We start from the raw sequence: 134,343 nt of genomic DNA, 5'->3' as shown, positions 1-134,343 counted from the left end.
TATATACGTATATAATAACTATAAGCCCCTCCCTCAATCTTATTAAACACCAACTGCTCAAGTTGTCCTCCAGTTTCATGTCATTGTGCTGTGAATGCACAGCGTAACAAGTATCTTATCCTGTTGATATTACAAGTCGTGAGAGATTTTCAACTGCTAAATACTATATAAATATCTCGATAGATGGCGACAACATATGTATCTGCTGTTCTTTGATTAGCAGAAAGCTATGAAAATAGAACCAATAAATTAGAACTTAATTACTTGTTTTTATGTCAGATATTGTGTATTTTTATATCTATCGCTCACCCATTTATCATAAACACAAGTTTGTTCAATAAAAAATTTCAAATACTTTATGATTACGTGCAAAACGAGGGCTATCAGCGCTACGTATCTTTGTACTCAAGCCAACATCCATTAGTTGTGGATACTTGTACGTTGTTCTGTTCTTTCAGCTTACCTCCTCTAGAATCTAAACATCCACCCACGTGTTTGCCTTACGTGGTAACCTGTGAAGGAGAGGATCCTGGTGGTTGAGGGGTCCAACCCTAAGACACCATTTTGGTCTTGAATTCCTATAGACAGGACGTCTTTGGGTGGCCCCCCTAGAGTCAATCGGCTGGTCCACTTGGGCTAGGGTCAACCAAGTACCAGTGTTGGATGTTCTCAACAGGTGTTGTGGACATTGTATCTGATGCTGGTGTTTCGGTATAGTGCTCACGAAACCTTGGCATTGCTGCAGTGTCCATGTTTGGCATTGTAGTGCGTTTCCTCGTAGGACTCCGTGGTGGGTGGAGTCAGTGGGCGCCGAAACATTCTTTTTTTTTTTTTATCATGGATTCTCCAAATAAAAACTTAAATAAAGTGAAAAACAGTCCATAGGTAAACGATCACGTCTTGAAGATTCTGAGCAGCATCTCTTCAACATCTGAAACACGTGTACCTTATTTTCTTATATTACATCCTTTTTCAGACAAACCTTTTGGGCAAATGTCTCCCTTTTAATTCAGAAGGGACTAGAGGGACTTTGTAGCTTTCCAAAGTCAGTCGAAAAGCTTCGCTCTGATGACATATTGGTGAAAACATCGCACTAAATACAGTGAACTCCTCTTGCATTCAAAGGCGTTTGGGGATATACATATTGAGGTTACGCCTCGTGCTACTTTGAATTCGTCACGAGGAGTTATTGTTGAGAGGGATTTGAAAAACATCCCCGACTCAGATTCTAGCATTTCTGTTTCATTCTCCACCTTCTTAACCATCAAAACTCTGGTAAAAGGAACGTTTCTTTCCTTTATGGCTGATTGTCTCTATGATTATAATCGCCTTTTTTACACTGGTGGAAATCAAACTGGCCCTTCATCAGTGTGGCAGTACATCGGTCGGACCTAATGATGTACACTATGAGATGCTGCGCCATCTATCTCCTGCTTCTCTTGCTTTTCTTCTGATTGTTTTTAACCAGATATGGAAGGAAAATGTTTTCCAAATGCCCGGCGCCAGACTATTGTCCTACCTTTCTCTAAGCCTGGGAAGGATCCTAAGATTCCTTCAACCTACCACACAGTTGCTTTGACGAGCTGTCTCTGTAAGACATCAGAGAGGGTGGTTAATTCTCTTCTTGTTTGGTTTCTCGAATCACACAACCTCCTCTCTCCCACCCAGAGTTAGTTCCTATCTTTCACCATATGGGGAGCAAATAAACGTTCTATGCTAAAGAAATATCGTACTCTTATTCGATCAAAACTAGACTATGGGTCACTGATCTATGGCTCTGCCAGGATTTTATCCTTGAAGATGCTAGACCCCATTCATTATCAGGGACTTCAGCTCTGCACCGGAGTTTTCTGCACATCCCCAGTTCAGAGTTTGTACACAGAGTCTCAGGAACCTCCTCTATACCTCCGCCGTTTGCAATTATCTTTACTGTATTCTCCGAAACTTTGATCTTTATCACAGCATCCCACCTGGGGTTGGGTTTTCCTTCTTCGGTGGGCCATACTTTTTTCAGAACAGATGATCTGCCACTGTTCCTTTTGGCCTTCGTATCCAGGCGCAGTTGAATGAATTATGTTTGTCCTTGGATAACATTGCTGTATCCACTGTTCAGCCCATCCCACCATGGCTTATTACAATCCCCAAATGTGACATTTTTTGTCATCTGAAAAAAGCAGACACTCCAGATTGGAAACACTGTCTGTTATTTGCTAAGCATCTTTCTAACCATCCGTATCAATAGGAATGGTGACTCTGTGGTCTCTGCCATGGTTTATTGTGGTTTGGTGGTTGCGCACTGAATCTCCTCTACAGTTTTTTATGTTCACTACCGAATTATACGCCATTTCTCTTGCCCTGGATCACAGAGAAGCTAAGAAGTACTCAAATTGCACTATTTTTACTGAATCGCTTAGTTCTCTACTGGCCCTGGAATCGCTTCACGTTAGTTTTCATCTTGTTCTCGCCTATATTCAAAACCGACTGACTCATTTCTCTTTAACATCTACTTCTATCCAGTTTTTTTCTGGATATGGTCGTGTATTCAAGACTCGGCTCCGTGCCAGTTGGGTGTCAACTTGAAGTGAGCAACGAGAAAACAAGCTTTTCCAAATAAAACCCTCTATTGGTCTTTGGCTGTCTTGCTTCCATAAAGATTGGAAAGTTTGTTTGTTTTTAATTTCGCGCAAAACTACTTGAGGGCTATCTGCCCTAGCCGTCCCTAATTTAGCAGTGTAAGACTAAAGGGGAAGGCAGCTAGTCATCACCACCCACCGCCAACTCTTGGGCTACTCTTATAGCAACGAATAGTGGGATTGACCGTCACGTTATAACGCCCCCATGGCTCGAAGGGCAAGCATGTTTAGTGCGACGGGGAGGATCGAAAAGAGGAAGGTGTCCTAACTATACTACGCATAGGTCACAGTTTTTTAGGCCCGGCATGGCCAAGAGTGTTAAGGCGTGCGACTCGTAATCTGAGGGTCGTGGGTTCGCATCCTCGTAACGCCAAACTTGCTCGCCCTTTCAGCCGTGGGAGCGTTATAATGTGACAGTCAATCCCACTATTCGTTGGTAAAAGAGTAGCCCAAGAGTTGGCGGTGGGTGGTGATGAATAGCTGCCTTCCCTCTAGTCTTACACTGCAAAATTAGGGACGGCTGGCACAGATAGCCCTCGAGTAGCTTTGTGCGAAATTCAAAAACAATCAACCAACCAACAACACAGTTTTTTAACTCACCTTTTTCTTTTATCTGAGACTGATGCACCAATGTCTTGTTTGTGTGACACTCAGGTTACAATAAGTCACATTTTACTGCCTTGCCGTCGTTACGACTCTCAACGACGGCACCATTTTAAACATGTTTTGTACCAAGGTTTATCCGTAACTTTAGATAGTATCATTGGCCATGGTGACACTGTTTACCTTACAAATGTTTTTAGTTTATAAAGACCATTAATCTTTTTAATGCTATTTAAGTTTTTAATTTATAAATTAGACTTTTTTTTTTTAATGTGTTTCCCTTTTAAAAATTAAAGTACAACTAGTTCCATTTGAAATTAGAAAACGGCCATGACGTCAAATAACTCGACACCAGGACTGGGAAGGCCAACATCAGGTGTCCAACGCTGATGTTTGAACTTCACGTTATTTATCCTGGCGAGTTATAATAATTACAATTTTGCTTCAGAAACTCTTTTAAAACTTGTGTTACTTACTTTCTGAAAACGGTCGTGGCGTCAAATAACTCGAAACCAGGACTGGAAAGTCAACTTCAGGTGGTTTGTTTTGAATTTCGGGCAAAGCTACACGAGGGCTATCTGCGCTAGTCGTTCCTAATTTAGCAGTGTAAGACTAGGGAAAGGCAGCTAGTCATCACCCCCACTGCCAACTCTTGGGCTACTCTTTTACCAACGAATAGTGGGATTAACCGCAACATTATAACGCCCCCACGGCTGAAAGGGCGAGCATGTTTGGCACGACCGGGATGCGAACTCGCGACCCTCAGACTACGAGATGCACGCCTTAACACGCTTGGCCACAGAAAGTCTTTTAAAACTTGTATTACTTTACTTTCTGAAAACGGTCGTGGCGTCAAATAACTCGAAACCAGGACTGGAAAAGTCAACTTCAGGTGGTTTGTTTTGAATTTCGGGCAAAACTACACGAGGGCTATCTGCTCTAGTCGTTCCTAATTTAGCAGTGTAAGACGAGGAGGAAGGCAGCTAGTCATCACCCCCACTGCCAACTCTTGGACTACTCTTTTACCAACGAATAGTGGGATTGACTGTCACATTATAACTCATGGCTGAAAGGGCGAGCATGTTTGGTGTGACGGGAATTCGATTCCGCGACTCTTGGATTACGAGTCGGATGCCTTAACCACCTAGACATGCCGGACCTATCTTCAGGTGACTAACGCTGATGTTTGAACTTACCCGTTAATCATCCTAGCAAGTTATGATAATTAAAATTATGCTACAGAAAGTCCTTTACAACTTGTATTACTGTAGTTTTTCTCTTACCTCTTAGACTAGATACAAAAATTGGATTTAACACTATTTTTGTTTTTAATTCAAAATTAAACTGTCTTGTTTTACCTTAATTCCTTTTTACGAAATTTAATAACTTTAATTTTAACTTTTTACCAGATGTTTGGCGCAGATAGCCTACTTGCTCTGCGCCATAAAACGCCAGACCAACCAATCAACCAAGTCAACAGAACCAGTCTTGGTATTTAGAAGTCCATACAGTTTTTTTTAATTCCCTACAATGTTAATTCTCAACTTTTCATCTAGAAATCGTTTCTTTTTCTGAATCTATTTTATCTTTTCGTGTTTTTGAACCTGGCTAACCCTTGACCCAAACTTTAAGGAAGTATATTTAAATATTAGAGACTATCTTGATAAAATCTTAATAAAAGTGTAAAATGACAAAATGATTATTCCAGACTTTTAAAGAAAGGAAATTTACCATACAAAACTATGAAGCTGAAACAATGTAATGATAATGTAATTTAATCAGAAGTGTGTTCATGTATTTCATGATTTCAGTATTATGCAGAATGAGTGCAAACCACATTATTAGAGAATATGTTTCATTTGAATTTTGTGCAAAGCTACACGAGAGTTATCTGTGCTAGTCATCCATTATTTAGCAATGTAAGGTCAAAGGGAAGGCAGCTAGTCATCATCGCCCACCGCCAAATCTTGAGATACCCTTTTACCAACGAATAGTGGGATTAAATAGAAAAAAAGTGTTTTTTGAATGCTATTTTTAATACTGATTCCAGAAATATAAATTAAACTTTGGAGAACTGATATTTAAAGGGGAAATCCATATACTAGAGCTTATACCCTGTAAATTGAAAGTGCTCGAAATATTGTTAAAAGACGTAACAAGCGACATTGTGGAATCAACTATTCGCAGCATAATAAACATTGCGAGTTTGTTTGGCGTCGTACACATGAAATTTGCTATCTCTTCAAGTAAGTGTTTAAATAAATCTATGAATTTTCACATTAAATATGTTACTTTGTCACTAGATATATTTAATGCTAAAAGTACTTCTTTCGTTTTTAGCAAATATATTTAAAATATTGTTTTTTCATTTCTCCAGATTTTAATTTATATTCCTCAAATCAGCATAATAAAGTTCATTCAAAAAAACTTTTTTCCTATTTGAACGCAGAGCATGAAACAGAAAAGATCAGAACATTCTAAAAGTTTGAACTGGTATAAAGTAGTCTAGTCTATTTTAAAACATTGTGGTATATAGCTGTGTAAGACTACGTCAAACGAGAATACAATAACAAAAAAACACCAATGTTTGATTGTAGTGAAAGAGCGAGCTGTGATTTAACGATTTTGACTCAATTAACAAAGATCGCCAGTTAGACAGAAACTAATAATGTCGACATGCGTTTAGTAATCGAAACCAGAGAACAAAGTATTATATGGCAATTTATGACTTAAATTTCGATATATTCATTATATGAAATTGAGAGATACTGAAATACGCCACCCCACACCCAACTTGGACGGAAAACTTTGTTGGCATTGGACATGGTAGATATGAAGTGGTTGGCATACTAAAATACATTTTTCTTTGATTTCTTTCATTAAGTTCTTAAAATTATTAGTGTGATTTACTACCACTGGTCCCCAGCTGGTACAGCGGTAAGTCTATGGATTTACAATGCTAAAATCATGAGTCCGATTCACCTCGATGGACTCAGCAGATAGCCTGCTGTGGCTTTACTATAAACACACATACTCCCACTGACGTTATGGTTACTGTATCCACTCAGAAAGCAAACAAACTAGCTTACTGGTTCGCCAGTTGTTGTGAATGATAGTAAAGTTAATTCAAATAAAGTAATATTAATTTTTAAGATATAAATCTGATCTATAAATGACGGGTAATAGTTACAATTCACTCATTAATTCAGGTTTTCACCGTAACAGCCATTGTTCACGAAAGCTGCAAAGAGCAATAACGCATGGATCGTTATACGTCTGTCGTATTCCAGTGAAATCCTTGTCAGCAGCGGACATGACAAATAAAATACGGTTAAGTCATTCTTCATTTGCTTAGCATCATGTAGTTTGCGTTTATAAAACTAATACAAAATGTGGAAAAGTGTCACTTTGTGACTATTTAATTCACAAGATGTCTTACTAAGTTCTCGCTTACTAAGTTAGTAAAAAATGTGGAATAGCGTGAACAATTCTATACAATTATCACAAGAAGTTAGTTTTATCGCTCTGAAGGCTTCCTGATTACTTAAGCTAGACTGAAAGTTTTAATACATATGAATTTTTTAGACGACTCGAGAAAGCATCTCGTAAAATATTGTGCGATTAAAAATATTTTATATGGGTATAAAAATGTTTCTAGTTCTTATGGTTTCTAAGACAACGCCGAGTTGCACATTCGGAACCTGTAAATACTTGCTGATTCGGTTAAATTTTGCAACAAACCACGTTCCATGACGTGAAAGTACAGACTTTTTGTTTTGAATTTCGCGCAAAGCTACTCGAGGGCTATCTAATTTAGCAGTGTAAGACTAGAGGGAAGGTAGCTTGTCATCACCACCCACCGCCAACTCTTGGGCTACTCTTTTACCAACGAATAGTGGGATTGCCCGTTACATTATAACGCCCCCACGACTGAAAGAGCGAGCATGTTTGGTGCGATGGGGATTCGAATCCGAGACCCTCGGATTACGAGTCCAACGCCTTAACACGCTTGGCCATGCCAGCCCCGAAAGTACAGAATATAAAACTCTAAAACTGTTGTCAGTGGCAGAAACTATTATTACAAAACTAGTATTTCTTGATCCTTGATAAGTGCCGATACAGAGATCAAACGTTGTTATTGTTCGTAATTAAGCACAAAGCTACACAAAAGGTTACCTGTGTTCTACTCACCACGGGTATCAAAACCCGGTTTCTAGCAATATAACTCAGCAGACAAACAGCTGTGCCATTGGAAGTTCACAGGTGATTAAAGTATGTGGAGAGCTCCTTACAGAGCTAGTAGTTGTTTATGTTTATAAAGTAGTAGTCAATGTTGTGGTTTCCATAAACGAAATGTCGCTCAGGTTAAAATAAATTACATCTACAATCTTGTATAAAACTAATAATGTACAATGATAAACAAATAATGGTCGCGATAATCCCAAACTTTATGACCAAAAGTATTTTAGCAAATTTAAATTATACAAAATATAACCTGGTTTTGTTTCAATTAACTTTATAAAAAATATTTATTTTTGTCAAATTTTAGTCTGGTTTGTAGTACTGTTGTTAAATAGTTAAAGAAATTAATAATACCTGAAATACTTTAAAATCCCTTGCAATTTATTCTTGTGAACTTAATACATAGAGAGATATGTGTATTATTCTTCACTGAGTTTTTGCAGGATTCTGCTCTAATTCACTGACTTATATATGCAAAAACGGCTCGTTTGGGTTGAGAAAATATTTTACGTAGAAGAGCGAACAACGTTTCGACCTTCGGTCATCGTTAGGTTCTCGACATCAGTGAATTCACTGACTTGTTGAGTAAGGAATCCTTAATTTTTTTATTGAAATAAAAACATTTGCAATACTTTTGTGTTAGCCGACAAATTCAACACAATTACTGATTTTAATTTTGTATTTAAATATCGGATATTTTTCAAAATTACTGATTTTAATTTTGAAAACAATCCGATATTAAAATGCATGTGACCTGAGTTAACAAAATAAAAACATTACAGGTAAACCTAAAATACTATGCCTATCTCAAGTAACTCAGTGCCCGAAATCGAAGCAACAAACTATTACAAAATTTCAATGTATTATAGTTGAACAAAATATATAAATTTTAATGAACTTAATACTTGTCATATCTGCCTTATTAATACTTAAATACCATGACGTCTGCAGGAAAAGGTATGGAGGTCACAGTCGTAATTGAGCAACGTTTGTCAGAAGCATGCCTGTTCTGATGCCTGTGTTATTGTATAACAAATTTTGTCCGAATTTTCTATTATCTTAATTAGGCTTTGTTTGGCTATGAGTTACAAAACGTTTAGGAATCGACATTACGGTATAACAGTGAAGTCCAACAAAATAACGCTATGACTAACAAGAACATATTTCTGTACAATAGTGTTGTTTGGTATTACTTTAAATTAAACAGCAATGCTTTTTTTCTCCCAGGAATAAAGAAAATGAGGAAAGCAGAATTTTCTGTGAAAACATCTATTTATGTGCTGCCATTAAAAAATTAAACAGGAAATGTAGTTTCCAAGTTTTAATTGTTTATAAAGACGTTCAGCTGTAACAATGAAAAGAAAAATGGAAATCCGTTTTTTATCTCTCTCCATGGAGTACATTTTTCTGTTGTTCGCAACAGAAGAATGGTCACATCTTATGGCGATTACCTGATTATTGGAAGCCTGCCAATCTAAGTCACACTGTGGCGCTGTCATCACAACAGAATACGTCACTCAAACAAAAAGCAATTCCTAATACATTTTGTTTCTTAACTTTCCATGGGAGAAATTACGAGTGTCTTCAATGTCAAATGCTTGGAATTATGGTTCTTATTCATTTATAGTCAAGTGTATAATTTTATTTATCTAGAACACAGTACTTTCAGCGAGTGTACATTCAACATTTGTCTGTAAAGTGGATTGTATAGAATCGACTATCAAGACATGTTGTAGCAACCGAGTGAAGTAGAAGCGACATAGAAACCGAATGAAAAAGAAATTACGCTGTAGTCAAGCGAAACAGAAGCTCTTATACAACAATTATCTTTCATCGAGAAAGATCTGTTGCTAAATCATCAAAAATCGACATTCTGTAGATTCTACCTCAGGAAGGATTTGCTGACGGCTTTGTTAAACATGCAAGAACAGGTACATGCGTACACTTATTTTTATCCAGTAATTAGATTCATAATATATTACTCAAGTTTGAATGGATTAATTAAACTAGTCTTATACTTTCGAAATAAATTTGTTGATAACTACATAACTCTTGAATACAACTGTACTTCTGTGAAAATTAGCACTGCATGTGTATACATAATAATGAACTTTAAAATGGTTGTAAACAGACGTACATGATCGAATAAACTTGTTTTGAATGTTCTTCCGATCAACTTAATGAAGATAATATTAATTTCAATTACCTCCACCTTATAGTTACACCCATCTGTATTACTAGAAAAAAGCTAGACATTAATTCGTGTAATTCATTTATTTGGCATGTGCGCACAGTGGACCTGAAAACTATTAAATTTGTGTAAACTGTGTTTGTGTCACATAAAAGAAACATTTTCTTCTGCGCCAACTCAAAATATTAGTCTGTAATCAACGTACTCTAATTTTAGTTTATCCTTCATAACTGAACCTAATTCATAAAGCTGCATTTATTTTTAACTGCAAAATCTACATTAATAATAGATGAATTGTAAATACCATTTACCTTTGAGAAACACTGGTCAAATGAAAGCTGGGCAATCACAGCAGGGTACTGCTAATTGGCTTCAGGCTTTAAAATTTGTCGTTAGCAAAACATGAAAGGACTCTTCAACCAAGAATACAGCTGTTTAGACACCTGGACAAGCAGCTAGTACCCACAACAACACGAGCAGACTACCGCGTCACATGTTTTAGAAGTATCTTTTCTTCTACTTAATCCGATATTGGCCACAAATGGACACCATGTAAATGTCCAAATGATTTATTTGTTTGGAATTAAGCGTTAAGCTACACAATGTGCCATCTGTGATCTGCTACTTCGGGTATCGAAGCTCGGTTTATAGCACTGTTGGTCAGTGGACATATCACTGTGTCACTGGGGAGAGGGGCAGATGATTGGAGAGAATCTCTATAAAGTCGACCAGTGTGCCAGACATTCATTGGATGTGTTTTACTCATAACATAACACAAAACACCTCGTTTACAATTGCATACTAACTAAAATGTATGAAACTCGATTTGATCTTGGCAAACAAGTATTTTATAATTCACACATATTTTAGTTTATGTTATTCCAAGTTATGAACGTTAGAATGTGACGATCAATCCCACTATTCGTTGGTAAAAGAGTAGCCCAAGAGTTGGCGGTAGGTTGTGATGACTAGCTGTCTTCCCTCTAGTCTTACACTGCTAAAGTAGGAACTGCTAGCACAGATCGTATTCGTGTAGCTTTGCGAGAGATTCAGAACAAACCATTGTAATAAACACACCCTCAATTATATTTACGAAATTCTGCTGGTAATAACTTCTTCTGCTTGTTATATTTTTTGAAAACTTCTTTCGACTTTGGAGATCAAATTTGTAGTTGTGTTCATTCAATGCTTGTGGTAAACTACAAACAGCTTAATGGTTCTCACACACTCACATCTTCCAATCCCATTACAGTGACTTTTATTCTTTCTCCAGGGGCTTAAAAAAAAGACTTTTCAGCAAAAGGTTTAACAAAGACTCCTTGATAAGACTATCTAACAGTTCTATTTCCAGTATATTAAATGATAATAAAATGATAAACTCTTCTTACTATCTTATCCACCTGTTCGTTCAGCTATGAATACGAGTGAAGGTGGTGTAACGAGCCTGAAGAGAATTTGAGAAGAACACAATTGGTAGTAATTTTTAATTTGTTTTATTTAAGAAAAACAGTTCTTTACCAGAAAGGGGGGACATTAAACTGTAGTCAATTAAACTGGGAACAATTCAGAGCTGAGTGACTTATCTGTGAAATGTCATTTACCTTACATGTCATCAAGGAGCAAGAGTTTTCTTAAGCTATTTAGTGGTATTTTTAAGCTAAGCAACTCAAATGTGTTTGGCAGATGCCGAGCTTTAAGATCTGTACTCTTCCCTCCCCCGATATTTATAGTAATGTTTGTTTGCTTTTTGAATTTCGCGCAAAGCTACATGAGGACTATCTTCGCTAGCTATCACTAATTTAGCAATGTAAAACTAGAGGAAAGACAGCTAGTCATCACCACCCACCGCCAACTATTGGACTACTCTTTTACCAACGAATAGTGGGATTGACCGACACATTATAACACCCCAACGGCTGAGAGGGCGAGCATGTTTGGTGTGACGGGGATTCGAACCCGCGACCCTCAGATTACGAGTCGAGTGCCTTAACCACCTGGCCATGCTGGGCCTTTTTAGTAACAGTGACGTGCGAGATAGCATTTTGTGTTTCTGTATTTGTGTTTTCTTACTACAAAGCCACATCGGACTATCTGCTGAATTTACCGATTGGAATCGAACCCCTGATTTTAGCTTTATAAATCCGTAGACTCACCGTTGGGCCAGCGGGGGAACTTGCGTTTCTTTATCAGTTGATCAAATGATATAGAAAACTTTCTGTATGTGGTATTTTGGAGTTCTTGTATTGTTGGTTACAGTTCAATACGTCTTTGTGAAACCTGGATGTAGGAATCGAAGTGAATCTCGACTTCCAGTACTGGAAGGATCATATGGTTAAGAAAACATTGTACATTTCTTTACAAATTTCTAAAATGATTTTAATAGATGAGAAACGTTCTATATTTATTTTTAAACAAGATAATAGTTGTTTTACTTTTCTTTCCTACTCTCGAAAGTTTGTAGAGGCATGCACAACCTTTACTAGTGTCAAGAAACTGGGGATTTCGATAGACAGTTGTTGTTTTTTAATTTTTGCTCTGGAAAACTTTGAAAGTTAGGAAGTAAGACACAATTCTTTAATAATTTCAAATTATTGTTAGAGGCTATAGGAACGTTACGGATAAAATCACAAAAGAAAGTTTCCATTAACGCCAAGACCATCAGAAACTATCAGTCTGGTTTGGTTTGTTTTAAAATATGCGCAAAGCTACACGAGGGCTATCTGAGCTAGCCATCCATAATTTAACAGTGTAAGACTAGAAGACCCACCGCCAACTTTTGAGGTACTCTTTTACCAACGAATAGTAGGATTGACCGTAACTTTATAACGCCCCCACGACTGAAAGGGCGGGCATGTTTGGCGTGACGAGGATTCGAACTTGCGACCTTCGGATTACGAGATAAGTGCCTTAACCACCTGGCCGTGCTGGGCCAAGTATTAATGTGAAACACAGAGGAAGTTATTTTAATAAATGTAAAGAGAAAAGTTGGAGACTGGTGACCAGGAGTATTTTTGCCTATATTCCATTAGTCTCTGCGTATTCCTCAGTGAGGAAACTTAGAACAACAAAATCTGGGATTCGCTTTTCTGTATACTAGTATATGGAACAAAGATGGCTTATTTTCTAGCATTGCGCTAAAACAAATAAAGAAATAAACCATTGCATGTTAACAAATATAATTTCAAAGTAATCTTCACCCATGATCAAGGGGGTGAGTAAAATAATACTATCTTAGAACGAACGAATGATTGATTGATTGGAATAAACACATAGCTACACAATGGACTTTCTGTGCTAGCGGTTTCTAGCGGTGTGAATCTGCGAACATACCGCTGTGCCACTGAGGTGAAACCGAAAAATCCCAATGTTCCTATCCTAATCTTGCCTAAAATATCTTGATCCTCCAAATGCCAACTATAGCAACGTTTAAATATAGCAACGTTTAAATATCTTGATCCTCCAAATGCCAACTATAGCAACGTTTCTTTCTGTTGATATTTCATTGTACAATTTTACATTTCATGTTGTGTTAAAAGTAACTGTGTTATTTTGGTTTTGACTAAATCCTGCAATATAACTCTTACGGAAACAAGATTCCCACCGACATATTAAGAAAGTGTGGTATATCAGTGACCGTGAAATATATGGCTTTTAAATAAGAATAAGATATTATACGACATCATGTGACTTTCGTGGCTGTTCTGTCTTTAATATGTTCCCCGCTAGTACAGCGGTCAGTCTACGGAGTTACAACGCTAAAATGAGGGGTTCGATTCCTCTCGGTGAGCACAGCAAGTAGCCCGATGTGGCTTTGCTATAAGAAAAACACACACACTATCTTTAATAAAACTATACTTATTTTTGCTTTAGAACTACTGTGCGAAACTCCACTAAAAATGATATATAAGGGGTATGTAACACATATATGTCTCTAATTTTAAACTCCTAGCTTAGATGGAAGGTAGATAGTCAGCAGCACTCACACCCAGCGTCTGACAGAATAGTTGGTCGTTGCTCTTATAACACACCACAGTTCCAAAATACGAAGCGCGTTTCTGCAACGAGTCACAAACCATGAATCCTTGGTTTTACAGTTTGGTCATGTCAACTACTAAGACAACAATATTTGATAAGTAACACTTTTTAAAATGTTGGCTCTATAGACATTCCCGTCATTTATGTTGGGAGCATTAATGATTTTTGAAACTAAGTTACGCCCCAATAATAACACAATCAACCACATTACGCGTTTATGTCTGTCGAGGATCTAAATATTACACCCACGAAAAGGAACGAGAGAAATAATAGAAACTGTGACATTGTCCATTAAGCATGCTTTGCAAAGGAGCTTCATGAATGGGAAAACACATCCACAATACATGGGTAGGTTCGTAGTGTCGATATGTTTGCAGTATTTGAATACGGCGAGGAACTTTGTGATATGAAAGTATGATTGATTATGGTTAGAAATATGGATAATACGCTTATGATTTGTTTGTTTTCTTATAGCAAAAGCCATATTGAGCTATCTACTGAGCCCACCGAGCGGAATCGAACCCCTGATTTTAGCGTTGTAAATCCGTAGACTTACCGCTGTACTAGCGGGAGCATACCCTTATGAAACCATGGTTGATCAAATGTGATTAGCTGAGATCATTCAATAGTATAGCCAAAACTATAAATAACTTTCAGTTTGTTTAAATTTGTTTTGTTTTTTCAAGTGAAATAAACGTTTACCTGTTAAAGCTGTAAAAATGACGAAAGTAATTTAGCAATATATTCACAGAGGCTTAACTTCATTGAATGTTATCATATGTAAATGAGCAGTGTCTATGACGTCTGTACATGTCAAGATTTGGGACCAATCACCACATGGCATATTATAAAAGAAGACTTACCTAAGATATGACTTAGTAAATATATTTTCATAACATTGTTTCATGAAATGTTTGATACCAGAAGAATATTAAGTTCTTGCCCAACTGTGATAACTAAATAAGTGTCTTAAGATTAGGAATAAATATAGGTTCACCTAAAATTACATAAAATAGTTATTTTACTTTTTACACAAATTACTTCATTGTATTAAAACTGCTTTTTTGGAAGAATTTTTTTTTGAAATAAAAAGAAACACATAAGAAAAAAATGACTTCTGTTAAACAAGACTAAAGAAACTCGAGGCTTGATAAAGTATTCTATAACGTACAGTATATTTAATTAATTTCCTGTTTTTAATTAATTGAAATAAGTTTTGTCAAAATAAGTATAAAAATTATACGTCACATCTGAGAAAACTACAAAAGTGTGATTTAAAACATTATTTTTTGTTTGTTTAAAGTACGAAACTACACAATGACCTGTCTGTGCGCTATTCATCATGGGGGTGGACACTCCCTTTCTAGCGTTGCAATTCAGCGAACATATCATTGTGCTACTGGGGAGCTAAACATTATGTTTTTTGTACAAATTCTATTTAACGCAACTCATTTATTTCAAAATATCCTCCTATTTTGGATACTTCGGGCTCTTAAGATACTTTTCATGTCGTTTTTAGTCAAGATATTCCTAAAGCAGCTTTTTACAACAGCTTTGGAAATGTCTTACAAAATTATTAATTCTTATTTTAATTTTTAACTTATTTCGAACTTAGTGAACTAATTAAGACAAGTCTTAACGGGTTTTTGTCAAACTAGACCCTAGAATACATAAATGATACATTACCTTCAAGAATGATCTTCAACTTGATATAAAGACTGTTTGCACTGAAGCCTGAAATAGAAAGCTCCATCTATTTTTAATAAATTTTTCTGTTTGCTATACATGATTGCAGATAGTACGTTTCTCATTGAGTAAATTAAAGCTATTATGTTTTTAAAATATATTTTAGTACTCTTTACAAATATTATTACGTTTTTAGAACTTAAACGTTTTCTGTTTTGACAAGTTTTGCTGATTAGGTGAATGTTCAAGCTTTTGGATTAATTTATTAATTAATTTCATGATATATAAATTAGAGATTCATTTCTGTCGTGGAATAGATATCGGAAATAAACTTTTGAGAAATGCAAAGATGCTATTCATCTTTATATTTTTTCCCGTTTTTCATTTTAATAAATGCCTATATAAGTGCAATCTAAAATTAAATCCTAGATTAATTTAACCACTAATACACACAAAAGTATAGTTACTTAACTTTTCATCTCTTATACTTTATGAAATTTACCACAACAATAAAGTCCCACATAAAAAAGCACCAGTGTATGAAAACAGAGTAAATACATTATTTTTCCGATCTAAAATACACCGTTGTTGGTTTATTTTTTATTAATCTTAATTAACTACTCATTAGTACTTGCTAATATGATATGTAGACCTTCCATGCGTTTTCTTCCTTCTTATTTGTAGCAGTTTTCACTTATTCTGAATTGATGTAGCTTTTCCATAACACTTTTCAGAATATTGCTAATTTGATTTCGCTTTAGTTACCTTTGTTCTGTTATTGGTTTCTAAAGATAATATTAAGTTGTGCAAATAATATTAATGTTTTTAGCTGGAAGGGGAAATGATACTTACAAGTTACAGGCTCACCTACACGTGTCTCCTAGTGTGTGGTTAACGTAAGTCGTTATTGACAAGCGCAGCGTTTGTCTTTAAGTAATAAGCATTATATTTAAAAACTACAGGACTTTAAGTCAGTTAGAAGAAGGGAGAGAGCGCATTGATCGATTTAAGAGTCCAGAAGAAGATTAATATCGGTGTCCATAAAGCAAATACGTACAACGTGTTTGTCCATTAGTTTAAATAAAACTTGTTGTTATTTTGTATAACCACATACATTATGTTCAGTCTGTTGATTATTTTGGTTAAACTCAGAAAGTTATTATTCAGTATCACTTTATAATTTATCCTGCTGATTCTCCTGTTACCAACGAACCTATCTAGTGCACTTGGCGGAAAGCAGCTTATCCTAACAATACCACATGCACTACCACATTTAAAACATGACTTTTACATACATACAGATTGTAGTAGATTTACTGTTGTACATTTATTGTAGCGCCTACACGTATTTCTGTATAGTTTTCTTTTTTGCACGTGATGAAAATTCTTGGCTGTGTATTGCGCAAGTCCCGCCTATTCTCGAAATTTTAGAAGATTCTTGAGCGTAAGAATCAAACATGTATTACGTGTGTATATAATACTTATGATGGACAGTATTGTTGCTAAGTGAACTTTGGTGAATGTTCTAGAGTCTCGCGTGATTCATATAAAAAGCAGCTAGCAAGAGACAGAAGAATGTTATTGGTCAGCTATAGGAAGCTATAGCTGTGATTGATGCCTATTAATCGGAAAAGTACAGAATTTGACCAGGAACGTTTATAAGTTCGAAACCGTTCAACTTCAGTGAATTACTTCGGACTTTAGAATTTCTACAAGAACATTAAATATCATCATCGGTAAAATTTACCGGTGTGAGTCCAATTAAGCTAGCTAGCTTCAGGAAGGTGTGACAGCATCAACTTAGAATTAACTTGTTCATCGTGGACCTGGATCGTCGATAAAATATTCAGTTCTAGACCGGATATAACATTCAGTGTTGTCTGCAAGTTAGTAAAAATGTTATATATAAATCACTATTTATAATAAGTATTAGTAATAACAGTTATTATAAACTGTATTATTTTTTGTATATCAAAATATATTTGTGTTTAAAAAATTGTGTGCATCAGTCTTGTTAGTAAATATCATAAATGTGATACATATTAACAATTAATTAAATTTAAATTTTTGATTTTTTTAAAATAGTAATACGTAACGTACACAACATGATAAATTGGAGACTCGTCCGAATTAAATTATATCACGTAACAATATGTTGCACGTGTGTTTGTTTCAGCGCCAGGCCACACCGCTGTCCACCGCGTGTAATCGATGCCAGTATTTTAGAGTAAACTTACTGACGACTCAATCAGGTATGCGTCATATGTTAGTAAAGTCTATTTACATGCTCCATTAAAACAACTAAACAAGTTTATTAGCCATTCTCGCTCCTCTTCTATTTATATATATACATCAATCATTCATAGCTCGTGGAATAGATTATTAATTAATAAAATATACTAACCAATTTACTTTCCTCAAAACGCCAGGTTTATTGTTTTGAATATTTTACTTATGGACATCGAAAAAACAAAGCTTTTTGCGTCGTAATTCTCCTGTAAATAGTCTTCCTTGCATGTAATAAATAATGCAGAGAAACCAACATGTTTTTCACTTACATATTTTTATTTCTGTTGATTTCTTGTGCAGAACAATCCTCTTGACGAGGCAAAAATATTAGTTATTTTATTATGATGAAGACTGGTAAAGAAGTGTTATTTATGACAAATGTATTTTTTTGCAGAAAACCAACCCTAAAATCAAACTGTCTTCTTTTAGTTTTGTTTCGCTTTCCAAACAATTCTCCAAATATCCTCCTGTATGATATCCATTTTAGTAGACATATTTATGTCAAATTATTACATTTTTTATTCAACATATTACTTGAATTTTTCAACTCAGTATAAGTTTCAGAAGTCACGAGCTCTGTTGTCATAGAAACGATTATATTAACTTGTCGTCAAACTTCTATATTCAAACGTCAAATGTTCTCTCTTTGCTCGTACATTCTCAATAGCTCAACCTACGCACCACGTGAACTGTACTAAACGTAAGTAGACGGAACGTGCTTTACTACATTTCACCAACCTCTGTGCTTTTTTCTCTCCATTCTTAAAAATAGACTCGACCATAAATTAATCAATATATTCTGGTGTAAAAACAAACGATGCCCATATCTTAGAATAATCTCGACTGAAACTACTTTACTCTGCGCCTGCGTGTGAGCGTTCGTTTAGCTCCCTCGAGTTTCCCCAGCGAAAGACCGGCTTTCTACATGTGTACAAAGCCAAAAAAAGAGTGTGTCGAGTTAAGTTGGCCCGTGGGGTTCCTGTTTATCAACAAGAAAAATATATGTCAGGCTGATGTAAGGAAGATTACTCGAAAAACCAGAGAGACAGATGGTGTCGGACTGAATTAGCCTGAAGACTAAAATATGTGAGTACTTGGTGCTATTAGATAGTGTCACAAAACTTTATTTAAGAATGTATCACAAAATGTTATTTTAAGAGCGCATCACGAATGTTTCTGGTCTGAATCCCCCCCCAAAAAAAAACAGTCATTTGAAAAAGCTGTATTAAGAAATTGACTTTACAAATAATTCGCTTTGTTCTCTTTTTTCCAAGTAAGAAACTAAACATATTCCAGAACATAAGAGACAGTCGTGTGCGTTTTGTCACAGAAATAATGAACATCATCATAACAATGGTTTCCGTTGATTTTAAGGTAAGAAGATACATCTCAGCGTGTGTTTAAGAATGACAGTCATGCCACAAACTTATGCTACAATAATGTTGCATTAACATGGATTTGATTGGCAGGTTAAAATTAAAACAAACGAATATCTTACCTTCATCCCTGGGACTGTAACGCAAAGATAGTGATTTGGTCTCTTAAATGTATGTAGTGCAAGTAGTCCCGTTTATAACTACGCTTTACAGCACACAAATAACATTTCTAAATGAATTATACATTTTTATTAGTTTGTATTTAGAAAGTCAGTAAGGAACAGCTAACAAATAAATTTGTTTCCAAACGTCATTTTACACGTAATTTTATAACCACAAAGAATTAGGGAACACACACAGGTAGATATGAATGCATTGGTATAGAAATCGTTTTGTCCAAGTACAGTACATAATCTCATTCCACGTAGTAAACAGTTTCTTTCAGCACGTCATGAGACAGATGAAATACGATTTGCTGGAATACTAATAATAATTTAATAAAAACAATATTCATATTATTTTATTAATAATTTACAAACACATATAAACAGTCTTCCCGTATATTTGTGCATATTGTTGTACACTAAATTTTGCTAAGAAGAACATATTAAACGTTGCTAAGAGACTGTTATTGACCGTTGCTAAGCGTCATGTACTGAATTCTGCTAAGACAACAGTACTGACCCTCGGTGGGATGAATGAAATAAACGTAACTACATTCCACAAACTCCCAGTTTGATTGACAATGTTTAGCCAGTCCAAGATGAGTCATCACCCTAATCTATTCTTCGTCACCCCAACACAGATGTTCGTTCACTATTACGTTATTAGACTGGTCCCACCAGAAAGCCCATCTGTCCTCTACACCGTATAATTTGTCAGTAGAACTCGCCGCCTATTTACGTGAAAAGGTGATTCATGGTATTGTAACACTGAGACAGAGAAAAACGATCTTTGCAATAACATAGACCAGTCGATACTAGTCAAGTCTCTGCTTAAGCGAACAACGCCAAGTGAAAATGACTTTTCTATTCTGTAATACGTATGTTAAATTCTGAGACCAACAGTTTCTAAAAAAAGCTCGGTGCGTGTCTAATGACGTACGAGGCGTGGTGGCACGAGCATATTGAGGTCCAATTCAAGAATTACATTACTTATAGGACATTATCTGTTTAGTGTATTTCTAATTATCTTGAACTTTAATTACATTTTTTCCTTGAAGGCACAAGAGACGACGTTACGCTCTCAAGTTTGAGTTTAAATACATACATGGTGATCCTAATGTTAATTGCTACGGACCAGTACACTGATTTTGTTTATCATCCGTTCGAGATCGTATATGTATTCATATACGAACATCGCATAAACATTTCGAGCAGTATGACAACGAACCAAGGAGTTTTGATGCTTTAAATCAAATTATGTTCACGCAAAATGAATTTATGGGCTAATCATTTAACTGTTAAATTTCCCTGTAGCTACATTAACATACCACAATATATATTGTCATATCGTACTCAACCAAATACGAATGAAATAAGCAAAGAACGCGTAGGTACAAACAAGTTCTAATGTCCAAAAGTATGAAAAATGCCATCCCATTCGCATTACTAAGCACTATATCACACAACATAAAAACGTTCTTCTACCTGAAAGACTGCAATTGGCAATATTAATTTGTATTCTCGTCTATTATTTTTTTAACTTTTCCTGGATTACAGAAAGATTTTGACTCAGTACTTACGAAGTTCTTCTCAGATATGTTGCAAACCACGAAATGTTTACATACATATCAGCATAACTATGAGCATCGTTTGTTATATCTTAATAACCAACTATGTTGAAATATCATTCATATTAATAATTTATTCAAATTATGAGGAAAAGTAAATAATCATCAACCTTTGAGAGGTGTGATCTTTTTTAAACGGTAAGATTTTCAATTCAATATATCTACCAGGTAGTTAAGGCACTCGACTCGTAATCCGAGGGTCTCTGGTTCGAATCCCCGTCACACCAAACATGCTCGCCCTTTCAGCCGTCGGGACGTATAATGCGATGGTCAATCCCACTCTTTGTTGGTAAAAGAGTAGCCCAAGAGTACACTGCTAAATTAGGGATGACTAGCGCAGATAGCCGTCGTGCAGCTTTGTGCGAAAACCAAATCAATATATTTTATTGAGAAATTTATTAAAGAATGTAAAGAAAGTAACGGGTCTCGCGACTTTTTCAAGAGTTAAATTATAAGTCGTTCGTGACTGTTATAAAGAGAAATATGTTAAGGTTCTGAATGTGGATATACATATACACAGGTTCATGAATTTCGCGAATAGTTCGTACTTTATTCATAGAAACCACTAAATGCGTGTGTGCGTCAAAAAGTTTTATTTTGGAATTTGAGAAACAAAAAAACTAAATATAGCTGAAACGATTGGAGTTTATATGGTCAGATGTTTATTAGATCACCTTTTCGTTTGTTTCAGTCAAAATTTTGTTTTGTCATAATTGTTCTAAGAGAGAGCTGAGGACGAGAAACTAAAAAGAAGGTACCTATTCAACATCACCTACTGCTAGTTCTTTGGATGCAAATGTCTTACCGAATACTGGCACTCGATCGCTATTTTTATGCGGCACTCCTGACCTCAAAATGTCTTTTTGCTGAAACTGGTCCCAAACCAAGATCCCCCGAATTCACAGTCCATCATTATTTCATTCCCCCTTGTTGCTAGAAGGCGCTGTAACTCAGTTACAGCAGCTGTTTCGGGTTCGTGGTTATCAGTTTTCTGACTTACTTCTGCCAAACAGTTCTCAACAGAATTACAGCCTGGCACTTCGCTGTCCATAGCAATCTAGTAACGTCCTCCTGGTCGAGGTAATCCTATATAATACACGCACTGTAGGCATTATCATTGTCATTCTGGAACACATATCACCTCCGTGTGATGCCTGTAGGAGGCACCAATTAGTGTTTACCTAGAGAATATGATGAGCAGATTTTCCACCATGATGAATAACTGCCCAAACATGTAATGCGCCACCTCCTGTGTGTTCCCCTATGGAAAAGATAGACTTCCTTGGTACAACTTTCCTGTAGTGTGATGACGTTTCACTGGGGATACCTCACTAATCTGGTAATGTCCATTTGATTCAGACGTTTTAGGACAGTCAAACAATTGGGTGGCCTACAAATTCTAGTATGTGACGAGGCATGGCTCTGCACCAAGTACAGAGAAATTGTCTGAACAAAGTATTGATCTGTTTCGATAAAGATTATACCAAAAACACGTCCTTTTATACAAAATAGGTATCTATGTTTCTTTTGACGAACAAATTATCAAAACAATTATACAGACCAGAATAACAACTCATGCTTATCTAGACATACGCTACTTTCTTTGTTATTACTCGGGCATTTTACTCAATAACTACTCCATGTATGTAAACAATAAAATCAGTATACAACAGTATACAAACATTTTGGTCAAGACTGTAATGCGTAAGTAGCATTAATCTTATTTTGATTTTTATGCTTTATGAAAATGTTTTAACATTCGCAAAACGTATATAGAAAAAGCTCAACAGAAGTATTTTATTAAGTGTATATTGACGACACACAGACAGAACTTGAATTAATATATATTCTGTAGATACTTTTACTGTGCTGTAATCGCCCTCGTTTATGGCTCGGCATGGCCATGTGGGTTAAGGCGTTCGACTCGTAATCTGAGGGTCGTGGGTTCGAATCCCCGTCGCACCAAACATGCTCACCCTTTCAGCCGTGAGGGTGTATAATGTGACGGTGAATCCCACTATTCGTTAGTAAAAGAGTAGTCCAAGAGTTGGCGGTGGGAGTTGATGACTAGCTGCCTTCTCTCTAGTCTAAATTAGTGATGGCTAGTGCAGATAGCCCTCGAGTAGCTTTGTGCGAAATTCCAAAAAACAAACAAACAAGGCTTCCCGAACTTTTTATGACATAATATGGATTATTCCAGATTTGAATAACGGATAATCAAGCTGTTAGGTTTGAAAACTTTAATTTACTGCAGCTATCTGTTGAAAGAAAAGAAAACAACGTTTGGTATTAGACCAATTTGTATCTTTGCGTGAAATTCAAAACAAGCAAACAAACTGTTTTGTTCTAGTTGTCTTTTTTCTATGTACTGTATAGCAGATAGAACCTAGTTTGCAGGGGATTATGACATAACTTCACCGTCTGTGCAGAATAATTCAATGACATCAACATATTTCACTGTCCGAATGGACTGTAGTTTACAGCCTTTGAATGTTGTGAGAAAACTACTAGTCACGTGGTGACGATCATCATACTTGAACAGAACCGGGGTTTAATGTTTCTAGTTATAGTGTCTTATTTAAAGTAATTTCTGCTTGGTTTTCAAGGTGGATGGTTCTTCAAGGAATCATCTCGAGAGAAGAAAACTACAGTTTCACTAATCCAATATTAAGCAATTGTCAAATTGTCAAAGCAATTATCACATTTTTTTGTTTTCAATTGAATATTTACAACATTCCATTCTATAACTCATATAAATTAAAATTCAATCGTTCGTCCAATATGGACCTCCTGGTAAGGAGATGTACCTTCTAACATATCATTGTTAGAAGCACATATAATTTTATCTTCTCTACAGTCTTTCTGGTATGACGCTACATATTTAAGAGGAGAAAAGTGCCCCAATGTCGAAAACACTTAAAACACATATTTAACGTTTTATTACCAAAATTTGTTGAGCATTTCCATTGATGAAATACATGAAACTTTAGCGTTCAGTACGAAGAGACAGACTTATCACTTAAAATGACATACTATATGTTGATTCCTACAAAAAAAGAACAACTTGTAAAGTAGGATTTAATACTGTGTTATTATTTTAAACCTAAAATGTTATAGTGCACATACAATTGAAGAAAGATAAATATAACTTGTCTGTCCAATAAGGTTATTCGTCTGTCATTGTAAATCAATAAATACTTATAAAGACGCCGAAGAAGATTGCTAGTTTGTTTTTAATTAAGTTAACTACACAATGAGCTATGTGTGTCCTGCTCACCACTAGTATTGAAACCCGAAATCTGGCACTGTAAGTCCGCAGACATGCCGCTATGTCACTGGGAAGTAGCTATGAAGAATGAACTATCAACAGTTTACATGTATCACACAGGAATGTGAAAGAGAGAAAAAACAAATTGTTGGGAATTTATTACTAACTTTTAAACATTCCAAAAAACAAGGCCAGATTTTTGAAATAAAACGTTTTCAAGATCAAATTCTTATAAAATCTCATTGAATGATAATTGATATTCTAAGTGTTCTTGTAACAAAATTTTCGACACTTTCTGGAAATTCAATCTTGGATGTAAAATGTGGTAAACCCTATGGGACGAACCTGAGACATGAACAACATGGCAGAATTTAATTTACTTTAAATTAAAACACACACACACACAAACAGCAGACGCAACAGTTAATGCACCTGTAGTAACAGCCAGAGAGTATTTCGCATGTTGGAATACGCTACTGCTCAGTCATTTTTGTAAATAAAGTATATTGTTGAAAAGGTTCAAATGTCTACAGGAAAATCTTAGCTAGACTCTGAAATTCGACTATTAAATAAATTCATTTGACGTATGCGTTAGTTTCAATAATTCAAAACTTGACAGACAGTAACTGCATAATTCCAATTTATATCTCAATTTCATTAAAGCAAAACCCACTACAACGTGAAAAGTTCATTGTGGAGCAGTGATTGGTTCGTCCACAGATCTGTCATCAGTTAGACTGTTGGACGCTTCTTCCGTCTGACACGAAATTCCAGTAATGGATAATTATTTGGCAAGTTCTTTAGCAGATGTCATGGCACCTTCTAATCTATTTTTCTATATATAAGAAAGGTTTGCCATATATCATTAACTAAATTTCATGCAATATCAGTTCATCAGCGAACTTGATTTTTGGTATCCAAACACCGCACAGAACCGTGAGTGTTTATTTAAAATACATAAACCATTAACGTGGCCTTTTTTCTTCTCGTTAGGGTAAAAAAAAAAGTGTCTGTGCTTGTTTGTACAGGTCCATGTTTTATTAATGTAACTTTTGTTAGATTGTCCTTATTTTTAGTCATGAAACACTCTTTTGAAATCTCCAGTTCCGATATTTGGTTATTACCTTCGTTTGTTTTTTGTTTGTTTTTTTCAAAATGCTCTTCTGTTAATTCGATAGTCTCTTGTTTGTTTGTTCGTTTTGAATTTCGCGCAAAGCTACTCGAGGGCTATCTGTGCTAGCCGTCCCTAATTTAGTAGTGTAAGACCAGAGGGAAGGCAGCTAGTCATCACCACCCACCGCCAACTCTTGGACTACTCTTTTACTAACGAATAGTGGGACTGACCGTCACATAATAACGCCCCCACGGCTTAAAGGGCGAGCATGTTTGGTGTCGATATTCTGTACTCTGTACTGTTTGTTACTTTCTTTCAGTTAATTGACAACTGTTAATTCTACTGACGTGCTTCTCAAGTGCCTTTCAAGCTGTTTTAGAAATTCCTCTTATTACCTTCTCTCTCTCTTTTCTTTTCTTACAACGCTAAAATCAGGGATTTGATTCCCCTCGGTGGACTCAGCAGATAGCCCAATGTGGCTTTGCTATAAGAAAACACACACACTCTACTTTTCATCACCCCAGACATACCTTTTCTTAGCCCTTCAAACATTTGTAGGGGGGTATTAAACATTTATAATGGATACTTTAATATTTAATTGTATTCTTTCTCGCTACCTTATTTCTCTTTTATAGCTCTTACCTTGTTCAATTCTCTCTTTCTCTCTATCTTTTTTTTTTTAACAATTTCTCTTTATCGCTTTCCTATTTACTGAGATGCTGTTCCACTTAACATATGCCAACTGTTAATTAGGTCTGATTTCTGGAGACCCGTTCACCACAGGGGTCCCTTGGGCCGCAGTTATTCAGAAGCATTTTCGACAACCCTGGTCAAGGTTACAAAACTGATCAACGAATTCAATTCTAAAGGTGAAGAAAAGAACACTCCATCTTTAGAATGTTATAAATAGGTCAGTACTATAGAAAGGGTTGGCCACTAAGTTTACTTAATGGTAGTGCTGATACTTTCTAAATAGAACCAACAAATAAGTAGTCAAGGATTCAGATTTTGAATATAACGATAGTACAACGACAAGGGCAGATTAAAGTACCGAGAAAGTTCCTGTGGACTTATGAGTATATATAAAAAAGTCGTGAATTCTTTTAACGCTGTTTCAATCAGGGTTAATCGGGTGTCCAACTTTACGGCTTCTACTTGTTCAATTTGAATTTCGCGCAAATGCATATATTAAACTCAATATAAAGTTTTTTGGGTGAGCAACGTTTTTACATTATTTTATTACGAGTTGTCCTTCACGAAACCAAGGATCCCATGGGAACTAATAATAATAAAGAGTGTTTTTGTTTTTCTAGTTAAGTAAATACATTGTTTGTATAACATGAAATAACAACAGTATATTAAATATTAACGTTAAATGAGAAGTTATAGTGACTGAAAAACAGGTTCAAATATAGAACTTTGAGATTATTCAATAGGTCGCTGTTGGTGGAATTTACACATTTCATAAAGTCTACTTAAAAAAAAAAAGGAGTGGTTATTATTTTGCTGTAGCCATGACATTTTTGTTTATTATTTAACAGTTAAACGTTGTTAACAGTTTAAATGAATGTTTAGAAAACTACTCTAAACATCTCTGTGGACCCAAACAATATTTTTAATATCTTGTTGTTTGTAGTTCCCACATGTTTTACACATTGTGCTTTCTCCAGTTTCTTTGTTACGTAATTATGATTGTATGAAATGGAGACATTTGTGCTAAGTGCAAAACTATATCAAAGAGTTATCCGTGTTCAGCACAATGTGGGTACCGAAACTCAAATGTTGGCGCTACAAATCCTCAATCTTACCATCTTATTAACAGAACTCCGTTTAAAAACAGGGCACTTTTTCACCGGATCTCTACAGTATACCTGAACAGAACTCCATTTAAAGACAGTGCACTTTTTCACTGGATCTCTACAATACACCTGAACAGAACTCATTTAACGACAGTGTACTTTTTACACCGAATCTCTACAATACACCTGAACAGAACTCCATTTGACCTGAACAGAACTCCAGTGTACTTTCTACAATACACCTGAATCTCCATTTACACAGTGTGAATCACAGTGCACCTGAACAGAACTCCATTTGAAGACAGTGTACTTTGTACACCGAATCTCTACAGTGCACCTGAACAGGACTCCATTTAAAGACAGTGCACTTTTTACACCGGCTCTCTACAGTACACCTGAACAGAACTCCATTTAAAGACAATGTACTTTTTACACCTGCTATAATGTTACTGCTGCTTACGTCATCCAAGAACAGTTATGTTTTATTGCTTCCATGGGCGATTCTAGGATCTCATTGCATGTTGACCTTCAGTTAGACCTTGGACTTACCTGAACTTCGTTACTTCATCAGAAGCACTGAGGAAAATACGAGTACATATAGAATATTAAATACTGAACAGGTTTTTACTTACTTGTTAAAACAGTTGTACAAAAAAATTATTCTTAGGTGGAAATTTACCAAGTAACTAACTAAATGTTTGATAAAAATAATTTATTGTTCCTTTTATACTCTTACATTTTGTTACAGTTTGATTCTTTGTTTGTAGTTAAGAGCATCTCTACACAAGGAGCTATCTGCGCTCTGCCCTCATGGGTATCGAAAGCCTGTTTCTAGCGTTGTGAGTCCTTTGCCACTGGTGGTGGTGGGGGGCTTTCTTTTTTCTTTTTTTTTTTACAGAATGCAACAATAAAATAAATTTTAGGAGAACTAAGTCGTGGTTGTAAGAATTTTTGAGTAATTTATTGAAATGTCCACTTGCGGTCTTAGCTACCTGGTGTATGACCAATTAAAACATTTTTGTTACAAGTGATTGCATTACTTTTCCTGCCGTGGAATATAGATGAATATGATTCTACTCATCATTGAAATCCTGAGTTTTTGATACCTTAGAATTAAACTGTAGTAAGAAAATGTTTGATATTAAGAATGCCATAGTAGTAAAAATGATATACGAACAGCACACTGCTGCATCATTTTAGGATGTTCAGTGATTAAACTTGGATCGCGAAAGTGAAGGAACTTTCTTTTGTGTTCCATTGTAAGATCAGAATGGTCCAGTCAAAAGACGCTAATGTCTTGGAACCTTAAAAGGCGAAACGCCTTTCCAGATCTATCCGCTCCACTTAACACATTAGGATATCACCTCGCTCACCGAAACTGGTTATTTCACGTTAAAAGAGTTTTGTCAACGTCTGTTATCCTAGTTACTAAGATGAGGAATAATTGCAATGATGGTTTGCGTATGATAAAATATAGAATAGTAAAATACAATTATTTAAGAAACGCATGGGTTAAAATTATTCAAAGTACTTTAAAATGTTAATTAAAATCAACAATTTCCAGTAGAGAAATATTAACCTTTAAAGTTGAAGAGTAATAAAAGTAAAAAATACATCAAAATGAGGAAACAAATAAAATAAACCTTTGACCATTGTGTATACAGTATTTACGCTATAATCAGTAAGTTCACAATGGTTGATAGTAACACGGCTTCAATGTTGTGAAAAATATCCTATTACTTAAGTATTTAAGTCAATGGTTAAACCTTTTATTTTTTTATATTCTTCTTGTGACATGGCCCGGTATAGCGAGGGTCGCGGTTTCGAAGCCCCGTTGCATCAAACGTGTTCGTCCCTTCAGCCGTGGAGGCGTTACAACGTGACGGTCAATTCCACTATTCATTGGTAAAAGAGTAGCCCAAGATTTGGCGGTGGGTGGTGATGACTGATTGCCTTCCCTCTAGCCTTCCGACTAGCGCAAATAGCCCTCGTGTAGCTTGGCCAGAAATTCAAAAACAAACAATTATTATTAAACGAGGTGACGGCTCCCTAAACCTCTGACTACTGGCGTTTTCAAATTCATATTTCCAGTCTAGTTCCTTTAGATCAGTGTGTTCATGGTTTTTAAACAAATCATATTATTTTATTTATTAAGTTGTTTTTATTTTGTTCGTTATGAAATTATAGTTCTTCATATTTCCTTAAGAATGTGAAATTTCTTAATATACGGATATTGGAGTACGGTTGTTTTTTTAATAGTATTGTTTCTTGTATGTTTTGTTTTGAATTTTTCGCAAACCTACACGAGGGTTATCTGCGTTAGTCGTCCCTAACTTAGCGGTGTAAGACTAGAGGGAAGGCAGCTAGTCTTCACCACCCACCGCCAACTCTTGGGCTACTCATTTACCAACGAATAGTGGGATTGACTATCACATTATAACGCTCCCACAGCTAAAAGGGCGAGCATGTTTAGTGCGACGGGGATTTGAACCCACGACCCTCAGATTACGAGTTGAGTGCCTTAACCACCTGGCCATGCCGGGCCATTTTTTATTAGAAATATATTATTCATTTTTAATTACAGTTCTGTATTTTAAGGATAACCCCTACCATAAAGGATACTTTTTTTACAGCTTAGAAACTATAGTATTTTAAAATATTGTGAATTAAACATATTTTAAATAAATATTTGAGATTAGAAATTCACCCTTTTAATTATTTCAGTTTTTACAGTACAACTTCATTTGAAGATGGAGCCACCGTTTTTATAAATGTTGTATACTGTAAAAATAAGTAATATAGTGGGCGACACTGCCTACTTATATTCTTTATGCATTATATGTTATATCCTATAAAATGTTTATGTGAGAAAAATGACGTCCAATTTACAATTTTCAATGGCACCGCGTGTAGTCACGTGCCCTTTTCTCGTTATGCCAATCCCGCTGAAGCTATGGAAAACACTATTGAAAGACACTAAATATTGTGTAACCAGCTAATTTATTGGCTGTCGACATCGATACCTCGGGCATTTATTTAAATTATGAAATCAAAATATTTCCCTTCCGGAAATATCGAATTTCGGTAAAAACCCCAATTTGTCTACTGGCAATGAAAAGTAATAGAATAAAATAAGTACAAAGTAAATAGTTTGGTTTTGTTATGTAGGAGGAGAATTATAAGTAAACCATACGTCTTTTATTTTAACTAATTAGCCAACTTTTGTTATCAATGACTTAAAACTAACTTTGAAAAATGAATACAAAACAGGAAAACAAAAAAAGGCGTTATTTCTATGAAAATAACTTATGAATAGCTGCTTTTAACATACTCATTTATTAATTATTAGTCACACACTGCTACGAGTGCATAAACTTGGTCGCGGGTTCGAATCCCCGTCACACTAAACATGCTCACCCTTTCAGCCGTGGGGGCATTATAATGTTACGGTCAATCCCACTATTCGTTGATAAAAGAGTAGCCCAGGATTTGGCGGTGGGTGGTGATGACTAGCTGCCTTCCCTCTAGCCTTACACTGCTAAATTAGGGACGGCTAGCGCAGATAGCCCTCGTGTAGCTTTGCGCGAAATAAAAAAAAACAACAAAACAAACCAAGCATAAACATATTATTTAATAATTGACGAAATAGTGACTTTCAGGTTCACCGCTAACCTGAAAAAGTATAAAGAAAATATGATAAAAAACATGTTCCTAAGCCGATCTAGTCTGTGTAGGGCTTGTTATATATAGTGCCATTTATATTTGTTTTGTCAAATAATTCTAGAAATCTCAATGTTCGATTCAACCTCTTCATAGATCAGCCATTAACAAAATTCTTGTAAAGCTAATACTTATTTTAAGCTTCACATCTCGTTTATCTATGTGCCATTTTGTTTCTGAATGCTCAACAATGTTGCGAGCATGCGTTGTAGCGTAACCCTAAAAAAGAAACTCACGAACTATTATCTTTCACATTTTAACAGCCAAGATCTATGAGTAAACGTTTTCATTCAGTGTCAGTTTTACTTAATATCCGACATTATATATACGAATTACATGTTCATAATTTTCATATATAATTATCTACTGTATTTTACTCGAACACTTTGGCTAAAAGCATTGTTATAGTATTTATAAACCATCGAATGTATAAAAGTTATTCTGTAATAATATTTCTGTTAACGAAATTTCCATTTTTAACACAGGTTTACTTAACAATACATTCACTGTGCTGTGCTGGAAATAACGAAATATTCGCTGCAAGTATTAAAACTATCACCTGCGAAATTGCGTGGGTAAAGTTTCCTGGAGAAAGATCGCGTTCAAAAGGTGTGTGGGCTGTCACGAACGAGGCCTACATACCAGGAAGTTATGTCGCAAGTCCAATTAAGGTTAGGTGTGGAGACAAATTTAGAGAAATGTAAAAACCACAGCCAATAAGATTTTATTGAGCAACTTAACATGGGTTCTATCCGCATTTAAAATAATGATGTATAATTGAATCTAATACGTTTATCTGTTTCTTTGTTTTCAAGGGTGTGTTCGATTATACACAAGGTTCGCAGATTATTGTTGTTTTTTTTATCATTAGTTTAATGAGTGGACATAACTTGATAAATTAATCATATCAAGAGGGTTTAATATACATTCCATCGGAGCTACGCAAGTCAGCGCCGCTCTACGACACGAATGGCGTAAGCAGTAGTAGAGAGTGTATTTAACACGTGCTCAAGTTGCAAGCACGTGATTTATGCTTGACACGTTGGATGGGCTCTAAGGCAAACATTGGTTGTTCCTACTTTTAGGAAGTTTCACTGTTAACTCCGTTGCTTTGCCTTGGGCTTTTCTAAGACTAATTGTCTTGATGTTGAAATAAAACTGAGATTCTGAAGACAAAACTACGCACTGGGGCAATTAAAACTATTTGAGACGAAAAAATCGTAACAATAAAGTAGGAACGTGAGGGGCGGTGTCCCTGTTCCAGTAGTTTCTGGTGAGAACGCTACCAACCTGTAGCATGTATGAATTCAGTAGAGAGAATTGTCCCGTGATGTGTACTGTATAACATCAAACTGAAGAAGAAAATCTCGTGTCATGTTAGTTTAGTGATTCTGCACATAACTTAACCGACTGTTTTAAAAATCATTAACCGCAGTGAGTAAAGCAACCGCGCTTAAAGATTCGCTCTGGTTCGTTCGTTTCTTTTCAGATGAGTCTATTAAGGTGTGTTTACCGACCAACCTTGACGTGACTGGTGTTACGTCTACAGTTCTTTTCCATGGTTTAAATATTAGGGTTATTGCGAAACAATTAATAGGTATGATATGCTTATCCGGTGGAAGTAAGTGTTACCCATCGCATAAACTAGCGGCCAACCAACTTGAAGTTTCCTACTGAATCCCTTCATGTAGTTTCGAGACACTCTAAATTTTCCTAGACGAATGGTATGACTTTGTCTTGCCTTTTGACGCGATTTATTTTTCTTACGAAAATGCCTCAACATTTTCGGTTTGCGAGTGTTTTAGTCTCATTTGTGGATCGTTTATAAGTAAGAATCAACAAAATAAATACACATTTTATTGCACCACCTCCAAAAATAGGTAAGTGAAGGTAAGTACATTTCACTTGTATTTCAAAATATTAGAAAAAGAAAGTTTCAAATTTACTAATAACATTGCAATTCAACATGGGTCAGATTCATCATTTCAAATTAAATGTAAGTCCTAAAATCTCCAGAATATTTATAACTATGTTTTTATTTGTTATTGTATTTGTTTGCTAGCCACATAGGCTTAGTGTTTATTATGCCACGCGTTTTGTTCAACCACAACTGTGTGTTCTTCAATGGAAATGTTTTCTAAATGAACTGTAATATTTTTACAAATACAACTACGTTTTTCCCACAGTGTATACTGAATTCATCGGGTTAAGGGCTGTACATCTATATTTTATCGTTGTAAATAATAACTGAAATCTTCAAACAAGATGTTTCCGTTAAGCTCACATCATAAATGTTGCCTAACTACTTGGAGAAAACCTCGTAAGCCTCTGATACATAAGGAACTTCTGACCCGAAATATTAATAGTGATATTAACACGTGTATTAACTGTAAATTATCTCCAACAGAATAATTTAATTTTATATAAGTACGAACTGTATATTCGACTGCTCTATATTATCTATAAGAAATAACAGAAACGCTTGAATTATATAGCGGAAAAAAAATAATTCTGTGTTATTATGTGTTTACAGTTGTTATATCTTCGTAGCCCGAAACCAAAAGATGTTGTATTGTTAGTGGAGGTTGGTTTGTGAGCTATACAAACATTTTAAATCGTATAATCATACAAGCTGAATTTTGTTATCGGTTTTGACAATACACAAAAGGCCATAATATACGGACAAATATAGTTGTTTACACTCAGAATGACTTAAATCCCAGAACTATTACGTCATTTATAAACTTATTCGGCAACTTTATACGTTGCGAGAATAATTTATTTATTCTTGTAAATTAACTACAGAAATACTGAAAAGCGAATGACTTCTATACATTCACTTGGTGATTCTGTGTAAGTGTAAGATGGCCTAAATTTAGTTAAACATTATTTTGTACTTGGACTTTGTTACCAACATTTATTTGTATGTGTTTATCTAAGGTGGCTTACTTTTACTTTAGTCAATTTATACATGCTGTTACTGAAGTTAATGTGTCTTAGAATCTAGATATTTTTATTAGTTAAACGACAAGATACTGGTTTTTACAAAATCCAGTGAATGGATAACTGATCTTAAAATAAATCGTAGTAATATTTAACATGGAAGTTGTTACAACCGCCTGTGGGTGTAGAGTGGCCTTCGTGGACAAATGTAACGTCAAACTTACCGTCAGCTAATTTAAAGCGAAATGTTTCCGTTTCTAGAGCCGATGTAACCTATTAAAATTTTGCAAAAATCTGAGTTTCTGACAAACATGGTGTTGCTAGGTGGTTAGAAGATCCCCAACTTTGGTCCATAGGCGCGGGAATTTTCAGTGTTTCTCTATATTATCGACCATTGTTTTCTATTCTGAAATTTGAAGACGATAACTGGGAATTTGGGGCACTGTCAAATAGAATTTGAGTACTAGCCCGTGTGTCAGTCTCCGCTGAGTAGTTCATATTTATTGTAATTATTGTATCACAAACACATTATATGCTGCCTTTTAATATTGATTAAAGTTAAAGCTTCAATGTCTACGATACATAACCAGATATCTAGCTTTCTCCACATCACAAGCAACTTTATATATGGATTGTTTTTCTTGTAAGATACGTTAAACTTTCTTGTCAAACAACCTACAAAAAAAAAAAAATATATAACATTGCGAATTGTTATAATGGATTTAATTATACGAAGAACTTGTTCTCTAAAGATTGTTGGGCGTAAAAATAGCGCCTTTCAACTTCTACAAGTCCATGTTTAAGAAATTATTTCTGTTCAGTTGTTATTTTAGCGGTAACCCAGATGATGAGATTTTGTATCTTGTTATTATCTTTATTAATTCATTGACTTGTTCTGGTCGTCACATTTCACAGCCAGCTGTTGGTGCTGTCGTTGAGGGGATTCCTCTTATTCCCCCCTCGTTTTCTTTTTTTTTTTTTACTGTAGAGTATTGTATTTAATTAGCCAGCTATGTGAATAAGTCTTAATTTAAATAATCATTGTCTAATATAATTATTTTTCACCTTGCGAGGTTCTTTGCATAAGTAATTCCTTGTTGGGTTACTTACATTTATCACTTTGCGAATCACTTGACAGCTTTTTTACAATAGTTTTTTCCCATCATGAAAAGCTCGTACGCTTTGTTTGGAGATGGCTCTCGAACGTGCAACCATTCGCACGATGTGTGACGTAATTGGCTTTCACCGGCAATAACATGACTTGCAACAACAGTTCAGGTTTGAAAGAAACATAGTATTATTCCATACCTTGTTTAAATGTTTTTCGATGCAGATTAAAATTAAGTTAATTACCTTTTGTCTACTCGGTTAATGAAACAAGTTAAAAATAATCTTGGTAGAAATATTTTATATTAAATATACCGTAAGGCTTAAGTGAAATCGTAATGTCCCGGTGGCTTGGAGAACCCTGTTGCCGCAGGTTTACATAAGCACTGACGTCGACCTTGGCTCTCAGTGGCTGTGGAATTAACCAACACCTGCAACTATCTTCTATGTGATTATTTTCCGACCTCAAAAAAAGACTACCGAAGTTTTTACGAAAATTAAAATGTGTTGTTTTAAGCAGAACATATTAAGCCTGAAAGACACTCTCATTGTTTAGCTCTTTCACTTGAGTCCATAATTATTTATTTTGTTACAGATCTATAATTTGTTTAAAGCGCATTCTTTCGAAATCTACATAGAAGTAATTTATGTAAAATCTTCAGATTTTGAGTAGAATTTAGTGTTCATATTATAACTTAATTTCTCCTTCCAAAGAAAGGAGAATAAAACTTCGTTAAAAATTCTCCTTAAAAAGCAAAAAAAAACCTACAAAACGGAAAACTTCTATTACTCATGTGGTCGTTATGATTTAATACACATTTGTTTAAGTTGTTCTGGATGCTGTCTACGGAATTATTAGTTTTATGTCGACTAGGTTTTTGAGAAAATATCTTTCCTTGCTTATCTTTTATATATTTGTACATTATAAGGCTATCCCATTTACCTGTTTGCATGTTTGTTTATAAGGCTCAAAACTTTTTATCCTGTATGCTAGTATTGCCATATTTTTTTAAAGGGTCTGGGGATGTTTTTTCTTCTCTCCTCTTCCGAAAAAAATTGTAAAATTAAATGCTAATATAAGGAATCTTAATCAAGTATGCATTGATTTTACGTTATTATTTGACAAAGATAGAGGATTTGAGTAAGATTTTAGAGCCTCATTATGTCGCTACAAACCATGTCGCCCCGTCAGGCTATGTTCTGCCTGGCGGTCGTGCATCTTGACAATAACCCTACTGTATTATTTCCATTGCAAAAATCTTCGTCGTAAAACTGTCATGTCGAAAGATCGCCACTCTTTCCTTAATGTTTTCCATAAACCATCTAGTTGCGAAGACGACGGGTCCCCAGCACCAGTTTCAAAAGTCTGATCACAAAGAAATTTTCTTCCCTTTAGACTATCAGCTCAAAATCAAAGACAACCATGGGCAGATAGGTCTTTATATGATCTGGTATATAAACATTCTGAAACACAAACTTGCTAACTTGAGCTTGAAGTTTAATATTTTAAGTACTTATAATGAAGCTGTTTGGATTCTTGGTTGTTGCCAAAATATGTCGAACAACAGTTCCATTTACAAGTAGCAAAAGGTATACACATATTACATATATACGTACATATATTAATAGTTAGGAGTAGCTCTTCAGATGCAGAAGTTACCTGCCGCCAGAAGATGCGTGTGTCGACCTCTGGAGAAGGGAGGGACGAAAGGTTTGAGAATTGTATTATCAGTGACGATGACGTCATAATATCACTAAGTAGAACCAGAGACCACGTTGCTAGGGGCATGTTGCTAACCCTTCGAGACAGATGGCCATAACACCAGAGACAGGGACATCCACGAAGGTATTGTCACTGTAGTGATATTTTTGTCGGTGAAAATAAAATCTTTGACGGGTCTCGAACCCTCATGCCAAATAACAATTGCAGACAAATACCGAGCTAATAAGAGTTACCCTTCGTACAGACCTATTAAAAAAACAACAACAACAACAAAACGTATGTACAGTCTATTCTAACACATAAAACTGTCTCTCATGGAGGGCGTGATTTATCGTTAAGTAAGTGCCTGAGTTCGTAGTGTCGGCTGGAACTGCACAAAGTATAGGTCAAAACTCTGTATCAGTTATTAGCGTTACGTTATTTATTAATGTGTTTAACTTTAAATACGATATTTCCAGTATATTAAAACAGCTTGTCTGCTGAATAATTCAGAATAATAGCGTATAAGCAACAATGCTACATATTCTTCAAATCCAATAATACAGGTTCACGTGGTGAGAACAAGATAGTACAATAATATAAATTCCACCAATATGTAATCAAACAGTTTCATCTTCTAGCTCCAACGAAGCCACAAAGGTGAAACTTTAAATAAAAGTTCTCGTAGAATTCTCTGGAGTGTAAAAATCGTTCATTTTTTCTTTTTCTAGCTTTATTATCAAAATGTGTAAATCTCCACAGCATGCACTACAAAGTCTGAAAGTTTACAAAAAGTGTTATAAACGATTCAGATGCCTAAATTTGACAGTTTCAATATTGTTTTTTTAAGCTTCTTCAATAATTATTTTGTAAAGAGGTCGATTGAATATGATAATTGTATTTATATTGTAGTGCTGTTAACATGATAAACTGTTAAGAATATCAAAAATATTTTGAAAAAATATATCCATGTAATTGTGTTAAACTTCTCGTTAATGGTTAATTATTCACCCCCTCCAAAAACGTTCTATATTTTAAAATTTTCTTTACAACAGTGGAGAAATATTTCGGACACGCAAAACTCAACTATTACTGTAATTAAGATGACGAATATATTAGTCGTTTGAAACCGTAACTGTAATCATTTTATATTTTTCAATAAGAAAGAAACTAAATGCTGCTGATAACCTGTTTTATGTTGGTTTTGTTGTGTTTTACCTTTTAACAGTACGTCTACCGTGAAAATATTACCTTAAGAACGGCTTCTGTTTACCTTAACGTAAACTTACTTGACCAAGGCAACACCAAGTATTGCAAAATGTTCTTAAAACGATGGTGACAAAGAAATAATTGAAAGAAACTAGTTTATTGGCACAGTTTCATATTTCATTTTTGAACAATATTTATTGTTATCATTGTTGATCGTGTACATGTAACAACAATTTGTACAAGATTAAACATTTTATAGATGGGAAATCACCAGATTTTGCTGGAATGTGGATGTTGTATTGGGTGTTTTGAGCGCATAATAAAGGTCTTTGTTGAAATGAAAACAGTTTACTGACCATAGAACGTTTCAAGGTTTTCTTGGTGTTGTCACTATTACAGCAAGTTATAAAACTGTTCACGCCTTCGTTGGAAAGTGAACATTGTAAAATATATTAAAACAATGGTTATATTTTATAGTGAGTGTTCAGAATGGTCACGGATATTATTTCTCTTTAGAATGTACGTGTTTCAGAACGTGCTTCTACCTTGACCCTCATGTGACTCTTGCTATAACAAAGAGGAAGCAGTATGTAGAGTATTTGTAAGGTTTCTCACCTGAGTAACATAGGATCTTGTAAGGTTTCATGTCCTGTGAAAGTGTAATAAAAGGCCTTCTTGTACGGGAAGAACGTGTTATACGAATTTATTTCGACAACGCTGTTGGAAGACTAATATTCCTACAGTTCAGCTAAAGGATGCCAGGTTGTAGTCCTTCAGCTACTATTACAGCATCACAGATGAACCTATTCAACATTCTATAAGGAACCATAAATGCTCTGGTTTGTTTTTTTTAATTTTGCGTGTAAACCTTGTCTCTGTTACTTTGATATGGATGTGGTTTTGAAGAACCTGTTGGCTAGCTATACTTGATTAAACATTTTAATCTAGAAAGTTCTCGTGGCATGTATGATGTAATAGAACCTGTTAGCCGATGTAGTTTTAGTTAACACACCTTCATTTTGGCGGTAAATGTAACAACATAGTCTTTTCGATAATCTACTTTTAGTTAATCAATTTATTTACACACTTAAAACCACAATCTAAGCCTGTTACTCGAGTAGGTTATGAGTATATAATTTGTTGGCTAACATATTTTCATCTGTAGACTTTTGTTCTTCTCAAACTCACAATTTATAACAATTCATTGCCCTCTTGTTTGTCGTGCTAACTATATTAAGTGTAGTTATTAAATGAAATATATTTTCTTCAGACAGTTTTCGTTATAGGAAAGAAGTATATAATTTTCTACAATGTGTAATGAACGTGTAACATCGGTATGTTGTGTTTTTTCAATCACATCTACCAGTTGTATTTTCATTATGCGTTTTGAATTTTAAGAAAGACCATAATAATGACAGTGTCATCTCTGTGACACTCGGTGTTATTTAAATACTAGTCATTTATAAAACACGTGACTTGAGCACTTAGTAACGAATGGACACTTACAAAAATTCATAGCACATTAATCTCAGTTTCTAAGTGGCGGTTTTGGCCTTTAAAACATATCGCTTTCTCCAGTGTTTGGCATTAGATACGCGTCGTGTTTTCATATGTAATTAACTTGTCATTGTTTTTCAAAGCAGTTTTAAACACTGTTATTGTTGGTTTCCTGTTGTATATTCATAATTTTCTTTTTAACTTTTAATCTAGTAGTTATAATGTTACATTTATAGCTAACGCCATTCTTAATTAATTGTTATCTATCTTCAGAACTATGAAGTCTATCTAGTGTATGAGAACACTAGAACAAAATAGTTGTTGGAATCTCAATTCCACTTGTATGTTTTGGCTTAGATACTTTCAAACTGACAATAAATAGCTCAACTAAGCTCCCCCAAATTATAAACTAGTTCACCTTCCTAGTTTTAAATACGTTCCACCTTGGTCTCTTTTTCATGTAGCCGTAGTTTTCTGAATGAATAAATTGTAAAATATGATTTCGGTAACACTATTCATTTATTCAATTTTATAACGCACACACCTCAAAAGTTTTAGTTAGCCGTCCATGTTTCTCAGTATTAAACAAGACATTGAATTAACAAACAAAATGTTTGAAAAACTACACAACAAAACTATTCGAAACTCAAATAAAAACGTGTTCAAACATGCTGATTACACCTTCGCTTTCTGTAAAATATAACGTTTTTTTTTTATTAGCATGAAACAAATAATACTCTTAAACTTAATTTCTAATAACTTTGATAGACAATCATTATATGAAAATTATAATTTAAGAATTTGCAGCAGTAAAAAGGTTTTGTTCAATTTGAACAACGCATGTACACAGAAATTAACAACATGCATTCATAAGAGTCGCTCGTATAACCAACTCTAAAATCAGGGGTTCGATTTTCCTCTCTGGGCTCAGCAGATAGCCCGATGTGGCTTTGCTATAAGAAAAGCACACAAACAAACGATCTTATAAGAATTATATGTATAGGTATAACATTTGAAAAACATCTGTTTTCCAACTTAAACATTGTTAGAATAATTTGTCAAAATTCGATGAAAGAGAACTGTGGTGTTTAAAGCCGCAATCTAAAACTGAGGGTTATCGAATTCGTATTGGAAAGTCGTTTGCAGATGAATTTGTTTGATACAAGTCGTACACTTTAAACAAGCAATAGTTATGGAGAAAATTTAAATGTTAAGTGTAGAGTTATTTTAGCAAACGGCTTTCTGTGTCTAATACTTTATAACAAAACTGAACAAAAAATTCTTGATGACAAGAAACCCACTTGAGGTAAAAATGTATCTCAAGACTGCTGGTATGGGTATTAAAACTTTTATTAAAATAAAGTTTGCGAGACTTTGTTAACCTGAAGACGATCCAAGAAGGTCGAAACGTTGTTCTCTACTTTATTTTAACAAAAGTTTTAATACCTATACCAACTGTCTTGAGGTATATTTGGAAAAATACTATTTGTATACCTTATGTAAATACTTCTAACAAAGCAAGTACCTAACTCTAGAATCTATAGATACATAAGATATCAGTTTTACTATTGTACAATGATGCTAACCATTATTTAAAAACAAAAACTACTTCGTTAGCCAAAATCGGAGATCTAATTCCACGACAGTTTTGAACAATCTTGACAAACAGTTTCGTTTTCAGAGTTCTCTAACTGAAGAGCTCAGTGGAACAGATATTGAGGTCTGATTAACAGCGTAGACGTCAAATTTTAAACATCAAGAAAATTGACTGTTTTATGGAGCAACACAAACATCTAAAAATATTAACTTTAGGGGTCTTCTGTGTATTTGCTGCTGCTTAGTTTTCATGCCACAAATCGGCACATAACAGAGGTATAGCCCGATTTTTAAATGGGAAAAACACGATATTTTAACTTCAAGTACTAAAAAAAAAAAAAAGTGTGTGTGATGGAGGAATAGGTTCATGGGGCACTATCCTCTGGAATCAGGTAACACCTAGTTATAAATCTGGGCCTTAAAAACAATATTTACTTTATCCCTAATGTAGGAACTCATGCCGGTTATTGTCGAAGATCAGTCGCTCACGTAAAGTCGTTTTCTTTCAGTGTAAAAAAATGTATATTATACATGGTGTTGTTACAGTTGTGTTAGAATTAAAGATTATCGTACGTCGTGTATTCATTTTTCGTAAACAACTAAATTCAGCCAGCTACACACAAGTATGTTCTCACTGTCATCTTTCTACTCCATTGTGACTATTAGTGGTATCCGTATTTCAATAGTACGTGTAGCCGGAGAGAAACATTTTATTATTGGCAACAGTGCTATGATTGGCACTAATTTCACAAGGTTGAAGAGTTGTAATCGGTATTATCGACCATAATACCCTGAGGGGTGTGTGTGAATGGATACAGTATGTAGGTCAGGGGGACACCAGTGAAGGTTATTGTTGGAAGTTACTAATGGAGGATGAATCATGGTCACTGTTTTTCATTTTCTTACCATCACCGCAGGTTCTGATTATTGAACTGGAAAATGTTAGGACAGTTCCAGTCTTTATTATGTCAAAGCTAATTTGTGTGTATTCCGTAATTTTGTCATATCAATAACTGTTATTAAAACTAACGTAGTTCGTTATTCAATTAATGTTTTCGTTTGTTGTCTGTTGACATACGTACATTTCACGATCCGTTGAACGTTGTCATGTGGTAAGTAATAGAATAAGTAATTATATTTATTCTTTCAGAAGAATACACAGTCCGCTTCACTTATTTAAACAAAAGCGTTTTATCTGTTCAAGTTCTACACATGCCATAGTTTTATAAGGTAAATACAACAATATAGTACTTACTTTGAGTTTTAAGTAAGATTATATGTGGGTGAATTGTGTGTGTGCTGCCTTCTTTATCGTGACCATAAAATAATAATTATCATTGTTTTATTGGTCGTTGTGAACTGTCACATTTTGTTGTTGCTGCGCTAACAAAAATGGGTTGTAAAAGATGTTAATTTTATTGAAGGTTTGTCATGATTTACAGTGCGATACAAAAATACGTAACCTGTTGTTCGTAGTGAATTGTTTCCTTCCTTCTCGTGATTCTGAAAGTAAAAGTTAATAAAATGATTGTTATATGACGTAAAGCTGCAACTCACTTTTATCTAATAAATGTACATATTTTCTAGTTGCAACTCAAGTTATTTAACGACCTCGAGAAACGAAACTCAAGTTTTTATCAACAACTTCACTTAATTTTTAGTTGCCATATTTACTATACGGTATGATTAATATAAATTTTAATTACTTTAAATTAGTAACCCTAAATCTCGCGAATATAATTTAAGATTGTAAGTAATAGTAAAGATGGACTGTCGGTGACATCTTTTTAAAGCATCTTTAATATCTCAACAAATTCTAGATATTTAGTGGTTTTATAAAATATTCTCTTGCAAAAATAAACACTTAGAAACTCTAACACTTATATTTACATTTACTGACATGTCATAACGGGTCCGGCATGGCCAGATGGTTAAGGCACTTGACTCGTAATCCGAGGGTCGCGGGTTTGAATCCCCCGCCACATCAAAATGCTCGCCCTTTCAGCCGTGGGGGCGTTATAATGTGACTGTTTAATTCCACTATTCATTGGTAAAAAAGTATCCCAAACGTTGGCGGTGGGTGGTGTTGACTATCTGCCTTCCTTCTAGTCTTGCACTGCTAAATTAGGGACGGCTAGCGCAAATAATTCTCGTGTAGCTTTGCGCGAAATTCAAAACAAAACAAACATGTCATAACATTAGCAGTGCTACCGAACCAGTAATAAGTGCATTTTGTTTGTTTATTTGCAGTGCTGTGGTTGAAAAAGTAAATTAAAAACTAAAGTGTGTTATTTGTGTATTCTTGTACAATAAGTATCTTGGTTTGACTATTTTCTTCATCTTTGTTAAGTACTCACCTCTACGACACTATCGTTCATCTGTTTGGTTTAGTAACTGCCGTAGATCTACTTGTTGAATAAATCATCCAATTTCATTGAGTCCGAAGTTACACTTGGTTGATTAAAACCATCTACCAGACAGACACCTGTGAGGACTAAAGTTATTGTGCTTGACGAAGTAATCTCTCACAATTTATATTGATTGACGTGCCATATAACCTATGAGCAATGAACTTGTTCTTTAAATTATAGGGTGGCCCGTAAGTCCCTACCCATCCATATATCTTATGTATCCAGTGTATCTGTGTGCTGTCCCTCATTCTCGCTGCATAATATTATGCGACGCCATGTTATGTGAGACATTTTCCTCAACATAGCAGGGGTTATTGTTCCAAATGCCGCGGTAACAGCTGCCTTCAACTCTTCATTAGAATTATAACGTTGTTTAGACACAATGCCCTTTATGTATCCCCAAAGAGAGTTATCACATCTTGCCAATTCCGGACTTCTTGAGGGCCATTTCATGGGTGCCGGGGATGTTACAGAACCACGACCTATCCATTTGTCTGGATACAAATTTATAATACATGCGTAATTGAATATAACATAATAGCATATGGATGGGTAGGGACTTACGGGCCACCCTGTACATTAGATAACTTGCAGAGAGCAAGCTGGCAATCTTTTTTAGATTCTGTTGTTATTTGCTACGGCGGAGTGGTAGATAATTTAGACTAAATCAGTTTAACTTATGGTTCGGGAGAATCCCATGGTTTTTACTAAAATGTCAGACTCTGAAAGCTAGCTAGCTACTCCCAGAAACGCAAATTTTCACTTTTAACATGGTTATTGGCGGAAAATGTTGTGATAGTTAAAAGTGTAACATCACACAAGGATAGAAATCGTAATTCACAACCATGTCGAGCACACAGACTGTGGTGAGAAGTTTTCATCTTGCACATCTTTGAGATTTTTATTGACTCTCAGATTAAGAAAAACAAGCATGAAAGGGCAGACAATGCCTGCATGTGGAGGTTCAACAACACTTTTTACCATCTTTTAAACACATACAACAAATTAACAAAAGAGTTATCTTCATAAATTCCCTAAGAAAATCAAGTTTTAATGTTTGTGTACAGTTTTATTGGAATAAAGTATACTTGAAGAAGGGCTCTATATAGACGCCCCACTCTAGAAAACAGGCAGAGGCAGTTCATTAAAGCTAAAACTCCAATGTAAAACAATTCCTTTCCGATACCGTTCTATTACTGGAAGAGCTTGGTTAGTGTTATATATACTGTTATCAGGTATTGCTGTGGAAGTGGTTAGTGATCGTCTATAAATTTCACAAACATACGCCCAAAGTGGGAATCGGAAATTTTTAAAACCCAAGTAAACTTTTCCTATCCTGTCATTCACGTTGTCGTTATGATGAAACTCTGATTAACCTAAAACTTGTCACAAACTGCCGTTTTTTATTCTAAAAGAAAAAGAATGATGCTGGCAGTAAACTGGAATGTTTTATTAGTTATTTACTGTGTTTAATATGATAAACAAAAACTTTCAAATGTTATAAGATGATTTCTAACTTGAAATATGAAGTTTTTATTATACGATTAAGTATAACATATAGCAATGGTTCTTGCACAAGATTTACACTACTGTAAGCTAATATACATAACCGCCAACCTCTGACACCACTTTGTTACATTAGTGCCCTCCTTTTAACTTTATTGAGGTTTTTATTTCTTCAGGAATAGATTTGTACTAATATACATAGCAAATTACTGTTTATTATTATAAGCAATAACGCAACGATATACAACTACGTTTCCTTTCGTAGACGTATAATTTCTATTTTTCTTCACCCTTTCTTACTCTCTCGGTCTCTCTCACATCACTCAGTCTTTGTTTTTCTTCTGTTAAACATCTGTCTTTTATATCTTTTCCTCATAAATTGTCAAAATCATGACAGCCGTTATAATTTGAGATCTTCCGGAGCGCTCAGTAACGACTGTTCCTCTTCGCCCAGCTTGTGATGTGTGTAAAGGGGTTTTGAACAGAAAATCGTGAGTTGTTTTTTTTTACTATTATGTGGGGAACCTTATCTTCCTTAATTTCTAACCAACGACTACTATCGGACTTGTGGTCCTTCAGGGTAGGTAGTGATCCATAAATCAAATGCCTGTGTTGTGGCGGTAGGGGACATTGGAGTACTTACTTTTTAATGATCAGGCGCCTAACACTTTACCTGATCAGTGCCACGCTAGTATTGAGGCAGAATTATGGAGAAAGGATTGATACTTTATTTCTCATAAAAAACCCACACCAACAAGTTATTTTATCTTGGGGCCTTACATCTGTTTTTCATAATCGAATGAGAACGTATCATGGTTATATAATAGTTCTGTAATCATACAGTGGTTAAATAAGAGAGGTGGCTATTCCTTCGAATTATTTTCTAACGACGAGTGTTGCAATCCCTTAATCCCTTGCAGACTGACCAAAAGTTGGCCACTGTTTCACCTCTCTCAACCTTAAAAGGTGTTCTTTACACCTAACTTCGTGTCCTGGTTGAATTACACATTTTTAATATTTAATGACGGCAGCTTTTTTTTTTTAATTTGTGTATACGTATGAATGAGGGACATCAAGTATCACAGTTACAAATAATGGTGGTGCTCTTTAAAATGTTTGACAATCTCTGAGAAATAGCACGAATTATGTAACAATATACATACATGTTTGACATGTATTTTCAAAATACAATGTAGTTCATTGTACCAATTGTATATCTGTTTGTTTAGGATAATCGCGCAAAATTTCTCAAGAGTTAATCTTAGCCATCCTTAACTTTAAAACGATAAACTAGCATAAGAACAGCTAGACAACGGCACACACTACCTACCACCTTTTGGTAGATTTTGTCTGTCATCCTTTTAACATACCCACGGCTCCAAAGTAAGGAAGGCAATGTTTCGATAAGATACACAAATTACTGACCCTCGGAATCACAATTTGGCATGCCTAGCCATCAGACCATGCCACCCACTATTAACTATAAAAGTTATAAACATACTATAACCTAGCTGTATAAGTAAATGTTGGTTTTTAACTCCTGTTATCAAAGTTTATTGTGTTTGTTCGATTTCCTTTGAAACATCCGGCTTGTATTGAATTGGGAAAGTTTGAGCTTGGTAGAATAAAAATTGTAATAATTCTTTGGATTTGTTTTGAATTAAGCACAAAGCTACACAATGGGTTATCTGTGCTCTGCCCACCACGGGTATCGAAACCCGGTTTTTAGCGTTGTAAGTCCGCAGACATACCGCTGAGTCAGTGGGGGGGGCATTCTTTATTGATCGATATGAGAACGCCAAAATTTAGGGTTCTTTCAATGCGAGGGGTACAGCGCAGATACCCATTATTTAGTTTTGCGATAAAACGCATGCGGTATAAAAAAAATACTTTTTTTTTTAAATCAAGTTTGTATCACGTCATATCATTTCGTGTTTGTATAATTTCCAAAATTCATTCTTTAACTTTAAGTGGAACCGAATATTTTATTATTGCTATAAAAAGAAATTGAAAGTGTTGTACCCACTTTCTCTTGTTCTTGAGATGTGTCACTTTCTTTTCTACAGCATCTTGTCCTTACAGCCCCAACTAACTTGACCAGCATGCCTGTAAAGAAAAAAAATGAAGGCTTGTGCAACTGTTTCGGCACCAAAGAACCACCCGAAATCACCTATTACGTGGTGGAAAATGGTGGGGTGGTAAACCTCCAGCCACACTTACTCGGGCCTACACAACCAGTCCCAGGGGAAGAAGAACTGAATGTGAAGTTTGCGGAGTTGGTTGTAAGTAAATTGTAAATCTTATTTGTTCGAGACGTTTGGTTTATATGGTCACAACAAAAGAGCAAAATATCAGTTTGTTTTTTCGTCTTTTAAGTTTCATAATACGAATAAAACTGTCATATGGTCATGTCTTTACATAGCAATATTTTAGAAAAAGAAAAATTTACAAGAAATGATCTTTGCATATCAACTGTTTTATCCTATCTTTTGTTGTAAAATATGGAAGCCAGTCAAAGTGAAAAAATTAAAAACATTTACGGTTATATTTTGAACGTGATAAAGGATAAGTGCTTAACATATGAAATTTGAACACTGTAGTATGAAAAGTTACCTTTTGTTAAAGAAAAAATAGTAATAGTTTTTTAGTTTACTTAAAGTTTATTTTATTACATTTTACAGATTTTGCAGTAAGTAAGACTAGTTTTCAGAACAGCTACGACGTTGCATTGTTTTTTGTTTAACCATACATAAATAATCTGTAAAATTCGTGCGGATTGATATTTTATATGAATAAATAACTACAATCAATTCCATAATTTAAGTACATTGTTGAACTTGGAATGTTGATTTAAATATTAAACGTTATACCTGCTCTAAGCTAACTTTACTGTTTTAAAGCTTTCAAATATACTGGCATACACAGGTTCTATGTGTATGAAATTTAATTGGTTACACACAACGATTTTTTTTTTAATATTCGAATACCGTTTTTAAGTTAGATATAAATAAGAATAAAAACCATACATTTTCCAAATATACAAACAGATAATGTACTCCGTGTATACATTTTTAATTACATAAAAAAAATGTTCATAATTAAATGAAATTAGTCAAAATGTATTCAATACATACTTTAATTTTTACATTAAAATTTTATTTTAATCATATTTTCTTATTGTTACAGAAATGTAGTTTATTTATGCCATAATTTCATACCTTTTTATTTACTTTATCTTTTCTATTAAGTTTTAGTAATAGTTTTCACAGTTTCGCAATTCCTACTGACTTTGCACAGTTAGTTAGTTCTGTCCCCTTACTGCTATCTTCTTAAAGTGACGCTCAAAGCAGGATATCTTAGAGAAATTAAGTAGAACTTTTGATAAATATTAAACAAACATTGAAGGTTTTATTGGAAGGAAATAAGGTTAAAACAGTAAAAGAGAATTTAAAGATATTTTGTGTAATTTGAACAGTACTATAAGATATTTTTGGAAAGAAGTAATTTGTATTTTGGAGAAGCTTCGAAGCACAAAATTAAGTAAACTATGAAAATTTAGTTTGAGTGGCTTTCCCATTAATATTTCTCAAGTTTCGTGGAAAGTTTAAAGAAGTGAAATTAAGAAAAGCAACTGAGAAAATGATTGAAAATGGAAAAGTTTGAGGATAAAACTTGAAGCTCTAGAAGTTAGATTGGAAAATCAAAGGATAAAATTTACGGAAATGGATTCGAAAATTTGTAACTTATTTAATGGAAGGATAGAGAATAAAAATATTTTTGAATCACTGATAGAGAATTTGGATAACTTGTGTATAATGGAATAGAAAAAGTTGTCAAATTTGGAAACAAAACGAAACGTGTTTTTTATGACAAAGAAATGTAAAGGAAAACCAGACGCAGGAAGGAAAGATGAAAGTAGTGGTAGTATTCTAAATAGAAGTAAAGATTCTTAAGATACTGGTAATGAAAAACTAATTTTAAAAATTCTTACTACATTACATAAAAGTATGATTTAAGAAATATTTGTTTATAGCTAAGCAAAACTATACCAAAGCCTATCTATGCTCTGCCCACCACGGGTATTGAAACTTGATTTTTGGCGTTGTAAGTCCAAATACGTCACTGTACTAATGGAGGAGGGGTAATAAGATCAACATTAACAACACTAGGTGGAATCCCAGGTGTGCTACTATAGGAAATGAATATGTTCGAAGTCAACAGAAAATACACACAAATTTCAGTAAAATGGAAGAAGAGAAAGATTATATGAAAGACCGACATGTATAACTTTAAAACGAAGTGATAATTCTGTTAAACATTTAGATAAACAAGATCATCATTTGGTTTTGTTAATTTAATAAAAATAATTTGCAAGAAAATTAAATACGATTATTGTCAAAATGTTTAATATTTACTCTGCAAATAAACCTAATAAAATGCAACTGGCAGAAGACATACGCTGCTGGCTAAAAAATCATGGTAATGTGTTTTGATTTATGGCTTGAATATTTTATGGTTATAATATACAACGCTGGCCAAAATCTTAAGGCCAATGAACGTAAAGAAAAAATATGCATTTTGCGTTTTAGACTCAACTACTTATTTGAGTAGAGCTTCGAAAGATGAAAATAAGAAAAGGGAAAAAAAAATTTTTAGCATTTAATAGGGAAAATGTGACCACTATGAAATTTGCCTGAATACTAGCTGGTCAAAAATTTAAGATCATACCAAAAAGAAGTCTTAAACAGGGTAGGAAATGCCCAACAAGAGGTCTCAGTAGTGAGTTGCACGGCCGTCATTGCGAATAACTTCAAACATTCGCTTTGGCATGATCGATATAAGCGTTTGCAGAAGGCTGGCTGGAATGTTATTCCAAGTGGTAAAGATAGCTTCACGAAGATCATGCACTGCTTGGAATTGACTTCCATATCTATAGACTTCCCTTGCCATCCACCCCCAAACATTTTTCATGGGGTTCAGTTCGGGCGAACACGCTGGATGGTCCAAAAGAATCACATTATTCGCCATAAAAACGTTCTTTGTTCTGCGTGTATTGTGGATTGCAACATTGTCCCACTGAAAGATCACAAGCGAGGGCCTTCAGCCAATAAGGATGCTCTCTCCAACATGCCAATGTATACCCAGCTGCTGTTTGATGCCCCTGTATAACCTGAAGCTCCATTGTTCCATGGAAGGAGAAAGCACCCCTAGATCATGATGGAACCTACTCCACTGTGTCGTGGAGAAAATGTATCCGGTGGGATATCCTTATCGTGCCGGTAATGTTGGAAGCCATCTGGACCATCCAGATTAATTTCTTTCTCATCAGAGAACAAAACCTTCTTTCCACTTTTCTACATCCCATGTTTGATGCTTCTCAGCAAAGTTTTTAACCGAGCTGTTTCTGGAGGCGTGGCCTTTGAAAATGTTTACGGTTTTTATAGCCTTTCTCTCGTAGATGCTATCTTCTTGTTCTTGAGCTGCATTCTGCGTCCATAAGGGCCTTATTCTGATTCGACGATCGGCTGGTGTTTTGTCAGACAACCCGTCGAATCCTCCTTCTCAACACCGGCGAAATGTTCTTGGGCCAACCACTTGAAATTCTCGTTCCATATCCCTCAGGGTCTTTTAAGAAATTTACAACAGCAGTTTTACTATGCCCAATCTCACCAGCGATGGCAAGCTGAAAGAGACCTTGCTTTTGCAGCTTAACAATTCTGCTACATTCAAACTCTGTGAACTTTCTAGCCTTTGCCATGTTTTTACCCAGTGTAACAGAGGAGATTTCAGTGGGAGATGTTGACCATGCTAATGCTTGAACACAAATGACTAAATTTCATAATGTGTTTACCGATTAACGCTTCGTTTCAGTATGGTCTTAAACTTTTGACCAGCTAGTATTTAGGCTAATTTCAGAGTGTTCACATTTTCCCTATTAAATGCTAAAAAAGGTTTGTTTTTTTCCCCCTTTTCTTATTGTCATCTTTTGAAGCTCTACTCAAATAAGTGGTTGAGTCTAACAACGCAAAATGCATATTTTTTCTTTATGTTCATCGGCCTTAAGATTTTAGCCAACAGTGTATATGAATTTAATATAAAGTTTAAGAATTAAAATTATTCTTATGACAGTTTAAATAAAAGTAAGTTTTTAGCAAACGGCGAATCAATTTTTTGACCCTGTTCAAGGAACAATTCCGAAGGTACCGTTAATTTGTGAAAACATTATTTAGTTACTAAGAATGCGAAGAGTAACTTCAATGGAACGGAAATCGCATAGGAAAATAAAATAAAAAAAATTATATTTCAAGAAGCTGATAAAGGTATCGATAATTGACCAAAGAAATTTGTAATAGTATAGTTTATGAACATCTAAATTATACAAAACTTTGCCAAAAAATTGGAGCTCGAAGAAATTGAGGTGCGTTAATTCCACAAAATAGAAAATTAAGGACTTCTGCTGGTGACTTAAAGTTTCTATTAACAAACAAGAAAAATGTCTCTAATTTCTGAATTATTTGAAATTTTTATGCACTTCCTAAGATCCCTAAATCAAAAGAGATTATTGAATTCTTGTTAAAAAGTAATGAATATATTCATGCTGGAAAACCTCCCTATACATAAGACATTGTAGGAGACAATAAAAAAAAAATACTCAAAATTTAAGTGATTTTTTGACATATTTTTAAAACCATTTTATCCCATACTTCAAGCCTTATTAGGAATGATTTTGAATTTGTTGAAAAATTGCCAAAAATCGGAAGTCAGTTTTATTTCTTCAGACTTGATATATATGATCTTAAAACTGGAATATTTTTAAGATAAGTGCTAAGAATTAATTCATCTCAGGTTTAATAAAGGTTTTATCTTAAAATATTTAGATATATTCTTTAAAATGTGTTTTTATTTATAAGAAACAAATCTTTCATCATATTTTTGGCACAACAATGGGCACAAAGTTGTTCTACGAATGCTAATATTACCATGGGATCTTTCAAACTAGAATTATTGAATGGACTATATATATTATGTTACGTATTATATTTTATCTGGAACAACTCTCTAATTTATTATTGTTACGAATTAAATTTTCAAATGGCAGGAAATTTTAATTTAGAAGTTTAATTGAATGTTAATATATATCAAATTTACGATATTTGCCAATAGATGGTTACACAATTTTCTTTCTTTCTACCAATACATTTTAATATACAAAAAAAAATCAATACAATTTATAATAATGGTTTATATACAATACTGAGTCTTCTATCTGGTTTGGAACTGAATATTGTAACGACGATCCGGATCCACGATGAGTAAATTAATTCTGAGTTGATATTGTTACACTTCTCTTGACAGAAAAGCTACCTAGCTCTGTTGTTGATTGGCCTCGCGCAGTTTATAAGCTCACTTTTTACTGAGGAAGATATCTAATGCCCTCTTAAATACTAACGTCCGAAGTTAATTCTCTGAAGTTGAACAGTTTATAATGTTCGAAATCTGTAGACGTTCCTGGTCAAATTTTGTAGTTTTTCTATTACTAAGCGTTAATTACAATTGTAGTTTCTGACACTTATAGTACACTGACTATAGATACCAAACAAAAATCTTCTACTGTCTCTTGGCGTCTTGTGATGACTTGCTTTTGTATAGTCTTTAGCCGAGATTATCTAAAATTCAATAGTGTTTGAAAATGTGCTAGTATTTTAATGAAATGTATATTGTTGATTCATGCTCTCGAGAATCTTTTACAAATCTGAGAACAAGCTGGACTTGCGCAAAACATATCCAGCAATATACGTCACATGCATCAAACCGAAACAAACGCAGATATTAAAATAAATGTACAATATTAAATCCATTACAACTACCGAATTAGTTTGGATAGAATTTTGGAATTTACGTAAAAATGTTTTTGAAAAGTTTTTTGATATTTTTTTGTAATATGGAGAATTACTAAAGATATTAGTCTAGAAGATTTTTAATTGAATAAACAATGAAATCATCCTACATTTTGAACAAATAATAGACTTGATCTTTTTTAAGGCATTTGTATGGGTTTCAAGAGAAAATGAAATTCTAACTGACGCATCTACAAACTTGCACCAGTATGTAATTTTTCATTTTAGTATATGACACCAAACATTTTAATGAATGTATTTTGGAAAAGTTAAAATTCTAAAACAAACATTTTCATGTTCTACCTTTTGGGGAATGTAATGTAAAATACAAAAGATTATTTTTCGAAAAATATTTTATAAAGTTCTTGACCCCACCTTAAATAGATTGACGCGAGAGGGTGGAAGTAACTGGAACTGGTTTTGTAAAGGCATTAGGAATTATGAAACCTTTTATCTGCTAGTAAGACTTGCAGAAAAGACAAAGTAAGAAGCATGAAATTATAAAATAAATAAACTTCATTTCTGTAATAATAATAATAAGAGAAAGTATAATTAAAATAAGACTTTAACTTAAAAAGTAAAGTATATTTAATTAGCTTGGACTAATTTCATTCATTTTTCAGCACTTTTAATACACTCACTTAATTTATACATGGAGTATGTGTTTTTACATTTAGAAAATGTGCGTTTGATTTAAATTATTTATGTTTAGTTGGAAAAGGTATTTGAATGCTTTTTCTTGCAAATTCTCAGTAACATTAAGTCCTGAAGACTGACCTTCGAAATCATTATACCTGTTGAAGAAATTAATAAAGGAGGGATAAAAACAGCAGAGATAAATGTTCGTAATGTCTCTTTTTATAGGTTTACTACATCCTTAGCTTATGAAATTATGTAATAGTGAAGGTCTTACTACAGCACTTCAACATTGTATCACTCGTCGAGATCTTAATCGTAACAAAAAGTATTTTTATTTCGTTATGATATCGAAGGCATAACCTATTTTATGTAAATTGCTCATATTGAATTATTGTTTTGAAGCAGTTATAAATTAAACAGGTATAGATTACCTCAAAATAGGTATTTAATATAAACAATGTATGTTAATTTTTTTTACCCCGAGAGCGCTCCTGAGATTTGCTTTTTTTTTTTACACACACAGTTTTAAATTTGTTCTTTTAACTCGTCAGTTGGTACACTAGAGTATAATAATAAGAAATATATTTTATCTGGTTGTTCAAATCCTTGTATTTTTGTAGCTTCTTCATCTTGTTATAACAAATTCGATAACCTAAGTTTCATTAAAATTCATTGACACGAAGAAAATTGCTGCTCCATTTAAACATCGTGTTGAGCTTCAGAAGGTAATTTGTTTCCGTAGGTTTTCTGATCTACTAATAGATATGATGACGTAGTAGAGAAAAATATTATCGAGTATATTAATTACTAGTTTGTGACGTATATATAACTTGTAAACAACTACACTGTATAAATGCACAAATCTCATATTTCAAGTTCAGCGTCTTACTATATCACTAGATGGGTGAAGAGAAGCTATTAGCTTTTGAGCAGGCCCGGCATGGTCAGGTGGGTTAAGGCATACGACTCGTAACCTGAGGGTCGCGGGTTCCAATCCCTGTCGCACCAAACATGCTCGCCTTTTCAGCCGTGGGGGGGCGTTATAATGTGTCGGTCAATCCCACTATTCGTTGGTAAAAGAGTAGCCCAAGAGTTGGCGGTGGGTGGTGATGACTAGCTGCCTTCCCTCTAGTCTTACACTGCTAAATTATGGACATCTAGTGCAGATAGCCCTCGTGTAGCTTTGCGCGACGTTCAAAAACAAATGCAGTTTTTTGAGCATCTCTGATCGTATCGTATACCGAAACAACCATCACGAATCAACGACACAATACATTAGCCAGACAGTCAGTCTGAGATGTCTGTGGGATCTTATTATAATTTACATTTGTAGTTTGCCTTGTTTGTAATATCAATGAAATTAACTGAATCTAAGAGTTTGACAATGAGTGAGTGAGTTATTATGTCCATACGAAGATTAGGCTGAAGAACTATTTCAAACATTCTGGAAGCAGCGCCATCTTTTGGTTACTGTTAAAGAATCCAAGGTTTGCAAAACCGGTTAGCAGCAAGCACCATTGAACAAATATGGAATTGCATATTTGTGTATTTCTTGTCGTTGCTGGGTTGAAATTGTGCCAACACTTCTATTATAAGCAGAACATGTAGCTTCAAGAAGGTGTAAATTTATAAAAATATTTAAGATGAAACGTTTCTATGAAGCAAACTTAGAGGTTAATGTAGCGTAGTTCTTACATCAGTATCGTATAAAACTCTGTAATTACTATTCATCACAAAATGTTTATTTCTCTTCTGTACTCTAGATTGAAATTGAGCCTGTGGTTTTCATGTACCTACGACAGCAAAATAGTAATTTAAATTATTTATTAATAGATAATAAAATGGTTAAGTAAAACACTATTCCTGTTGGGTTTTTATAATATTTTTTATTTTGGTAAACATAAATGTGTATAAATACTCAGAAAAATTTATCTGTTGCTGGAAGAGATCTTATGTACATGTTATCCTACTCGTTTTTATTCCATGTTTCCAGGAAGAGTTAGATCTGACAGCAGCTAAGAAAGAAATCATGTTCAGTCTACCACCGGAAAAGAAATTGCAACTTTACTTAAGCAAGAAATCGGTGAGAGTGATTACATTATTAATTACGGCTTTTTAAGTGCAGTCTCAAATGTATTCTAGTTTCAATAATTACAATTAAACTATCTATTAATTTCCAACTTAACATCAATGTGATTTCGAATTGAAAAAAATCAACTCTTGTCCGTAGAAACGTTTCTTGTTGTACATCTAACAAAAAAAATCATTATTATACTTTTAATTCATTCTCACACAGGCGCGTGAGCGCGCGAATTTTTTAGTCTTAACCTAGTGCATGGTTAGTAACCTACAATATCATGATTTTGTTTTATTGTAGTGAATCATTCTGGCTATTGTTGTTTTATTCACAACAACTGAAAAAGCATTCATGAAATATTTTGGTTAATCGGCCTACCAACTGTGTATATAGAAGAATTCTGATTATATTTATCAAGAAAGTTGAAATTTAGAATTGGCTTGGAACAAAACTTCCAAGTTATTATAGTTTTAATTATAGGAGGTCAGTTCTCAATACAAATATCCTTATTTCCAATTTTAGGAACAACAGCAGACATCATCGGCTCACTTTTCTGATTATTATGTAGAAAGAGTGAATTCTATGTCAATGGTGAGTTTTATTCATACATATAATAATTAAAATTTCAGTCTGTTATTCGACGACAAAAAATAATAATTCTTAGCATTATAGACCCACTTCTCGTTTCTCGATTCGTTAAATGAGTTTTCAACAAGATAATTAGTACATTAACTAAGACATTTCGTTTTCTGTGTATTCTGGAATTTGGTGAAATGCTATAATCATGTCAGAAACATCATTCAAAGTTAAATACATTCATTATTTAAAAAAACTGCTTTTATGAAATGAATTTATTAACCAAACATTTCCTGAAAGTTTAAAAACTGTTTATTTTACTTAAGTTTTTTTTTCTTTTATCGTCAGCATCTCAAGTTACTGGAATTGTATTTTAAAGTAACGAAATCGGTTACAAATGTGCATGGTACTATATAGGGTGCTTTGTTAAGCTCAATATAAATAGAACAAAAATATCATTTTAAACCTAATTCAGTTTCTCTTTTGTTGTTGGATACCGTTGAGAACAGATGTGAATCGACGCATTTTTCATCTGTCTTATAGCAGGTCTGAGTGACTTATCACGTGTCGAACTTTTCGGATTATTGTAGTATTTGAAAGTGTTAACTATTAACTAAACATTTGTTTTCCAAATAGTTTAAAACAATAACTCACTGGAGCATACGATTAAATAGTGTCTAACAATTTTTTTTCAACGTTTTGTAAAAACTAACGTGCATTGCCAAATGTTCATAACCATTAACTATCTCTTCTCTATATTGAATGGCAAAACATATTTATTGGTATATACAAAAAGTCAAACTCTTGACTGCGTATCGTCCAAAACCTGTAGCATTAAAACTTTGTCAAGTTTATCCCACGTTTACTAAATATATTTTATAACGTACTCTGGCTGCAATTTGCTAAGTACAGTCATTGTTTTGTTTCCTAAGCCTCTCATGCGATGACTAAAGTATCTACATTACCTTGCGGGTCATGTTTAATATGCTGAACGCAGTGTTATAATAAATTGGATAATAACTTTATTAAGTTTTTTTTTTTGTTGGTGTGGACTTCAAATGAAACAAAAAAAAATAGAAAACTGGGATTTATTAAACTGGGGTTTAATAAAGTCAAAAATAAAGTTTTCTCAAATAGTTTAGAAGTTACATTCGTGTTTATATATATATATATATTCAAAACATTTTACACAAAATTTTAAAATAATAGACGCACATTATTTGATTCCTTATGCATGCCAACTCGTGCCTCCACCCCTACCCCCCAAAATACTCAATTTCAAATTTTAACATTTATAATAAAAAAAAACATCCTTTTTATTACTAGAAAACCTACGTATATTTTTTCCAAAGATCGTGGAACTAATGAATATGAAGTAATAGGAAGTGTAATTATGTGAAGTCTGAAGGGAAAACAATGTTTGTAGGCCTTCTAACTTTCTTTTTTCTCCTGCACGTGAAATGTTTTATGCAGATTAGTATACTAAAACTAAAAGCTAACTATAACTTCAAAATATCTAATATTTTTTTCAGCTTCTATTTCCCAGAGACCAGGATGAAATTGCACTTAGAATTCAGCTCCTGGATAACCTGAAAACAGCATTACGTACACAACCAAACAGGTATTATTAATATACAGTCGTGATAGCTGTATTTTTAGTATTGACAGAAATATTACAAACAAGCCTGTATCTTCAAGTAAATACTCGGGGATGCATTAAGATTTGGATTTCAAATAAACTTAAAAATAGTCGTAAAACCTGATCACTGTCATAAGTATTAATGGCTGGGGACACAATGTACAGTTGTTAAATATTTGAAGGCGACAAATGATCTGTTACTCCAAATCGCCAGTCAGTAATTGCTTTATTCTACCCCCTCCTTTTTAAAACAGTTTTACTAAAATCTGATATTGAATAACGCTGTTCTATAGTGTATTTAGCCTGTTAATAAGTAAATCTTAAAGTTTAACATTTCGATCCTAGTGTAAGAATCAATAAGATTTGGAAATTGTTTACTTTGCAAAATATAGCAACCCATCATCGTGTGATCACGTTAGTTGTTATAGTATACAATACGCTCGTGTGATCACGTCAGTTGTTATAGTATACAATACGCTCCCGTATAACTTCAGCACAAAATTTGTTTAGATGGTGAAGAGCTTTCCGAAATCGTTTGTATATTAGACCCAAAATAATCGGTGTGTTTTCACTGTCTTTTCAAATTTCTGTTATCTAAACAACACTGCAATCCCTCATCTGTGAGTAATTAATATCTTACAACATGAAATATGTCTAATTTAACTTCACATATTTGAGCAAATTCTTTGTAATTGGACATAAAATAATGAGCACGTTTTCACCATGCTACAAACAGTTGTCTGCTATGATGAATGTATACATGACGACGGCCTTGACAAGTGGGCAGCATTAACGCCATTTGTTATCCTACTTTCAGTGAAACATAGGAAAATGCCAGCCACGGTAAATAATTTATGCTAAGAGATAAAATAATGTTTATTGCATCTTAAAGGCAAGCTATAATTTTTCCAGTGACAAACATATCATCTTGTAACTGCCATTGTTAATTGACTCCTGTGACAAAGGTGCTTTTGAAATAAATGTTTCTTTAAGACAATTTTGCTAAACGAGTGCTCACTACCAAATCCCTTTCAAATTAAGATATATTTTTGCGCATACCTTTTTATGTGTGTGGATTAACCATGATCTGTCTATATGAATGAATTTATATGGCTAGTATTCAACAACTTTTTAAGTTTTGATATATACGCACATAGCCAGCTTCTAAATCGGAACTCAATATGAATTATCAATATGTTTGCCATCTATAAATGAAAGAACTGCTTCACATCATATTTTATAAGCACTTTGAAGGGGCGCGTGCTTTTCTCCCCCCCCCATAAATAAATCTATGTACACACATCAGAAAGAGAATAGTGTGAATTTTACACAACATATCCAAACCTCAGATGGTACATAATTAAATTTAATTTTATGGAAGGAGGAAAAAACTGCAACCACAGAACAAACATCCAACAAAAATCACAAGGTGGGAGATTATGTAATGACTTTTTTGTGAGGTACTGGCGAAAGTATGGGCCATATTGCATTGGGAATACATCGTATATCCAGTTCAACTTCATCGAATTCGCATCTTTACCACTTTTCAGTGCATCTCAAGGCGACTGTTATGGTTCTCTACTTTTATTAAAATAAAGTCTTAATACCTATACCGGCCGTCTTGAAATACATTGTTACTTCAAGCGAGTTTCTCGTCATTACGAATTTACCACTTTTCACTGTCTACAACCAGATGTGGAAAGGTGATTGCTTACAATAAATAAATAAATAAAATAAAAACAATAAATATAATACAAAACGACAATAGTGAAGACAGTAAAACTGTCCTTGAAGTCAGCATTCCAGCCCTCAATATTATGTTTCGATCAATACCAAGATATTAAGGTATTGCGTAACCCCCGGGTACCCCGGCCACTGTACTAAGCCTAGTTACATTAAACGTATAGCTTCCATTCTTCACCCTTCCATGCTGTTATCGGGATCTTCAGTTGTTATAAAGAGATCTACACAGTAGCAGATCTGGTATGGAAAAGATTATACAACTACATTAATCCGCTTACATGAGATACCAAGTGAGGCACCTGTCATTTGTTCAGTTTATGAACAAAACAAATGTGGAAGTTGATACTATGATAAATAGCACAAAGATCCTAACTTTGATATTATTTATTTTTAACATATTACAGTATCCATTATTACTTCAATAAAAGTTTTGTATAAGCTTTAAGTGCTCGGTATGTATGGACGCAGAAGTGTCTTACAGGACGAAGTTGAACGGTCACAGGTAAAAATAGGAAGTGAGTGTAACTTAAGAAACGGATTTTCATATCGGCGTTATAATAGTTGTTGAAGTATTTAATATAATAATGTGGATTAAACATCGAAATAAGTAGTTCAAATTATTTCTCCTACGATAAATTTGTAAATTATTTTAATGTGTAATTATAATTTTTGTTTAAGTCGCTATTTTCAGATTTGTTTAAATTTTTTTGTTTGTTATAAAATATGTTAAAATATTCAATTAAAGTTTTTTCATCAATTCCATTAAAATCGGTACATATTGAAATATTAATAATAGATATTAAGAAGTGTATTTTGCTAGAAATTTTACAATACCTAAAACGCCATAAATGTATAATGTTCTGTATGACATTTGTTGGTACATTACTGTTTGGAAATTGAGGTCGAATAATTTGAATTATGTCTTTTATGATGAACATAAGTATCACTAAAATTATTAACATACTTCATTATGGAAATGTTCTTGATCTGTAGAGCTGGGGGATAGATGCTACCAATAAATGTGCTTATCAAATATAACTGGTTATATAAGCAAAAATTGAATATGTTCGTGATATTATAAGCAGTAAAAACTACTTTATGGGTAGATCTGTTGTATATCAATACCAAATCATTAACACTCCTACGAAAAGACGTTTCTAAGTCCTGATTTCTCCAAGCCCGTTCCCCTGGCTGTGGTTTCGCTAGATAGTAGACAGGGACAGTGGGAATCTCGTTAATCCATTCATTAATGGATTTAAATGGCAATTTCATTTAAATACAAAATTATTAGCCTAATATTAATAACCTTTCAAGTTGATCTGGGGCCTATTAGGCCCCACTTTTCGTAGGAGTGTTAATTAGTATATTTGTAAATAATGTAGTGAAATCGTATGTTTGTATTGTACTTGCTAACTGTGTTTTATTTACATTTTCTAGAGTTTTTAGAGAGGTTCATTATTTTTAGTTATCTGGAAATCATATTTACTATTTGTATTTTGTTGTAATTTAATAAATATATGATTCATTAATATATACCCCTCGGTGTGGATTCCTGTACATGGTGAGGGGATCTCTCAGGGAAGGTTCTGTTCTTTCAGTTTACCTCCTCTGGGATCTAAACATCCACCTGCATGTTCGCATTGCATGGCAACCCTTGATGGGAGGAGAGAATCCTGGTGGTTGAGGGGTTCAACCCTAACACACCACTTTGGCCTTGAATTCCTTGGGTTAGTCGGCTTGGATGTTCTCAACAGGTGTTGTGGATATTGTATCTGATGCTTGTGTTTGGGTATAACGCTCACGAAACTCTGGCGTTGCTGTAGAGTCCTTGTTTGGCATTGTTGTGCATCCCCCTCGTAGGGCTCCATGATGGGTGGGTTCAGTAGGCACTGAAATATTCTTTTTTTATTATGGATCCTCCAAATAAAAACTTAAGTAATGAAAACACAGTCCATAGGTAAACGACCACGTCTTGAAGATTCTGAACAGCAGTCTTCAACATCTGTAACACATGTACCTTATTTTCTTATATTTCATTCTCTTTCAGACAAACCTTTAGGGCAAATGTCTCCCTTTTTATTCAGAAGGGACTAGATGGACTTGCTAGCTCTCCAAAGTCAGTCTAAATCTTTGCTCTGGATGACATATTGGTGTAAACATCCACATTTAAACACAATGAACTCCTCTTGCATTCAAAGGCGATTGGGAATACACCCGTTGAAGTTACGCCTCATGGTACTTTCAATTCGTCACGAGGAGTTATTATTGAGAGGGATTTGAAGAACATCCCCGAGTCAGAGATCTTGATAGTTTCTCAACCCAAGGAGTTTCTACAGTGAAGCGTATCACCAGTCGCAAAGATGAAATTATTGATGCCGACCAATATCCTCATTTTAACAATTACATCACAGCATCTACCTGCTACCATCAAGGCAGGGTATCTTAATAGCAAGGCATGGTTATACATTCCAAGCCCTCTCAGATGTTTCCATTATCAGCGGTTTAGTCACTCGAAGACATCATGTCGTGGTTTCTTGACGTGTGCTCGTTGCGGTGGTGAGGACAACGATACTTGAGTATTAAACGGTCCCTCATTGCGTCAATTGCGATGGCTCTCGCTCATCCTATTTTCATTTTGCCTTAAGTGATCGGAAGAAAGAGAGTTGCAACGTTTGAAGACAGTTCAAAACATTACTTACCCTGAGGCTCGAAAGTTTCGGTCCACCACTTCATCTCGGATAGATGCTGTTGCACTTCGTTCCATTACTGCAGTGGAAATGAAGGCGGATCTCTCTCTGCCTCCAAAAGAATTGTTCTCAAACCATATGAAAAGTCTTGACCTCCATGGTTAAAAAATTTGATGGGTGTTGTTATTGATTCATCTCTGTCTGTAACATTCATTCCAGCAAACCCCAAGATCCACTTCCTTTGGTTCTGGGTACAGGCATTTCTTTGGGTACATCTTCTACCGCCCCAAAATGCAAAACGATCATTCATATACGTTCTCAGTCGCTAGAATCCTCTTCCAGCGAAAGATATCTGCCCAATCGATCCAGGGCAGACTTCATGGAGGTTGACACACCTCCCTCGAATAAAAAAAAATGTGGTCAAAACAGAAGGGCTCTCCATCTAATTTGTCATATATAAAAACGACCATTTTGCTACAATGGAACTGTCGAGGTTTACGTTCTAATCCGGATAGCATCAAAGTACTGATTGTTTCTTACCATCCTGTATGTCTTTACTTACAAGAAACATTTCTGAAACCTGCCGATACAGTCACCTTTCGGCAGTTTTCTTTGTGTAGAAATGGCAGCCTGTGTGATAGACGAGTGCATGGAGGGATGGCGCTGTTGGTTGATCAGCATGTCTTCACCCCTGTCTTTGCCACTCGACACACCCTTGGAGGCTATAGCCATCCATGTTTCTTTGGTTGTACCATCATTACTGTTTGTTCTCTCTTCCTGTCTCCTGAAGATACCTGTGATCAATCAGACCTTGATGCTCTCCGTTTTTAATCCTGGAAGACTTTAATGGGCATCATCCCCTATGGAGAGGATGGTATTGATAGAAGGGATCGTTCCATAGAGCATATGATCTCGGATCGCAACCTTTCTCTTTTTAATACTGACTCATACTTTTCATGCATCAAGTCAGTCCTTTACTGCTATTGAAAACAGCATTGAGTCAAATGTACAAGAGCACTGAACAACCTCTGTGTCTTCTCTTCCACCACTTGGGGGACTGGATCAATGTTCTATGGTAAAGATATATTGTGCTCTTATTCGATCAAAACTAGACTATGGATCACTGCTCTATGACTCTGCCAAGACCTCGACTTTGAATATGCTGAACTCCATTGATCATCTGGGATTTCGTCTCTGCAGTGGGATTTTCTGCATTTTCTCAGTCCAGAGCTTACACACAGTCTCAAACCTCCTCTACACCTCCCGACGTTTCCCACTGTCTTTACTGTATGTTTCAAAACTTCGTTCCTTACCAAAGCATTCTACCTGTGGTTATGTTTTCCTTACTCAGTGGGCCATGCTTTTTCAGAACAGACGATCTGCCATTGTTCCTTTTGACTTTCGTATGTAGGCGCAGTTGAATGAATTGAGTCTGTCATTGGATAACATTTCTGTATCCACTGGTCAGCTCATCTCACCATGGCTTATTACAATTAAACTATTCTTCCATTCCTTTTGTGTCTAATTTATTGCTTAATAAATTTATTATTATTATTATTATTATTATATTCCTGTTTGTACGGATGGTTCGAAATCAGATGACTCTGTGGGCTCTACCATGGTTTGTTGTGGTTCGATGGTTGTGCATTGAATCTCCTCTACAGTTTTTGTGTTCACTGCCGAAGTATACGCCATTTCTCTTGCCCTAGATCACATAGAAGCTAAGCAGTACTCAAATAGCACTATTTATACTGACTCGCTTAGTTCTGTTCTGGCCCTGGAATCGCTTCACGTTAGTTCTCATCCTATTCTCACCGATATTTAAAACCGACTGGCCCATTTCTCTTTAACACCTACTTCTACCCAGTTTTTCTGGATACCAGGCCACGTTGATATTCGCGGGAACAGGCTAGCCGACACCGTAACTAAATCGGTCTGCTCTGGCACTATTACTGCAGTGCCTCTTCTATACTTGGTCTATGGTCCTGTATTCAAGGCTCGTCTCTGTACCAGTTGACAGTTGACTTGGAGTGAGCAACGTAAAAGCAAGCTTTTCCAAATAAAATCCTCTATTAGGCCTTTGGTCGTCTTGCTTCCGTAAGGATCGCAAAGAGGAAGTTATATTAACTAGACTACGCAATGGTCACAGTTTTTAACTCATCATTTTCTTTTGTCTGGGACTGATGCACCGATGCGTTGACTGTGTGACACTCGGGTCACAATAAACCTCATTTTACTGTCTTGCTGTTGGTACGACTCTCAACGACGGCAACGATGGCGATACTTGATATATCAAGACGAATGACACTGTCCACTTTGCAAATGTTTTTAGTTTTTTAAAAGCCATTAATATTTTTAATGCTATTTAAGTTTTTAATTAATAAATTAGACCTTTTTTAATATGTTTCCCTTTAAAGAATTAAAGTACAACTAGTTCGATTTGAAATTAGAAAACGGCCGTGACGTCAAATAACTCGACACCAGGACTGGGAAGGCCAACATCAGGTGCCAACGCTGATGTTTGAACTTACCTGTTAGTCATCCTGGCGAGTTATGATAGTTAAAATTATGTTACAGAAAGTCCTTTACAACTTGTATTACTGTAGTTTCTCCCTTACTGCTGTAAGATATAAAAAATGGATTTAACTCTATTTATGTTTTTAATTCAAAATTAAACTGTCTTGTTTAATTTTAATTCCGTTTTACGAATTTTAATAATTTTACTTCAATTTTAACTTTTTACCGGATGTTTGGCGCAGATAGCCTAGTTGCTTTGTGCCATAAAACGCCAAACCAACCAATCAACCATTAATTTATTTAATAAAACTGCAGGTTGTTTCAGCATAGTATTTACTGAACTATGGGGAAAAAAACAAAATTTAATGGTGTTTCTAAATATGGGTTTATTCTAACATCAAATGTTGTATAGCTTTCAACAAAATTTTAAATATATATTCTTTAGACATGTTTTATAATTTAAAAGTATGTGTAATATTTGTCTTATTAATTAAAATCTGAACACAAAAACCTTTACAGATAAAGCCAAAATTACACTTGGATTTTTCGATTTGTACAATAACGTATTTGTCCTATATTTTACGGATTCTAGATTTAAATTGAAAAAAATTAAATCTATTGGATATTTAAAGAAATTAATAAAATATATTTTATCTTTAATTCTTTTAGTAATATGTCACTATTCTAAAAATGCATTGTATTCTGAAGTAATAGAATATGATCATCTATGTGTTTCTTTATAAACGTTAAAATGTTTGTTTTTTTTACTTTTTTGTAGTTATTCTTTTTCAATGATTTTCCGTAGAGATTTATCTTTTATTATATCCAAATTTCCAGTAATAATGTTTTATATAAAAACAAAAATTAGGTTACACTCACATGGCAAATTATACAAATTATTAATATCTAGAATATCTTTATACGCAAGAGCTCAGTTTGAAATTTCTTATTTAAAACTGATTATCATGTAGAGTTTTTAAAAACTGCAAATCATTTAAGAATTTTATATTTAAAATTACTTGTATGATGATTTCCTTATTGGTTATTGAAGTATACTTTCTGAAACTTTATTCAAAGCCTAAATTTTATTATCTAGGAAATTAAATGTCATTACAGTTTCTGCTAATAATTTTAACTTTGAAATTGTTAATTTATACGTACTGTTATTGAAAACCAACAACGAATGTTAGCAAGTATTTAAAACGTAGTAAATAAATCCGATGAAAAATCGGAAAAATTAACCCATTTTATTCTAATATATTTTAGTTTAGTTTTCTCTTTGTACGTTTTTTGTTAATAATATCTAGACAATAAAAACTGCCAATACAATTATTACTTATGTATAGCCACACTACCATTATAAGCTTAATTGAAACCATAAGGATGTAAAGTTTTATATCTAAGAATATAAAAGTTTTCTATTTAAAATCTGTTTAGTTCTAAAACCGTAATCGCTACATAAACAAAGGGGTGAATTCTTAAATGTTCTAATTCAATCGAATACCACATTATTTTTACTTTGAGATGTATGCAGATTCATACGAATTTTGTAGAAAAGTGGAAGTTTGCCCTTCATATTGCATATTACATATATTACATGTTAATATATGAATTAATAAATTACACTTATTACTTTGCAAAAGGAGTAGTTTAAAATAAACAGACGAAAAGAACTAAGAGAAGGATACGTGAGGCGTTGCTTACTATCAAATTTATATAATATTTGTAAGCAGAAGGAAAAACCAACTACAACTAATAAACAGCTAGTTAAGCTGAATATAGTTGACACATGAAGGATGGTTAGTGTCCATAAATTAAAATAAACAGTAAAATATGTTGGACATGTGCGTAAATCTATAAAGCAACACGTTGATTACAAAAAAAATATATTAGTATTAAGCAACCATTTTTCCCACATCTAGCTGCAGACAGCAAAAGATGTTGGATGTTATAGGCTAGAGCATCCACATCTGCTCTTTTCTAAGCCTGCAAGGCTAGCAAAGTTGAGGCTAAGCTGGATACAAGAATAATCTCAAAATCTATGGCATATTATATAATAATCCACCTTATGATTTGTACCCCGCTGTTGGATGTTTGTTTTGAGGCTGCGTTTTGGTTTTTTTCCCTCTCTCAATGAAATTTCATACGTGTGTGTTAAAGGAAAGTTGACACAAAATAACGGAAAATTCGTTAACATTGTTCATATACATTTGACTCATTCATATAATTCCCGAATAATGCATGATTCTACTTTAAACGTCCCCTTTGTGTGTAGTGCATGTGCGCCTTATGCAAATGTACATTATTTTATCATGAAGTCTAGTAGATATTTAAGTGCATTTGTTTAGCGCTGTACAAATATGCTTTTGATGATTTATCGTGATACAGATGTATACATTTCATTTGATGTTAAGTTCGATAAAAATTTGCATTTTTTTTAATTGTTCAACACAATACAAGTGGATCATAGGGAAATCTAGATGGGGCACGTGACCCCTTGGGAAACATTTAAAACTCAAAACGTGAGAAATTCTTGAAGTGTTGATTTTGTTTTGAACAGTTCACCATATTCATATTATGTATACGCGGGTTATATATTTATAATTAATAGCAAAATAAAAATATTCATTTTAAAGTAGTATGAACGCCACCAGAGAAATAAGATTAGTTTTACGAATTATTTTAATTCATTGTGAATTTAATTAATTAGAGGTCAGACATGCTTGTAATGCCTTTGATGAAGGCAATTCAAAATAAAATCGATGAGATGCAATATTTTAATAAATACACTAATATTCGTTATTCATTAGTCAATATTTTAGTTGGTTTATTGAGAAGAAAGTAAGGGTAACAACGCCACATAGCGACAAAAACATTTTCTAGAACCCTATTTTGACCAATTCTGGAATTCATGTGTATGCGTTTCTTTTTTATGCACCGTAGTACTTGTGTATCATTCCTTGTATTAGAGTTGAATATATTTTCTATCGTAGACATAACTTCAACTGTATGCCAGTTTAGAGGTTATTTATAAGCAGGTTTCTTACAGTAGATGTCTATCAATGGTTTGTTTTAACTGTTAGTATTGCGATACAATTGTGTAAGTGCTGCCTCCAAGTTGTTAGGTTTATTCACTTGTTTGTTTTAGTGCAAGGCCAACGCAATAAGCATTCTGTTCACCAAGGAAAATCGTACCATGTATTTTACACTACTATCATAGTCACCTCCCCTTGTAAAAAATAATTTCAGTTATAAGTCCGTTCACTTTAAGTACATAAGTACGATATATAGATGGGACCAATAATAAAAATAGTGTACATTTTATATGGTATAAAAATTCGCAGCATAATATATTTGAAAATTCGCTACTTGTTAGTATTTGTAGGAAGTGTTTTTTTTCCTAGCTACAAGTTAGTTTAAAGTCTATTTTATCTACAGTTCATAGCAATAAAATAAGTTAATTTTTATTGTTACATTAATAACAGAATATTTACTGTAACTGCGGTTCATTTGTTGTTTTGGCTTCGAACAATTTAGTGTTCCCAAATTAAAACGCTGATTTAATTTCGACTTATTTGAAGACTAGGAGAGCCTCAAGGTTTATTGTAGTAAGAACACTTTGCGTCGTCCGGAGAACAATTATTTTTTTGTAATGGGTGTAGCTAATTTTCTGGTGTGCAACCAACTCGTGGAGTTACCATACGCCCCTAACCAACACAGTATAGTTTTATGTTTATTTGATTCTTTAGCATGTATAAGGTGTATCTGTCTTCAACTGTTTAGTATAATACAAGTATGTACGTTTCTTTGTTTAGCGTTTACATGTCTACATGTTTTTATTGTATATTAGTACAGACAGACATTTATTTGATTGAATAACGTAGTACAGGTATAACGTGTTTGATTGTATATTTGTTAAAAGTATAAATGTTTATTGCTAGCTTTGTGATGCGTTTTTTGGAGCAAGATGGGCTAGTATGCTTGTTGAATTTTCTCAAGAACATGGAATACGACACATCGGAGAGTGCCATCCACACATCTGTGATTGGTTGTGTAAAGGCGTTGATGAACAATTCTGTAAGTTTATTTACTAAATGGAAGTAATGCTAACGTGTTTTGGTCTTGCTCCAATCGTTGGAATTTTGGTTGCAACACATTTTTAAATTTTAGCGTTGCGTTGTATTGTTACATATTGTTACTGTATAGTTAGTGTATATCAACAATTCTGTTGCATTGTTTAAAACAATTATTTTCATAGTTCTATTTGTTATAAACATGATGACCAGATCTGATGTTCTATTATCAATGTTATTATTATTCAAAAGAAATTTTAGCACCGTTACTATTACACTGTTACTTGGCAAATCTCGGATAAATTTTTGTTTGTGTAGAGAAAAAAACTGATAAGACTTTCAACTATTAATATATCATTAATTAGTTTCACATCTCTCTAGAGAACATTCACTTAAAATAAATAAGAGGATCAAATGTTTTTTTATTTTTTCTATCTTCAGGCATCAACTGACAATAGATCAACATTTCGACTGATTTTGTTACCTATACATTAACTCACGGCAGAGTGATTACAGAACAGTTTCTGAACCCGTTTTTGTTGTTGTTTTTTTACATAACAGCTCACAGGTGTCTCAAACCATCTTATTCGTTAACTAACCCAGATCTGGAATTGGACAATTTTTGAACTCCTTCCTTTACTATACCTCCCAGCAAAATAGAAACTAAACAAATACCTCAACTTTTTATTTGTTCTTAACACACAAACTCACGACATAGTAAGAAGTGGACAAATGCATCAACTTATTCTTTGTTCAGATATCAGTTCGCAAAAGTTTATAAGGATAAATATCTCAATTCTTTACTTCTCAGAGTGGAAGATCCCACGTTCTAGCTCATCATGAAGCAATCAACACCATATCTCAGAGTCTTGCAACAGATAACATCAAGGCTAAAACTGCTGTGTTGGAAATTCTGGGGGCTGTTTGTTTGGTTCCCGGTGGTCATCACAAAGTTTTAGAAGCAATGTTGTATTTTCAGAGGTTTGCATACGAAAGAACGAGATTTCAGGTACGAATTGAAGTATATTTTGACATATGTGACAAATTATAAACTTGTTTTAATTCACTTTATTGTTATTATTACATTTAATTTGGTAGGTTAAAAAAAAGTTACTCAAAACCTATTTTCAGTTTATGTTCGGAAATCTTGCTTTTGTTCTTTTTTTCAAAATCGTCTTGTGAATATTTTATTCAGTTTTGCAAATCAACTTCTGTTTTAATTGTACAAAATCAGACTTTTCTTTTGACAAAAATAAATAATTAGTATTCACACTATTAATATTTCCAGTCAGCCTTTATGTTTAACTTTCTTGTTTAGACCTACGTTCAGTAAAATGCCATTTCTAACCACAAGATGTCCCACTAGATATATTGGGACAAAGTTATTCACGCTAATATTTGTAACTTTTAATACACTTCAAAACCCAAACTACAAGTTTTATTTTACGAAACGGTACAAAAATTTTACTATCATACTCACAAGTTATGTTTTTAATATTAATAGTTTTCAAACCATACAAGTTATTCAGCAAATATTTATTACATATGCAATTAACAAGGTTTTACTTGATGTTTATTACATTCCCAATTGTATATCATAAATTATTTTACTTACCTAACTGTATGTACAGTGTATCAAAAATGAATATACCAAAATTAAAGTTGAATAACTTTATTGTTGCGTGAAATAATGAAATTTGAATATAAACACAAGTAGTAGGTTTGTAAGTTTTGTTGTGTTAATTATTGTTTCTTTGACGAATTAATTGTTACTGGAAAATTGTATCTACACGTGTGACAAGAGTTATGTATTCCACAATTCCCATAATGTTTTCGTTATACGCTCCCAGGTCACAAAAGCAAAGTTTAGAGAGAAAAATAGGTCTTTTTCCATTTACTTCAGGCATAAGCAATTGAGGAAATAACGCTTTCTTCCCAGGAACAAGAAAAAGTAAAAATTTTGTTGCATAGTGTAATAATTTGACTTTTTTTTTTAATACCACAGCAATTTCATTTAAGTTGCACATTACTTAAAAGGAGACTCAAACATGTACGTTTTGCCGTTTTTGGAGTCTACGGATTTACAACTCTTTTTACACAGAACTATTTTCTAACAGGATATAGCACCACCCCACTTTGCTCGAATTGTTAGTATTTCTAAACTTAACTTTTCCAGAGCGTTGGATTGGTAAGAGAAGACCTATCAACAAATGACCCACTCGATTTTTCCGAATTAACCTCTTTAGATTTTCATATTGTTTTTGTTTTTTTTAAGACAAAATCTACCAAAATATCTTGAAACACTGAAACATCGGATTCGTGATGCTATCTTATTCGTCCTTACTGCTGCGTTGGAAAATGTTTTCTCAAAATTTGAACAGAAAATTAGATTATTCATAGCGAATGATGGAGGACATATAAAGTTTGTTAATTAATAAAAATAAAACTTACAAGCGTCCTACTTCTCGTTATATTCAATTTTTACTTTTATCTCAAATAACAATAAAGTTATTCAAGCTTATATTTGTTATATTCATTTTCAGACACCCTGTATTTGAATTAACCATGATTTTTGGTAGTACTGGTAATGTCATAAGAAAATATCATCTGGCGGAATACATGTTTGGTGATGATCACCCTTTAATATAAAGTTTAAACTTAAGTGGATATTTAAATTAAGTAACCAACATGTGTATAATACACACATAGTGTTTAAAGGTTTATTATATTTTCTTTGTAAATGTTTTAAAACGAATATATGTTGTTGACGTTCTTAGTGTGTGTGTGTGTTTTCTTATAGCAAAACCGCAACGAGCTATCTGCTGAGTCCAACAAGAGGAATCAAACCCCTGATTTTAGCCTTATAAATCCGTAGACTTCCAAAACGACAAAACCTATATATTTGAGTCTTCTTTTAAGTAGTGTGCAACTTCAATGAAATTACTGTAGTATTAAAAAAAAGTCAAATTATTACACTATGTAACAAAATTTTTACTTTTTCTTGTTCCTGGGCAGAAAGTGTTATTTCCCAATTGCTTAAAGTAAATGGAAAAGACCTATTTTTCTTTTCAAACTTTGCTTTTGTGACCTGGGAGCGTATAATGAAAACATGATGGGAAACTTTATTTGGGAGTGATACTCGAAAGTGATTTACAGTCGCAAATCTCGAAAAACTACTCACTTCTAAACATTTTTGTATAACTTTAGTATAAATACACGTAAATCTTGATTCATATGTTCTTTTATTCAGACCTTATATAAATGCAAATTTGCGTGTTTTTGCATAGAAAATAGGTTAATCACTAAATTTTAATTGTCCAGGTCACAAAAGCAAAGTTTGAAGGGAATAATGGCTATTTTCTGTACTTTTGCAACATAAGCAATTAAGAAATAACACATACTATCCAGGAACAAAATTTGTGTTACATAGTGTTATTATTATATAGGCAACTATTATTTGCAAGACTGTTGTTCGTTTATTCATAACTTGTAAATATAAATATCATACAGAAAATCTGTTTCTAAACTTTTGTTACCGTTGCTTTCACTGTCGTTGCTGCCATATTTATTATAAGGCTTGCTGTTATATTGAATGTTCTTTAACCTTAAAATCTAAACTTAGGCCTAAATTGCTCAATTACTTCTATTGCATGATAGACTATAGTGAATGATTTGGATCGGAGTACTGGACTTTACAAGGAAGAAGTGGGACTAAATACAGCTATCATGTCTTTCATCAATGCCATTATCAACTATGGACCCGGACAAAATCACCTGGAGTTTCGTCTTCACTTGCGATACGAGTTTTTGATGTTAGGAATTCAGCCTATCATTGATAAGCTGCGTACTTATGAGAATGGAACTCTTGATAGGTCAGTTTTTTTTCTATACGACTGATATTTGAAACCTTCGGTACTTAGTGAATCTCAATAATTACAGAAATGAAGAAAACTACACAACTGTAGCTTTTACAAACACATCATTTATTCAAAGCCATGGTCTCGCCAGTAAAGGCATCATATGAAAAACTAGAAATAGCCGTAAACTCGATGTAACCGCCCTCATAATAATATCGCAAAATTTTGCAATATTTTAAAGCAATAATAGTATTGTTAATATTTATTTTAATTGTTGAAACCCATGTTTTTTCGTTAGACGAACATGGGCCAGAATGTTTGACTGTAGATTCAAGATTCACACCCCATTACTATAAAAACAGAAAATTACACTTCGAGGCTGTGGGTACGTTATAAGGGTGACTGTCAAATCCCACCGTTTGATTGGTCTATTGGTTATATTAGGGACAACTAGTGTAGATAATCCATGTGGAACTTTGCTCGAAATCCAATAAACAGCAAGAACAATCGCCAAAAACATGTCTTATGCCATTGCTAATTCTTGATGTGAGCCAAAGACCGTAATTTCACATTAGAGAAATATATGGAAAGAGTAAAATATTCTACTTAAACGTCGTTGCATCTAACATAAAAAAGTTCCTATTAAAGGCTCTCTTTATTTATAATAAATGTTTCAAAGTAATTTATCTAAAGTCTCCACAATCAAGAATACAATAATTGTGCTTCTATCAACATTTTCTTTTAAAATTGTTTCAGAAAAAAAAAGAAATTCACTTGAATATTCTACCACTGACTAGTATTTAAGTTTTATATTTTCGAAAATGGGTATTTTACGCAAGAAAAAATACTACAATACAAATACATTTTTCAACAATTGACTGTTTTATTGCTAACAATGTTGGATCAGTTCCCACTGTAATGACAAAGATATTCATACCACCTTGTGACTATTCATGTTAACATTTTATTAACTAGTATTTTTCATTTTTCAAACACCTTTTAACACGACTGCTATTGTAATATGAAGGATAAATGTACAATGAATCGAAAATATAGTATTACCGTGATAACTTTCCTTATTAGCTATGTATTTGCGTATTTATTTAAATTTTTTGTGTTCGTCATGTTGTGTTTCACGTTGTGTGTATCGTGAATGTTATAATATATGATTGTGCATTAGTTCAATGAATTTGTTCTCCTGTTTTAACAAATCAAGAAAAGTTTACTGACTTAAAATGTTATTACGTGAAAGTGAAAAATGTTCAGGAAACTACATAGGAAAGAAAGTTGAGCTAGTTATTTTTTCTAAGAAAAGGCCATGGGTAAAAGAAAATCATGTAGTTAGCTAATGTTTTATACTCTTAAGACGGTAACAATATTAATAAATTTATTTAGGTTATAAATACAACGATTTATAAATTTAGTTCCTTTGTTTACACTGAGGTCAAGATGAGTCATTCGCACTGCAAGAAAACGTGCTATCAAATAAACAAGAGTTTGGGATAACTCGCCCTAGGGAAAAGGTTACGCTCAATTATAAGTGATTTATATAAATAAATTATATTATATACAGAAACAGTACAACTAAACGTAACCTTTAGTTCTTTATACCCTTTCTCTATAATCGTTTTACTGTTTTTTAAAACTTTTCACATATATTTGTTAGAATTCAACAGTTACCTTGAAATTTAAGAAAAAATTAGTTAACCTTTCACTTGAAAGATTAACTTTAATGCATTTATTATTATACTTCAAATTCATTTTCCAGTCTTATAACTTCAGTTTTTATTGTTTATCAGTTTAATTGTCCATCATTCCGTTTTATTTCATTTATCTGTTTTAAACTCAAAACACCACAACAGGTAGATTTCACCATGTTAACAAATAGGATCGAACCTCGAGTTTTAGTGCTATAAGCCTTCAGACATGCCACTGAACCATAGGACTTTCATTTAGCTTCATAAATACCAGTAGATTTGTTTATCTGTAGGTTTTGATGGCGTAAATATGTGATTGTGTGTGTGTTTTTAATACATACTACAGATAACATAGTGAAATAATTGGTTTCACAAATACATTTTGATGAATATTTTGTTTAATATTTTCGATAGGCATTTGGATATATTTGAACTGGTCCGAAACGACGATGAAAAAGAACTTGCTCGTAGATTTGATGCGGTAGGTGTATTGTTAACTGTTGGCAGTTCATCTATATTCTGTTTGCACGTTTTTGTTATATAGTGATCAATGTTAAACAGATAATTAAAGTTGAATTATAATAACATTAGTTTTTCATTTAAAACAAGCTGTGTATGTGTGTGTATATGGCAAATAGGCAAAGAACACAGATATTCAAATATCCGTTCTTAAGTTCTTACTTTCAAAAATAATAGTACATTATTTTATCTGTTAGGTACTGTTTAATCATTTCAGAGCTAATGGAAATTACTATACAATGTCATTTAATTTTAAGCCTGAAACTGCTCGTTTTACATTACTTGTTTGTAAATCAACGTACAACGACAACTGAAAATATATTTTTCGTTTCGAAAATTATGCATAACATCTTAGTAGATGTGTGTGTGTGTCTACATCCGCGTGTTTTCTCGAGCATAACGTTTCTAGTCTAATTCTTTGAATCTAAAGATAAGTCAACTATTGATGTTGTTAATATCTTTGAATATTTTATAATATTTATCCACAGCGCTCGAATTATATAAAAAGTAACCATAAAAAAAAAATAAAAAAAATAAACAACGTCAGAGCTGCAAAGTTAGGCTTACACTGAAGCTCTATTAGCCCAAATTATATTGAACTGTAAATCTAATGTTATAGAATTATGAATTACAAAACCTTTTTCTTTCTCATTATTAGACTCATGTGGACACGAAGAGTGCGACAGCAGTATTTGAAGTATTAAAACAAAAACTTGCTCTCACCGCCGCCTATCCACATTTCCTGTCTTTACTGACACATTGCCTTTTACTTCCAGGTAAACATAGTAATTGTTGTCAGTATAAGTTATAAATGACCAATATTCTACGTAATCTGCGACCTGGCAAGTTTAAATCGTCGTAATATTTAGTCCTCATGAAGTACGCAGAGCTGAGTGTGTTATATTATAATGTTTTTCGAGCTTCACCACGTCGTTGCAGTCCGTGTCATTACGTCCAATTATGCTCAGTCTGACAGCTGTACATCTTAACAATAGCCATGCTGTGTTATTTCTATTGGAAGAGGCTCATTGTTGTCGTGGCTGTGATTGTCACTTGGCTTTCTCATGTGCATAATCCAAATCGTTTCAACGTAACATACCCAACCCTAAAAACTAAACTGAAACATACTTTGAGTCATTTTCAGTCGGAATTCGTGATAGTCTAATGTCTAAGGAGTTTTTAATTTCATTCATATAGTGCATTAAAATGTTTAATTACTTTTACTGGGTGATACAAAGAGAAAGGTATTCTTATTAGACTTACATGGTGTCTAATAAGTTATTTAAACTTGTATTTTACGTCAAGCATGACACGATACCTTTATGCATAATTTAGTTTTGGGTGGTGTGATGTCAGTAAGGTTACTGACCATTCGGAAGTGTTCAGTTAGTATAAAGAAAACTAAAGTCTTAACACTGTCTTGAAACCCATAAGTAGCAAACCGTACGTTCACATCATGATGTTAGTAAAAACATGCCACTGTTTGTCTGTATTTTAATAAAACTATAAGGACAATAACTCTGGAATTCATGCAGCTTGTGCATTTATTTATTATTTATCCATGTGTGTAAATAAAAGAATATATTTTGAGATATCTGTTTGATCGCTACTGCATGAAAAAGGGAAACATCTGTATTACAGACAGTTAAAAAACTTGTTTTTTTACACAGCTACTAACTAAATATCGTAGCTACACTAACTATAGTGCTAGCGGATGTACAAGCTCAGCAATATAACAGTGTTGCTGTTATTGTATTATGTCTTTCAGCGATTGCGTAAGAAAGAGAGACTTGACATATGTACAAGACCCTTATGGGAGAGTTGATTCTATGCATAAAACATTTATAGTTGGTTGAAATATATTCATAAACTAATAACTTGTTATTGATGATTTTTTTAATCTGTTTTCTAAAAACCAGCTTTATTTTTGTGTATGCTGAAAATTTTCAAAGGAAATGCTTAGTTTAATAGAAAAACAATTAACACACATGATGACGAAAATTATGGTTAGTGTTAGGCCTAAGTAACTTTTTTCTGTGTGTTCCTCATAGTGTGTTATGGTGCTTGCCCTGAGCATTGGTTGCTGTGTGACCGTATTGTACAGCAGGTAGTTCTACAGGGTAATGATGGAATGGATCCAGATGTGTCTCACGTAGAAATCAACGTAAAAGAAGTAGTTAAACTGTAAGTTTTATTAAACTCACTAGTTTCAAATTAAGAGAATCGTATCCAAAGCACGAAGTGCAACCGTTTGGTTAAGTGTTAATTTCTGTAACCGTTTCATTTCATTTTCTAAACTTGTGGCAATGTATTTTTGGAGTTTTGTACTTAATATATTGTATTTGTGTATGTGTACACATACACGCACTGAATCCTCGTGCACCCTGTCAACTTTGAGATTTTTCTGTCTTATATGCTGGATAAATAGCTGTCGTTTTAACTAATGCACACTACGTACTCTTACCTATTGTGAACGTCATTTAGACACAGCCAAAAGTACCACAACTGTGTACTTTTAACAACTTTTTACAAAATAACCCTTTGTTGAACATGTGATAAACTTTATGGAGTTCACGATTATACTAATAAATAAGGTCTTATGTTGCTTTTCAAAAAACGTTAACTTGTAGTTGTTTCAGACAAAAAAAATTGATTGTGAACATTAAAGCTCTTATAATACAAACTGTTATTTATCATAATCTGTTCTTATGTATTGTACCAATTTGTTGTGGTAGTAAGTGTTGTTTTCGGCCCTCACTGAGTTTTTTATTTTTTTGAAATAATGACAGTTTGGCTACAGAAGAAGAAGTCAGTTCAGCAAAAGAGAGAGCTGAAGTTTTAGAAAAAGAGAATTGTGAGTTAATCCTAAAATGTTCGAAAAAGGAACAAGAAATTGAGCAACACCTGCAAGAAAAGGTAATTTTCGTTTTTAAAGAAATGTTCTGTCGCTATTTTAGCCAATAGAATAAGGCTCGGCATGGCCAGGTGGTTAAGGTACTCGACTCGTAATCCAAGGGTTGCGGATTCGAATCCCCGTCACACCAAACATGCTCGCCCTTTCAGCCGTAAAGACTTCATAATGTGGAGGTCCGTCCCACTATTCGTTGGTAAAAAGAGTAGCTCAAGAGTTGGCGGTGGGTGGGATGACTGCCTTCCCTCTAGTCTTATATTGCTAAATTAGGGACGACTATCGCATATAGCTCTCGTGTAGCTTTGCGCGAAATTTAAAACAAACAAACCCAGTAGAATATTCAGATTTAGTTTGGAAATAGATAATGTTATTAGGATATTTGAAATTGAGTTTCTAATTTGTGAGATCAAAAGCCAGTATAAATTGTTTAAAGCAGGCCATTTCTACTGGGTGTGGAAGCATGCCATCTTCAGAATTTTATTAAAAAAAAGTGCTATGAGGTTGAATCTTGAAGCAATTTTGTATGAAATTTAGCTTAAACGAGTTTATGGTTAAAACGAATTCCTTTACATACGTACGTAATTATTTATATTTTATTAAATTTATTTACTCAGCACAGTGTTCTATTAAAGAGACCATTAAGGTCTCGTAAGGTATTTTCCTTACGTGTTTACCGATTAGCGCTTCGTTTTAGTATGGTCTTAAACTACCAGCTAGTATTTAGGCTAATTTCATTGTGTTCACATTTTCCCAATTAAATGCTAAAAATATTTTAATTTTATTTTCCCTCTTTCTTTATTGTCATCTTTCGAAGCTCTATTCAAATAAGTGGTTGAGTCTAACAACGCAAAATGCATATTTTTTCTTTATGTTCATTGGCCTTAAGATTTTGGCCAGCGTTGTATATTATAACCATAAAATATTCAAGCCATAAATCAAAACACATTACCATGATTTTTTAGACTTACGCTGCACATTTTTTAAAGAGATCCTAGGGTACAATGTGGGTTTATAAAATATATCCTAAGTTTTGGAGGTGAATATAAAGTAGAACCCACATTGTGGTGGGGATACATCGTCTATCAGTCTTAATCTCCAATTCGCTTGTCTCACGTGTGTGTGTGTGTATTTCTCTCTTTTGACGTCATAGCTTTTATTTTCTAGGTTTGTTAAACAATTATCTATAAAAAATGTTGTCTCTTAAATAGATAACGGGCATCATTCTTTGTACGAAACGAGCTATTAAAATTTAAATGTCTGTTAATTTCTCAGAGAATTGTGAGCAAGATTTAAAGTCTATTTACAATTTTTCTTACACCTTACTTCGGAAATAATTCGTGTTAATAGTACTGCATCGTGTGTTGAATAAATTAAGTTGGTCCACTTGTTGAAATACTGTAGGTGATGACAAGTCGATTTATCTTATAATATACTATGGCAATTCAACTTGCAAATATCTGCTCACATAGTTTAAGACCTGAACATCATCCGAAAGAATTTCACCTTATTCTTGAGGATATGCAACTTATGCTACATTTCTATAATATTGTTCGCTTCATATATAATATTTGGAATTTGCTAATAATTTTGTTGTATTAGAGTTTTTACTGTGTTTAAATTCTTTTACACTTAGACCTTTTTGTAGTTTCATATGTAAAACACTGATTTTGACTTAATGTTATTTTACATTTCTTCACGATTCATTTTATTGTTGTTTCATAGGAAGATCTCCAGGCCTTAGTAAAGAAGATGAAAGTCAAACTAGAAAGAGAAACCGTTGGTCATATCCAGGCCTGTCAGAAAATAGAAGAACTAGAGTACAGATTAGAACATATATCTCAAGCGGTAAATGTAAATATTAATCTATATTTAACAAAGATCTTTATTAGATCTTGAATGTTTTTTTGTTTTTTTACACAAACCCAACCGTTCTCGGTATAGGTATTTTGTTAAAGAAACTGAAACAAGCGTAAAGTTTAATAGCGTTATTTTGAGTAAACATAATAGTATATCAAAATAATAATAATACAGTGTTAACTAAATACTTTAATCGATTTCGCGTATTTTCTAATTTTAATTTCATTCACAAGTTACAGTAGAATGAATTGTTTTTATAATTTCATAAGATGATTTGCGTTTGAGATGTGAACATCGCTGAATGTCGTAGTTCTACTATTTTTAAGTCAACTAGCTTACTGTTTTGATGATTGCGAGTCTTTGGCAGCACTAACTATCGAATATAAACGAACACTGTTAGGAAAAATAAACATTTCTTCTCTTCAGATCTTCAGAAATATAAGGTTATTTATCTTGCATTTTTATAGTTCGAATCGGAGCAAAAACAGCAGCACACCCAAGTGTCAAACTTGATTCAAAACGGAAGTCTATCTGATGATACGAAGGTAGAGATTAGTGCTTCAAAATCTGCAGCTCCACCTCCACCTCCGCCTCCTCCAATTGCATCTCCCGGTTTAGGTGAGTCTAATAATCAAGCCTTTTTACAATATTTTTAACATCGCAAAATTAATTGTACTTGCGCATCATATGAGTTATAACCGACAACGTGACCTTTAGTAAAATTACAGTAAGTAAGTGATTAAAATATGAACCTTCACTGTGTAATAATTAACACCACAGCACAACAAATTTAAATATATTAGTACTTTGGATATTATTAAATAGACAAACAATGAGTTAGAATGGTTATATTATGGATGTTGTTATTATTTTTATTTTATCGGCGAAACTTTCCAGAAAACAAAAATTTAAAATGCGTGTAATAAAACCTAACAAAACTAATTTTAGATTATCAAAAAAAATTCACAAACGCATCCTTGCAAGTAACACCTAAGACGTCAACAATACCAACACACTTTGATGCGTTCTGATCCATGACAGCTCACTACAGAATCAAGTAAAACAGTTAATCTGATTGGGTTGTTTTATCCTTAATTTCCTCTTTTTATTTTTGCTCTGGTGACTGGAGCTTATAGCATTGTTCTTAAACAGTTTATACTTAACTGGATTACTAGGAACTGTTGTTAAGGGCAACAGAAAGAAGTAAATCAAAACACTTAAAGTCAAAGAGCTTTTTTTTTCAGAAATGAATATATTTTCGCAATATTAATCATTCTACCTTCAAATTGAAATTATTTTTTGTCAGGACTGGAGTAAAATAATGTTAGACATTAGGCGTGGTCAAATACATCAATCGAAAGGGTTTGACCTCCTAAATCCAAAACTGCGATTAGATCTCAAATCGATTAAGAGGTGATAGATCTATGAGCTGAAGATTTGTACTTGAAAAACTTGTAGCCATTCTATGAGCCGTTATGTGGCGGCTGTAAAAAAAAGATACCATAGCAATGGCCTTGTCTGTGACCGCTTCATTCGCTGTATATATAATGTAGCATAGCGATTAAGGTGTGGATTCGTACAGAGTACAAGTGGTCATTATTAGAGTTCTCGACTTATTTTTTTGTATATTTTGTTGATCTGCTTGTTTGTAGCAGATTTTGAGCTTAATCACACTTGGAAGACTGCTTATCAGTTGGAATCGAATTGTTTTCATTTCCTTGCTTGACTGAGAAAAAATAAATCATTCAGATATGGTGGTATCATGGTAATTGTGCTTAATTTACGTACTCCATCTCCCCCCCCCCGAAATTTGTCTTATTCGTTTATTCTTAATGCTATAACCCGTAGAAGTCCTCCAAATAAAATTCTGACACTTTATCAAATGAGACGTTACTCAAGCAGTAAAACAAGTCTTGTTTAAGATATGTAACAAAAGTAATCATGTTGATATTAATAGACATCACTGCCTTAGAAAAGGAATGTATATTGCTTTATTACTATTTATTAGAGCTTTAAAAGTAGGTATACCTGCGGGAAATCAAAACGGAAAAATCCGTGTCTTGGTTACAGGTAAAGAGCACTGGAACGTCAAATAGTAACAAAAACCAGGATTTCGCAGATATGCTTTTCCCACTGCTTCTCAGCTGTGCTTATATACACATACACAAACGTAGAAGCAACATAAATTATGTAATTTTCGAGGAGTTCCACTGCTCGCGAATTTTTGCTGCTTCTCCTTATGAACTTGTCCTTGTAAACAACCACAAACACCTGCTAAATACGAGGCCGAGATTAAGTGTATGGTTGTATTAATGTAAAGGTGATAAACTTCTAAGTCCTCAAACCCTCATCAAAATCCCAAGAAGAATCCACAAAGATGGAAACCGCAAAGAAATTGCCACGCGAAGACACTTCTTTTCAATGAAAATAGTGTAATGTGTGAGAAACATTTCGCTAAACACTAACAAGTAATAAATTAAAGGCGGTTCTTTACAACAAAATTTCTACTGTGGTGTTACTTTCAAAATCGTATTTTTATTATTATTTTTTTTTTTAATGGGTGACTACCATGTTAGCATCTGGCTGCATAAGTAAATGGCAGTAGATGTTCGGACCTTCCATCTATCAAACATAATAAATAAATAAATAAATAAATAAATAAATAAAAATTAATGAGGTTACTGCCTCGAAAGAATAATTAGAAGTTATCTCGTTATTTTTTTTTTATGTTCGATAGATGGAAGGTCCCCCAACATTTCAGGTAATAACTACAGTGATTTTTCCTTTAAAAATTAAGCCTTTTGTACTTTGTTGACAAATGGTATAATTAAAAATTAATTATGAAATTTATAACGTTTAAATTTGCGATGAGTATTGGTGTATTGTGTATCGTAATATTAATTTTGTGTGATTTATATGTAGTACTGATTTGCCAATGTACATTTGATAGTCGACATCCATGTCTGTGTACTTCATCACATTCATTAACCATGACCCATTATTATCCTGATGAAAAATAGTGAATTATTTGAAAGCGCTACAGTTTTGGGTTTCTCTTAAAACCCATTACTACTAATAGAATTTGACTCTATTTACTTGTATAATAAGCATTATAAATATACTGTACGTTACAAAAATACCAAACGTTTTTCTCTCTGAGCCTTACAACTATATAATTCACTTAATGCTGTACATAAATTGTCATGCTAACCCTCAAAAACTTTAAATAAAATTGTATTTATCTTTCCAGCTGGACCCCCTCCTCCTCCTCCTCCACTTCTTTCTAAAAGAATTAGCTGTGTTAAACCTTATACACCAGTTAAAAAGAATATTCCTCAATCATCAAATCCTCTGAAGTCCTTCAATTGGTCCAAACTTCATGAGGTAAGTATAACTAGGCCTGATCTTTGTTACATTATGCTAGATTGCTTACAATAAGCATTTATTGTTTGATTTATATGTTCATACTATAAGACTTCATTTTTATGTGAAATAGTTTAGGTTATTCAAAATCCTTATCTCAAAACTTTTTAAATGTTAAACTGTATTCAACAAACTAAAAGTCGTGTGTCCGGTATTTTCCATTCAAGTGGTTTATATATCTTTTTTTATACTTGGAAAAGAACGAAAGTATGTTTGTTTGCATTTCAGTTAGAAAATTTTTAATAACTAACAAATATATTGGTCTTGTAAGAAAATTAGTTATCTAAGATACAGAATTGTAATCAGTTGTATGGAATGCAACGATATTTTTATATTATTTGAAAATAAACGTAGTCATTAAATAATTTTGTTGTAGTGTGAATATTGCAAGGCTACCGATAGGTGGCTACAGGTTCGTCATACCTGTTTTTTGTTTTACTTAAATACTCAATAAAATGCGTCAGATTATAGTTTTTATCGTTTTTGTACTATTATTTAACCATTAATTAATATAACTTGTTTTAATGTTATATAAATTAATTTCAATCATGTAGTGGTACAAAGTTAGTATTCTAAATGTCATGGCAGTTTTATCACTTACGACCACCGCAGCAGTATGTGTGCGAAATTACAACGCTAGAAACTGGTTTCGATACTCGTGATTGGAAGAGCATTGTGTAGCTTTATGCTTAATTCCAAACAGACTTTTACGAAAACTTTTGCTGTTTCGTACACTATAGAAAGAAATGTTTTAAGACGCAAACTAACCAAAACATAATTTATACTACGAAAAATATTTTATACTACACCAGCACTTACGATATATAAACCACTCGAATGGAAGGTATCGGACAAACAACTTTTAGTTTGTTGAATGAAGTTAAACATTTAAACAAGTTTTGAGATAAATATCTTGTTTGCGTTTTTTCTCTCATATTATTCTTTTTTTCTCCATTTGTGGATTCAAAATGAAAAGCGTATAAAAAAATAACGTTTGAAAACTACTTGTATATTTTAAAACATATGCAGTTAACGTAATTTTTATCACAACTTTTAGCCTAATGGTTTCTAATTCCTCTTCAACTTTAAATTGTAGCATTTATTCTTCACATTTATTTATAGCGTTTAGATTACTTTACTTTCTTCAGTGGCCACGAGATCATCACGTGATGTTTCTGTTATTGACACCTTTTTTAAAATTATACTTTTATATATAAACTTCAGGCACTAAAAGAGAGATTTGTGCAAAAACGTTTATAGTATAAGTCGCATAATGAAAGCAGTATACAGTTCAGACTTCTGATTAAAGTGAGATAGGATGTTCATTACAATTTAAAAGGAACCTGTTGATATTACTGTGTTTTATTTGTAACGAAAAATAGGAAAGCTAGTAACGTTTATTAAATCATTTAACATGAAATACATGTGGTTAACTACAATTTTAAAAAAAATTGAACGGGTGTATTGTTTGTTTTTTCTTCGACAGAATAAACTAGAAGGAACGGTATGGATGGAATTGGATGATACAAAACTCTACAAAGATATTGATTTGAATGAAATTGATAAAATGTTTTCTGCTTACCAAAAACAACAGGTAAGATTACTGCTCGCAATTTTATTTATAACAACTAAGGATCAATAAGAGAAGAGGGATGTTTGGCCCAGACCTCCAGCTCGGGGCGCCTCAAATTTAAACGGGTGTCAAGTTGTTTTTATGTGCCTTCTAATCAAACCAAAATGTGGCATGCACACTCTCAAATTAGAACTGCAAATTAAATACTCAAATTACTTTTTACTTTTATTTTGGGCTAATGTTGTCTTATTTTGTTTTTCCGTGTCATCCTATTTTATTATTATAACCAGGGGCTCTGTGAACCTCTGAAAGAGCCTGACGATATCATACACAAGTCAGGCCTTGTCCCCTGTATTATGAGATGATGACTGTACAACTACAGTGTTTTGGTTCTAAATATAGCTTCAGTACAACTTTAAACGCATTAATTAAGTTGTTAGTCTTTAGATTAAATGATTGATTCACAGTATTTCCTGTTTTCGTAGTGTAATGATAGTGTCGAAGACCTAATTGCAGTGACATCACGAACCACACCTCGATCGAGGGAATTCTCTGTGATCGATGGCCGGAGAGCCCAAAATTGTACGATACTCCTGTCTAAGTTAAGACTCTCCAATGAAGATATCTGTAAAATGATTTTAGATATGGACCACGAAGACCAATTACCTAAAGATATGTTAGAACAGGTAAAACTCGCAGATGTACTGTATTACTATTTATTTAAATGTAGTATGGTCTCTGCTACATACTTGTTCAATCTTTTTAACTGTATGTAGAATGAAAACCGCGTAATTAGTATAAATATAATGCATATCTTATGAAACCATTTTATAATTTTGTTATAAAATGTGCTTACCGAGTTTATGATGGAAATAATGAGGTACTGCTTCAATTGTCAGACTGCAATAGTTAAAAGTTTTGTATAAGGATTATAATTTCTTCTAAAAATTAATGGGTGTCTCTTAAAATTTGAAAAGAATTTTTTGATAGATACGCTGTAGCTTAAAAAAATAAAGTAAGGTCTTTAAATAGGTATCTATTAATAAAAACCAGTGTTTGGGATAAATGGTAATAGTATAAATGAATATTTCTGATGATAATCAAAAACAGTCTGCAGTTGAGTTTATATATTTAAAACAAGTTATGAGAAATTAATATATCATGAACAATCTGTCAGTTATTCTTGATTCATTGCAGCTCCTCAAGTTCACACCTAATCCAGAAGAAAAAGCTTTATTAGAAGAACACAGATCAGAAATAGAAAGCATGGCTAGGGCAGATCGATTTTTATATGAAATAAGTAGGTAAGTATTATTTATAGATATACATTTTTACTATTTCATGGCAGGCAAGAGTTTGAGGTTATTTTACTTTGCACTGGAATTTCTCAGTTGTGTTTTTACAGGTTTAATTTTGGAGGTTGGGTTTGAAATTTTAAATACGTTTGTTGACGTTGGATAACAAAGCCCCCTGATAGGTCAATTGAATATTGCGCTCTCAACAAGTTTCTAAACAATAAAATTATCATTCACAAAATACAATGTTAACAGAGGATAACTGAATTACTTCCTTCTGTGTAATAAGACTTTGAAAATATGTAATTTTATCTTACAATAGTGATTTTTTTTTTTTTAGTTGGAGAACATTTTACCCATTAAAAAGGTAAACTGCACTCGACCAAAATACCAAATGGAATTTTAAACTTGATTAATTTGAGTAACGTTTTGACAACACAAGTAAAGACCGAAAACGAAGGTGACTACAAACTCCCAACACCCATTGAAAAATAAGTATAACATAGATGCTTATGTTACGTCTTCAGATTTAGATAATAATAATAATATTTGTGGATATACAAGTTAAGAGGAGATAGCAACCTGACTGTATTATGTGATTGTCATTTCTGAATGTCATGCTAAAATAGATACAATGTACATAATTTACGTAATTTGAATTATTAAACTTAAAAAGCACCTATATGCGTAAATGGGCAATAAATAGAAAGCGCCCCACTGTCAAAAGTTTTTTTTTCCTCCTTTACTCTAATAGCTATTATAACAATCATTTCTGTAATGTATACGTAGACAAAAATGTGTAGCTTGTTCAGTGATCTCGCGACTTGAACCTTGGACATTACAATCCATAGCCAAACACGCTAATTACTAGACTGTGAGCCTGTTTAAAGTACGTACATAATTGCAAGTTTTTATTGACGATTTTAAATCGTAAGATACATTGAAAGCTACTTAAATTTATTTATTTTATGGGGATAAAAAAATTAGTTTTATAACTTAATAGTGTATTTTCACATAGAAAACTGTAAATATTTATAGTTACTCAGTCTATTTTTAAGCTTCGGGTATGAGAAAGTCATGCAGTCTTGGCCTGTTGCATTTAAAAATATTAGCACAAAAATTACGAACATTTCGCAAATCCAAACATTTCTATTTCAAAGGTCTTTTCTCATGAAACACTAGAGATTCGAGTTCATTTATTTCCAGCCGTAAAACATTAAATTGACTCCTCATTGGCTAAAATAGATAGTTAAATTATTTGATTACACTAACAGATAAATAAACACGTAATATTACATCACTATCTTTATGCATGTGCTACCTGAGAATACGGCAGCATGAAATATACATTTGCACGGAAAAACCGTGATTTTATGTGTGGTCTATCCATCCTTGGTAAATAACGTATTTAAATAACTGTCTTTACAAACTATATACAGTCGCATATAGGGCTTTTTATCATAAAGTATGGAGGAAATTTTGTCTTCCCCACCTACTCAAAATTTGCTTTTCATAATCCTGAAATTTTAAATATAACAGCCATGGCCTTCTGAACAAGTGGTAGAACGTGTTGCTCATAAACTGTATCGACTTTTTTCATCTTCTTTTAAAACTTTCCTATAGAAGGCCCTGTTTTACATAATGGAGGTCGAGTGTGATGGAATTTTTACTCGATAAACATTACTTCTCCTGATGTAAACATTTTAAAACGTAATTGTGTATCATCACAACAAAAATAGACTGATAAAGATTACGCAAGTCTTTGATTTTGTTATAACTTTGTTGTTGTACCGTCTGTCAAGAATAAATTGTCTGTATTAAAATATTATATTGTTAATAGAAAAAATTATCCCAAAATATTTTTCTGTTTTAAATTGATAAGTATGCCTGTATTAAGTAGAACGAACATTTGAAATATCCTGAATGTTTATCATGTTACTTGTCTGTTACGGTAACATCTTCACAGGAAGGTTTTTCACAGGAAGGTTTTGTACTCAGATGTAATCCTTGTGTTACACAAACCTATACATTCATTTGTATTTGTTTTTCCTTAGAGTCGTTCATTACGAACAACGAGTCAAAACTTTGCTTTACAAGAAAAAATTTCAAGAAAGAATAAGTGACTGCAAATCAAAAATAGAAGGTACGCCCTCAGTTTACCCTTGTTGCGTTAGTAATGTTGCTTAAAATTAGGTGTTACTTAAAAATCGTGCAAGATAGCTAAACCTATTAGAAGCAAAATGTGACGAATAAACAACATTCCGGTAAGTTTTCATCATTTTATGTTATTGGTAAACTGATTCTATTGGTTTTATCCTATATTATTTATTAATTTCATTTTTTTCATGTTATACCGTTGTTAGTAATTATTTCCATAAGGTGCGTTATACTTTGAGATAATACTTGATTTCATTCGTTTTTTCTGTCATTTTCAGTTAATTATGTTTTTATGTTGTATTATAAGTATATTAATGTTTTATCTCATGACTGGCTCATAAACGTTATAATTAACTTCATTACTTTGTTTTGTGTTATGTGATTGGTTAGAACTTCTGTATTTCCATTTGTTCTTGTTTCATTACGTCATCACTCAGCAGACTTTTCAGTGCATTTTAAGTAGGCGCTAAACGAATCTGTTGTGAAATGGAAGTGGCCAGTGGGATAGAATAATGAAATAAGCTCTAAATAAACCTGTCTTGTGATAAAATGTTTGTTCGTTTTGAATTAAGCACAAAGCTACAGAATGGGCTATCTGAGATCTGCCTATTTGGTATCGAAACCCGGTATCTAGCGGTGTGATTCTTCAGGCTTACTGCTGTGCCACTGGTGGGCGTGCTAAGATGAAATCTCAATGAAGTTTCGCTTGCTGTTAACTATATATTTTTCTTCTTAGGCGAGAACCTCATTTAGGGTTAGAGTAAAATCACTCGCAATCGGCTAATCTTGATTATCCTTTACTTGCGAGTTGCTGGAGATCATGGATAGGATTAAACCAAATAAAGCAAATCATAATTAGCTGATACATTAATTTATTTTGTATTTCCTAATCACTAAACGATTCTTGTGGAAGTTCCTTTCACTTATAAGAATAAATTATCGCTGATTAAAATTCCCTTTATGCAACAGTTAAATGCTCAATAAAAAGGTTACTACTGGACTGTTTCCATAGATTAAACGAACCCCAAATACGACCTATAAACAAGCAGTTGAATTTTTAGTGTCTTTTAACTTGATTGTTTGTTGAAATCTTACTTGGAGGGATCTTGGAGATTTAAAAAAAAAAAAAGGAAGCGAAACGATAACTTTCCTCACAACAGGCAGTGTCCTTGTTTAGTTTTCTGTTTGCTAATTTCGAGAGAGTTGTTATTCGTCCAGTGACAACCCCATCATATACAGGATTAAATTAAACTTAAATAAAACGCCACTGAAGTCTTGGCAAACACTGGACAATTTCAGTCACATAGATGTGGAAACATGCACGAATAATTCATTTGGTATTTCGAATTGGAATGTTTTCTCATTCCTTACAGTTTTAGTTTCACGTCACTATTTATATTACTTCATTTAAAATGAAGCCTCAGTATTGTCCGCCTTTATAGCTGTCTCGGAAGGTTCCAGAGAGGTACAGCGTAGCAAGAGGTTAAAGAAGCTCCTTGAGGTTATCCTAGCATTCGGTAACTACATGAACAAGGGACAGAGAGGAAACGCCATGGGTTTCCGTCTGGTTAGTCTTAACAAGATAGGCGATACAAAATCGGGTATTAACCGTAATATCACACTCCTACACTTCCTTATTGAAACTTTAGAGAAAAAGGTAAGTGTCAAATAATATTTCAAAAGCTGTTCTAGCTTGTGGTGTTAATAAGTTATACAATATAATTATATTATACCTTAACGATAGAAACATAAATACGTCCACAACACCCAATATTTTATACCCGTGTAGATGTCGCTGTATAGTTCTAAATGTTAGGTTATAAAAATATCTCGTGACCTAACTAAAAGCAGAAAATATTAAAAAGAAAAAAAGTGAGACAACTGTATGATAAAATATTTGCCATTACATTAATTGACTCGCAGAAGTGAATAGTAATACATCATTATGTTTTATTTCTATATATTTTAATATGATATTGGTTGGGAAACGGCAAAATTACCTATAACTTTATTTTAAATATCGATTATAGAAAAACACTTAGCATATTTTAAGCATAAGAGTTTTAATGTTGCAGAATGGCTAGCTTTTTCAAACATCTCTGATTTCTATTCGTTTTTTCTAGCATTTCTAAATGCCCTACTATAATAAACTCTGAATAATTTGTCAAATAGAACTGGTGCCTTCGTCTTGTAATTTTTTAAGATTTTATGAACCTTCTTGAAGAGAAACTTTATAAAGGAAATAATTGAAAACTATTAAAAGTGATTGTCATGTAAACTGTCTCAGTAGACTTGTTCAATAATCAAATATACATTGATCTTTAAGTATAAGTATTTCCAAGTTACACAGTTATCATTGGATGTCGCATCTTTTCACAGTTTAAAGATATTTTGAAACTGGAGGAAGACATCCCCCACGTTCGCCAAGCAGCAAAAGTGAAGTAAGTGCTTTTTACTGGATATTCATATGTATTATACTGTATGCGATTTGTCAGATTTCTAATTGTGTGGATAAATTACCCAAATAAATATGTTAATAAATTACTTGTATACCAAATCGACCACTAAAGAAAATACGTATTTGTAAAACATCCACTTTGTTTTATGCGGAATGAAAAGCCGCCTACAAAACCTATTTACACAAGACAGCAACTAAATGCAACTTCAAGAGCACTCATGGCCAGTATTGACTCCGTTACGCGGAATCGATGTCGAGAACTTGTACAACAATAAAAGAACCTATATATATATATATATATTTACGGGTATTGTTAATTTTTATAAGGGCAGATTCATTCTTCCTCTGGAAGAATAACTGAAAGTGCAGAGCCAGGAAAACCTCACCCCGTCCAATAGTGCCTAGATTGTACGATACATCAACGCTTCATCTCTCTTAAGATAAGGTCACAAAAAGTTACTTTGGAAATAACTGGCCACATGAGAAAGGATATCTCTACGACTGATGTTTTGTAGCCTTTGTTCACAAATGAAATGTTTTGTTTATTAGTATTAAATATATGCCTATAAGTGTAAACGTTTTACATCATAAAATAAAGTATTCTTGTCCTCTCTTGGTGGAAACGTATTTACTCGATTAGAAATCAAGTGCTTGAAGTAATTTACATAATCTAATATTAATGTCTCTTAACATTTGCTACCATAAAGGATTAATATCTTAAATGCTTATGATATTTTGTAAATTTCACCTTTCCTAATATCACTGTTCTTTAATTATGATTCTGTTGCTAGATATTTAGTTTTGGTTTCTTTTTTAAAAGTGCAACACATAAGACAAAAGACACGTTACTGGAATATGAGTAATTGTGTAATTATTCTCTATTAAAAACAGCATGACTGAACTATCCAAAGAAATACAAGCTTTGAAGATGGGCCTTCAAGAAATCCAGAAGGTAAAATGTCATAATCAACTAATATATCTGTCTCCAAGTAATTAAGTTACCACACCATAGAACTACTGTCACTTATACATGAGTATATTTATGATTTACAAATAACTTGAGTGATTTCTGTGAAGGTTCTTTGAGTAATCAAAGAATTAATAATTTGGCAACAGTGAAAATTAGTGATTTTCAAAATGCATGTTTATGAAGATTGTAATAAGGCTATTAAATCTATAATTGAAATTTAAGAATGAACCTTTTTTTACGTATACAAAAGCGGTTTCACAGTCTCGTATGTCGACTTGTTGTTTTATTCTACAATGTAAAAGAAAATCACCGTGATTTTACGGGTAAAATTCCACGAGCTGGGATGCAGAACACTTTTTAGTAAAAAAAAATATAACTGTAATTTCACTATAAATTTTATGTTCCATTTGTAAAGATAAATATCATTTCCATTAAAATTATCAGAACAAATTACAAAATCATTGTTATTTAACAAAGCGGTGTTTTGTAACTATCATCTTATACTTAATAACTTGTGTATTAAACATTTTTTACTCTTAAAAAAATTTCAAAATGTACAAAACCCATCGTTGTTCATGTTCAATAAAACTTGACAATTAGAGCAATCTGGGTATTTTTGCATTCATATCTGTTAATGCATAGTAATGAATAAATTATATAGTTTGCAAGTTGTCATTTAGTTTGGGTTGAGAAAATATTTTACATAGAAGAGCCGTTTTTGCATATATATTTTTCTACAAGTGGGTTTTCTCGACATCACTGATTGTCATTTAGTGTTTAATGAACGGTTTCAAAAACTACTACACGTTCATTATTATTTTACCCAGTCATGTTCATCTAAATAATCAATGTTCTAACACATTTGTTCTGTATATTGACATTAATTTAAAATTTTTTTTACTAAAATAACTAATAACAATTTTTGAATACATATGGAATGTTTCAAAAGAATACTGACATTAAAATTACTGTCACATAATTGACAGGAAATGCATTTTCATTAGATTATTTTAGCAAAATTTAAAATTTTAGAAACTCAGATTCTTGGTTCCTTCTCTAAATAATGCTGTTGATAAAATAATACGCACTTAGCTCTATGTAACAGTGACACCCTCACGTAAGCCGGTTCTCGTTTAGAAGTTAGTTAACGATTTGTCATAAACGCTGAGCTGGCAGTGGGCCTAATCACGATTATGTTTTCTCCTATGTTTGAATACGATAATATCTTATGTAAAACTAATAAGTGCCTAATAGCTTCAACTTTTATATAACTTAAATTATCGCACCCAAGATGAATATGGTAGAAACTGTATTACCAAATAAAATGATCTTACCTAATAGGATACCCTATTACCGTCAGTTTAAACAAGTGAAACTTTTAAATAACGCGTACACATACGGTGTTGGTTAAAATAGTTAATAAATCTATTTTTATTTTCATTATTTATAATTTAATTTTATGCTTATTATTTTATTTTAATGATTAGTTTGCGTTATTAGACTAGTATCTGCATTTAGGATTAGCTTGTGCCTTTTTAGCTACCCAACTTCATAAATTGTTATTGGATTTATAGCCGAAAATTACCTTTAACAGTGAATTCTTAAGTAAAACAATGCATTCTAGTCATTATAAGTAATATTAGGTTCTCCAGAAATAAATGTTTTTGAACTGCGAAGTCTAGAAAAGTATAAACCATCTAAAAATTTATTTTAGGTGTTACTTGTTTATCACAGTGAATTTAAATCCGAATACTTCTTCCTGTATTGAAAATTCACTCTTCTCGTTGTTTTGAGTGTATGTAAAAATGTTTAATCATTCGCAAAAATTGCGGTTAATTGACAGTTGATTTACTTCAACGAGTCTTCAACACTGGACTAACGAAACACAGAAGGAATATTTTCATTTTGCATTAAAGTGTTTAATAACTAAATGTTGTTTTGTAGGAAATGGAGTTTTATCGAATGCAACAAGAGCAGCAACCTGGGGACAAATTTGTCCCCATTATGAGAGAATTTATCACCAGTGCTACATATCAGTTTTCAGAACTTGAGGATAGCTATCAGGATATGAAACAACTGGTAAGTTATGCAAATGCATTTTAATTAAAGAAACATGTCATATTCTTTGTTCAGTTTTACTAAATTACACTTTTAAGAATAACTTTGATCACCACTATCTACTTCCTTGATATTATTCTTTGTCTTTAATAAATTCTTAGAATCATAACTATAGTTTTCTGCAGTTCATGGTGTGCAAATAAGAAAACTAGCTTTCTAGTACACCAGGTCTTCTGCATTATGATAGTTTTATTTAAAGGGAAAAATAATAATAATAATAAATGCTTATTGTTAATATTAAAATAATTATATTGTTGCTAATTTCTAAACGTAATTCGATTTATAAGCCCCTCGTACTGGTTTCCTGTACGTGCTGAGGGAACTTTCCAGAGAGGGTTCTGAACCTTCTGTTTACCTCCTCTGGGATCTGAACTTTCAACTACGTGTTTGCTGTGCATGGCGACTCGTGAAGGAGAGGATAGGATTCTGGTTATTGAGGAATTCAACCCTAACTCACCACTTTGGCCTTAAATGCATGTAGACTGGAGGCCTTGAGGTGCCTCCCCAGGGTCAATCGGCTGGTCCATTTGGGCTAGGGTCAACTTGAGTACCAGTGTTGGACGTTCTTAATGGGTGTTGTGAACCTTGTGTCTGATGCTGGTGTTTGGGTATAGCGCTCATAAAACCTTTGCGTTGGTGCAATGTCATTGTTTGGCATTGCAGTGCGTCCTCTTGTAAGAGCAGGCTCCATGGTGAGTAGAAGCAGTGAGTACTGAAATGCATTCTGTTTATTATGGATACCCTGATCCAAGAAAAAATAAATAAAACTTAAAAAAATTATTGGAAAACGACCACGTATGGATGACTTTGGTCAACAGTCACCTTCATAGTCTGACTCAACACCTTGATTTCTCATTCTGCATTTATTGTCTGAGAAATTCTTAGAGCAAATGTCTCCCTTTCTCTTTCAAAACTGATTAAGAGGAGCTTGCTGGCTTCCCCAAGTCGGTGAAGAAACTGCATTATGGAGACATTTTGGTGGAAACATCTTCACTGCAACACACCAAACTCCTCTTAAAATCGAAGGCCATGAGGGATATGCTCATTGATATTACCACTGATGCTACTCTGAATTCTTCAAGAGAAGCTACCATTGAGAGGTATTTGAAGAACATTCCCGATTTGGAGATTCTTGTTAGTTTCTGCGATGCTCAGTATCTCCACTCAGAAGGACGAAATAATGTTACCTACAAATGTACTTATTTTGATGTTTACATCGCCACGTCCACATGCCATTGTCAAAATAGAATACTTAAATTGTAAGGTACGGCCTTAAATTCCCAACCCTCTCCGATGTTTCCAGTGCTAGCAGTTCGGGCATTTAAAGACTCCCTGTCATGGATATTTAACGTGTTCGTTGTTGTGGCAAAGACCACGACGCATATGATCGCGAATTGAAACCACACTGTGTTAACTGTAATGGTTAACACCCCTCATACTTTCATTCTTGCCCTACGTGGGTGGAAGACAAGAGGTGCAAAGTTTAAAAATTGTAAACAGTATTTCGTATCCCTAAGGTCGGAAGTTACTGTCCCTCACTCCATCTCGGACATATGCCATTGCATTTTGTTCCACTGCTACAGTGGGAGTGCAGACAGATCTTTCCATGCCTTCAACAGAGTCATTCTCCAACCATGTGAAGAGTCGTTTGCCCTCCATCGTTAAAAGAGTAGACAAGTCAACGTCTATTCCAATCTCTGATCCCACCAATCCTTCCAGTGACTACTCAAGTCCACTTCCTTTAGTTCCAGCTTCTGACGTATTCTCGGGCCCAAATTCCTCGGCTTCGAGGTATTGAACGATTATTCATTCTCGACCTCAGTTGCTGGACTCTACTTTTACTGACATTGACCTTTCAACTCGATCCAGGACAGAATCCATGGAGGTCAAAAGGCCTTTTAATGATGAAAAATTATGTGGTTGCTCTCCGAAAGGCTCTCCACACTGATACAGTGGAACTGTCATGATTTCCATTCGAATATAGATGACATTAAGAATTTCATTGATTCTTATAACTCTGTGTGTGTCTCCTTACAGGAAACGTTTCTTAAACCTGCCGATGCAATCACCTTTCTGCAGTTTCTTTGTACAGAAATGAAAGGTTGCGTGATGGACGAGTTCATAGAGGGGTGGCACTGCTGGTTGATCAACATGTGCTTCCCCTGTCTTTGGCACTTGTTACACCCTCGGAGGCTATTAGCTTTCCGTGTTTCCTTGGGTTGTACCATCACTGTATTTTATCTACCTGTCTTCTGGAAAGACATATGATCAATCAGACCTTGATGCTCTTATTAAATAGTTGCTGTCTTGGGTTTGAATTCTGGACGATTTTAATGGATATAATCCCCTATCGAGTGGTGGCAATATTGATGGATGGGATCGTTCTGTAAAGCATATACTCTCGGATCACAACCTTTCCCTCTTCAATATTGGTTCTTTTACTTATTTTCATGCATCAAGTCAGCTTTTTACTGCTGTTGATCTCTCAATCTGCTCCCCATCACATTTTGCTTGGGGAGGGTTGACAATGACCCAAAGTGATAATTTCCCTGTCATTTTTACGAATACTGGTCGATGCCACCCTAACTGCTTGTCTCTGTGGAAATTGGGTCAGGTTAACTGGTCCTCATTTACTGCTTTCTCGGAACTAGATCCTGCCGTTGTCTATAAGCCATCGATAGACGATTGCGTGGTGGCAGTGACTGACTCTATTGTCCAGGCAATTGTTCAATGTTTTCCTAAAACCTCGACACTTTTTCCGCTGTATCCTAGCTCGTCCATGGTAGAATCCTGTCTACCATACTGCATGAAAGGCTTAGAAACAGGCCCGGGATACATTTTGAAGGTATCCCACACTTTCAAACTGCATCGCTTTTCAACGGGCCCGTGCACTTCCTCGACAGGTAAGACGTCACAGCGAGAAAAAATTTTGGATTAAGTTCACAACCAACATCTCTTCTCACATCAGTTTCAAAGTCGTGTGGGACAAGATTTGAAAGATCAGTGGGCAGTATACTTCTCTCACCCTTTCAGTCTTGGTCTCCAATAGCAAGGAAGTTGCTGATGCCCAGAGCATCGCCAGTACTCTCGGCGAAAGCTTTCGCTGGGCATTTAGTACTTTTGTTTCATCTCCCACCTTCTTGGTCATCAAAACTCTGGAAGATCGAACGCCTCTTTCCTTTCTGGCTGATTTTCTCTATGAGTATAATTGCCCCTTTCCACTGTTGAAACCCAAGCTTGCTTTTCATTTGTCTGGCAGTACATCAGTTGGGTCTGATGATATTCACTACGAGATGCTGTGCCATCTACCTCCTGCCTCTTTTGCTATTATTCTTATTGTTTTTAACCTGATTTGGCAGGAGAATGCTTTTCCTGATGCTTTGCATCAGGCTATTGTCCTCTCTTTTTCTAAGCCAGGGAAGGATCCCTAGATTTCTTCAAACCACCGTCTAATTGTTTTGAGCTATCTCTGTATGATCTTAGAAAGGTTGGTGTTTGCCTTGTTTGGTTCCTCGAATTATATACCTCCTCTCGCCTACCAAGTATGGGTTCTAATGACAGCACTCCACCATGGACCACCTAATTTGACTTGAATATCAATCAGGGAAGCTATTCTGAAGCGATAACATCTTTCTGTATTTTTTACCTTGAAAAGGTTTATGATATTAAGTGGAAGTATGACACTTTGCAAGACCTTCACTGTTATGGGTTGCATGGCCATTCAGTCATTTTTATCAAACATTTTAATGGACCATCAATTTCAAGTTTGTGTGAGTTTGACACTTTTCCATTCTTTCCCACAGAAACTTGGAGTCACTCAGGACTGTGTTTTGAGTCTTTTCAGTATGAAAAATTAATACCATTACTGGAAAACTCCCTCCTACAGTTACAAACGGTCTTTATGTCGACGACATCCACAACTCGTATCAGTCGTCGAGCATGAGATTTATTCAGTGGCAGCTACAGACTGCCCTCAATCGTTTACGTTTACTGAAGTGAACCACAGTAAAGGGTTTTACATATACTTTCTCTAAAACCATTTGCATGCACTTTGGCCACCAATGGGGTATTCACCCCAATTCCAAGCTCTGTATCTGGGAAATTTTGTTTCCTGTGGTCCCTGAGGCAAAGTTCTTGGGGTTTGTATTTGACCATAAGCTGACTTCATTACACACATCAAGCAGCTATGTATCAAGTGTACAAGGGCAGTTAACATCCTCCATATCCTCTTCCACTTCTTGGGGAATGGATCATTGTTCTATGCTAAAGATCTATTGTGCTTTCATTCGATCCAAACTGCACCATGAGTCTATGGTCTATAGTTCTGCCAGGACCTCAGCCTTGAAGATGTTGCACTCTGTTGACCACCTGGGGCTCTAGTTCTGCATGAGGGCTTTCTACACTTGCACAGTCCAGAGATTGTACACTGAGTCTCATTAAACGTCCTCTACGCCTTTCCTGTTTGCAACTATCTTTACCGTAACTTCAAAATTTCAGTATTTACCATGGCATTCCACTTAGGGATGTGTCTTTTCTTCCTTTGTTGGTCATGCTTTGTTTCTTTTGGTCTTTGTATCAAGGTGCAGCTGACTGAATTGGGTCTGTCCTTGAATGATGTTGCTGCCTCCACTGCTCCACCCATCCCTCCTTGACTTATTACCTCCCCCCCCTGTGATCTTTTTTTTTGAGTAATCTGAAGAAGGCAGATACTCTCGATTGGAAGTACCGTCTTTCATTTGCCGAACATCCTTTGAACCATCCTTCAATTCCCATTTATACCAATGGTTTGAAATCAGGTGACACTGTAGTCTGTCATCGTATTTCGTGGTTCACTGATTATACACAGAATCCCTTCTACAGTTTTCCTGTTCACTGCCGAATTGTACGCAATTTCTCTTATCCTGGATCATGTAGAAGCTATGCAGGACACCAGTTGTATCATTTTTACCGACTCACTTAGCTCTCTGCTGGCTCTGGAATTGTTTCATATTATCTTTCACTCTGTTCTTGTTGACATTCAAAACCGACTGATCCATTTCTCTTTATCATCCATTTCTATTAATTTCTTCAAGATACTGAGCCACGTCAGTGTTCGCGGGAACGACCTCACTGACACCGCAGCTAAGTCAGTCTGCTCTGGTGCTATCACGGCCATGTCTGTTCCATACATGGACTACGATCCTGTATTTAAGGCTCGGATCCGCGCTAGTTGCCAGTCGACTTGGAGTAAGCAATGTGATAATATTTTCCAGATCAAACCTTCTGTTGGTCTCTCGTATTGGTCAGTCTTTTTAACTCATCACTTTCTTTTATCTTGGATTGATGCACCAATGTGTGGTCTGTGACACTCAAGTCACAATAGTCCATATTTTACTGTCGTGCTGTCGCTACGAACGTGAGTGACGGCACCATTTTAGACGTTTTTACTACGTGTTCATCCTGACGTTAGACAATATCATTGGCGATGGTAACACTATCCACCTCCGTTGTATTTTAAAATTTTCAAGGGCCATTGGCTTCTTTTTAATTTTAAGTTTTTAATTCGAAAATTTATCTTTGTTTTAATGATTCATTTTTACATATTTTAATAATTTTACTTTAATTTGTTATCAGTTGTTTGGCACAGATAACCCGATTGCTTTGCGCCAATAAACACCAAACTACCAACAAACCGATTTCTAAATGACTTGCATAAAAATTGACTATCACACAAGTGAAGTAACACTTCACTTGCTTAATCTAAGTTCTCACCACTATTGTTTTGTTCATGCAACTGATTACAGTAAGAACGTTGACCACTACTATGTTGTCGTAGTTAACTTAGTCTGATGATCCATGGTGTTGGAGGAAATGGATACGACAGATATAATATGGTTAACATGCCTTTCCTTCTTTCAACTCATGAGCTCATAAAATTACGTCAAGAAAATTTCGTGGTTTATATCTAGAAAATCGTAGGTTTCGTGGTGTTACTGCCAAAGCTATCAACGTCTAACTTCTGATTGTTTTTCTCAGTATGAAGAGGCAGTTCGTTTGTACGGTGAAGATCCAACACAGATACAGCCGGATGAGTTTTTTGCTATATTTGACTCGTTCTTAACTTCTTATAACGAAGCCCGGCAAGAATGTGATAACATGAAAAAGAAAAAAGAATTTGAAGAGAAGAGAGCTCACCAGGAACTGGAGGTATACTGTTATATTTTACTTTCAACTAACAAGCGTAAATATTAGAGGCAACCTGATATGGCCCATACTGTGTAGTGACTGTAGTCGTATATTGTTGTAGCGTCGTCATCATGTACATAACCACGGCAAAAAAAAGTTAAAACACAGTGAAAAGGGAAATTACGTTGCTTCTTACAAATTTAGAGCTTAACAGTTTTTATATCCTCTTGCATTATTTCAAGTAAACTGTTTGTAAAGTGTTTAACCCGGAAATATTTCATTTGAAAAATGGACTCAAAGCTCGTTGTAACTTTTTCAAACAAGTAGCTATATTTGATGCGTTTCTCATTTCAGTTCAAGAGAGACAAATCTGGGAAAGATTTCTTCAACAAGTCTGGAAATGACTTCAAGAATGGTAGCATCAGTGAACTTCGTACGCATCACGAAAGTTCAGATAAAGGAGAATTTGATGACTTGATATCTGCTCTTCGAACGGGTGACGTGTTTGGAGACGACTTAGCCAAATTTCGCCGCAACAAGAGACGTGGAATTGTTCAACAGTCGTCAACTCTTGGAAGTGACGTTATGCGGAACTCGAGGAGAGAAAGAATATCTTCATCAATGCGTACAAAGAATGCTTAGTTCCGAGCTGGGATGCTGTATTTGTGTTTTGTCAAAAACAATTCGAGTGATTTCTGCGAACAAAAAGCGCACAAACTAACCCATACCTCACCATGAAATATTCTCTCCTGTTGTCAAATCTTATTGACGCTGGGCTTTTACAGAAAATGAATGAAAAGACGTGCCGATTGTTGGTAACTACTAGACCAAAATGTGCTCTTTAAAATGTGATGTAGGATGTGTGTACAAACATCGATTTAAATCGGGTAATATACCTAGCCAACATAGTACATCTCGCTAATCACGTGCCAGTACATTCACAGCTATCAGATTCCCTATTTGTTAATGTAACATGTACAGCTGTAGTATAACGTGTTTTCTACCATGTTTCGTTTACGTATACACACTTATCTTGATTTTGTTTGTTGTTTAAGTTTGTCATAAACACGTTTTAATGCCGTGAATCATAGATACCAAAGGTTTTAGCGTAATAAAAATGCCAATGAGTGCAGATAGTTAAATCTTTTAAGTATCTGGACATTTTAAAGTTATTTTTAACAGTAACCTAGGACACATAGGAATAGTGGTTAAAAAAATGTGATACAGGTGAATTTTATTTCAACATTTATTTAAAAAAACTAGTTATCGAATATTGATATTTCGTCGAATTTTGTTTTCGCATTTAAACGTTTATTAATTTATTTTCAAGTTACAAACTACGAAAGCTATAATGTTTTGAAGAAATATATGAACGAATCTCGGCATTAATAGTAGTTTTATGGTATTGTATAATGACATTTAAAGTATAACAGTACTGGGATAAACAAATCAGTTTGTTACTTTCAACATACCAGACTCTGAAATCGTAGTGATTGTGACAAAAAGTTAGCTAACGCTGGCTTCATGTTCAGAACTTTAAAAATAACCTGGAAATCTCGGAAGTTAATACTGTTTACTTCTGGAAATTAGAAATTGCTCCCCTACCCATCTTTATATCGTCATACCCAGTGTTAAGTGAACATTATCACAAAACAGGAGTAACACAGTTTACGTGTGAGTGATCAAGTGGCGTTTTATAACATTTATCTCGGACTTAAAGATATCTTCACCGTTTTGCATGAATATTCGGTAAAACTCCTGTCGTGTTTTCTCTCTACTCAGATACAATGGTACTGTTTCATCGTTTAGACTAGTTTGTGAAGTGCATCCAACTGTACCTGTTGTTTCATAGATCTGTTAAAATTAAATTACCATACCGTTTCATGAGGGTTAAGAATTGCGAAATGACTTGTACATACCATTTTTTAGTTTATTCTCACATATTCCTTGAAACAGTTGTGACGTGTAAGTCAAAGCATTTGGTGATTTATAAGGTCGTCTACTTCATACATTTATGAGAAAGTTATGTATTATTTGCTGTCAGTAAAATGTCTATATTGATGGAACAAGGTTTTACATTAAATTATTGAGACCTCTTCTCAGAAATACTAATTTGTTCTTCAGCACTCAAATAAAATAAAGCACAGTTGATTGAGGAAATTTTCAGGAACCTGTCTTAAAATACTGGCCGAATGAGATCTATAGAAACTACATTTATGTATTGCTCTGCATTTATCCAACAAAATTTACTGGTATTCCAAATAACGCTTGGTAGGTTTAATATACTCTAAAGAAGGAATAATAATTTCAATAACTAATAAAACAAGAAACATTTAGATGCCATTTAACAAATTAAGAGATGGCGCTTGCATCATAAAACAATAGCTTCTATAGATCTTTTGCAAATATAAGTAGTTTCTCCATGTGTCATAAAAACTATATCCATAAAATGAAATATGTTTCTCAACTAATAATTGTTCTTCTTTTTTCCAAAATTGTAAACGTTGTTATGCATGTGCCTTCAATCGATAATAATTTTTACTCGTGAAACCCTGAGAAGTCATGAATAATATCAATTTAAAATTGCAATCTTTCAATTGGGCACAGCGTTAGTTTATAAATTATAGGGTACTTGCACATTGCCATGCCGCTAGATGGCGATACTATTTTGGTTTGTTTGTTTGGATGTTTGTTTTAAATATTGAAATATTATTTACAAAAATTTATCCTACCGAAAAACGTCTAAATATAGTATATTCTGTTTCTCGTGTACCTAAAGTTTATTTAGTCACTCATTGCTTTACCATAAACGTTCTTGTAATAAACTAAATTTTATATAAAAAAAAGATAATTCAGTTAACTATTTTATATTGTATAATCACAGGAGTCGTGGGAATAGTGATTATCATATGTAATAACATGCGCTCTTTTCATTTCAAAACACTTTCAAAACATGTGCAAAATATGATGGTTTGATACTAAAGTTAACCAGGAAAAGATGTTTACAAAAGTTTTAGAATTATTTTTACCGGCTATACTTACTACGCCCTAAAAATTCGCAGATCTGCTTTTTACCTGTTTTACCATTATTAAATGAGTAAAAATTAGTTTGAAGTGGGTCGAGTCAAGGCCAAAATTTCGTACTTACCACTGATCTAATATCAGTAAGATTACGGGAAGTATCTGACACTAACTGAAATTCCTAATCAATCTTCCTTTGAAATATTTATGAAAACTGAAAGACCACTCTATTCAGTTATATTGACGATTGACGAATAGCAGAAAAAATATTTTCAGGCTTTTTGTTTTCAAAGATAACTACTATAAAAATAGTTGAATGTGCTCAAATTAATTACATTTCTTACAGTTCCAACTACTATTTTCTGTCTTTAGAGTAACTTTGGAAGGCTGGTGTAAATAAAGATACTCGGAAATTCATCATCATTCCATATATTTCTTGAAAAGCACGACCAAGACGGAATACATATTATTTATAATAATAAATATTCGTTTCAAATGGTGACGGTATTTAAGTCTAATGAATATGCTGTAGTTTATAAGACCAAGTATGATATCGTGAAAAATAGTTAGTTATAAAATACTTTTTCGAAACTATCCTCCCCCAACTTGTTTGTGAGTGAGGATATGCGTTAGGTCAGACAGATATAAAGTGTGGTTCAGCCATTTACTACAATAAGCAGTAGTTAGGATTAAGTAAAATATCTTTGCAAATCAATTTTTATCTTTACGATTTTGAATGGAATATTGACAGTCAATAAATCACATTATTTAAAGAACAAAGTACAGTTTAAATTCGGTCACAGCTGTGACTGAACCCAGTTTGCAACCTAAATAAGATAAGCTACATCACTTTCAGCAATAAGAAAAGGGAAAAATAAGTGGTTGCACAAACTTCCACTTTGTAGAATATTTCTTTTGATAATTATGATCAGTGTTAGTGCTGTGTAAAAGTTTTGCTATTTATGTTAAAAGTTGTATTTTCCATGTCTTCAAATGTGCTAAAACATTATCAAATTAGCATGTTACCTAGTCACAAAATTGTAATGTGTTTAATATTTCACACCAGATTTTCTGTATCTTTTTTTTTAATTATTATTTTGTGTTTGTATTTTGGGTAAAGCTACTTGTGCTTTCTGCTGCGGTTCTTCATTTTGAACTAGTGGTCATAATTGAGGCAGTCGGTCAGTTGCATCCTACAACCCACATGAAAAGATTGACTTCAACTCTGATAACGTTACTCACAGCCGAAAATATATTGTAATATAACTATAGTTTTAAAATGCTGATAATATGTTAATATAACAATATTTGAACTCAACTCTCTAGTTCCGAAATGTAATAAGACTTCTACCATATAGCCAACCCGCCACTTTGGTTACCATATGAGAATGTTTTGTTTTTTTAAATTAACTATTACTAAGTTCTCTGAATACTGTGTATTTCTAATTATATTTTATTTTAACATAAACATTATATAAAGAATTGTTTTTCACCGAAACAGACTGTATATGTGTGAAAATACGAAATACTATGTATATTCCTTTTATTTTCAAAAGAACTTTGCGTACAATAAAGTTATTCGTGTTAGAATATATATACGTTCAACTTTTCATATGGTGTTTTAAGTCACTCTCGACCATCTCAAACAGTAGGAACAAACAAGTTATTTAAAAAAAAACGCAGAACTTTTAGGATTAAACAAAGGGTTAGTTTGTTAAACAAAAGTAACCTGTTATGCAAAACTTAACCTTTTCATTCTCGGATATTCAAGAGTATTATCAAAAATACATTGTTTCAACCTGATGAAAATTTCAAAAACTTAACACATCAACACAACTGTTAAAAAATTACTAAAGTGCACCAAATTTGTGCTTCTGTAGTTTGGGAGTCTGTACATCTCGCCTAATTTCGATTAAATGCCGCATTTTAAATATTACTTTATCGAATGGTATAAAATATAAAAGCGTTAAACATATCAATTATGTATGTGGTAATTTTAAAATAATTAATTCTTATATTACTTACTACTCGGGTTAATATTTGTTACCCCTTCTATACTTGACTAGTAACTGAATCCTGAAGCATTGGTTTAACATATTACGAAAGCGGTGCCAGTAACAAGGAATCCTGAAGCATTGGTTTAACATATTACGAAAGCGGTGCCAGTAACAAGCAGTCTTTCTAAATTATAACCTGAGTGTTAAACAGTTCAGTGCCCTGACTGTAATATTGTGGAATTCCTATACAACATTCCCAGTACCTTAGAACTTAGCCTAACAAGTATTCGTGTACCAAGTAGTACTTTTTAAGGATTCAAACTACCATATTCTTCACTTCTCATAAACAAACCCGTTTCGGGGCTTTATCTCAGGTCGTGACACCACTTTATGGGCGCCAGTTTTTCTGTGGTAGTCCTTTTTTTATTTTTATTTTTTTTATCAATTCCAAAATCTCTCGCGTCAAACACGAATGCTGTATGAACTAAGTTAAAGGGTTAGCCTGCTGGTAGTTGCTAGCGTGTGTGTGTGTGTGTGTGTGTGTGTGTTTTTTGTTTTTTTTTCTTATAGCAAAGAGACATTGGGCTATCTGCTGAGTCCACCAAGTTGCTAGCAATGCATTTTTTTTAACAACTCAAACTATCGCATTCTCCTCTCAAATAAGACCTAACCTTCGATCTTATCTTAGAGTAGTTTTAATTAGACGTTTATCCTGAAGTACACCACAGGAAAAGCAGTATTTGATGATTGTTGAATTCGTCATATAATTAAATAAAATCTTCCCCAGAAATGAGAAAATTTCTAGTTTGGCGCCAATGAAATAAACCTGTTTGAAAAATGTGTGTAGTAAAATGGAAATGACAGCAAACAAAAAAACATCCAGAAAATGAAAAATACTTGTGTAACACTATTTAATGCCATTTCAAATGTATTTATTAAAGTACTGTAATATTTAACTTAACATCAGACTTACCGGTAATTTCAAAATATTTTAATTTGGTGGGTTGTAATACTCATTCAATGTATGTTACTTTCTACTTGACGGTTTTATCGATCTTACAACCAGAATGTTTTCCAGTTCTATATTCTAGGTCTGTAAATTTACAAACCACATACTTAGCATTACACCTAGGACACTTCTATTGATAATGCGCCAAAATTCCAAAATTATTCATCATTGAAAATAAAAGAAGATTTTAGTTCTATGTATAGATTTGAGAATAGATATTAAGAGAATTTGTGGATAAGCTATTCTAAATATTTTGTGAAGTATTTAATTTCAAGGGATTGCACTTTTAAATAAAGTAAAAAAAACATTGTTTGTTTTTTTAATTTCGCGCAAAGCTACACGAGGGCTATGTGCGTTAGCCGTCCCGAATTTAGCAGTGTAAGACTGGAGGGAAAGCAACTAGTCATCACCACCCACCGCCAACTCTTGGGCTACTCTTTTACTAACGAATAGTGGGATTGACTGTTCCATTATAACGCCCCCACGGCTGAAAGGACGAGCATGTTTGGTGCGACGGAGATTCGAACCCGCGACGCTGGGATTACGGGACGAGTGCCTTAACTACCAGGCCATGCAGGGCCTAGGTATTTGTAAGGAAAGAAATCACAGAATGAGAATTATTTTCTTATTTTCAGCAATAAAAATTTATATTTCATTAATTGTTACTTGCTTGATAGTCTGTTAATACCGTCTTTCTCATCAAATCTCTTAATTAAATTTGTATTTTAATTTAATTATGAACTGTTCTATCTCCAATTTCTTTAAAACTGTAGCACTTTCAGTGCACTTTAAAATGGTTACCAGGGTAATATAGTTGGCTGATAACGATGTTGCTCGCCGTTTTGATCGTGGTTTGTTTGCTATTCACACTTTCATGCGCTGAAATTACCAAATGCTTCCAGTTTCTTATTCAGTTATTTTGGGTAATGTGTAGTGTGCAGGATCTCTGTAATATTCGAATCTACTGTCATAAGTTGTTTTATTATATAAGTTTATAAATGTATTTGCACAAAGTCCACATATTTATTGATAACCATTTATATAAGTAATCAATTGTAAATAAACGTGTATGTCTGTATGATAGCTGAAGTTATACGAAATTGAAATATATTTTGTGAAAGCGTTAAAGTTGACTGTAGAATCCATTCTCAATGGTCTTGCCAGATGCAAATCCCTGAAAATGTGTTAAATAACGTGACATAAAGTAACTGTAAACTTCACCAATGCTAACAAGTATTCAAAAGTTATTAATTTAATAAATAGACGGAGGATTGTATATACCAGTAAAAATAACGTAATACATAAAAGGTAATGCATCTTATCATTCACTCTGATCTAAGATTACAAAATGAATTCAGTGAGTAAAGCTCAAATGTGACGTAGTTGATGTGCAGTGGTATCGTCTGCTCTGATGTTGGAGAAGGGCATAGGCTAAGGCTAGGTATATTATTAGTATTAGTGATTATTCGTGCATTGCGAAGCAAGTTATACATGATTACGTCACTGTCATAAAAAAAAAAACAACCCTATCCCTGACTTTGAAACTTGAGTCTACACATCGAAATTCGGTACTAGGAGTAATAGTAGGAGAGTTTTGAAAGAAATGAGAAGTGTTTTTTAGCGCATATTGTTTATTATGTTTGAAATTCTAAAGATGATTAGACGTGACTAAGCCTAACGTCTTTATCAGTGTCAATCAGTCTGACTTTTAAGTTCTACTATTACTAAATTTAAAAAGTTCAGAATTAGCTCTATCACTTCCAAAGTTTCTACAAAATATTGTTGGAACCAACCAGGCTATCGATAGGAATTCCTTATTTAGGTATTATCATGACTTGTATTATAAATTGTTTAAATGTCGATTTTTGTATTGTTATAATTTATATGGTTATTAAAATTCGTAAAAAATTTACTATAACTAAAGTATAACTTATAGATTAATATATAACTTAACATTCTTCTGAGACTGGAATTGTTTTGCAGTTTTACTAATATTTGTTAATATGTTGTAACACGCATTTACCCGAACATTGTGCTTGATTTATTGATGCTTTGAGGAGACATTTTATACTTTGGTAGTTTGAAGAAATGGACTTGGTGGACAATATCTTATGAACTACTGTTGTTTACTTTGCTCGTTGGTATGTTCATTAATATCTTTCACTTAAATTTGTATAAAACTTGGAAATTATATAGTGCTTGACAGTTCTACCACCAAGTATAATAAATTTGTATTTCATTTTATATTACAGCTTACAAGCCTGCTATCTTAAACTATTCTCTTTTAGTCAGAAACTCTTCTTGTAAATTATGAAAAATTGTATGAGATGACAGATAAAGATCTTTATGAGGATTTTTTTTTATGTTTAGAAGTCACTAAATGAGCCTATAGACTCAGTTTAAGAGTTAATGGTCCAGGACTTTTTTAAATGAAGGTTTAACATTTTGATCTCTTGATTGGAAAGAAATATTTGCATTAGGGAATCAAACTTTTTTAGCACAAGTGTAGACAAGACTATAAAATATTTTGTTGATTCTGTGTCATTATCTCATCAATTTGAGAAAAGCCTGTATATAAATAATCTAACCTTACGAGAATGCAACAAAAGAAAGCATATAAAAAATTACCTGACAGGCATTAACTTAAAGTAGTGGGATGTTTTATTATATGTTTGATTTACAACTTATTCATACAAAATTCTTTTCCTTTTGAAGTACTGTTTTCAATTTTTTATTTCTACTGTAGAAAAAATAGTGACCCTGGAAAAAATGTATGGAAGGATTGCTGTATTCATGTGTGTTACATTATAGCACGAAATAAAACAATCAAAAATGGATTTACTTTAGTTTTTATCTCAGTTGAAATTCATCAGAGTTGATGTGATCACAATGTTGAATATTATTAAAAGGGACTGTGCAAACTTATTATATAAACAAGTTTGATTTATTGAGTGTTATGAGTATCAGAAGAAACACAAATATACTGTGTATTTTGTTATATTGCATGTTTTTTAGTTTTAAGCTAGTTGCAGAAAATGAATGACATTAAATTGTTCGTTAAACTTTTATATTTTTTGCCTAATTGTTAATATACATATATTTGAGAAACATTGCCAACTTATCACCTAAGGTTTGCTGTATGTAATAATATTGCTTCAATTTTCAAGGACATAGTTGCATATATCATACATATTTTAAGGTATAATATTATTAGGAATAATACTGATAAGCACACCTGCTATGAAGTCAAAATAATAGACAAGGTAAAGAATCAAAATGATAAACCTTTAACCCAAGTGCTTTATAAAAGTGGACCTTCTGTCTTTAGGGGCAAACTGGAAAAGTTTCCCCATAAAAAAGAAAGATTCGCCTTTTGACAGTGTTTGGGTTATATGGTTTTTATCATTTTGTATCAAGACTTCATAAACCTACACCTTTTTCTGATGTCATCAAGGTTAAAGAATGAGTTAAATCAGGCTTACATACCAAAAACTGAATGAAGAATACTAGTGAAGCAAAGTCAGTGGCTGTTTAGATTATGGCTTTGACCCATAATGCATATTGTGTTGTATGGTTATATCTGTAATTTTTTAGGCTCACTATTTTTATTTTTTGCACTGTTTTATTCACTGATAGTGGCTTGAAGAATGGTGCCTTTTTTCTTTTAATGCATGTTTTTTTTAGCTTTTTTTGTAACTTGCAAACCTAAATAGTTGTTTAGTTTGATAGTAATTTAACACTGACTAGCTCTGCAGTGTAACTTAGCAGCATGCTATTATTTATTTATAGATTATATTGGGGTTTGACAACTTTTTGGTATCGTAATGAGTTTTAGTTTAAATAGGATCAAGCCATGTGATAATAGCATCATAGATCAGTTACCACCCTTAACAGACACCAAAATAGCTTCACCAGTTAAAAGTTAAATAAAATTGTTTTTCTTCAAGTAAATGTATAATAGCAAATTCTGGAGAAAAAAAAACTCTATACAGTATATAAACAGTATATGTAGGTTTTACATGATTAGTAAATTATTCACTGTTTACTGTGAATAACATTTCTCACTTTATGTAATAATTAACAATTAAACTGTGATGCATATCAACTGAACTTTTAAACAAATTGGTCTATACATTTGTGCAACCAAAATATACCTACACCATATAATGTGATCTAGAAAACAATATAGTTAGATTTTGCTTAACATATACATATCAAGGGACCATTTGGCCCTTTACAACTTTTCTGTGCTTCCACTCTTGAGAAAAATTGAAATATTAATCCCACCTTTTATTATTGCAGGTAATTATTGATTCACATTTTAAACTGTTTTCAGCTACTATCGTATATTGCTGTTGACACCAACTCATCACATAAGCCAGTCACCCTGTTAGATAAGTATACTGTCTTAACTAGAATCTAGCCTGGATTTTTCAATCATAAGTTTCTGTTCTCTTGCCCTCTAGTCTAATCTAACATATAGGCCTGCTGATCCTCCAAGTAATCTTCTAAACTTTAATAGTATCCTCTCTTGCTCTTCTTTTTCAAGAAAAAATAAATTGAGATCTTAACCTATCCCTTGAAAAATAACCCTTCCATCTCCAGATTCATCCTAACAGCCCTTAAGGCTCTGAACCAATCCTTTCCATTAAGTCACTATCCTTTCTTAGGTAGGTAAGATCAAAACAGTACATAGCATTCCATATGAGGTCTAATTAGAACTTTGTAAAAAAAGATAATTACATTTGTCTGGTTTCTAACCAATATCTATAAACATGTCTTAAAATTTCAGTATTTTGTTATCAGCAACATGGTACTGCCTTCATGGCTGTAGTGACTTATCCAAAACTTACCAAATCTTTTTCCTTAGTTACACTATTGAATGGATTTCCTCTTATATTAAGTTTGTGATCCAGATTATCATAAGGATAATGCTTTATTTTGCACTTTTATAAGTTTTGGCAACTAATTATCCAAAAAACCAATTCATCCAAATCATTCTGTAGCATCTCAACATTGTTAGTACAGCTAAAATTACTCAAATGTTTAATCTTATCTACATATTTTACTTACTATACCCATATCAACATCATTGATGCAAATAATGCACTGGCATTAATGACTTTGTGCACTTCAATAGTAAGAAGGGTTCAGTTTGACTGAACTCCATTAATAATAACTTTTTGATTTGTCTCGTATATCCATCCTACAATTCAGTTAAACTTTTCTCCAACTCTCAGCAATGTGATTTTCTTACCAAATATTCTAACATGTTGTCAAAAACATTTAGAAAATATTAATACAAGTATCCTTTCCATCATACTCTTAATGCACGGCATCCTCAAAAAGAGATAACGGATTAGCAAGGGTTTTCTTTCAGAACTTTTGTGTGAGGAGATGGATTTTATTTAGGTGACTAATGTGGCATTGGACATCCTTCAGAATCCTCAATAAAACCTTGATTAGCTTTGGTACTTTGTGTTTTAATTTATATCTTTCTACTTACTGCCAGGGGTTAATATCTACCTCTTAATTTGTATTTTTTAAACCAGATATCTAGCTTTCACACGGTGTTGTAATCTTTTAACATATCTGTAAATTTAAACTTTACCACAGATTTTATTCATTGTTTTCAGAAGTCAGTTAGGTTGAATCTTCCCAGTTATTCATTTCCTCGTTTGAGGGAAATTCCTTATTAACAATTTATTTTCAAGCATTTGCTAAGTACATCCTAAATTACCTTTTAACACATCTTTCCAATTGACTAATGATAAATCTTGTCTAATGGTATTAAAATTGGGTTTCTAAATATTGGGAACTAAAATTTCATTCCTATTATGTCAGCATGTAGCAAAACATCAAAGTTATTTATGCAATGATCATTCTTCCCCACATGTTTCCCACATTTCAACTTTTGCAAGTTATTAACAGTAATAAATTGCATCCCCTCTGGTTGGCTTTATGACTCAACACAACCCTAATCATTGCATCTAAAATTATTCTCCCATCATTATTGCATCAGTATACTTATTTCTAACACCTTGATCTTATTACATAATTTCTCATTTACATCATTTGTCTTTATAGGTGACCTATAACAATTTCTATTTAAAAATGTTTTCTCCTTGATTGGTTGTCTTCCATTTCACACAAAGCTACATGAGAGCTATCTGCACTTTTGGTTCATCTTCTTGACTACCATTTTTTGTCTTAGTTTCTAATAGAATACAGTTAATAGTTGTCCCATTATATCTCTTAAGAATAAAATCACATGTAACCTTGAGTTTCAAAGTAATTCCCATTACCAGTTTATCCAAATGTAACCAAATTATAGTTATCATTATTTTACAGTCTTCCATTTCATCTTGAGCCTTATGTTGATTTAACTTTTACATATGTTACCTTCTCTTGAATATTATATAGATTTTCATGTTGGAGTAACTAAAACTTTTTCTTAGATTTGTTACATGTCTTTTTACAGAATTTGCACAAAAGGTTTATCTAAAGTTACACATCATCTGTTTAATCATGTATACATACCTTTGGGTTACACTGTGAGAATCAAAAAATGCATTGTCAATTTTATGTACTGCTTTAAACCAGTCTGTGTTCCCATAATAAATTAGCAGGTGTGAACAATTCTATATTATATTAGTGAGGTTGATTAATTATTAATATATATCATCACTAATGTAAGTATTTTGAAACATCAGTCAGTGAAAGAGTAGTATTTATTAAATTCTTTTGATGCAACAAGCTTCTTTTTAATTATACTGCCTTTAGTATATTAGTTGTAAAACTTCTATATATTTATATAATATAATCATTACGGTACTTATTTTTGAAGTGAAAGTAGAATAATACTTTGTGTATGAAATTAGGAAAAAAATATCCATGATAAGTTAGATCAGAAATTGAGTCATAAATTTGGTTTTTAAACAAATGATTGTTAAATGACTTAACATTTATATTTCATTTAAGATTTTATTTTGTGAATATATTTCTCATTATAGTAAAAACAAACTAATAAGTTATAATACTTTTGCTTACAGAAATTGTAAAGAAGGAAACATACTCCTAAATAAGGATATTGTGAAGATCACATACTGTAAAGAGATTTTACAAGCAGGCATGATTTTAAAGTCAATAAGGAAAAAAGAAAGTATTGACAAAACAAATTCTGGCATATGTTAAAGAAAATCCATTGATAAGACAAGCTTCAGAAGTTCAGAATTATTAATTTTTTTTGTCAGAGATTGAAAGTCTTATAAAGGAGCTTCATGTTAATTTTAGAGAGCAGTATCTCACAAGAACATGACCTGAATAAACCTGATATATAAGTTTTGGTGAAATAGTTTTAGCAACTGGCATCTACTCATACATAATTCAGAGTTTTGTAATAAAAACTGAAAATGTTAGAAAACAGTTGTTGCTTTGGTAGTCAAATAAATTATGACATAAAAAATAAATTATAGTGAAAATTGCTAGGACTAAAAGAAATTTAATTGAAAAAAAGCACCTCATGTTAACAGTTATGAGAAGTTTAAAATGAAGGAAAAATTATCACTTGACAAGTTTCCCAAAGTAGTAAGTCATATGTATGGGTTAAAAAAGAAACGCATAAATTTTGAAAGCTTACAAGGTCAAAACCTTGACAGACCACGTTTTAAAAGAGTGGCTAGTCTAAATGCCTTGGCAAAAGTTCATGTTCTTTATGAAAATGATAGCTCAAAAACAACTGACCATTACGTGTATAGAGATAAAGTTTTAGAAAAGAAAAATGAAAGCAACATTAAAAAAGTGCAAACAACATTCAGATTTAAAAACAAAATCAAACAAAGAAATAATCCAAGAATCTTGGAAACCTCATTGAAATGTAAGAAACAGAATGTACTACAGGTAGAAGGACAAGTCTTCAATACTAAAACCTGTAAACGTATGGCTAAACTCAATGCAAGAGCCATTTTGGCTGCATCTTCTTCTCCACTTTACACATGTAGAGAAAAGAAAATCAAACAACAGATACGTGAAGAAGTAAAAATTTCTGGTGATGAAGAAAAGAAAATTTTACAGGAAGGTTATGTTGAGAATCATTGTAATAAACAGTTAGTAAATAATGATAATTTGTGTACTGCCACAAGCAAAATTGAAGTTGGTATATTTCAGCAAACTTCTACACCAGAAAAGGAAACAAATCAAGCAAAAATATTTGAAAAGGTTAGTGAAAAAGCTGTTTCTAGAGAAATTCAAGAATGTGTTGAAGACAAACATAAGGAATGTAACCTTTCAGAAGCAGTTATAACTGATATAGGAAATCGAACAATTGACAATGCAGGCTCAAACAGTTCATTAGTTTTAGCAACACATGTGGGTGTCACTGAATCTCAGATCAGTGCAACTAGTAAAGATATATCCAGTTTTTCTTTGAATAGTGAAGTTGAAGAGGATTTAGGTGTTGCATATTCAAAGCCTTCAGAGCCAGAAGGACCTAGATATTGTCCAAGTCCTCAAATATTAACTAGTAAAACCTGTAACTCTTCCAGTTTTGAGACAGATGCTTCTTACTCAAAGAACTTAAATATCTTTCCAAGCAACTCTCCATTGTCAGCAGAAGATAACACTCATACAGAAAATGAACCTGAAATATCTGTGGTTTGTGTAGTTTCCAAACATCACTCAGCTCGAACTTTAAGAACAGATTGTCAATCTCAAACAAAGAAGGAATCTGCCAAAAAAAACCATGAGAACACTTTGAATAGTCCCAATTCTGAACATACTGCAGCAGTGTCATACTTTAATGAAAAGCATAGTAAGTATTGCTTGTTTTGCTATTACAGTAATTTTCTAACCTTTCACCTCACTTTGTTACATTTGTCCTTTTAAATTTATTGTAAGCTACTCTTCATGCACTTTTCAGTCTTAGTGTTATAATTTTTGATGTATGATAATTTAACCATAGAGTATTATCAGACAGTGTCAAGTTTTCCAACATTTTTAATCTTGTTAGGAAAAGGAAATACCATAATGTGTTACTTAAAGCCAAAGATTTTTGCTAGAAAATTTGCTAATTAGTTACGTGAGCTAAGCTTTTCCAGACGTGTTTTTATTTTTGTGGTATGTTCAGGTAAACTGAAAATATGTTCAAGCGGTTAGATAGGTACACTAAATTACAGAACATTCAGTCAAAGTATTGGTAATGAAATGTAACTAAAACTTACCCGAGTCAACGTAAAATGGAATAATGACACTCAATAAAAGTAACATACAAAATGAACATTCTTTATTAATACACAAACAAAAATGTGGTGCATGTACTTGAAGAGCAATTACTTTAAACAATAACTCTTAAGTGGCTTCTAGAAGTTCTGGACTAAATTGACTAGTTGCAGGTGAAGTTTAAAGCAAACTAAATACCAGCTTCCCTTGTTTCAAATAAACTTGACATTTACCCAGAGTAAAGTGTGCTAACCACATGATTGGTCTCTTATTATAACATAGTTGGGGTTGTAAGCTGTAGGTATCACTTAAACAACCATTGAATAACACTGCTGGTGTATTAAAAATTGTTTTTCCCAGGCAGTAACAAGTATTGCCCACTCAAATAATAATAAAGAAATAAAGGTAACTTGAAATAAGTAGCTCATCAGCAAGTCTGAATGCATATAATACTAAACACTGGAATTCATTACCTGTGTTGGACACGGCACAGATAGCTCATTAAGCAGTGTTGCTTGTGACAACAAAACAAACAGCTTAATAGTTTTCTTGACCACGTTATATGAAACTTTCACATTTTTCGAACAAAAAATAAATGTGTAATGCTACAAGAAGGTACAAACTAATGATGTATTCAAATACCACACCTTATAACTTGTATGATTCTACAAATTATTTTTATCTTTGTTGGTTACATATAGAGTACATATTATGTATTTATTACATTGTTTCAAATGTAATTGAAATTGACTCTGTTATCATATAATCATAAGAATTCTGATTCTTGCCAGTATTTAATTTTGAGACATGCATATTGTTCTACTAATGGTTTAAGTCATAAAATATACTAAAGATTAAGAAATATTTTTCTGTGATGAATATTTCACAGAATATTAACATTTATAGGAATTTAGTCCTTATACAAGCCATTACTCTTCAACCTTAGTACTGTAGATAAAACATGCTAGTTATTATGCTGTTCATCCACAGTGAACTCCTCCAACAGAAAAATTAACTAAATTCAATATTAAGTACCCCATCCAATGAATTTTCAGTTTATTTTTGTAAAGTATTGTTGATATACTAATCAGTAAGATTCAATACAATAATAACCTTAACTCTTTCCCATGAATGGATGGGTGCAGTCCACCTCAAGAGCAAAATTGCACCATTGAATTAAACAAAAGTATAAGACATAAACTTGTATTAATTTTGTGCACACATTAAAAATACTACAGATTTGAAATTTATTCAATAAAATAAGTTTAGTATATTTATACATAAAAAAATAAATACAAGTTTCAAAAGGCGTGCGACTCGTAATCTGAGGGTTGTGGGTTCACATCCCTGTCACGCCAAACATGCTTGCCCTTTCAGCCGTGGGGGTGTTATAATGTGACGGTCAATCCCACTATTCATTGGTAAAAGAGTAGCTCAAGAGTTGGCAGTGGGTGGTGATTACTAGCTGCCTTCCCTCTAGTCTTACACTACTAAATTAGGGACGACTAGCACAGATAGCCCTCGAGTAGCTTTGTGCGAAATTCAAAAAAAAAAAAAAAAAAGATATACAACTTTCAAAGTTTGATTTGGAGTTGATTTCAGCATGTAGCCCATGAAATCGCTTTTGTAAGCTTTATAGATTTCTTCTGAGCATAGTATTACACTTTTAGTCTCCTAGAAGTAACATAATAGTAGCTTTGAACAAATTAATGCAAATTGTTTAATGTAGCTTAAATGAAAGTGTAGTTTTACTAATTTTTAACCAGTTACTGTTTCTCACCTTTGGTTGTCATGGTGTAATGAAATTGCTCATCTCAGGTAAAAGAAGTCATAGATTATTAATCTAAGCACATAATTGTAAAAGTAGAAAAGACTTGGTTCAGCAGGGATTTATGTAGGGACTAGGATAAAGTGAAAAAAAATTATGTACAATTTACACTAGAATTACAGTTCTGATTGGTTTTTAAAGCATTCTTTATTATTCTTTTACTTCATTCAATTATCATTTGTAAAGAAAGATAAATATTATTCATGTAACAAGATAAAGTAGGCTTACTTTAACCATTTGGGGCTTGACCACATTATATTTTATTTTCTCAACAAGACCACTATATCAGGCCTTGTTTGCATTGGGTCTTACTGGTTTTAGTAATTGCTTGAATAAGCAAAGAAATATTTTCTCAATAAAATATTTACAGATGTATATAAAATTGAGTTGAACTTTGTACATATTAACACATTAACTGTTGTAATGCTTGGAATCATTTATGGTGAATGCTGATAAAAAGAGTTTTAATGCAATATCTTTATATTTTCAATTTAAGTAGTAACAATAATAAGAAATCTAAATCATGTAATTTTCACATTTTGGTACTTACAATGCAAATGTGCATTATGAGCACATACGAATGAATGCTAAATGTGCACATGTATCGTAAGCAGTGAACATGTTAAACGAAACCTCCCAATTAACAGTTTTTAAAAGAGGGGGGGAGTTTTTGTTGTAAATCATTGACTCCTTGACTATTAAAAACAGTGAAAATGTATGTTTTGTTTACGAGTCAAAACAAAGACAAAATCTACAATTTTTATAGAATGAAAAACTTATAGGAAAGTTTTAAAGAAATGTAGGAAGACATAAATATAAGTAAAATCTTCAACAAAGGTAAGAAGCATTTCTAATTGTTTATGAGCAAAACATGTCACAATGAAATCATTCAAAAATTTCAAAGATCCAAATTTTTACAAATATTACATAAAAACAAGATATTTTATACTCTTAAGCCACAAAACTGTAAAAATGTAATTCTGAAATTTCATGTTACATTTAGCAGCTTTTCTTGCAATTCAGGAAAATACTATGTATATATAAAACAGGTGCATCAAATTGATCTGCCAGGTCTCATAAAATTTATTAGTATGAATGTGTGTACAGATTTATATGTATATATGGAGAAAGAGATAGAGTTGTAGTAGTAGAATCAGGCATAATGCGTAGTTTGATAATATACCCAAATTTTTGTTGAATTTGTATCTGGATTGTTTTGAAACAAGTCAATCAATTTCCAAAGCTATGTAATCATTAAAAAAATTATAGTTTATTGGGCTTCATAAATAACATTAAAATCTGAATTTTAAAAATATGTGATACAAAGTAATAGCACAATAATCTTGTGTATGTATATATTTTACTTGTTGTGTTTATAATATTCCTCTTTTCTGTATTTGTTATGATAACCTGTATCATAACCTGTGTTTTAACCCTGTGAATATTGCACTACAATTTCACCAAATGGCATTGCCCTTGTGTTTTTTAAACAGGTGAATGTTATCAACCTGCAGGACCTTTAATTCAACCCATCCGTGATTCACACTTGATCCACAGACCTATTCCTCACCATCCACATCAGCCCCATCTGGATACTTTGCCAGAAGAATGTTGCAGGCAAAAACAGGCATTAGCTTCTTACATTTGTGAACCATCAACTCACATTAGTAAACCACTAGCTTTGGAACATGGGAAGCATCAGCCACTACAATATTATGGATCTTCCAGCATTTCGAGGTGTTTCGACCAGGATTTGATGCATCGTGACTTCTTTGTCTCTCCACAAAAAAGCAATTTTTCTAACTGTCTGCTTTCTAGAATCCCTCAGAACTATTGTGCTCATAAACATTCTGGAGATAATTTTTCTTATGCTAATGATTATAGTTCACAAAAAAGGATGCCACTTTCTACTTCTTACCAAGAAGATATCACACCTTTCTTCAGTAGGTCCTTCTGTCCAGTAAGATTTGCTATGAATGATATACCAGACCATTGTTTTTCATTCAATCTTGGGCCATATGGTGTTCAATCAGCTTCCTCTCCTAAACATCTTTCATACTCCTGTAATGCTCCCATAATTATTTCATCTCCCCATACTCAGTTCAGTCAACAATCAGTTTGTTCACCATTAAGTAAAAATATAAGTAAAATACATACATGTACCCATAGAGGTAACACAACTCCAGTTACATCCTACAGCTCTTCACAACATGGTGTATTTCCAACATCTAACCACTACATTAATCATTCAGTAGATCATGTGACAGAGAATAGAGATCACACTGTTCATTCTTTTTCAAAAAATATGCACAATGATAAGTCATGTACTTCAGCGGATCAGACTGTTTTCAATATTTCATCGGATTTTCATGTGAAACAAGAACATTCTTCGAGATTTTACCCAAACCATAATACTTTAGCAAAGATTAGCCACAATAAATAGTAAGTTATAATTGGTGAACCTTTGTTTTTTTCCCTGAGAAGTTGAGCTTGAACAGACAAAGTTACAAGGTTTTAAATGTAATGTGAATTGTATAACCAAGAAAATATGTTGCTTATCTTTAAAATGTTAGAAAAACAAATAGAAAAGACAAAAAGAGAAAGCTCACTAAAGGAATTACTCTAAAGAATGTTTAAATGTTGGCTATGTTTCAGATTTTCATTCCTTAGAAAAACATTTTAAAGAATATTAAACAATTGTCAAGTTAATTTGTAACGACAGTATCTCCAAGATTCACACACAAAAAAATCTGAATAGACAGCTAAGCATCAGGAAGGCAACAGGCAAATCCTAAATGACAAATCGTTCCTTGCAGTTAATGTAAAATGAAAAGTATAGCTTCATGGGATTTGTCTCATTTACAAAAGTATGACAACCTGCTCTGTACTTGCAACTCATTAGCCTAAAAGGTATATTAAAGCAATGAAAAGAGAGATCAATCCCATTGAAAAATTTGCCTTCTTTACTGTGTGGATAATGTTGAATTACATAACACTGTGTGACTTTTTTTTGGGCTACAACAAGTATAAAATGTAGTAGCATTAATGTAAGCTGTTCTAAAGTTCAGTTCTATTAGCTTTCTTATGGATGGTGATGACAGAATAGTTTAATTCTTTACCTTGCCAGCTTTATTATTAGGCTGATTATGACAATATAATTTCTATTTTAATTTTCTAATTCTTCATTTCACTAGCTTTACATATGGAACAAGCAGTGTAGTTTTTATATAATATGACAAATTTAAGATTTTCCCTTTAACACTTATTCTTTGACTCGCAGGTTTTTGATTGCCATTTCATTAGCATGCATCAGATGTTTGTCTTTCAGTTAACTTACAATGAGTCATTTAAGAACATTTAAACTTTTAGAACAAATGAAATATCAACCATGAGACACCAATGCTATGAATATTTGGTAACAAATTTTAAAATTAATGTTGTTATGAAAGTTGGCTATATTGCCATATGTTGAAGGTTTAGAGATGAAGAAATAAAATACAAGTAAATACAATGCTATTATTCACAAATAAGTATTTTGGTTATTTTTATGAGTGAAAACAATGTGTCATGAAGTTCATACTTGCCTTTATCATGTGTCTCAATCCAACTTGGTTGATAATCTGTTTCAGTAGTCTCTATCGTTAAAAACAATTTGAATATCCTCTGAAATGATGTAGTGATGAATGGAATGAGCATGCTCAATCACAACAGGTATCTTGGTACTGAACAACTGTGCAAAATGTACAATCTCCTATTGTTCTAATGATCAATGTGTTATGATGTTTTTTATCAGCCCAATATACTCCATCTAACAGAAATATGTTAATTTTGTTTCTTGTATCATAAAACTGAGTTTATTTTTCAAAGACAGTATCTCATGGAGTGTTTTGAATGTTTTGAAGCCTATTTTATTATTTTATCAGCTAGGTATTCTCTGTGTCTTTTCACCTAATTCTGAAATATAAAGTTCAGCAGTAAACAGCACAACTGTTTACAACTTACTGTATCTGCCAGGAATGAAGTTACCAGGCTGCTTCCAGCTTATTTTTTATTGATACTCCAATTCAGTTTATGTATCTTTATATATTTCTGTTATTAGAGTTGGATAGCTATCGGTTCCCAAATGATAACATATTGCCAAAACTGTTTTTTACTTTTATTACCTAAGCTGTTTATGTTCAAACTAATTTCTTGACCTGATTTCATTCCAAACACATTTTAGATATATTTTCTGTCATTCTTTTACATTCATATACCAAGACAGTGCTACCAAATGAAAATCTTTAAGGAATCAGTGTAGAATCAGAAACATGGAAAAGACTAAACAAAGGTCATGGCAAAAATAAACTTGGTGATACGTGGACTCTTCTCATTAATAAAAACTGTGTTGTGAATAATAATAATTTATTTATTTTGGTTTTTCACTTAAAACTTTCAATAGATGGTAGTATTATTGACCTTCATAAAAATACTTTTTTATATTAGTTGCTAGATGTCCACAGTGTTCTAGAGTTTTCTGTTCTAAGAATTTATAAGTTCTTTATGTATTGAATAAGAAAACTGATAAAGAGACTTCTCCTTAACCATACAGAGGAGGCCAAGGGTAAAGCTAAAACAATTTTGCAGGATAATTGAAAGTTTTCTTTCAAGTGACATTGAGGAGCATGTGATTGTACATGAAAACTGGTCTTATCAGGCAAGTTTGAAATTGCAGGTAATTATGAGCAAGGTCATATGAATGACTGTCATCGAAACTGGTGATTTCTTTTTATTTTATCATATACACTGGACTGTCCCAGCTCCACATTTTGACTTGAGTTAGAGTTTATTATGACCATTACTGACATAAAAGTCAGTGCTGCTACTTGGCTGAATAGATTTATTTTATGTAATGGTATACAGTAATAAGCAAATGTTTTAGCTCTGTATATTCTTTAATTCCTGCACATAAGAGAAATTTAGTAAAACTTTTTGTATATGCTTTTTTAGAATGATGAGCCACTATCTTAGAATGTTTCTTGAGGATCCATCTTGTCGAGGGAGATATCATTAATGTGAGAGACTGTTTCTTAAATCTGGACCTAATGAGACATATTTATCATTTATTATAAAATTTGTATCATTACATGAAGATCCCAACAGTGGTAAGAATAAGGAGAAGTTTGGTAAAGTTAACTAGTTGCTTTGCTCCTGTGTTAGACTTAACCTAAACATTATTTCTTTTATTTTAAAAATGTTTTAAGTGTATTAGAGTACCTCCTGACCAAATTTATTTTCGATCGTGTTTCAAACTCAATGTTTAACTTTGTTCACAACACAGTTTTATTATTTGTTTCAATTTTCTTAAGTTAAATATTTATTTGAGGTGTCCATTTTGAATAAATTAAATATCTGTTATTTTTTGTGCTTTGATGGTTCTCATAAGATTAATATTTTATTTCATATGCAGTTTGCCACTGTATGCTTATTATTTTTCAATTATTGCCTTTGTTTGGAGATTGGTCCTTCTTTTACATAACTGTAAGTTTTGAATACATCATGTTTTGTTTTTGTTTTTTTACTTCATTGTCTTTATAATACTGTGTAGTAATTTTTACACAAGTAATAAAATAAAAATATTGGACAGTCACATGTGAACTTATGTTTCACAAACATAAAGTTTAGAATTCTCTTGATATATAAATATTCAATATTTATTTACCTGCACTAAATCTACTGAAATTTTTTTTTTTTTTTTTATGATCATTATAACTTGTTTAAAACTTTTCATCTAATTTAGGAGAAATTGTAGAATGTGGTCATTTTGTTAGTGTTCTCTTGTTGACATGGGTCTTGGATAAGAAAAAGTATCTAACTGGATATATTTTGCTTACTTGTATTACAGCCTTGCATGTATGAATAGTAACCTCAAATAACTGAATGGGTGGTAGAAAATATATAATTAAAATCAAAACTAATTTAACTGAATTGAATAGAAGAAGCTGGATACAATATGAAGTAAAGTCATGTTAATCTTTATTCAAAACAAAATAAGTTAAAGTGCATGATATTTTGGACAAGCTTCTAAATAAAGAGATATGTGACTTCTCTATGCAAGACTAATCAGTAAATAGCTGTAACACAAGTTCTTTCAATCTAGGATACAACTAATCAGTATGTATCTAATTATTAGCATCAACTCTTCCTAACCATATGCATTATCCACAGCACTTGTCATCAGATAGATACAAATATGGAGAAAAATAGCATTGACATTCCTAAGCTTAAACATGACATTGCTAGATAAGATTAAATATAAGACTGAAACTAGACCTGCAACAAAATATTTTATAAGAAAGTCCAAAAATACATAGTTTGGATGTTTACCTTAACCATGCATAACTAGCCTATGAAATATAGTCAGCATTATCAGTTGTGGCTTGCAATTTACATGAAAAGGAGGCCAGCAACATTTTAACTCAATCCTATAAATATAGAATTGTATTTTAAGGTGTCTTGATTTATTTACACAGGAGTTCAAAGTCATCAAAGTCTTTCATAGTCATAAACACATTGATAACCACTGAATATCATCATACCAGATGATGCCTAGTTTTTTATTTTACCATGACAGAACTTTAGTCTGAAGGAAGAGTTTGTTACATTAATGAAGAATTTGCAAGCCCTTCCCAACTGGGATGTTCAGGAATATCACTTTACTTTAATTCTGCTTGTATGATTTCCTTTGATATAACAGTGATAGAAATTATTAGTTCAATATCAGTAATTAATTTTTTTGTTGAGATTATCAAAATTTGATAATTTTAGGTGAGATGAAGTTGGTAAAGTGAGAACAATTTACTTTTGGGTTTGAAGGTTTTACTCTCAGACATGCAGGTTTGACTGCCACACAAACACAAATGTACTCCATAAACTAATATCACCATACAATATTTACTGCAAATAAACAAACTAAATTTAGCTCTAAATTCATGCTCATTTAATTGTATGTTTCTGTCTTTTCAGGATTAACCATCATGATTTGCTTTACAGATGGTTACAAAGGACAGACAGATTTTTGGCATTTGTCCTGCAGAAGTTGGTTTTTGCAGGGTACTCCCATTTTCCTCTCACACCTAACTTTGAGGCATCCTGAAATGATGGTGTTTGTTTGTGTGGCAGAAATTAATGAACTTCTGGTTTATGTTTTTCTATAATAATTTCTGGAGAGTGTAATTAGTCTATTGTGTATTGATGGTATACTTCTTTTATATATGTAACTTGCCACTATAAAACTGGGAAACAATAGGACTAATCTTAGCACTTCGATTGGTCATGCTTGTAGTTTTATAAGTATTTTGTATCATAATTTATGTTATTTGACAACCATATTTTACTAGTCAGTGAATGAAAGTTTTGTATATTTTTAATGTTATGTTTGTGGTACATCGTGTATGTCTTTATGTAATTAATACACATTTGCATATGGATGCGTGAATGTATTTGATGTGTGTTATCCATGTGAAGCATCTGGCAAATGCAACATCAAGATATTTGATATTGTCATATATTTTTATTTCTCTGTTGCCTAATTGTAGCTATACCTTTTTGCATTCATGAAGTGTTTGTTTAAACTTTTGTAAAATACAGTTTCTTGTGTTTTCATTGGGTGAAGCATAACACCCCATTTGTAACACCAAAGGGTGATTCTGTTTAAAGATTTATGAATCCAGTTTGCTGCTGTTGGCATATTTCTTGATATACTCCAAGCAGTAATGCCATCTGCTTACTGAGAAAATTGGGTGCAAGTTAAATCAGGGAAAGGTATGTCAGTAACAAACAGTATGTATAGGACTGGGCCTTGCAGAACTCCCACTGTTACATTATAAAGGCTTGATAGTTTATTGTTTATCTTTATTGATGCAATGTGTATGTTGAAATTTTAAATCTATCTCATAATTATGGCACTAATGTTCATTTAGTATAACTTGTATCTCGTGGCATTATATCAAAATTTTTCATAACCTCAAGGGAAGCCAATATTGTGACTTGATTGTTATTAAAGGATTTATATACATTTTTTCTTATGGGATGAGTTTTGTATTTTGGAAAGGAGTTCATCACTTTTGTAGAAATACACGAGTCTGTTATTTATTACTCTCACAACTTTTACCTAGTCAACCAAATAAACTGAGTGGTCTAAAATTATTAAAATTCAATATACTGGATGAGTTTTTTGGGATTACTGCAATTATAGTTTTTTTTTTCCATGTTTCTGGAAAGTAACCTTTTAACAGTAATAGGTTAATGAGGTTGATCAGATGAGTGATAAGCTTATATGATGCTTTTTTGAGAATATTTTTATCCATTTATGTCTGGAAACTGAGTGATCTTACATTAACTTATATGTCAGCTAACTTTTCTACTAATATAATTTTGATCTGATAGTATATTAGTGTCTGTGTTAGTAGCTGGAAAGTAAGGGGTGTATAGTTCTGGGTTTGTGTTTACATCATTGTTGACAATTGCTTGGTTAGATTTATTTAAGTCAGGTGATATTCTAAATTAATAAAAGCTGGTTTGTAATAATTGACTAATACATTTACTTTACCATTATCAGTTCTAGAAGTAGTGTTTTCATACTTATTGTAATGAAACATTGCATTATTTTTATTAATTTTTCATGATTTAAACTTTTTCTAAAATTTCTTTCAGTTATTGTTTGAAGCATCCAGACTATTACAGCCAGTTTGTATATTTCAAAATCTTGACACTTAATTTGTGCTTGTATTTTGTTTTAAGAGTGATATCATGAGTTATAATGAGCTGTTTTCTAAGGCATTTGCATTATAAAATTAGTTCATGAATTTCTGGTATAAAAATCCAGTGATGGCTTCTCAAGACAGTTGAGATAATGGTTTTGGTAGCTTTGCCAATTGCTTTTATTAGTTATTCTGCATACTTGACAAACTGCTCATTATTTTAAATTGTAGTAATTATTGGGTTGTGGTTGGGTATCAACTAATGCATTGAAATCTACCAGCTCAATTTTGTGTAACTGTACACTGGTGGGAGGTTATGCTATGGGATTGATCTGTGTTTATGTGATGTGCATGAGATAGTTATTGCTTGAGATTTCTGGGTTTACTGTGAAATTGTTAGTTTTGGTTAAGAGTGGAAGGGGACTAAGTCTAGCACAACATACAAGTTGGTGACTCAATGATAGTAAGTTGAAATATAATCATTAATATGCATGTTATTATTTTCAGTTATTGAATATGTTTATTCTTGTGTTGTTTGGTAAATGTGACAATCATTGTGCAGGGCATTTATGTTGTCATCTACTATAATGGATTGAAAATTTCTATTCAGGCACAATTATCAAAAGTTAACATTTATATCTTTGGATGATGAATAGTATACTGCTACTATAGAAATAGTTAGTGAATTGTTTAAATGAATATTACAGAAAATGCATTCATTAATTGAGGAAGTAAAGTTTTCCGTTATTGAGATAATGTCAATAATAATATTTTTTGAAAAGCATGGTACTGCCTCTGCTAATTGGAGTCTGTGAAGTAGAGAGGAATTTAAAACCTGAAATGTTTTTCTTGTTTGGTGAGTGTTTTTGAAATCATTTTGAGTATGTCTGCATTTACATAATTCATTAGATCATTAGTTTCAATTTTTTTTGTTTGGATAGCTCCATAACAATTAATGTGAAGTATTTTGACAGTGCCTGAACATTGTGTTTGGTGCTTGCAGGATTCATTTCTTAATGAGATATGGTGTGACTTGAGTGTTGAATATTGAAGTATTGTTTGGCAGTGGAGCATACTTGTTATACAAGTTCTCCTTATGTTGTGCATTGCTAAAATTATTAGCCCTTGAGCCCACACAACCTTAAATCTGCTGCTGTTTGGAATATGGCTGAATGATAGAATGGATTATTTGTGTGCTGGTGTAGTGTTATAGTGTAGGGTTTGTGACTGATGTTGTTTTTAATAATAGTGGCTTTTGGTGTTGTAGCAATAAGTGGGAGTTAATATGTTAGTGTTTCTGTTAATGATCATACTGTCTCTGACAAGTTGGAACTTTGGGTGTGTTCTATAACTCAAAGCACGAGAGCCTTGGCAGTTATAGCAGGTTACATAACCTTAAGGGTTGGGGCAGCCTTATGCAGCAAGCTGTCCTGCACACCTAATGCATCTGGGGGAAATCTGTGCAACAAAACTTCAGGTGGATGAATTTTTGGTACTTGAAGCATTGTAGAATTAATTTGACTGGCTCATTGTGGTGTGCAACCATTTTTGAGTCATAAATCATGTTGAACATTTGAGTCAAGAATTACTTTAACTAATGGTATGTTTTGTTTAGTGTGGCAAGTTACAATTCTTTCTATTTTTGTAAATGTATATTCTAATGCTACAAGGTCTTTGGATTTTCAGAATCTTCTATGTCTAGTTCTACACCTTTAATCACTAGTTCTGATTGCTAGTAGCTGTTGGTTATTGTATGTATTGTTTTTAAACCATTAAATGCAGTCTTGGGTCAGTGGACTGAAATGCATGCATAGTCCTTTAGGTTATTGCATTTGATTACAAGACCTCTCTTGGGAAAGTGCTGTATTTCCTTCAGTATCATGTTTGGGAAAATGATTCTGAACACAGTGGTGATCTGAGGTTATTGAAGGGTATATGGAACCCTTTCATCAAAAATGCAAGGAAAAAGTACTGCTTAATAGTTGCAGTGTTTTGTATTGGTGTTCTAGGTGAAGTGGAGAGTGTCACATTTTGTGTGTTTGTGTCAGAGATTTCTGGTGTTATTGGTCATGATATAGTGTCAGAATCAACAGAAAATGAACTTAACTGAAATGTTTTCTTTCTTCTGTGTTTCTTTTTGACCATTGTGAATCTGTCCTGTTCTTGTCTATTCCATGATTTGTTAAAAGACAGCACTAGAGAATATATGTCTATTGAATCCCATTACAGTCCAAAAGTGCTAAGTTGTTAACTCTTATATTTATTTCTGTCTTTAAATATCATGCCATGAACTTCATCTTTTGTGAGAGCTGAGCCTGCAGATTGGGTAATCACACTAATTATTGATGATTCATTGGTTTTAGTAGCCATATTTGTTTCTGGTCCTGAGAAGAACTGGGGTAGAATCCCTCTAGAAAAACAAAAATAAAGAATTCTGAGCATGTCCTACTTAGTCAATTACCTATCTCTGCAGTACCTGCCTCAGTTGGTAAGGCCTAACTATAGTTTAAACTGTAAAACTTTGAAATAACGTGCAAATCTAGATTAAGTTTAACACTTTTAAAACAAGTCATTTCATTTAGTGAAATACACTGCTAATTGTTTGTTTCCTTAAAAACAATGAATAATCATGTAATCATTACATTTTTACCATCTCTTCACCATTATGACTTTGTGAGGCATGCATACTCCTGTTGTTGTGAACTTTTCTTAAAACAATGAATAATCATGTAATCATTACATTTTTACCATCTCTTCACCATTATGACTTTGTGAGGCATGCATACTCCTGTTGTTGTGAACTTTTCTTAAAAGAATGTTCATTGGTTGTTTTTAAACCTAGATTCTGATTGATTCCACATATGTCACCTTAATGAATGACATAGATCAGAAGAATTTTGAGTGTTTGCTACAAAAATATGAAATGTTTTAGAAATTTTGTGCTTAAATCATAAAATACAGGTGTTAATGTAAAAAAATATAAAATAGTTTATTTGTTCAGAATCTTTAAGGAGACATGGCTTCCTTTTCCTACTCTGCAAGTCACCACTGAGGAATGGATTTCTTAAAATAAAAAGTTTATACATACTCTGTAAATATGTATGAATAGTTAAAATAAATTAATGTTTCCCGTTCAAGGTTATTAGAGCAAGAAAACATATTTTTTCAAATACCATAATTAACTTCTCTGTTCCAATTCAAAAGGAAAATTTGCAGATTGAGTTTCAAAGTTAAGTATGATGTTGATTGATATTCACACTTTTATTATAAATCTCTTTTTTTCCTAGACACAATTTAGCACAGTATTAAAGTGTTTCAATCTGAATTGTATATTTTTACAATTTGTAAAGTACAGTATGCTGAATGTCTGATGACCTAAAAATTGAAAGATGATTGCTGAACAGGAAGTGGGTTATTTTTATGTTTGTGTGAAGAAATGAATTGATACTAAAAAATATGTACTCCAACTGAGAGTTTTATATTGAAAACTGATAAATTTGTGAAATGAAGTGAGAAACTAGAAATCCCCCCAGAAAGTTAAAACATTTATGAAATATAAATGTTAGTCAACAGCTAATGTTCATTACTGCTTTTATTGAGAAATTTGGTGGGTTAAATGATGATGACTGTGTTACAGTAATATCATTATGACAACACTGTAGGTAGGAGGTTGAAAAATATGAATGATTAAATCTTTGCTTCAAAATATTATTGATGCCAAGGCTATATCTTTGGTATACAAATCAATTATATTGGTGAATTAGAAAAAATGTTACATTTTAAGTGATGGTTAATTAATAAAACAGCAAAATATACATATTATATGAATTTAGTAAAATAGTACATATGAAAATATTTCCTTGTATTTATTTGGTCACCAGATTTGGTAGTTTTTCTCAGCAAATGATTATTGTACTTTGATATGGGGAATGTAAGAAGTTGTAGGGAAATAATATTTACTTTTTTTTTAAACATCAGCTTTCTACCATTTTTGTTCTGTAATATTAGATTTTTAGACATATGATTAGAACTTTATACAAGAGCTTGTGTGCTAAATAGTTTTTAATCATTTTTTCATTTGTAAAACTTGGCGACTTGTTGCTTAGGTTTTCAGCAGTGTAATAACAGGTAGAAAAAGGTCATCCTGCTTATTCTTCTGTGCCTAAACTTAGAGAAAGTTATTCTGAAAATAGTGTTATTCTGCCACCAAGTATGTTTTGTTTTTTGTTTTTTGCCTAAAAAATACCAAAAAACAAAAAAACTTAAACTGCTATTGCATTTATTCATTTACTTTGACTGAAGTACATCTGATTGCACTTATATCATTGATTAAAGTTTGTTTTCTAAGGAATGCTATTGAAGTATTGAAAGAAACCTTCACCTTAAGCAAGAAAGGTGAAAGTAATCATGGCTTCAAGGTAGTTAAATTCCCATGAACATGAACTGTAATGTAGAGTAATACATATGAGTTTCTATTCATGACTCAAAAAGTAAGTTGATTTGAAGTAAGTTGCTCCCAGTTGCTCAGTGGTAAGTATGAAGGCTTATAATATGAAACATTGGGTTTTTATAATTGCAGGGCACAGTACAGTGTAACTTTGCTTTTAACAACAAACAAACAATCACTTGACTAAAGCATACTAATTCATTATTTTGAATAATACCATCAAATAATCTGAGATGCCATAGATTAATTGAATTATTTGGATCTTTAGATCCCATAAATGTTCTATATCTAAGATGCTAAGGGAATAGGTTTAAACAGCTTGGGAACTACATCCCAAACTATTTTATAGGAAAATTAAATTTTCAGATAACACAAAAGGTTCTGTATAAGAACTGAATAAAGTCAAGGTGAATCAACATTTTATCTTGTACATTAATTCCTATAAAAGTATTAAGCAATGTTTTGACTTGCAAATTTATTGTAACCTGTTAAGTAGAATTCAGTGGCAATAGCCTCTTGGACCTAAAATGGGTTGGATGTACTACAGTAAATAGCTCTTATTGAAAGTTAATAAGTTGTTGTTTTGCTTTTTCTTAACTGTGCTAATTTTAAAATTTCTATGATACAATCACACTAACACAAGTCAACAGCAATGGTTTGTTCTATAAGAAAGTTAAGACACATTTCCATGATGAGAACTTGGAGTGAAAAAAACATTGTGGTCAGATCTAAAATTGCATTAAGATTTCATGCTTTTAAGTAAATACTTATTTGACATTTAAAAGAATAAAATAGCATTTCTATATTTTGTTATCCAAGGATTTCTGTTTTTCTAACCTGTCAGACCTTCATTTTTGTAAACAGTTTTATTTTTGGGGTAGTAACACTTTATATTGCTTTGTTACTTGAAAGATAAATTTAACAAATAAAAATCAAAGAACATTTTCAGTTATAAAAACTTGTTCCCTTTGTTCTTTAGTAAATCGTATTAACTGACTGTATTTGTGGGTGTGTTCTGTTTGTAATAATAAAAAACTTGTATTACACTATGTATTTATTAACTTTGGTTACATAATAGTTTAGTACATAATAGTAGAGTACAAACAAACAATAAAAAGTGAATGAGAAAGTTTCTAAAAAAATTGAAGTTAGAAACAAAAAAAACCTTAGGGTATTTATTATTATTTACATATTTTGTCATAAAATCAAATGTATAAAGTAAGAATTGAAAAAGTGTCACGATATTTGATAATCATTCTCTTACATATTAACTATAATTATTTCTGCTTAGTTTTTTAATGTAATATTTTTCATCACAAGAAGCAAACAGCTTTTTAGTTCAAGAAGGTATGATGTGAGAACATTTGCAACTTACAGTATGTTAATTACTGACTAGAGAATAGTAAGTATAGTTTTGTAAGATATATAAGCATACTTAGCAAAATGAAATAAAATACATGAAACAGTTTTTAGGTAATGTAAAAATTATTATTACTGTACAGTTTATAGCATTAAGGAAGAAGTGTGTGCAAAGAGTTGGCTTCTGTATACCTTATTGGAATGGACAATGCTGAAGAATCTGTAAGAACATAAAAGTTATTGTAGTAGATAAATTGGTGGTTGCACACACCTGTGTACTATAAGAATATAGGTAATTAAATTAATATTTAACTTAAAGTAACAAGTAAAATATTAATCTTTGTTGTGTGATGAACATAATTTTTGTCATTGTAAAACCTCTTGGATATAGTGATATCTTTATTGGTATTTTTACTCTTGTAGTTTAAACAATCTTTCTTAATAAGTGATCTTTGAGATTTTAACCAATCATTGTTGTGGTTACATTTAATGTGTTTTAAAATTATATTCAACTCTTTCAAAGGGTACTGAAAAGATATATCTCCTCAGATACAAACTGTACATAAAATTTACCTTACCATTTATTGTGGTCTGACTCCTTTTCTAAGTTGCCTGTAAATTATTATAACTATAACTAATTATACTTGTCATAAAACATTTATATTAGGTTCATTATATTTTGCAGTAAGTTATTGTTCTAAAACTACATTCACATTCCAGTTTACTAAAAATTGGAGTTCAATACAATATTTACTTTATGTAATGGTTTGTCTTTTGTTTTAGGTGTCTTTAACATTGGAAGATCAATTTTAACTGGAATTTTACTAGTAACCCATTGACTGCAACTACTCTAATTGAAATGTTTACAAAATATTTGTAAGCCATGCACCCTATGTGGCAAACTTGCATTCAACTTGTGGAAGTGGGTGGTATTTTGTATGGTGAATCAGCAGTCAGTGGGTTAACTGTGTTCATTGTAGTTTTATTGTTGTTTCACAACTTTTTTGAATTGTATACAGCTTACCCTATTACTTATGAAGAAAAGTGAGCATTCTGGAGATCAGAAGCTAATGAATATTATGGAACTTTATGAACAATGGAAAATGTTTTGAAATGAACCTTGTTTCTTAAGTGTTGTACATTTCTACTGTCTTTATCAGTTTGGTTGTTGTTTGGTCATTATGTAATATGATTTAGTGTTTTAGTGAAGTTAATAGTTTTAAAGTACTGTGGATTTTTTCCTTTTACACTGAAGATGTATTTCTTGCAAGAATGCATGTTTTTTTTATGAAAGCAAAAGTATTCTAAACATCTTACTTTAGTAAAACAGTAATGGAGATTTCTGTCAATTGAATATTAAGTGTCCTTATGTATTTGGCTCAGAAAAAAATATCATTTATTGATATTAGAAAAGGTTGTAAAGCCCTCATATAATTGAAAAAATATGGTGTAATTTACTGATTATGTTGTAGAATTTAATGTGGATTTTAAGTTTTATTGGGTTTTGAAATAACATGTATATATGCTCACATATGTTTTTTATATTGCAAAAAAATTATGTTGAATTCACATGGTGTAATTTAATGGGTATTCGTTATAATATTAATAAATTTCAAAAACATGTAATTTTATAGTATTTTTATGGGAATCAAAATAAGTATGGGAAAGGTCATTGTTATTAGAAAACTTTTACTGTTTTTTTATGTTGTTTCTTTAAGTTTTTGGCTCAAAGCCCGATTAAAACAGTAATGATTTTGTTATACTTTTTCTTAAAACTGTGGTTTATTACACATGAATGAAGTGCTTTATGTAATTGTAAGTTGGGCTTATGCTATTTGTATTTATGTTTATTGTTCTATAGTATGGTTACTTTTTCTTACCTGATTGAAGTAATGTAAAAACAAACTTAGTTTTCTGCATTGGTGGTAAATTAGAAAATAAACGTTTGCATAAAAAGTTTAAATACAAACAGTTCTTTCTGATGAAACAAAATACAATTTTTGAATTATGAAAAACAAGAACATCTTTATAGAAATGTAACCGTCCTTGAAATAAACCCTGTTCATATTAGCTTATTATGTGGGTGTATGTGAAAATCAATAAATTCCTATGAGGCATACTTGCTGCTTTATAGCATAGTTGTGGTTTATGTTTTAATTTGCTAACATTCAACATTACAACCTGAAACAACATATTAAAATAATACATCAATGTTTTTAGTGAGCTATGTAAAACATTAACTGTATCACATGGAAAAAAGTTGCTGATATCTGCAGCTTAATAATGTTTAAAAATAAGATCTATTCTAAATAATAAAATTCACCCACATGTTAAGTGTAGAATTGTCTTTAAACTGATCTTTCATTTAATTATTTTATATATAAAGTTAGTATTTCTATGATGCACCACTTTTATATCATATATAAATTTACATGTTCAAGGTGTAAATTTAGTTATGTGAGCTCTACAGTATGTTGTCTCAACTCGTATACTAAGGAGCATGCACAAACCAACATATAATTAGTTGTTCTTTGCCATTGTTTACAGGACTGTGACACAGTTGACACTACTAAACATTTCAGTGTCTTGGAAGTACAAATATCAAAGAAATGCTATGCACTAAAAAAAGTTTGTGGACGTACAAGATGTGTCTCGAATTAATTGTAAATCAAACAAAACTACAGATAATTTTTAACAAGTGGATGGTGATGGAATAAGGTTTCAAAACTCATAACAAGAGAAAGGTGATGAAACAATACTATAGATAATCTTTACAAAGTAGCTAGTGATGATAGGAAATTAATGATTTTTAACAAATGGTGACAAAACAAGGCTACATATAAGCTTTAAAATGTTATTTGTATTTTAAACAAAATGGATATCTTTCAGAAAGAGTGCAATAATACCCTTGCATTTCTCTCTCCAGAACTCTTCTTGGAAGTTTCTCAATTAAATGCTACAAATCTCGTATTCTGTAATAAAAAGAAAAGAACATTACACTTCATACAATTTTTCTGAGCTTTCTCAAATTGTTTAGATTATTAATATGCATGTGAAATTCATTCAAAACAGTATTCTTATCACTTTGTGAACACTCAGATGTTTCTGTATGTTCAGCTATATTTGCCTTCATTACAACTTTATTTTGCAATAATTT

General features: G+C 33.1%; 2 protein-coding genes across 21 annotated transcripts; both read left to right on the top strand.

Moving 5' to 3' along the window:
• Positions 1-18,654: 18,654 nt before the first annotated feature.
• Positions 18,655-104,183, top strand: LOC143251844 (disheveled-associated activator of morphogenesis 1-like). Of its 14 annotated transcripts, XM_076503159.1 has the most exons (27): positions 31,589-32,638; positions 36,432-36,644; positions 38,226-38,548; positions 46,786-47,001; positions 55,250-55,339; positions 55,856-55,924; positions 57,442-57,530; positions 68,437-68,572; positions 69,380-69,577; positions 72,226-72,440; positions 74,537-74,603; positions 75,300-75,417; positions 76,693-76,825; positions 77,431-77,557; positions 79,275-79,403; positions 79,877-80,027; positions 82,660-82,793; positions 84,319-84,426; positions 84,891-85,091; positions 85,603-85,709; positions 87,755-87,843; positions 89,300-89,514; positions 90,237-90,298; positions 91,207-91,267; positions 93,230-93,364; positions 99,419-99,589; positions 99,923-104,183. In XM_076503159.1, exons 4-27 carry the CDS (start codon positions 46,822-46,824, stop codon positions 100,208-100,210), a joined length of 3,273 nt encoding a protein of 1,090 aa, XP_076359274.1. In that variant the 5' UTR covers positions 31,589-32,638; positions 36,432-36,644; positions 38,226-38,548; positions 46,786-46,821; the 3' UTR covers positions 100,211-104,183. The 14 variants fall into 14 exon arrangements, with proteins under 14 accessions (XP_076359324.1, XP_076359231.1, XP_076359274.1 ...); XM_076503116.1 differs by lacking the exon at positions 38,226-38,548 and having other exon boundaries at positions 31,588-32,638; XM_076503176.1 differs by lacking the exon at positions 38,226-38,548 and having other exon boundaries at positions 46,802-47,001.
• Positions 104,184-106,982: 2,799 nt separating this feature from the next.
• On the top strand, positions 106,983-133,303 carry LOC143251826 (uncharacterized). 7 transcript variants are annotated; one of them, XR_013028666.1, is made up of 5 exons: positions 106,983-107,417; positions 112,648-114,404; positions 118,133-119,081; positions 121,629-121,693; positions 131,970-133,303. XR_013028666.1 is itself a non-coding variant. In XM_076503085.1 (4 exons), coding segments are annotated over exons 2-4 (2,211 nt in total). In that variant the 5' UTR covers positions 106,983-107,417; positions 112,648-113,143; the 3' UTR covers positions 121,630-133,303. The 7 variants fall into 7 exon arrangements, 3 of the variants coding, with proteins under 3 accessions (XP_076359200.1, XP_076359194.1, XP_076359185.1); XR_013028664.1 differs by having other exon boundaries at positions 121,629-121,783; XR_013028665.1 differs by having other exon boundaries at positions 118,133-121,693.
• Positions 133,304-134,343: the final 1,040 nt, after the last annotated feature.

Source organism: Tachypleus tridentatus, chromosome 1, assembly GCF_004210375.1.
Source record: "Tachypleus tridentatus isolate NWPU-2018 chromosome 1, ASM421037v1, whole genome shotgun sequence".
Lineage (NCBI taxonomy): Eukaryota > Metazoa > Arthropoda > Merostomata > Xiphosura > Limulidae > Tachypleus > Tachypleus tridentatus.
Note: the sequence above shows the minus strand (reverse complement) of the source record. Positions and strands in the feature narration are given on the sequence as shown.

Coding starts and splice junctions, on each gene's coding strand:
- LOC143251844 (XM_076503116.1), top strand. CDS start 36,609: ATGGCCATAACACCAGAGACAGGGACATCCACGAAG. Junction 87,844..89,299: donor CTGCAAATCAAAAATAGAAG/GTACGCCCTCAG, acceptor CCGCCTTTATAG/CTGTCTCGGAAGGTTCCAGA. Junction 91,268..93,229: donor GCCTTCAAGAAATCCAGAAG/GTAAAATGTCAT, acceptor GTTGTTTTGTAG/GAAATGGAGTTTTATCGAAT.
- LOC143251826 (XM_076503085.1), top strand. CDS start 113,144: ATGAAGGAAAAATTATCACTTGACAAGTTTCCCAAAGTAGTAAGTCAT. Junction 114,405..118,132: donor ATACTTTAATGAAAAGCATA/GTAAGTATTGCT, acceptor TTTTTTAAACAG/GTGAATGTTATCAACCTGCA.